Consider the following 144,179-nt stretch of genomic DNA (forward strand, 5'->3'; position numbering starts at 1 on the left):
ACCTCATCCTCTGTTGTCCCCTTCTCCTCCTGCCCTCAATCTTTCCCAGCATCAGGGTCTTTTCCAGTAAGTCAACTCTTTGCATCAGGTGGCCAAAATACTGAAGTTTCATCTTCAACATCAGTCCTTCCAATGAACACCCAGGACTGATTTCCTTTAGGATGGACTGGTTGGATTTCCTTGCAGTCCAAGGGACTCCCAAGAGTCTTTTCCAACACAACAGTTCAAAAGCATCAGCTTCCTTTATAGTCCAAGTCTCACATCCATACATGACTACTGGGAAAACCATAGCCTTGACTAGATGGACAGTTCTAGACAAAGTAATGTCTCTGCTTTAAAATATGCTGTTTAGGTTGGTCATAACTTTCCTTCCAAGGAGTAAGTGTCTTTTAATTTCATGGCTGCAATCACCATCTGCAGTGATTTTGGAGCCCAAAAAGATAAAGTCAGCCACTATTTCCACCTTTTCTCCATCTATTTGCCATGAAGTGATGGGGCCAGATGCCATGATCTTAGTTTTCTGAATGCTGAGCTTTAAACCAACTTTTTCACTCTCTTCTTTCACTTTCATCAAGAGATGATGAAAATTCACTTTCATCAATTTCATCAAAATTCTTCATTTTCTGCCATAGGGTGGTAAAATTTGCATATCTGAGGTTATTAATATTTCTCCTGGCAATCTTGATTCTAGCTTGTGCTTCATCCAGCCCAGGATTTCTCATTAGGTACTCTGCCTATAAGTTAAATAAGCAGAGTGACAAGATACAGCCTTGACATACTCCTTTTCCTATTTGGAACCAGTCTGTTTTTCCATGCCCAGTTCTAACTGTTGCTTCTTGACCTGCATATAGGTTTCTCAAGAGGCAGGTCAGCTGGGCTGGTATTCCCATCTCTTTCAGAATTTTCCACAGTTTACTGTGATCCACACAGTCAAAGGCTTTGGCATAGTCAATAAAGCAGAAATAGATGTTTTTCTGGAACTCTCTTGCTTTTTCTGTGATCCAGCAGATGTTGGCAATTTGATCTCTGGTTCCTCTGCCTCTTCTAAAAGCAGCTTGAACATCTGGAAGTTCACGATTCACTTATTGCTGAAGCCTGGCTTGAAGAGGAACTAAAAAGCCTCTTGCTGAAAGTGAAAATGGAGTAAAAAAGTTGGCTTAAAGCTCAACATTCAGAAAACAAAGATCATGGCATCTGGTCCCATCACTTCATGGGAAATAGATGGGGAAACAGTGGAAACAGTGTCAGACTTTATTTTTTTGGGCTCCAAAATCACTGCAGATGGTGACTGCAGCCATGAAATCAAAAGACGCTTACTCCTTGGAAGAAAAGTTATGACCAACATAGATGGCATATTCAAAAGCAGAGACATTACTTTGCCAAAAAAGGTCTGTCTAGTCAAGGCTATGGTTTTTCCTGTGGTCATGTATGGATGTGAAAGTTGGACTGTGAAGAAAGCTGAGTGCCGAAGAATTGATGCTTTTGGACTGTGGTGTTGGAGAAGACTCCTGAGAGTCCCTTGGACTGTAAGGAGATCCAACCAGTCCATTCTAAAGGAGATTAGCCCTGATTTTTTTGGAAGGAATGATGCTAAAGCTGAAACTCCAGTACTTTGGCCACCTCATGCGAAGATTTGACTCATTGGGAAAGACTCTGATGCTGGGAGGGATTGGAGGCAGGAGGAGAAGGGTACGACAGAGGATGAGATGGCTGGATGGCATCACTGATGTGAGTCTTAGTGAACTCCGGGAGTTGATGATGGACTGGGAGGCCTCGTGTGCTGCCATTCATGGGATCACAAAGAGTCGGACATGACTGGGTGACTGAACTGAACTGAACTGAAATCTGTTTCTTACTTACACTGTATAATGATAAGGGATTTGTTTTAAGACATACCTGAATAGTCTAGTGGTTTTCCCCACTTTCTTCAGTTTAAGTCTGAATTTGGGAATACGGAGTTCATGATCTCAGCCACAGTTAGCTTGCTGTCTTGTTTTTGCTGACTATATAGAGCTTCTATATCTTTGGATGCAAAGAATATATCAGTCTGATTTCTGTCTTGACCATCTGTTGATGTCCATGTATAGAGTCCTCTCTTGTGTTATTGAAAGAGGGTGTTTGCTATGACCAGTGTGTCCTCCTGGAAAAACTCTATTAGTCTAACCCTACTTCATTCTGTACTCCAAGGCCAAATTTGCCTGATACTCCAGGTGTTTCTTCACTCCCTACTTTTGCATTGCAGTCCCCTGTAATGAAAAGTACATCTTTTGGGGGTGTTAGTTCTAAAAGGTCTTGTATGTCTTCATAAAACCTTTCAACTTCAGCTTCTTCAGCATTACTGGTTAGGGCATAGACTTAGATTACTGTGATATTGAATGATTTGCCTTGTAAATGAACAGAGTTCATACTGTCATTTTTGAGACTGCATCCAATTACTGCATTTTGGACTCTTTTGTTGACTACAATAGCTACTCCATCCATTTCTTCCAAGGGACTCTTGCCCACAAGAGTAGATATAATGAACATCTGAGTTAAATTCATCCATTCCAGTCAATTTTAGTTCACTGATTCCTAGACTGTTGACTTCCACTCTTGGCATTTCCTGTTGACCAGTTCCAATTTGCTTGATTCATGGACATAACATTGCAGATTCCCATGCAATATTGCTCTTTACAGCACCATAACAATGTTTAAAAATGTTGTGACAGTGCTATAAAATTTAATCTTACATAGCCATTTATTTAATCTTGCTATTGTTTCCTTTAATCTTGCTATCAGTATGTGTAAACCTACAAAATGATAAAATAATTTGCTCTTAATCATTGTAATGATCAATTTATTTCAGTGAACAAAAGAAATGGAAAATCTAAGATATTTTTTTCTAAGATATTTATGTTTTTTGAATCAAGATTGCTGGGAGAAATATCAATAACCTCAGATATGCAAATGACACCACCCTTATGGCAGAAAGTGAAGAGGAACTCAAAAGCCTCTTGATGAAAGTAAAAGAGGAGGGTCAAAAGTTGGCTTAAAGCTCAATATTCAGAAAACGAAGATCATGGCATCTGGTCCCATCACTCCATGGGAAATAGATGGGGAAACAGTGGAAACAGTGTCAGACTTTATTTTGGGGGGCTCCAAAATCACTGCAGATGGTGACTGCAGTCATGAAATTGAAAGACGCTTACTCCTTGGAAGAAAAGTTATGACCAACCTAGATAGCATATTCAAAAGCAGAGACATTTCTTTGCCGACTAAGATCTGTCTAGTCAAGGTTATGGTTTTTCCTGTGGTCATGTATGGATGTGAGAGTTGGACTGTGAAAAAGGCTGAGCACCGAAGAATTGATGCTTTTGAACTGTGGTGTTGGAGAAGACTCTTGAGAGTCCCTTGGACTGCAAGGAGATCCAACCAGTCCATTCTGAAAGAGATCAGCCCTGGGATTTCTTTGGAAGAAATGATGCTAAAGCTGAAGCTCCAGTACTTTGGCTACCTCATGCGAAGAGTTGACTCATTAGAAAAGACTTTGATGCTGGGAGGGATTGGGGGCAGGAGGAGAGGATGAGATGGCTGGATGGCATCACTGACTCGATGGGCGTGAGTCTTAGTGAACTCCGGGAGTTGGTGATGGACAGGGAGGCCTGGCGTGCTGTCGTTCATGGGGTCTCAAAGAGTTGGACACAACTGAGCAACTGAACTGAACTGAACTGAATATTATTCCTAGTAAAATGAAAGTGCTTTGCAGTTTTTTCAGATATTATTCATGTTGAAATTTTAAATTTCACTTTACGAATCTTATTAATTCAGAATTAATTTTGAATATGAAAAAGTTTGATCCACCCGGGACTGTCTATGATGTTTCTTTGCTTTTATAGTTTTCCCATGTCGGATATATATATAATCAACTCTGAAATTAGTACAAAGAGTCTGGGCTAAAATTACTAATGTTATGCAAACATTCTCAGAGATTTCTTTGGACCAGGTGACCCAAAGATGTGCAACGAAGGGGATATGATTGTTATGGAGTGTTTTTTTTTTTTTTTTTTTTTTTTTGATAGTTAATAGACTATTCTGGTCACAGCTGGCAATATCCTGAATTGATATGTTCTGGAACTTCAAATGAAATACCTCCCATAAATACTTAGTTAAATAAATGATTTTTTACCGTTTCAGTGAGTTAGGCCTCAGATTCCTTAATGAAATAAATGGAAATTTTAAATGTAAACAGGATGGTTTATTTTTCTTTACTATTTACCAAATATATTAACTTACACAACAATTATCATTTTCTCTGACTTTCAGAACTGACCCAGAAATGATGTATAACACTTTATTCCCATGTATATCTACTCTGTAAGAAAAAATATAAAAGTAAAAAAAAAAATAAAAAAGAGAAGTAGAAAACATGAACAGATTAAATAAAGTGTATGTTTACTGATGTTTCCAAATTCTACATTTATCTCAGTCAGAATATTCTTCATAAAATTCTACAAAGTGAAATATATATTTTAAAATTTTATTGGAGTACAGTTGACTTACAGTGTTGTATTAGTTTCAGCAAAATGATTCAGTTATACACATATACATATCCATTATTCTTTAGATTATTTTCCCATATAGGTCATTATAGAATATTGAGTAGATTTCCTTGTGCTATACAGTAGGTCCTTATTAGTTATCTATCTCATACATAGCAGTACATATATGTTAATCCCAATCTCCCATTTTAGCCCTCTTCCCTCTTTCTCACCTGGTAACCATAAGTTTTGTAAGTTTGTTTTCTACATCTGTGACTCTATTTATGTTTTGTAGATAAGTTCATTTGCATCCTTTTTTTAGATATCGCCTTTAAGTGATATCATGTATTTGTCTTTCTCTGTTTGGCTCACTACACTCAGAATAGCAGTCTCTATGTCCATCCATGTTGCTGCAAATTGCATGATGTTGCTATTTTTTATGATTGAGTAATATTTCATTGTATATGTTAATATGTATTACATCTTCATCCATTCTTCTGTTAATGGACATTTAGGTTGCCTCCATGCCTTGGATGCTATAAAGAGTGCTATAAATGTAAGGCTGGACACTATCAAACTCTTAGAGGAAAACATAGGAAGAACACTCTCTGACATAAATTACAGCAAGATCTTTTTTGATCCACCTTCTAAGGTAATGTATATAAAGACAAAAATAAAGAGATGAACTCTAATTAAATTTAAAAGCTTTCATACACAAAGGAAACCATAAGCAAAGCAAAAAGCCAACCATCAGAATGGGAAATTATTGCAAATGAAACAGTTGACATGGCATTAATCTCCAAAATATGCAAACAGTTCATGTAACTCAATATCTAAAAATGCAAGTGACCCAATAAAAAAAATGGATAGAAGAGCTAAATAGACATTTCTCCAAATAAGACATACAGGTGGTCAAAAGCACATGAAAAGATGTTCACCATCACTAATTAGTAAAGAGATACAAACCAAAACTACAATGACTATCACCTCCCAACAGTCAGAATGGAATAAATCCTGGGGAGGATGTGAAGAAAATGGAACCCTCTTACACTCTTGATGGAAAGGTAAAATAGTCATTAGGGAGAACAGTATGCAAGTTCCTTTTAAAAAAAGCTAAAGTAGAGCTCCCATATCATCCAGCAATCCCACTCCTGGGTGTATACTCAGAGACAACCATAATTTGAAAATATACATTCACTCCAACAGTCATTACAACATTATTTACAAACAGTATGATATTTAATTAATATGAAGAGCTATGCAGCTTCAAACCATTACTCTTCTCTACCTCTTCTATTATTTACATTTATCAAAAGATACTTAATATTATTTGCAAAGACACAGCAACTTGTCATTCCTAGTAGTTTAGCTCATTTTCAAGACAGTTTCTTTCTCTATGGACTTAATATATGCTTTTCTTCTAAACATACATTTGCTTATGGCTCATTACTTCCATTTCTGCTAGTATATGCTTCTGATATGGAAAAGTACATCTTGATGAAAGTTTATCAGAACTTTCTTGTTTGCGTCATGAAGAACTTAAGACAAACTAGGTCATTGGTACAAAAATGAATAAATAAAATGTGGCAGGTGTATGCCATGGAATGCCATGTAGGACTTAGAAGCAAAGAAACAGATATGTGAAAAGCAGTTTCTAGTAACCTCCATCTCCTGATATTTTTTCTGCTTGTATAATCTCTTCCTCCTCAGTGTGGGGTGAATCTCCTAAATGACTTCTACGATTTCTAATGAATAGAACATGGTAGAGGTGGTGGTACATCACATTTGGTTACACAAGATCATGGCTTCTGTCTCTCACTCACTCTGGGGGATGCAATTGCAATGTTGTAACTGACAATATGGAGAGGATTATGTAGCAAGGAACTGATATCTCTCTCTAGAAGCCAGGAGAACTTGAGAACTGTCAACAGCCCAATGTGAGTTTGAAACTGGATCTTCTGAGGCCTAGCAAGAGCCATGTAAATGAGTTTAGGATAGAAATTCCCCCAGTATGACTTTGCAATGGTCTGTTACCTAGGATATCATCTTGACTGCAGCCTTTTGTGAGCTGTAAGACATACCTTGATTCTCAACTCACAGACATGTAAGGTATTTTAAGTTGGGAGTGGGTAATTTGCACATGCTTCCCATGTGGCTCAGTGGTAAAGAATCTACCTGCAATGCAGGAGATGAAGGTTTGATCCCTGGGTTGGAAAGCTCCCCTGGAAAAGGACATGGCAACCTGCTCAAGTATTCTTGCCTAGAAAATCCATGAACAGAAGAGCCTGCTGGTCTACATGGTGTTACAAAAGAGCCAAACAACAAGGGAATAAACAAGAATAACAAATTTGTTACAGTGTAGTTGATATCTGTGTAGACACACTGTAAAATTTACCAAATTGAAGGAACTTGTATACTTTGTGGGTGTTGGTAATAATTTTTTTGTCTATTACTTCACAACCATCACATATGTGACAATCAGGGAAAATATTTGATTCTCATTTAAATTTAAATAACAAAAGATATCACAGTGTCTTCTGAGAGAAATTGAAGCTTAAATTGAACATTGATTTATTTGTTCAACAAATATCTAAGAGATTAAATATATTCATATATATTTTTTCTTGGTGGAGATAGGCAAAAAATGTACTTCACATTCTACCACAAGGACTTATTAATCAAAAAAGGGAACAGAGATACAAACAACTATTAAGACACAGGGAAAATTTAGTGTTAAATAGAAGTACACACGTTCAAGACACAAAGAATTTCTGGGAATTGATACCAAAAACCCCAATTTCTATATGTTATAAAATATTTTATATCTAAAAATGGTGTAAGAAAACATAAAGATGAAACAATAAAATCATAATAAAGGGAAGGAGAAATTAGAACTGCCTAGATAAAATTGGGGTATGGATATTAAAGAACAATGAAAGACAGATGGTATTAGAAGGGTGTTTCATCTTTCCTATGTGCTAAGTTCATTTTACTGATTCTAGAACATCACTATCAAGAAAAAAAAAAAAAAAGAAAGAAACAGCATCGTTTGGGTTACTTTATTAGCTCTGCATAGCATGATCTCAAATGAAAGAGCTTTTTAAGAACTAGAAAATATTTTGCTAAAAATTATTATATATATAGTAAAGTGAAGCCTCCTCGTTTATGTAACTGAAAGAGCTGCCAGAAACCTCATTTTGTTTTGGGGGTAAGTCCATGGTGTGCCTGTATATGTGTATTTGTAGTCAGATGGGTTAATTTACAAAAAAAATAAATAAATAAAATAAAAAAGCATGAAAAATCACAAAATGCAGAAACAGTCTGTTCTTGTATCTAACACTTTTACGAATTACCTTAGGACACTAAAAAGTGAAATAAAACCATGTTAAGGCATCGCCATTTTTCACTGGTTATGTTACATCGTTATACTAATATTCCTCTTTTCCTGGATAATTTAATGAAGAAAAAAAAAAATACCAGTGAAATTTTAATAAAACACATGCTTAGTCAAAAATGTGGTTAAAGGTTTTAACTATTGCTGGAGGGAGGTAATGTCATCAACATAAATATTTTCTGATAATATTAAGAGATCAAATATTATCAAACATCATAAAAAGCCCCACGGACAGAGAAGTCTATGGAGTAACAGTCAATGGGGTTGCAAAAAGTAGGACACAACTGAGCAGCTAACACTTTTACTTTTGCTATAAAAAGACCAAGTAGAAGTGATGAATCCATACCTTCATACCTTCATACCTTCTAATCCATACCTTCTAATGATTTATTTGGTTAAAAAAAAAGAAGATTGGAAACCACTTCAGTTCAGTTCAGTTCAGTTCAGTTCAGTCGCTCAGTCATGTCCGACTCCTTGCGACCCCATGAATCGCAGCATGCCAGGCCTCCCTGTCCATCACCAACTCCTGGAGTTCACTCAGACTCACGTCCATTGAGTCAGTGATGCCATCGAGCCATCTCATCCTCTGTCATCCCCTTCTCCTCCTGCCCCGAGTCCCTCCTAGCATCAGAGTCTTTTCTAATGAGTCAACTCTTCGCATGAGGTGGCCAAAGTACTGGACCTTCAGCTTTAGCATCATTCCTTCCAAAGAAATCCCAGGGCTGGTCTCCTTCAGAATGGACTGGTTGGATCTCCTTGTAGTCCAAGGGACCCTCAAGAGTCTTCTCCAACCCCACAGTTCAAAAGCATCAATTCTTCGGTGCTCAGTTTTCTTCACAGTCCAACTCTCACATCCATACATGACCACAGGAAAAACCATAGCCTTGACCAAACTGACCTTAGTCACCATAATAATGTCTCTGCTTTTGAATATGCTATCTAGGTTGGTCATAACTTTTCTTCCAAGGAGTAAGTGTCTTTTAATTTCATGGCTACCACTTCAACAACATCAAAAGTTATCACTAGGGCAAGTGATTATGAAGCTGAGGTAAGTCAGTTGATCAATAATGAATAGTGAGATGCCAACAAATCAGAAGTTACTATGGTTCAATCAGGTCCTACTTGAGACCATCAAAAACTAGTTCAGTGGAACTAGCTCAAAGCACTGCTAAAACTAGGATAGTACTTTATTGTGTAATCTGGCCTGTTAGTTCAGTTAATTATAAAGGAAGTCCATACCTGTAAAATGGATAAAATCTACTTAAACAACTGGTGAATGGCTACTGAGCATCTTAAAAACAAAACCTTAATCCAGCATGTCTTAGAATAAGATATAAGGATCTCTGATGGCTGAGAGATATGTAATTGCCTAAAGCAAATTCTAAGAATTAAATTGGGAATTTGAATTTTAATAACAATTTGACCATGTTATAAATAATGTGTTACTATATTTTACATACATAGGACTGTCCTTGCATTGATTCTATTTGCTTTCACATTTTATGATCAATTTGGCTATAGTCATTCATAGGGAAATTCTTAAATTGTTAATGAAATGTTATTCACATTGATGTTCATACAGCTCTGGAAGTCTATAAATATCATCCCAGGAGTTTATAATTCCTCAAGATTAAAAGACTCTCAGTTAAACCTATTAAACATAAAGAACCTGACTGTACTTTAGGAACAGTCATTAAATCTGTCTGTGAGTTTCTTCTCTGAAAGAAAGTGAAGTCACTCAGTCGTGTCCGACTCTTTGCAACCTCATGCACTGTAGCACACCACGCTCCTCCATCCATGGGATTTTCCAGGCAAGAATACTGGAGTGGGTTGCCATTTCCTTCTCTAGGGGATCTTCCCAACCCAGGGATCAAACCCAGGTCTCCTGCATTGTAGGCAGATGCTTTACTAACATGACCCAAATTATCTGATTGAATTAAGTATTGTCAAGTGTGAGGAGGTTTCTCTATTAACATTAGAAAAAAGGCTGTGCACAGAGGAATAGAAAATTATTTAGACATTTTCAGTATCTCAGCCTTCAAACTTTGCTTCTATCTGAGAAACTCTTCCAGCTATCTCATATTTATATATCTTCAAAAATTCCTCTTTTTCCATGAAGTATACCCTAAAAAAAATAAATAAATAAATAAATCACCTCAGAGCAATTGTTTTCTCTTTTCAATTTAAAACAACTGTAACCCATGTTGTTTTGGAAATTGTAATCTTAGTTTTCTGACTTAGGGATAAGACTGCTTATGATTTCTATGTCCACCCAAAGCAAACTCTGAAGCAAGGGGGTGATTTCAAGTGGCATATTTGGCAGCAATCCTAAGAAGTACATGATCATAATGGGGTAAACAGAGGCAGAATATAATAAAATGTGCATTTTCTAAAAGGTTACTCTGAAGGAATATAGGCCTTAGTCACCAAGGGGATAATGAGAGAGAAGAGAGAGAACCTAGACCTGTCTGTGAAACATGATTCAGAGTTGAGTTACATCACCAAAGGCAACAGAACCCTTTTGTTATTAATAGACAGCTTCTTCTGGGGACAAATGCTTTTCACTATTTTAGGTTTGTTCTACTAGAGGAAAAACCTTGCAGCTTCATGAAAAGATTAGTCCTCAAGCAGAGTCCAGGTTGTAATTAGAAGCAACCCTGGGAAAAGAGTTGTCTAGAAGATATGAACATGTCACACATTGTGTCTGGTACAATAACTGACATTGATAAGAATACAGGGTAGATTACTACCTATTGGTCTTGACTAATGTTATATCAGACAAAAATTTCAAAGCAAAAAAAAAAATGTATTTGTGATAAAGAGGCATGCTTTATAATGAGAAAATGGTCCAATTATCAGAAAGATATAACAATCATAAAGACATAAAGTTGGAAAGAGAACATCAAAATACATGAAGCAAAAACTGTTGGAAATGAAAGCAAAAAATAGATAATTCATCAATAGTAGTTACAGACTTAAATACCTCACTATCAATTATGGTCAAAAAAACTAGACAAAATGTCACCAAGGAAATAGAATATGACAGGGAAACCAATGAAAGCAGAGTATAAGTTATTCTCAATTGCACATATGCCATTATTCAGGATAGAACAATACTAGGACGTAAAACAGAGGATGTTCTCTGACCACAATGAAATGACATTAGAAATCTAACAAAAACAACATGAGACATCCAAAACCATGTGAAAATAAAATGACACATTTTTCATTTCAGTTCAGTCACTCAGTTGTGTCCAACTCTTTGAGACCCCATGAACGACAGCACGCCAGGCCTCCCTGTCCATCACCAACTCCCAGAGTTTACCCAAACCTATGTCCATTGAGTCAGTGATGCCATCCAACCATCTCATCCTCTGTCATCCCTTCTCCTTCTGCCCTTAATTTTTCCCAGCATCAGGGTCTTTTCAAACGAGTCAGCTCTTCATATCAGGTGGCCAAATTATTGGAGTTTCAGCTTCTACATCAGTCTTTCCAATGAACACTCAGGACTGATCTCCTTTAGGATGGACTGGTTGGATCTCTTTGCAGTCCAAGGGACTCTCAAGAGTCTTATCCAACACTACAGTTCAAAAGCATCAATTCTTCGGCTGTCAGCTTTCTTTATACTCCAAATCTCACATCCATTCATGACCACTGGAAAAACCATAGCCTTGACTAGATGGACCTTTGTTGACAAAGTAATGTCTCTGCTTTTTAATATTCTGTCTAGGTTGGTCATAACTTTCCTTCCAAGGAGTAAACATCTTTAAATTTCATGGCTGCAATCACCATCTGCAGTAATTTCAGAGCCCAGAAAAATAAAGTTAGCAACTGTTTCCACTGTTTCCCCATCTATTTCCCATGAAATGATGGGAACAGATGCCATGATCTTCATTTTCTGAATGTTGAGCTTTAAGCCAACTTTTTCACTCTCTTCTTTCACTTTCATCAAGAGGCTTTTTAGCTCCTCTTCACTTTCTGTCATAAGGGTGGTGTCATCTGCGTATCTGAATTTATTGATATTTCTACCAGCAATCTTGATTCCAGTTTGTGCTTCCTCCAGCTCAGCTTTTCTCATGATGTATTCTGCATTCTTAAATAACTAAATTATAAAAATATCATGAGGAATAATAAAATACTCAGAGATGGAAGAAAATAAAAATACAATACACCAAAACTTATGGGAAGCAGAAAAAGCAATGCTTACATGGAAATTTATAGCTAAAACCACCTCTATTAACAGAAAGGAGGCATCTGAAATTAATAACTTAGCTTCCCAACTTATCAAACTTGAAACAAAAGAGCAAAATATAACACAATCATACAAAGGGATTATGGGCTTCCTAGTCTGTTTTTGTGGTAAAGAACCTGCACGCCAAGTCAGGAAACATAAGAAACTTGGGTTGAATCACTGGGTAGAAAAAATACCCTGGAGAGAGCATAGCAACCCACTCCAGTATTCTTGCTTGAAAAATCCCATAGACAGAAGAGTCAGGCAGACTACAGTCTATAGAGTCAGTCTGAAAAGAGTCAGACACAACTGAATCAGCTTAACAAGCAAGCACAGAAAGATTAAAATAATATGATATAAGGAAGAAATATAATAGAATTTTTCAAAAATAGAAAAAAGAAGTAGAAAAATAAGTACAGCCAGAAGTTGTTTTTTGAAAATAGCATCAAAATTGACAATTTTTTATCTATACTGACAAGAAAGGAGAGAGAGGAAAAGTTAAAACTATTAAAATCAGTAATAAAATAAGAAATACTTCTCATAAACTGACAGAAATATATATAAATATACATATATGGCAGTGATTCTATGCATATTTTGAAGCTTAGGTTATACAATGAATAATTGGACAATTTTGATGAAATATGCAAATTTCTAGAAAGATAAAAAATACTGAAACCAACTTAAGAACAAATATAAGATCTAAATGTCCCCATTTACAAAAAAAAAAAAAAACCTAAAGAGGGAATTTTCAAAAACAACAAAGAAAACACTTCTAACAAAACTACTCATAAAAAGAAAAACCCAGGAATGTATGGCTTCAGCAGTAAATTCTACTAATTGTTGAAAGAAGAAATAATAACAATTCTCAAAATCTTCCACAAGGTAGTAGAGGAAAGATTGCTTCACATCTCAAAGAAGCTAGTGTTACTTTGATATTGAAATCAGAATCCACAAAAAAATAAACCACAGGCCAATATCTGCATGAATATATACATGGAAAATACACACAAAAATATTATTGAGTCAAATCCAGAAATGTATTAAAAATTATGCCATCAGCAAATGAGATTTATTAACCTAAGAATACAAGGTTGGTTTAGCATACAACAATCGCATAGTCTAATACACCATATCAGTAGGAAAACCCCCCAAAATATTTTAATAATAATAACTACGAATAAAAAATATGATGAAATCCAGCACCCTTTCCTGACAAAAGCTCTCAACAAACATAGATCAAAGACATCTATGCAGACCTGCCATTAGCATAGTTAACAGGGAAAGACTGAGAATTCCCTGGTAGGATAGTGGTTAAGATGAAGTGTTGTCACTGCTGTGGCCTGCGTTCAATCCTTGGGCAGGGAACTGAGATCCAACAAACTGTGTGCACACTCAAAAAAAAAAAAAAAAGAAAAGAAAAACCAGAAGTCTTGCCAGTGATTCTATGCCTACTCTCAAATTAATATCCGAGAGTCAAAGTTTAGGTAAATTACATTTAAAGCAAAAAAATTTTTAAAGCAGTTTTTACTAAGAGCAGATCAATATATTTTTTAAAAAATGTGATTTTTTTAACAGAGAAAATTAAACTTTAGTTTTTCAGTACATTACAAAGTTCGCATTAAATAACTGTTAAAAATCAGTTTATTCAATTTCATTCAGCTTTGACTTCACAATATAAGCTTTCTTTTCCAGAAAACTGAAATTGTCTGTATTCATTTATGATGTCGTATTCATTTTCATCTCTTATTCTGGAATAACCATTCATCTTATTTTTACAAAACATTACTCTCTCTTTCCTTAACAAAAATACATTTTATATTCCTTGATTATTCTTCATAAAAAATCACTTCCAATTTTCTTTCAATACTTTGTATATAAAACTCTGCTTTTATTTTTAATTTCACTTTGCTCTTATTTCTAGTGACTCTATTTTTACATATTGTTTATACATTTTAATTGTAGGAATTTTTACTTTCCACTGAAAACTAGAAAGCAAGCAATTGTGAATTGTCTATATGTTACCATCCCGTAGTAGATCAACAAATTTATAGATATTTAATCACTTTCATGCATTGGAGAAGGAGATGGCAACCCACTCCAGTGTTCTTGCCTGGAAAATCTCAGGGACTGGAGCCTGATGGGCTGCCGTCTACGGGGTCACACAGAGTCGGACACAACTGACATGGCTTAGCAGCAGCAGTAGCAGTAAGCATAAAAAGGTAAATTTTTTAGAAACATGCTTTCTATAGTATAATTATTACTATGTCAAATGACATTAATAGAATTAACTATATTTTGTCTCTCTGTAAAAAATTAAGCCAAAAGTACATAGATTATTATTATTATAGTAGATAGATCTATTACACTTATGTCTACAGTTATGTTTCAATTTATTATCAATTTGGAAATGACTCAGATATTTAATGATTATCCATTATTCAGTTTAACTTATTATTAACTTTTATGCTATATACTATTTAAATTATTAGATTTTAATGATTATTCTGGCATTAAGCAGCCAACCAGCATTACTTGTTGACTAATTTTTAACATAGAGATAATTGGATTCCCAGGCAAGAAAAGTTGTATGTCTTCATTACAAATAGAGTAGATAATTCTGAAGACATGCCTATTCTTATTAAACCAAAAATGTTAAATTAGCTTTTATTTAGCAATGTTTATCCCACATCATGTGAAACTAAAAAGTATATAGTTTAGTTTCTATGTTTCAGAGAGAGTTAGAAATAATTTATATATTATTTGACTGACGGCAGGAGGAGAAAGTGACAACAGAGGATAAGATGGAAGAATGGCATCACTGACTCAGTGGACATCAGTTCAGTTCAGTTGCTCAATCAAGTCTGACTCTTTGCGACCCCATGGACTGCAGCATGCCAAGCTTCCCTGTCCATCACCAATTCCAGGAGTCCAACCAAACCCATGTCTATAGAGTCGGTGATGCCGTCCAAATATCTCATCCTCTGTCGTCCCCTTCTCCTTCTGCCCTCAATCTTTCCCACCATCAGGGTCTTTCAAATGAGTCAGCTCTTCCCATCAGGTGGCCAAAGTATTCGAGTTTCAGCTTCAACATCAGTCCTTACAATGAGCACCCAGGACTGGTCTCCTATAGGATGGACTGGCTAGATCTGCTTGCAGTCCAAAGGACTCTCAAGAGTTTTCTTCAACACCACAGTTCAAAGCATCAATTCTTCAGCACTCAGCTTTCTTTATAGGCCAACTCTCACATGCATACATGACTTCTGGAAAAACCATAGCCTTGACTAGATGGACCTTTGTTGACAAAGAAATGTCTCTTTTTTTAAAATATGCTGTCTAGACTGGTCATAACTTTCCTTCTAAGGAGCAAGTGTCTTTTAATTTCGTGGCTGCAATCACTATCTACAGTAATTTTGGAGCCAGAAAAATAAAGTCAGCCACTGTTTCCACTGTTTTCCCATTTATGTGGCATGAAGTGATGGGACTGGATGCCATGATCTTAGTTTTCTGAATGTTGAGCTTTAAGCCAGCTTTTCCACTCTCCTCTTTCACTTTCATCAAGAGGCTCTTTAATTCTTCTTCACTCTCTCCCATAAGGGTGGTGTCATCTGCATATCGGAGGTTATTGATATTTCTCCCAGCAATCTTGATTCCAGCTTGTACTTCCTCCAGCCCAGTGTTTCTCATGATGTACTCTGCATATAAGTTAAATATGAGTTCAAGCACACTCCAGAAGATAGCAGAGAACAGAGAAAACTGGAGTACTGCAATCCATGGAGTTGCAAAGGAATTAAACACGACTGAGTGACTGAACAAAAACAAGAGCATGCACTTAGTTTTTTTTAAGTTGGTGAAATACAATATACTGTTCACTTGTTCATCTTGCCTGACTCTTTACAACCCCATGGGCTGCAGCATGCCAGGCTTCCCTGTCCTTCACCATCTTCCACAGTTTTCTCAAAGTCATGTTCACTTAGTTGGTGATGTCATCCAACCATCTCATCTTCTGTGGTCCAATTCTCCTCCTGCCCTCAATCTTTCCCAGCATCAGGGGCTTTTCTAATGATTTAGCTCTTCGCATCAGGTGGCCAAAGTATTGGAGCTTCAGTTTCAGCATCAGTCCTTCCAATGAATATTCAGGACTGATTTCCTTTAGGATTAACTGGTTTGATCTCCTTGCACTCCAAGGGACTCTCAAGAGTCTTCTCCAGCACCACAACCCAACACTCACATCCATACATAATTACTGGAAAAACCATAATTCTGACTCTATGGACATTTTTCAGCAAAGTGATGTCTCTGCTTTTTAATTTGCTGTCCAAGTTTATCATAACTTTTTTTCCAAGGAGCAAATGTTGTTTATTTTCATGGCTGCATTCACTGTCCACAGTGATTTTGGAGCCTAAGAAAATAAAATCTGTCACTGTTTCCACTTTTTCCTTCCATTAGCCATGAATTGATGGGTCCTGGTCCCATGATCTTAGTTTTTTGAGTGTTGAATTATAGGCCAGCTTTTTCACTCTCCTCTTTCATCCTAATCAAGAGGCTCTTTAGTTTCTTTTTGCTTTCTGCCATTAGAATAGTATCATATGCATATCTGAAGTTGTTGATATTTCAAAGTGGTTATTACAGTTTCAAGGTATGCAAAACCTCACCTATTTTCCAGAAAGACATAAGACCATGGCTCATAGTGTTTATACATACAGGAAGCAAGAGATCTTTTAGGAGATGTTGAAAGTGTTTTAGACAAGGTAGAACCATCTCTGCTTTTAGATTCCTTAAGATGTCTTGAATCTGAGGGGTCCTGTTTCTTAACAGCTACTTCAAAACACAGGAAATCACATGTTTTCTCCTCTTTCAAACAGAATCTCATGACTTGTCAAGGTGCTTCAACAAACAAGATACAAGTATGCACAATAAAGTTGGAGAACTCCAAAGACAAAGATAATAGAAGTTGGAACCAAGACAGACTTATCCATGAACTCTGTTTTTTGGGGAAAAAGCAGTGAGTCTCAGGTTCATTGGAGGTCTTCTTTTGCATCCCAGTTCTGATGCCAGAAACAATAAAAAAAGTCTCCAAATAGCAAAATTAAAATCATCAAATTAAAAATTAGCATTTAGTAAAAGTTTATTGTGAGTATAAGAACACTCTGGAAATGGGAGTATTAAAATTCAAAGACAGAGTTGAAGCTCAGGGCATAATATTATAGGATCAATTACGAAGAGAAAGTTGTTTAACTTAAACAATGATGGGTTATCACAACGGTGGCTTTTGTAGGTCAAGGGATTGGTTAAAAGCAGTTATCTTACACAATTTTTGAAAGGTGAGTTGTCTATTTTATGATTTCCACAGGCATTTACAAGAAGTAGATGAAGTTAAATTTCTCTTGTTTGGCAGAATAAGCTAAATTAAATTTCACTTATGTGGTTTTATCTACACGGAGACTTTTTAATAATCTTTCCATTTTGCAGTTAATTTTAACATTACCCTAGGCTCAACATCTTGAGCACTGCTCTGAAGAAAGAATAAAACCCTTTATCAGATTATTGAACTTCACACAGTAGGTAGAGGGAAAAAAAATAAAAAGAAAAAGAAAACAAAATACAGGCACATACGCACATGCACACAGGCACTCACACAAATCCTGGTGGCCCAGTTGCTCCTCCCAGTAGCTGGGAGGTGTCTAGAATTCATACCAGAAGACTACCACTGCCTGTTTTTCCCTATTTTCCAATGGAGAATAATATCGGGGCATCACTGTCTCTTTTTGACCCAACCCAAAAGCCAGTACCCTGTGATGGGGGAGCTGGCATCTTCATTCAGGACCATCAGGAGAAATCCTCCTTTGAACATCACTGACACCAGTGGATGGAGTGTGAGTTTTCATAAGAATGCAATCAGGGTACATTTGGAACTTACAGGGTGAGCTATGGAACTTTGGGTGTGTGGGGTGCAGGTCCTGATGGAGGGGCAGATAGAAGATGAGCTGGAAAGCATTAAAGGAGGTTCAGAGAATGATGAGATTTGAAAGCACTACAAACATGACTACTCTTTCCAGAGAAGCACAACACTCACAGAAATTCTCTGGGGACCAGGAGGAGAATCTTGAGATGAGAAAAAAACCTGAGTGCCCCTACACATAAAGCCTCTCTTCCCAGACTCCTTCTTAAAAGTTCAGGCTCAATCCACCCATCAAACAAGTCCCAAACTTCTTGAACACTATCTCACCATTTTCATAGTCACAGGGATGAAACATCTAACCGTATGGTCCTAGCAAACTGTGGGGGAGGTGAAAAGGCTCTAGCCTAAAGGCCGAACAGAGTATAATTATATATACTCTGGCCACACATCTATATCCTTCTGGAAACCAGGACAAAAACATAGGCTTCTGGTGTGGAACCAAGGCTTCAATCCATTGTCTGGCAAAACATGAGCAAGACAAGGATATTCATTCTTGCCGCTTCTATCCCATATTGTATTGGAGATTTTAGCCAGGACAATCAGGCAATAATGTGAAATGAAAGACTGGAAACCAATCTGGATCTCTGTTCACATGTAGATGACATGATATTATATACAGAAAAGTTCAGCAAGGTTACAGGCAGTGAAATAAATGTATTTAAATCAATTATATTATATACATGTGCAATGAAGCAATCTGAAAATGAATTTAAGAGAACACCTTTAAAACAACCACAAAAATACAATTATTAGGAACAAGTTGAATAAAACATATACAAAACTCATGCCTATAAAATACAAACCACTGTTAAATAAGAACAAATAAGTGGAAATAAATTCCATGTTTTTAAATTGGAAGATTTAATATTGTTAAGATGGATATACTACAAGAACTGGTCTATGGTCTATCTAATCACTATTAAAATCACAGTTGGCTTCTTGGGCAGTTCATTCCTAAAATTCAAATGGAAACTCAAGGGATTCAAAGAATAATAATAACAATAAGTCTTCTAATAGGAGAATAAATCTGGAGAACTCACAATTCCCAATTTCAAAATTTACTGTGAATTCATAATACTCAAAACAGTATGATACTGGCTTAAGAATGATTATATAAATCAACAGAATCAAATTGAGCATGCAAAAATAAACCCACAAATCATTGTCAACTCATTTTTGACAATTGTGACAAGGTCACTCAGCGAGTAAAGAAAGGACTTGAAAATATATTATTGGGATAACTGAAGAACCACATTGAAACAAAAAATAATTTCATTTATGTTTCATACTGTAAACAAAATTTAAATCAAAATGAATCTAAGACCTAAATATAGAAACATTTGAAAACAAACAAACAAACAAAAAAACACATGAATTAATTTAAAAAACTTTATGACTTAGGATTTGAAAATATTTTCTTAGATCAGCACAAAAAATCATTATTTACCAAGATTTATATATATATATATATATATATATATATATATATATATATATATATATTCAGTTCAGTTCAATAGCTCAGTCACGTCCGACTCTTTGTGACCCCATGAATCGCAACATGAAAGGCCTCCTTGTCCATGACCAACTCCTGGAGTTCACTCGGACTCACGTCCATCGAGTCCATGATGCCATCCAGCCATCTCATCCTCTGTCTTCCCTTTCTCCTCCAGCCCTCAATTCCTCCCAGCATCAGAGTCTTTTCCAATGAGTCAACTCTTCGCATGAGGTGGCCAAAGTACTGGAGCTTCAGCTTTAGCATCATTCCTTCCAAAGAACCCCCAGGGCTGATCTCCTTCAGAATGGACTGGTTGGATCTCCTACCAATCCAAGGGACTCTCAGGTATCTTCTCCAACACCACAGTTCCAAAGCAGCTTTCTTTACAGTCCAACTCTCACATCCATATATGACCACTGGAAAAACCATAGCCTTGACTAGATGGAACTTTGTTGGCGAAATAATGTCTCTGCTTTTCAATATGCTGTCTAGGTTGGTCATAACTTTTCTTCCAAGGAGTGTCTTTTAATTTCATGGCTGCAGTCACCATCTGCAGTGATTTTGGAGCCCCCGAAAATAAAGTCTCACACTGTTTCCACTGTTTCCCCATCTATTTCCCATGAAGTGATGGGACCAGATGCCATGATCTTCGTTTTCTAAATGTTGAGCTTTAAGCCAACTTTTTCACTCTCCTCTTTTACTTTCATCAAGAGGCTTTTTAGTTCCTCTTCACTTTCTGCCATAAGGGTGGTGTCATCTGCATATCTGAGGTTATTGATATTTCTCCCAGCAATCTTGATTCCAGCTTGTGCTTCTTCCAGCCCAGCATTTCTCATGACATACTCTGCATAGAAGTTAAATAAGCAGGGTGACAGTATACAGCCTTAATGTACTCCTTTTCCCATTTGGAACCAGTCTGTTGTTCCATGTCCAGTTCTAACTGTTGCTTCCTGACCTGCATATAGGTTTCTCAAGAGGCAGGTCAGGTGGGCTGGTATTCCCATCTCTTTCAAAATTTTCCACAGTTTATTGTGATCTACACAGTCAAAGGCTTTGGCATAGTCAATAAAGCAGAAATAGATGTTTTTCTGGAGCTCTTTTGTTTTTTTTAATAATCCAGCAGATGTTGACAATTTGATATCTGGTTCCTCTGCCTTTTCTAAAATCAGCTTGAACATCTGGGAGTTCACGGTTCATGCATTGCATATCATATATTATATATAATATTGTGTGTGTATATATATATATATATATATATATATATATATATATATATATAATGTCCGTCATCAAATTAAGAAATTTTCTGATTGAAAGTACATTCTGAGAAAAGACATTAAAAGATCTTGTTTGTTTCAGAAGACTCTTTCAAGAGTGTTATATTGCAAAAATGCTGGAAGATTATGATTGTATTTACCTTTGGTGTAGAGGGCTAATGTGTTTTCTGTGAAGTACAATACTGCTAATATCCTCTTTGCAAAGCATAGTGGTTTCCTAAGCTTGAGATTTGTGTACTGTGAGTCAGATCCACAGTGAACATTGCATCACGTGAGTTACTCCACAACATTTCTATGAAACATGGAAGGAAGGGGAAATATATGCGAACATGAAGTTCATGTAGTCTGTTGTGCTGTAATTAAGCCCTTTTTTCTCTAAACCAGACTTTTTTAAATTAATTTTTATTGGGTTCAAAGTTGATTTACAGTATTTTGTTAATTTCTGCTGTACACTGAAGTGAATCTGTTATACATATACATATATCTTTTTTAGATTCTATTCCATATAGGTCCTTACAGAGTTAAGTAGAAGTCCCTGTTCTATACAGTAGGTTCTTATTATCTATTTTATCTTGTTATCTATTTTAAAGTCATGTGTATCTGTCAATCCCATTCTCCCAGTGTATGCTTCCCCACCAATGAACCAGATATCTTGTACCTTCCACCAGCATCCAATAAACTGGAGGGGCTATTTTGTTAACACGTTTGATTGTAAATGGAGTACAATCCTTTTGTGGTCTTTAACAAGGAAAAGAGAAACCTTATGGGTAAATGAAAAGTAACTTGATAGAGCCCAGAATGGTGACATCAATAGTCATGAAATTGGAAAACCCAGAACGTTAAAAAGAAACAAGACAAGAAAGAAGATTCCCAGTAGAAGTTATTGCAAAGACATGTCAGTGAATGATTGAAAAAGGCCTAAGGGGATTATAATACGGTTATGGTACTCTGTCAGGTAAAAACTAGTTCAAACGTGGTTCTGATTTTGCAAGCTGGAAACGAGTCTCATTGGGAAAAAAAAAAAAAAAAGTAATAAACTAATAAATCATTGTCTCCATACCCAACAAAATATATCACACTGTTATTTGAAATATTATCCTTAATTCTGCCCTCCCAGGCAATTTATAAAAAGAAATTCCTTAAGTGCTAGATTTTGGCTAATATTGATAACAACAGCCAGTGTTGAATAACCTGATGCCTAATTACTTTCTCTCTATAGAAGATATTAAGATGCTGCTGGTGCTAAGTCACTTCAGTTGTGTCCGACTCTGTGCAACCCCATAGACGGCAGCCTACCAGGCTCCTCCATCCCTTGCATTCTCTAGGCAAGAACACTGGAGTGAGTTGCCATTTCCTTCTTCAATGAATCAAAATGAAAAGTGAAAGTAAAGTCGCTCAGTCCTGTCCGACTCTTCGTGATGCCACGGACTGCAGCCTACCAGGCTCCTCCGTCCATGGGATTTTCCAGGCAAGAGTAGTGGAGTGGGTTGCCATTGTCTTCTCTGATATTAAGATGAGTTGTGGCAAAATTTACAATTTTTTTTCTTTCTAACTCTGCCTTCTATTTTCCCCTAGAACTTTCCTGGTTCTCACCTATACCTAGTTTAAATATCTTTTTCTATTTAATATTGTTCATCTGCCAACCAATAAAGCTCCTTTGTTGAAGATGAAATCCTTATCTAACTCACGAAAACCAAAAGATGGTGGAATTGCAAGTCCCTAAGTTGAAAATGTTGAATAAGGTTTTTTTCCCATGTCCTTCAAAGTACTCCAGTTAGATCACTTCCCACATAGCCATGTCTTCAACAAATTAAGACATATGGCTTGCAAGCATCAATCATTGTTTTGAATAGACATTCTCTTCTTTGTTTTTATTTTTCCTTTTTAAAACTTCAAAGCTTATAGGAACAACATATTTATTTATCATGTTATTTCAGCCTGGGAAACCATTTTAAGAACTGGAAATAGGTACATAAATGATATGTTAAATTTTCATCAAGTCAGTGAAGTGTTTTCCTGCTTGACACATCTTAGTGTGTAATGAAACGTAATGGTGTGAAACTGCTAAGATGAAAGCAACTGCACGTGGCCTGCCCAGAATGTGAAAAAAGTCACCTTTACAATATATGACTCAGAGTTAAAGGATAGTGATATGTTTGGGATTTTTTTTTTTAATAGAATGATTCATATGGCTTTTTATACCTTTGATACTTTTGATTTTTTAAGTATGCATTCTTACATATTCTGGATAAAAGTCCTATTTTAATTGTAAATTATGGAGGAAAATAGGTGGTTTACTGATGAGAAGCTGAATTTAATTTAAATAATGTTTTTCAGCAATTCTTAGTTGAAATTATTACAAACATAACACTGAATATCTACTACCTCAGAAAATCTACTATTTGTTTTATGTATATTGTATCATTTAATTTCTAAAAATATGTGACCTACACACCATTTTTATCCTCATTTTCCAAATAAAGAAACTGAGGCTTTAAAGAAAGTAAGTGATTTACTAGGGATACATACGGGTTAGTTACTGGGTGGGGATTCAACATGCCAGTCTATCTCCAGAGACCACAATCCTCACCCCAAATGACTGAGTAATAGTGTGAGTTCCTTAAATATTTTAAAAAAATAGTAGAAAATTAAATTGCCACAGAACAATACAACACAGTTTTTAAGGGTTCAGCAAAGAGAAATATTTTGTATACTTGTAGAGGATGTCATTTCAGGAGAGAGTTGAAAAACAGATATAATTTGGATAAGGAGAAGTGAGTAAAAAAGAAATGAGTAAGCACCCTAGAATGGTGAGCAAACGGTATGGCTGCAGTTCAGGGGTATCTTGAAATCATCTAATTAATTACAAGATGAATGCCATTTGATTTTTGTAGACTGATAAGGTCAATGAGGTTTGGGGGTATTTTTTATTTTTTGTTTTCACTAAATGTTTTATTTTGTATTGGAGTATAGCTGATTAACAATACTGTGATAGTTTCAGGTGGATAGCATGGGAACTCAGTCACACATATACATATCTCTATTCTCCCCCAAACTTCCTCCCAGCCAGGCTTCTACATAATATTGAGCAGAGTTCCATGTGCCATACAGTAGGCCCTTGTTGATTATCCATTTTAAATAGTTGTCCATCCCAAACTCCCTAAATATCCTTTCTCTTCATCCTTCCCCCTGGCAGCCATGGAATTTACTACACAGCCTGAATTATGCATTATCCATTTCATACATCTTGAATATCAAAGTAGGTGCTCTTTCAGATTCAGTTCAGTTCAGTTCAGTCACTCAGTCGTGTCCGACTCTTTGAGACCCCATGAATCGCAGCACGCCAGGCCTCCCTGTTCATCACCATCTCCTGGAGTTCACTCAGACTCACGTCCATCGAGTCCATGATGCCATCCAGCCATCTCATCCTCGGTTGTCCCCTTCTCCTCCTGCCCCCAATCCCTCCCAGCATCAGTGTCTTTTCCAATGAGTCAACTCTTCACATGAGGTGGCCAAAGTACTGGAGCTTCAGCTTTAGCATCATTCCCTCCAAAGAAATCCCAGGGTTGATCTCCTTCAGAATGGACTGGTTGGATCTCCTTGCAGTCCAGGGGACTCTCAAGAGTCTTCTCCAACACCACAGTTCAAAAGCATCAGTTCTTCGGCGCTCAGCCTTCTTCACAGTCCAACTCTCACATCCATACATGACCACAGGAAAAACCATAGCCTTGACTAGATGGACCTTAGTCGGCAAAGAAATGTCTCTGTTTTTGAATATACTATCTAGGTTGATCATAACTTTTCTAAAATCCCTTTTATTTCAACAGTAAATGCAGAGTTTGCAACATTTCCCCATCAATATTTTTGCATGAGTGCTGGGGTAATCAATCCTCTCTGGAGTCAACAGAGTTAGCCTCTTGAGTATTGGCTCCCACTCCTTAGAATGCATTGGTTTTTGCCACTTGACTATATTCAGAGCATTGGTGGGGATACTTTATAGCATAGTATTAGGTCAAACCAGGAACATTGTTGACTTTCTTCTGGTTTTGAGCTCAATTTTCCAGCACTGAAGTATAATAGACTCTGGAAAACAGGAGAATGTACTGCCTAGAATCATGTTATTTTAAAAGGAATTTCAAAGGGTGTTCCAAAAGTGATTGCTAATGATAGCCTTATTCTAGCCAATCCTGAAAGCTGAAAGCAGGAAGTTCTAGTCTGAGTCCAATACTCAGTGAAAACTCCCAGTAAATCCATGCTTCTCTCCTAGTTGAAGAAGGATCTAAATTTTACAGGGGGAGAGAATAAATATGGTTATTTATTCTGACAATGGTATCCAATGAGATGTATTTCCATTCTTCCAAGGAAAAATTTTAGAAAGGAGGAAGACACTCCCCTTCATTAACATAAGTGATCTTCCATAATAGATTGATTATGAACAGCAGAGTGTATGATTATAAAAACTGGCCAGCAGAACAGCACTTCTCTGACCAGGCTGTATAGAAAGAAACACATAGACTCTCATAGAAGAGAAAGAGAAGTAATGTAGTCAGGATCCACACACCTAGTATGTGATCCAGAAGACAAGAGCCATAGCACCAGCTTGGAAATCCTCCCCAAGGAACAAGAGATTGAGTCCCATATTAGACAATCCCACTCTAGAGTCCAGCATTGGGAAGATGAACCCTCATCTGGTATGAAAATGAGCAAGTCTTTTCTGAAGGGCTGTGCAAAACTGAGACTCCACACTTGAAGAGCACACTAATGAACTTATTTGTTCCCAGTCCCAGCAAAGGCACAGCAGATTGAAACTTTCCTGGTGGGCAAGTCAGTGCCCCCTGCTCACATCAAATACCTGCTCTAGCCCTTCTTACTGTCCCTCTGACTGTAGCCCTACATTCCACCAAGGCAGTGGTGACTAGTTAAGCCAGAGAGAAGACATAGGCTCTGCTCATTTCAGATTCAGCAGTCCCACCAAAGCCATTGAATACGCACACACTGGGTTTTCCCTGGTGGCTCAGATGTTAAAGAAGCCACCTACAATGCAGGAGACCTGGGTTGGATCGAACTGGGAAGATCCCCTGAATAGGGGAATGGCTACCCACTTCTACCAGGGACCAGCCCCGGTTGGATCCAGGGTATCCTAAATGTGGACGGCGTTGGCTATGAGAGATTTATTTATTTAGAGATATAGAAGGAGATAAGGATTTATTTAAAGATACAGAGATAGATAAAGAAGCAGTCAAGATAATAGAGGAGAGAAAGAGGCCAATATTCGTTGGTTTATGCAGAAAGCCAATAAAGTCCCAAGACAAGGGACTTACACTGTTCACGGAGGCCACAGGCGCCTGCTTGAATAGCGGAGGGTGCCCCGCATTGGGCTCCCTCTCACGTGGGTCTTAGAACCCCGGGCAGATAAGTGAACACATCGAGCCCCTGCACTCCAGGGGATCAGCCTGGAAAGGAGATACAGGAAGAAACAAAGAAAGACACAGGGGAGCTAAGTAGTAATGATGAGGTGAGGCCCAAAATTTGTTTTTCCAGGGAGCTTATATACCTAAAGCTGTACATAGAGAATAATGAAAAATACAAAGTCATGCAGGGTCAGCAGCTCTGACCCTTATTGAGACCAGGCTTTCTCTCTGCATACCTATCTGTATTCACAAGTCTTAGGTGAATTACATCATCTTCTGGCCAGGAGGCCTGTTAGCATTTTATGACCCTTTTCTGATAAGGGTCCGTCAACCAGAAAACTTATTTGCCCTAAAGGTGTTGTTCTTTCCAAAGTCTGGTGCCACTCTCAGAAAGTACTAAATAAAGTTACATTCTTACATAGCAAGGATACAATGATTTATAACAAAGAAAGAGGAGTACAGTGATTTATAACAAAGAGAAAATTCATTAACTCAAAAGTCTAGTATTGCTACCATCAAAAATACTATATTCCTATTTCTGCATCCCAATTACATTGATTAATATCCTCCCAGGTACCTAAAAGATAAAGGATATGGAGGCCTGGTGGCAGTCATTAACTCAGCAATGAAACCCTTCACCAATATAATTCTTAGCTCTTTAAAAGGCTCTATATCTTTAAGATGTTTTAAGCTTCCCACCTCTCGCAGCTGGGAGGCTGTAAACAATCACATGTGTAGTTGTAAAAGTCCAGGGAAATCTGTCAGGCAAGTTAGAGAGCCATAAGAGGGGTTTGAGCTGAGACACTCTTTTTATATGCAGAAGACTATTAACTGGAGCTCTAAGTTAATTTTTCTAAAGAAAGGTGGTTGGGGATAGCCCCCTGCTAATGTCAGAAGAGTTGGTGAAAGTCGTAAAATAGTAACACAGTCAGATTCTTGTTTTGGGGTAGATGCTCGAGAAGGTCCAGGGGTGTCCCTCGAGGCTTGATCTCAACTTTGCCCATCAGGTCTCTTCCTCATGACCGTTGCCATGGGTGGGCTCTCCTGTGCTGGCTCCAAGCACACTTCAGTACTCTTTCATGGAGAATTCCATGGGCAAAGGAGCCTGGTGGGCTACAGTCCATGGGGTTACAAAGTCAGAAAGGACTGAGTGACTAACACTTTCACGCACAGACTACATAGGGAAGCTCCCACACGAAGACACTCTTTAAAGACTGGGATAGATAACTGTTTCACATAATTTCACAGAGACAAGCAGAGAAAGAAAAAAAAAACAAAAACAAAAAAAAAGAAGAATCTGTTTCAAAGTAAAGAACAAATTAAAACCGTGGGGTCAAGGGACTTTAAGGCAATGGAAATAAATAATTTGCCTTATTTATAAAATAAAATAAATAATAAAAATAAATATTTAATAAATAATAAAATAAAAAAATAAAATAATAAATGGAGAAGACATAAGCAATTTTGATAAAAATGCTCACTAACTCAGGAAGATAATAGAAGAATACAGATATAAAAAATATATTAACCTGTATCCAGTATACAGAGTGAAAATAATATAAGCATATTTTTTGTTTCTTATCCAGGTTTACTCATCTCCTCTAATGATTTCACATAGTATTAGATTTAAACCACTCAGTCCAGATATTAAACAGCACACTATAATCCAAGTTTCTTCACATTTGTTTCTGCCCATTTCTCAGATTCCCCATGGCTTCTTACAAAGAATACCTCCATAGATTGAAAAAAGGAATTATAGAATGGCATTTCAGTCCTGGTCTATCTTTTCAGCAAAATGGTTAAGTTTGATTCCCTCTGCCAATAGTTTCCTAATTTTGGTTGAAAACAAAACTACAAACTGAAACAGCAAAGTAAATACCTGGAAAAAAAAAAAAAAAGGCAGTATGAGAAAGCTGCTTCAGACCCTGAAAATGTGGCTGACATCTGGAGCGCTGTCTCTTGCTTGGATGAGCAACCCACAATAGACTGGAATTGGGGGAGAAAAACATAAAACTGGGGTTTATTGTTAAGACAAAGGGTCATTCTGAAAGGTTAATAATCACTATCGGCCAGGGCTGGGAACATACTTTGTGAGACTGAATAAAAATAAAAATGCCAGGATCCTTTATTTATTTAGTTAGGAAATAAGATTATTTTCCACTCATGTACTTTTAAACTGTCCATTAATGTATCAGGCACATTATTAATTATTTTTTGAAGGAGATGAACTTTCTTTTTCTCTTTTTAAATGTCTGTTATTTTTATAATTTTAGGTAAAGAGCAAGGATCTACTGTACAGCATAGGAAACTATACTTAATATTTTATATAACTTATATGAGAAAACAATCTGATAAATAATAGATATATGTATAATTAAATAACTTTGCTTTATACCTGAATCTAACAAAATATTGTAAATCAACTATACTTCATTAAGAATTTAATGTAAAAAAGAATTATAGATAGCCTGTGGAAGTTCAGTGTATTACACAGGGTAAAAAAGCTAGTGTTCTGTGACAACCTAGAGGTGTGGGATGGGAAAGAAGGTGGGAGGAGGGGTTCAAGAGGGAGGGAACCTAATGCCAATTCATGTCGATGTATGGCAAAAACCATCACAATACTGCAAATTACTTATCCTCAAATTAAAAATAAAATATAAAAAAAGAATTATAAAAAAAAGAAAAAAGTCTGCAAAAATTAAAAATAGAAATTAAACCAATATTGTAATCATCAATTAAAATAAATATAACTATAAAAGACAAATAAACATAAATTATTAATGGACTCAACACATCAATAAATAACTTAAAGATGCATGAGTAGGAAAATAGTTATAATATTTTAAAAACATAATAATGCCATTTACAGCAACATGGATGGACCTAGAGATTACCACATAGTGAAGTGTGTCAGACACAGAAAGATAAATATCATATTATATCCCTTTTATGTGGAATCAAAAAGATGATACAAATAAACTTATTTACAAAAGAGAAACAGACTCACAGACATAGAAAACAAACTTATGGATACTAAAGGATAAAGGTGAGGGGAGTGATAAATTAGGAATTTGGGAGCAACATATACACACTGCTGTATATAATATAGATAAGCAATAAGGACTTACTGCATAGCACAGGGAACTATAATCAATAGCTATAACAATCTATATATGAAAAAGTGTGTCCCGGGTGGCTCAACGGTGAATCTGTCTGCAGTGTAGGAGATGAGAGTTCTATTCCTGGGTCAGGTTGATCCCTTGGAGAGGGAAATGGCAACCCACTCTTGTGGGTTGTACTCTTACCTGGGAAATCACATGGACAGAGGAGCCTAGTGGGCTACAGTCCATGGAGTTGAAAAAGAGTCGAACATGACTTAGTGACTAAACACAACAATATTTGAAAAGAATCTGAAAAAGAACATTTATATATTTATATACATGCATGTTTATATATGTATAACTGAATCATTTTGCTATATAACAGAAACTAACACAACACTGTAAGTCAACTACACCTCGATTAAAATTAAAAATAATAATAATTATGAAAAGGGACTCTTTAAATGGAAACAAAAGTGTTTTCTTTTTTGAGCTCTCCTAATGTTTTATATTTGCTATTCAATCTTGCATTTCCCTGGCCATGAGAATGATCATGGCAATTGTAGGTCCTCAAAGGCATCCTGAGTCCCAGTCTGCAGGTAAGTGGATGCTCAGAGCCTGCACCTTAATGTTCCTGCACTGAGCCCAAGACCCCAGGTTGCACATGCTCTAGTGCTGGGTAGAGCCAGGAAACAGATAGCTAAGAGTTTATTGTTCCACTGAACTTCACTTAAAGTAAAAAAGGAAATTATTAAGAATTTCAAACTGGCAGTTACAGAGCATCTGACCTCAAGTGTAGGCCTTCCTGTGTGGTTCTGATCTCATTTAATGAAACCAGTCCTCCTGAAAATATTTATTAGTAAAGATATAATTCTAAACAGTATTTATTTCCTCGTAAAATAACTGAATTTGCTGATTGTCTTTTATATTTTTTTGATCTTTTATTCTCATTATATGGTCCTCTTATACATATTTTACCATGTCTTACCCTACAGCTAATTTGTCACTATTGTGTTCTGCCTGAAAATAGTTTATTAATACTTAAATAATCTTTATAGTTGATCATTTCTGTAGATATAATATTCATATAAATAAATATGTGCTGTGCTGTGCTTAGTGGCTCAGTCATGACCAACTCTTTGTGATCCCATAGAATGTAGCCCACCAGGCTCCTCTATCCATGGGATTCTCCAGGCAAGAATACTGGAGTGGATTGCTATTTCCTTCTCCAGGAGATATGTTCCTGTCTGTATCTATTATACAGGACCACACACAGAGATCCACATAATATGTAATTTTATCATTTTTTAATAACTATGAGAAATTATATAATGAAACAACACATCAGAAATTGTATAAACCTTATTTCTACTATAAGACTCTTTTCAAATCATGTTATATTTTATGATATCTCTCTATATGTCATCTTTGAGGAAAATAGTGTTTTGCAGGGAAAATGCTATCCAGAAAACTTTCCTGTATAAATCATTCACCTTTTTTTTTTTTTTTTTGTAGTTTTGCTTACTGTGCAAGCATGCATGCTAAATTATTTCAATTGTGCCCAAGTCATTGTGACTCCATGGGCTGTAACCTGCCAGATTCCCTTGTCCATTGGATTCTCCAGGCAAGAATACTGAGTAGGTTGCCATTTCCTCCTCCAGGAGATCTTCCTAACCCAGGAATTGAACCCAGGTCTTTTGCATCTCCTGCATTGGCAGGCTGGTTCTTTACCACTGGCGCCATCTGGGAATTCCTATTTTCCTTACTATCTTCTTTAAATGCCAATCTTCCTCTCCTCTCTCTTATGCTTCCCCACTTCCTAGTTTATGGGGAAGTTATGACATTCCCTTGAACTACAAGTTTTTCCCCCCTAAATGATGCTGAGTGAATCATAAGTAATTGAAGTTTTCCTGTACACTCTGAGTGCATTGTAGAGGCCATGGTATATTATTTTCCTCCATATCTGAACAATAATAAAACAGCCCTGATGCTGAGATGGAACTCAAGAAAATCATATAAAAGTGAATACATCATTTAAATATTCACTTCAATATTCAGTATTCACTGTGTATAGCTAGTCATTCTATTTCTCTCTTTTTCTTTCCATAACTTAGAGTTAGCTCTTTAAAAAGAGCTATAAAATCCATTGACGTAGTGATTCCTGTGAAATGCTTGTATTTTAGTCAAATTCAGAATGGACTTTTATTAATTGGTTTATCCACTTAGTATTTTAATCTCTATTTCTGTTGTATGTTACTAGAAGAATTCATAGAAAACTTTTCCTCAAATTATTTATTTTTCTCTAATGTCAAATGCATATAGAGACTTCTGTCCACAAACTTAGGATAAATGTCTTTTCCATCCCTGCCTTAAATCCCTTATCTTTTCCCAGCAAATGCATTTCTTATTGCCAAACCTGTCAGACTACATTTTCAGCTTCCTATTTTTGTTTATTTTAAATATGGAAAAGTAGTTGAAGATATCATTCTTATTAAATGCCAGCTAATTAAGTTAATTTGACCCATGTGAAAAATGGTACTAACATTCAAATGTGCAACCTGGAAGTTAAACAAATCTTGTTGAAATTGATTATATATAGTCCCTCTTAACTGTGTAGAATATCATACTTCAGATTTTTTTTGTTCTTGTTAGAACTTGAACTTAAACACAGATTCTTATTTTAAGAGATTTTTCTTCCTACACGTACACTCATGGCTGATTCATGTCAAATGTATGGCAAAAACCAAAGCAGTATGGTGTAATAATTAGCCTTCTATTAAAATGAATAAATAAAGTTTTATCTTTCTGCTTGTGAAGTTTTTAAAATATGTAAGCCAAATGTATGATATCTCTCTTGTCATACTAGTAATTTTCATCCTCCTGCCATTTTCTCATATTTCTCTCAGTTGCCTAACAGTGACTTTTAAACCATTTGATATTCTTGATATGTTACTTCTAATAGGACGTATTACCTTGTTCCTCAAGTCTTATTCTGAACTGTGACCAAGTTCAGTCAAAATCAGAAGCAAGATAAATTTCAGATTTGCCCCTTCTTTGTAGTTCTGCTGTAATTAGAGTAACTCAAGCTCTCTTTTTCTGTCAGTTACAAGACTATCATAGACTTCAAATTCGTGTTTGACTTTGCCCTTTACATTTTATATAGCATAATAAAAATTCAGGGCAAGGTAGTCAAGTCTCTCTTATACATCACTGTCCTTTAGGAATTTAAAGACTGCTTTCCAGAGTCTCCACAGTGGTTGCATAAATAATGTAATCGTATTTTCCCCCACCCTGCAGCATTTTGTATAATGTTCTTTTTTATTTCTTAAAAACCTTGCTTATTTGATAGTGGATGCTATATGCATGTGCATATAGATGGATAGATATAGATATATATGTGGGTGTGCTCAGTCACTTCAGTCATGTCCGACTCTTTAAGACCCTATGGACTGTAGCCTTCCCAGCTCCTCCGTCCATGGGATTCTCCAGGCAAGAATACTGGAGTGAGTTGCCATGCTCTCCTCCAGGGGATCTTCCCAACCCAGGGATTGAACCAGTGTCTCTTATGTCTCCTGCATGTGCAAGAGTGTTCCTTACCACCACTGCTGCTTTTATATATATATATATATATATATATATATATATATATATATATATAAAATCAATCATCTCTCTTTTTCACAGTAATTGTTCTCAGTGTTAGTTTTCTCATTTTTATAACGATCAGCTGACATGTAATCAAGATGGGATTTTTGTTCCTATCTTGGGACTTTGGGGATTCAAAAGTCTAAGTCTTTATAGTCACTGCTTACACTTAAATGCCAGAGAAACATTTGTCTTTCTATTTTTAAGACATTTGTGTAGCTTACATTTCAGGTACATTTCCTTTCAAATTTGTTGAGTGTCTTATCTGTTAGTTTTTGGATGATGGATGTATATAGTCCTTGCATGCACTCTTCTTTCCAAAAGTTTTGAGGATTTCATTGACAATATCTGTTATAGAGCTTGTATTCTACTTTTAGTAGCCCTGTTTCAACTAGTGTAATCTCCACTAAAACACATTTAATTCTTAATACAATATATGACATTTCTATGAACACCAATATGATGTGTATATTCCTGAAGATTTACAGATTTTTTTGACTTGAAACAAATTTTCCAACATTGTCAAATCTTCCATGATTACTTTTCCTTTACCATGGGCCTTTTGTGATGAAATGATAAGCTTGTAATGCATTAAATATTTATGTGTATAATGGTGAGTTGGGGAGGGAAAGGGGATGGCTTATTCCATCAGGAAAGAGAATTTTATGAGTAATACTACTAGTGCATAATGATAATAAAAATATAAGCTTTTACTTAGTTTCATTATTATTTTTAAATTCTTTACACTGCACTCATTCTTGCCTATACCAAGGATGGACTTCACCTACTCTCTTCTTAAATTGCAGATTGGTTATGGCATTTGACTTGGTATGAGTATTTTAGGGCTTCTAAGATGGTCTAGGGGTAAAGAACCCTCCTGACATTGTGGGAGACATAAGACTTTGATCCGTTGGTTGGGAAGATCCTCTGGAGGGCATTGTAACCCACTCCAGTACAGTTGCATGGAGAATCCCATGGACAGAGGAGCCAGACAGGCTACAGTCCATAGGGTCACAAAGGGTTGGACATGACTGAGGCAACTAAGAACATATGAGCATTTTAATCTCTTTCTTTTCAACCTGTAAGTTAGGGAAGGACAGCCCAACAGATTATACTTGACACTGGAAAAAAGAAATTGACAATAGTTTAATTCATCACACTCACAGCCTGGGGAGAAGACTGCAGACCACACACATCCACATCAGGACTGCATTTAGGGACAGAGTGAACAAGCTTTGGGAGGTGCCTTCTGACTGCTATGGGAGGATGTGATTGGCTGGTTTGAGTAATTTCACAAACCTGCAGGGAACAGAAGGCTGCTTCTTAGGAATAATCTGGGACTATTCCTAGTTACTTTGCTAAAAGGTGGTTTGGCTGGAAAGCTTATCCATGAGAGCAGAGTGGAGATGAGAGGCCTTGGCTCAGACATTTGAAGCCCTCTTGATTTTATTAGGTTTCAAGGCAAGTCACATATGAATATGAGAGTTGGACCATAAAGAATGCTGAGAGCCAAACAATTGAGGCTTTTGAAATGTGGGGTTGGAGAAGACTCTTGAGAGACCCCTGGACTGCAAGGAGATCAAACCAGTCAATCTTCAAGGAAATCAACACTGAATATTCATTGGAATGATTGATACTGAAGCTGAAGCTCCAATATTTTGGTCATCTGATGTGAAGAGCAGACTCATTGATAAGACCCTGAAACTGAAGGCAAAAGGAAAAGGTGGCAGCAGAGAATATGGTTAGATAGCATCACTGACTTAATGGATATACATGTGAGAAAATTTTGGGAGGTAGTGAAGGAAAGGAAAGCCTGGCATGGTATAGTCCATGGGGTTGAAAAGAGTTGGACTTGACTTAGTGACTGAACAAAAACAATAAGATAGGACATACTATATAGCTTTAAATTTAGGCTTTATATCACACTGAGATAGCAAATGTTTCTGAAGCTTAAATTCTTTGAGATTTATATCACACTTGGGCAACAGCTTGTGTAATTATATCTTCTGTTCACGTTTTTGGTATTGGAAATTAATTGATACATAGGCATTAACCAAATTTTATCAAAACAATTAATATTACAATCATGGGCTTCTTTGAACAACTATCTAAAAATATGTGTATAATCTTATTATAAATTTGTAAGTTAAAAAAAAAAATCTTAACAGCAAAAAAAAGTACCAACTAATCACTGATCAACCTTGCTATATACAGTGTGACACACACCAGTGTATTGGACAAAGTTCCATTTCCTTTGAGTTATAAACAACTAGAGAGGGATATTAAATAAATATATTGAATCCAATATGATGGCTATTTAAGAGCTTTACAAAAATTACCATGGAATATTAAAAAAAAAGTTTTGCTTCATCAGTTCAGTTCAGTTCAGTCACTCAGTCGTGTCCGACTCTTTGAGACCCCATGAATCGCAGCACGCCAGGCTTCCCTGTCCATGACCAACTCCCGGAGTTCACTAAGACTCACGCCCATCGAGTCTGTGATGCCATCCAGCCATCTCACCCTCTGTCATCCCTTTCTCCTCCTGCCCCCAATCCCTTCCAGCATCAGAGTCCTTTCTAATGAGTCAACTCTTCCCATGAGGTGGCCAAATTACTGGAGTTTCAGCTTTAGCATCATTCCTTCCAAAGAAATCCCAGGATTGATCTCCTTCAGAATGGACTGGTTGGATCTCCTTGCAGTCCAAGGGACTTTCCAGAGTCTTCTACAACACCACAGTTCAAATGCATCAATTCTTCGGTGCTCAGCCTTCTTCACAGTCCAACTCTCACATCCATACATGACTACTGGAAAAACCATAGCTTGACTAGACAGACCTTAGTTGGCAAAGTGATATCTCTGCTTTTGAATGTGCTATCTAGGTTGGTCATAACCTTTCTTCCAAGGAGTAAACGTCTTTTAATTTCATGGCTGCAGTCACCATCTGCAGTGATTTTGGAGCCCCCAAAAATAAAGTCTGACACTGTTACCACTGTTTCCCTATCTATTTCCCATGAAGTGATGGGACCGGATGCCATGATCTTCATTTTCTAAATGTTGAGCTTTAAGCCAACATTTTTACTCTCCTCTTTCACTTTCCTCAAGAGGCTTTTTAGTTCCTCTTCACTTTCTGCCATAAGGGTGGCATCATCTGCGTATCTGATGTTATTGATATTTCTCCCAGCAACCTTGATTCCAGCTTGAGTTTCTTCCAGTCCAGGGTTTCTCATGATGTTTTCTACATATAAGTTAAATAAGCAGGGTGACAATATACAGCCTTGACATAGTCCTTTTCCTCTTTGGAACCAGTCTGTTGGTCCATGTCCAGTTCTAACTGTTGCTTCCTGACTTGCATACAGATTTTTCAAGAGGCAGGGCAGGTGGTCTTGTATTCCCATCTCTCTCAGAATTTTCCACAGTTTATTGTGATCCACACAGTCAAAGGCTTTGACATAGTCAATAAGACAGAAATAGATGTTTTTCTGGAATTCTCTTCCTTTTTCTTTGATCCAGCAGATGTTGGCAATTTGATCTCTGGTTCCTCTGCCTTTTCTAAAATCAGCTTGAACATCAGGAAGTTCACGGTTCACGTATTGCTGAAGCCTGGCTTGGAGAATTTTAGGCATTACTTTACTAGCATGTGAGATGAGTGCAATTGTGCAGCAGTCTGAGCTTTCTTTGGCACTGCCTTTGTTATTGGCCCCCAAATGGAGTTGTTGGGGGGATAAATGCCTGGGAACAGGAAGATGAAGGTAAATACCTGTGTATAATAGATACTGAAGTTTAAAAATGACAGTAACAACAAGAGCAGCAGCAAACTTAGTAAAAGGTATATAGAAACAAAGCAAGTAAAGAGTAAGGATATGTTGACTGGAGATTAAACCTAGAAATAGAAAGGTTAACAATGAATACAGGGCAGATTTTTAACACCTAATCTCCTTGTGAACCCTTTTCTGGCTAATTATTAGATAAAAGTTTGACTTTCCAAATCTGGATCTCCTTCCTAACCATTGGCCTTACATGATAGCAAAGGCACAGACACTGACTTTTAAACATGTACCGTCCTGGGGCAATTAACTAAATGGTTGTGAAAATGAAAGGGACTCAGTGGTATCCGACTCTTTGCGACTCCATGGACTATATGGTCTGCAGAACTCTCCATGCTGGAATCCTGGAGTAGGTAGCCTATCTCCTCTCCAGTGGATCTTCTTGACACTGGAATTGAACAAGGTAGGCAGATTCTTTATCAGCTAAGCTACCAGAGAAGCCCCAAATGGTTGTATATTGTTTTTATTCATGCTGCTATTTGGACTGTACCTAAAAAGTTATAATTTGACTTATTTTTTTTCTTCCCAGATAAAAATGATGCTTTCAAGAAAAAAAAAAAAAAGCACAACTCCTTTTAAGAGCTAATGCTAAGCAATTTCTGAGTTAATAAATGATATTTTATAAGAATCCCAATGAGCAAATTTGTCCCTTGGGACATCATTTATTCTGCAAAATGAAAGAGAATGTGCAAAGACCAAAATTCAGTTTCTCCCTATGGCTCCTTAGTTGTGATGAAGTTCTTGGTGACCTCATTGGTGTTCCTTTCAAATCACATACGCTATTCAGGTTCAATTACTTTGACCTAATATGCCAACTTTTAAAAAAGAAAATCTTCTTTAATTTGTGTCTACTTGTTAAAAAACTATCCTAGGTATATGACTTTCCATTATAAGGTAGCACATTACTAAATTCTATGAAGTAAATACACATACATATACATACACACACATCTACACACACACACATCCTCAATGCAAGAATTGGCTACATAGTTTGTGGGGCCCAGTGAAAAATGAAAATGTTAGTCTTATTGGGAATAAGCTAATTTGTGAAGAGATGGCACGGCATTAATTCAGTGTCCTACTGTGTTCTCTTGATCTAACATCAAGTTGTTAAACTAAACGCTTAAAAAAGAGTAAATATGGAGATGAACAGAAATGCATTATAATAAGAAATGGTCAGTCCTCATGGACTTGACCTCCTTGCATTATCTCAGACGCAGAGACACTTGAAGCTATGAAACTATTAACGTCTCCATTCATCAACCCTTTCCAATCCTGGTTTCAATAACACTGTCAATGTTTTCTGTATTACTCATAGAAACATCACATTCTTATTACATAAAACCAACTTTAAATTCTGTTCAAATCTGTGTTTTCCTTATTTACCAAATATCTCAATCCAAAAACCTGGGGCTCATACTTAGCTTGTTTTTGTCCCTCATTTATTATATTTAATTAAATTCCACTTCATGTTGATTATACTACTTTAGTGTTTTGTTTAATCTTGTTTCTTTCCCTACTCACTGTCTTAGCATGGTGGTGGTTTAGTTTTTAAGTCGTGTCCAGCACTTTGTGACTCCATGGACTATAGTCTGTCAAGCTTCTCTGTCCATGGGATTTCCCAGGCAAGAATAGTGGAGTGGGTTGCAATTTCCTTCTCTGCTACTTTAGCATGGTGTTCTATAAATTCTTCACTTGTGTTAGTTCAAAAGTTTTATAGCTGGTATCTTTTCGTCTTTCAAAAACCTACTTCCTCTCACATTCAATTGATAATTATCTTGGCTCAAAGAGAAATCTTCATAGAATATGAATTTAGTTTTGTCTGTTCCTCTCTGGATTTTACACTACACTTCCTTTCCTCTAAGATTAATTTTCTAAGATTTTCTTAACTACAAAGGTTATCAATAATTAGACCTTCCTACAATATCAGCTTCATGGTTACCATTCATCATTATGCTTAATCATAGAGAATTAGAATGGCTGAAGTTAAGGAGGTCAAAGGTAGCAGTAAATTCTTCATAAGGGAATAATAACTTCAAATTTTAAGAATGAGATTATGTGATTATTCATTAGTCATGGTGGTAACAGAGAGGAGTTGGGCCATAGCATAGTAAGGATCACACAGTAGTAACTCTAGGAGATAGTGAAGGATAGGGGAGCCTGGCATGCTGCAGTCCATGGGGTTACAAAGAGTTGGCCACGACTTCATGACTGAATAACAACAACAACAATAACTTTGGCTAAAATCATTTCCTGAAGGCCTATCTTGCCTTTGTAAGCCTGCTGGGACTTGTTCTGTAGTAGCTCCCATAAGATTCCATGTGCCAAGTACAAGTAGACAAGATAGCATTGGGCAAAAATTATTCAGAAGATGTATGAACGATTGGTAGTTCTGACTTTTTTTCTATAAATTAGTTTTATCACATCGTGGTAAAAGATCGTTTCTATTGCAAGTTTATTCATCTGAATCCCCAGCATAATGAAAGAAAATTGCTGTTGTTCAGTCACTGAGTCCTGTCTGACTCTTTGAAACCCCGTGGATTGCAGCATGTCAGCCTTCCCTGTCCTTTACTATCTCCCAGAGTTTTCTCAAATTGATATTCATTGAGTCAGTGATGCCATCCAACTATCTCATCTTCTGTTGCCCCTTTCTCTTGTCCTTAATCATTTCAAGCATCAGGGTCTTTTCCAACAAGTCAGCTCTTCGCATCAGATGGTCAAAGTATTGGAGCTTCAGCTTTAGCATCAATCCTTCCAATAAATATTCAGTATTGATTTCCTTTAGGATTAACCTGTTTGATCTTGCTGTCCAAGGGACTCTCAAGAGTCTTCTCCAGCAGCACAGTTCAAAACCATCAATTTTTTGGCACTCAACCTTCTTCATGGTCCAACTCTCACATCCATACATGACTACTGGAAAAACCATAGCTTTGACTAGACAGACCTTTGTCAGCAAAGTGATGTCTCTGCTTTTAATATGCTGTCTAGATTTGTCATAGCTTTTATTCCAAGAAGGAAGCATCTTTTAATTTCATGGCTGCAGGCAGTGTCACATTGATTTTGGATCCCAGGAAAATAAAGTCTGTCACTTTTTCCATTGTTTCCCAATCTACTTTCCATGAAGTGATGGAACAAAATTAAAAGTATTTAAATCTAGGAAAAGTGTAAAAGAGCAAGCCAGGAAGACTATGAGATTGTCAAAATGGAGTTTCTAGAAATATAAAATTAAGAAGATTAATGTCAGGTGTAAAAAGTAAGTCAAAGTTTTATTTATTGAAAGGTTTTCAAAACAGTATCCTAATGCCTTCTATAGCAGTTGGTTCAATTTTTAATAGAATCAAAACCTCTTAACAAATCTAAATAACTTTTCCATGTTGATTCAGCAAGAAATTCAGAGAAGATTCACACTCATATCTGCTTTTCTTCAAATTCATTTCTCTGCTTTTCCAAATATGGTATGCTATCTCTAGGAACTTTCAAAGAGTTATAGAATTGAGAATCAACTATTTCAGTACTCTGCTGTAATTTATATAACATTACATTTCCATTTTTCATGTGAGAAAATGAGAGATAAAGAGTGCTAGTGACTTGTCCAAAGTCATAAACCTATTATATAATAGTTATATAATTACTATGAGCAGCAGCATGAAGATATTTACACTTTCTACCTCTTCCTTTTCTTCTTTCTTCCTTGTAACCTTTATTATTTCTTTATTTTTTTTTTTTTTCCAAAAATCAGTGGAGCAGCCCAAGGAGTGATGCCTCACACATCCTCTCTAAGTCCAGCTATCTCTTCCCTAGATAGATAAAACATTTGTTAAGCCTAATGATTTTGCTTTCCTATGAGCAACTTGCACACCTGTAAAACTTTGGCTGCTCCCATTAGATCTCTCCTACTCAGCAGACTCATTAATGAATCACAATCTTCTTTTGAAGTCTGGGTATGCATATGTGACTATATCTTAACTGATAAAAATAATACAACCTCATTTACTAGATGCTAATAAACTATTGTTATATTTTATAGATAATGAATTTGCAAAGCAAAGGTCCAAAAATAAAATAATGACACGAAAATTTAAAAAAAAAAATACCAAGAGGGAGAAATGGTATTTCCATAACATAAACATAATAACAAAAAAAATTGTTCTATGATGGAAAACACTTTCCAAAAGACAAGTATTCTTCCACTCCAATAATAAATCAAAATAAGTAAAAAAATAACACAGTAAGTGAACTTTTAAGCAAAGAATGGCTTTACCAGAAGTTTCTTTTTCTTCCTCTTCCATTTATTTCCCCTCGGTTTAATTCTATCATTGTCCTTCTACACTTACCCCAGCTCCATTTTTTCTGAATCATTGCCTCTGACTCTTGTTATTTATTCATTTATTTATTCAAGCATTGACAATTTTGAGACTTTCTCAGCTCAGCAATCTACAGATCATTCATCAGCATGTAAATATCTTTTCAGCAGTGACCTTGGCATTCCCAGAACAACATACTAGTCCATTAGGTCAATATTCATGTTATAGAGCAAAATTAAATCTAGGGAGAAAGTTATTTAAAAGATTAGATAATCTTTCTGGGTTACATTTTTGTACATTCTCTTACATTATAAGAAAAATGAAAGTAAACACTGAGCAAAAGTTTATGAAATCAACAGGTGGTTGTAAGCCATTCCTTTTTCTATATTTATTATTTATTGCTAAAATTGGGATTCACTGCTCAATTTAGATGCATTTTATTTTCCCTGAAAGATGTTGCTTGTTGTGGAATGATCTGTTGAATTGCTCAAGTTGCAAGCAGAGTTGCAAAAAAAACCTTCAGCCTTATGATTTAAGCACTTGGGTTGTGATACGTAATATATGTCGTTTAGCTAGTATTGTATTATTCTCTCAGAATGGAAGGTCTTTTTTTTTTTTTCCCCCTTTATGAACTCCTTAACTACACAAAGCTACATATTTATGGAAGTCTACTCCAATCTCTTAAACACTGGGCTGAAAAAACATGGTCTGTGAGAAAAGAAAACCACAGTTTTGAATCTTCTTTTATCAACGTTAGCTGCAAGACCTTGTCAGGTTCTTTTCACCTGAACTGCACTTTCCTAAAATGTCTACTGTGAACAATATTTCTCTTGCAAGGTCATTTGAAAAGTTATAAACTCTAGGCCTAAAATAGTCATCACTCAATAATTGGTCATCTTTTCATTACTAGTTAGTTTTCCCACTTGCTAAATTTTTTTCCTATTTTTATAGTAATTATTTAGCCCAGTCGATCCGTTTGCTTCTATGTTTGTACAGTACCTCATGCTCATTAGAAATAAAATAAGAAAGAAGGATTAAATAATACCTGAGAGGTGCAAGTCCAGGATGATGAAATTGAGGAAAAAGGAGTAGTGAAGAACAGAAGAGATAATGTAATCAATGCAAGCAATTCCTTCTTGTTCTGATTATCATTTCATATTGTGTAAGGATGAGATACAGCAGATGGATCAACGTTCAAGACTTAGGATGGATTGAGAAAAGCACTACTTGAGGTAGTCTTTTACCAAGATATTTATGTACCTGGATCCTTCCTTAACCCCCTCTCTATTTGTCTTGGTTGAAACATTGGGCTGAATCATCTGGCTCTTTGGTAACACTGTATAAGTGTGGTCACACACTGCAGGGGTGTGCTGTTTATGAAAATCTGAAAGAGCAATGCTCCACTTGGTGAAGGTGGATTCCAATAGAACAAGAAGATGAGAAGTGATTGGAATCTCAAAGATCCATGAGGATTATAATCTAGTACAATATTTCTCCAATTATGCTGGGTAAAACTTGAAACATTTTCTTCTGTTGTTTACTATGTCCAATACTTAATATATTGCCTGAGAGTGAATATTCACCTATAAGATAAATAAATGAAGTAATTAAAGAATAGAAGCAACATCATGGTACCCTGATTATTTCATTCTCTAGAAGATAAAATAAAACAATTAATGAATGGCATGTTGAGCATAAGTGACTGAGTTAGAAAGCGAATTCAAATTATTACTTGTATTAGTATTGCCAAATAATTGCAATGGATAAATCACCTCTTTGACTACCAGAATCAAAGAATCAAAGCAAGGCAATCTAGTCATATGAATACATCAATTGCACTTTGCATCATTAGAAAGATTGTCTCTCTTCCCTTTGCCTGTCTTTCTCTATTCGTGACCTCCTGTAATGTTCTTAGAGTTTTCTTCTCTTATTTTAAACATTACTGTCAAATAATTTTCACCATAAAAGCATGAAAAAACCCAAAATACTATATAAAACACATACTCCTTAGCTCTAGATATATTTCCTTCATTGCCTTCATGTTTTAAAATATTTTAATTTGTTTCATTTTGTATATTTATGTGTGTGTTTGTGTGTGTGTCACAAATCACTAGGAAACAATTCCAATACCTTACAAAAGCAACTTACATACCACCCTTATTAATTTTTTAAGAAAAAAACATGTTTGTAATTCTACAAGGTAGCATGAAAAACATCTAAATTAAAAGTGAGGGGACAAAACCCATAGGAACAATCAAGTGTTATTGAGCACTTATTGGCTCAAAGAAGTGTCAACTTTGTTTGTATAACATATATGTGTGCTTAGTCATTCAGTTGTGTCTATCTTTTTTCCACCATTTGGACTGTAGCCCACCAGGTTTCTCTGTCCATGGGATTTTTCAGGCAAGAATACTGAAGTGGGTTGCCAGTTCCTTCTCCATAGGATCTTCTTGACACAGGAATTGAATCTGCATCTCCTGAGTCTCCTTCATGACAAGCAGTTTCTTTACCTGCCTGAAACATTGGAGATTTATGGATAAAATTTAAACGAATACCTACTTCAGGAAAAAAAGTATGTCAGTATCCCTTAAGGTGGGGCTTATGGTTGGCAGTTCCTTTAGAGAAGATCTTTGGTAGGTTGACAACTATGTGGCACATGAGCCACTACTAGCTGCCTACCTACTCCACCCCACCTTTCAGTAACAGTCGTAGCAAGACCTGACCATTGATTTACATTCCATTTTTTAGCTTTCAAATAAGGGTCCTAATGTTAATCTTTGATTCCGGTAGCTAAGCTTACTTTTAAAGCTTCATTCTCAAATAAGGCTTTACCTACCCCAAACTAACGTCTCAGATTTAATTACTGCTGTTCAGAGGGACTTGAGTAAGGGTTTAAATAATTCATTGCAACATTTTAAATCTCTTTACCTACTTGTTGTGTACCAGAAATGCCGTCTTCAAATGCCCTCTCCCCAAAAAATCATGAATTCAAAGTCCTTTGCTATGTAACCAAATTTTCCAGAAGCAAAGGTGTAGACGAGCATTTTCTAAACTGAAAAATTATGTTGTGTCATTCAATTTTATCAGGATATCACTTTAGGGAACTATATTTTTTTCATGGTGAAATTTTGGAATCCTGCACACTTTCTCTTCCAGCCTTGTTTTCCACCACCACACACATTTCTAGTCCCCAAACGCAAATTTAAGTCTCAAAGACCTGCTAAGAAGATATGTGTTTTGTGTTATTTATTTCAGTGCTATCCAACTTCTGTGTTCAAAGAAGACTTGAAGCATATAAGTAGATAAATATTTATCTGTAAATAGATATTGGAAAGGTAGTGGTTCACAAAACTCATTTCGGGAAACACTGGGCTAGATGAAGTTACAGCAGAAAGGTGGTAACTACTTTAGAACATTCTTCATATCATTTCTCAAAGACCTTGTACCAAAGAAGTCATCTCAACAATCTTTGCTTGTTTATATATTTATACCATGCTGAAATTCTATAGTATTCCTTGCCTTCAGTTATTCATGGTACCTTTATAACACATTATTTAGTAGCAGTACTTCACTTGGAATTCATCAGATTTTCATAACAATCTCTTTTCTAAAAAATATTAATTTATGTTGGAGGAGGATTCATTGTTATATTAAATTTCAAGTGTACAGTCATATATATTGTACATCAAAGTGATTCACGTATACATATACATGTATCTATTTTTATTCCATTTATTTTCCTATTTAGATTATTACAGAGTATTAAGTGGTGGTCCATGTACTATAAAGTAGGCCCCTGTTGGTTATCTATTTTAACTATAGCATGTTATACCAGTAATTTTTTTTTTTTTTTTTTGGCTACTCAGTCTGTGGGATCTCAGCTCCCTGACAAGCGGTTGAACCCAGGCCACGACAGTGAAAGCCAGGACTCCTTAACCACCAGACAACCAAGGGATTTTCCATAAAAAAGTGGGTATTAATATCCTTAATATCAAAATAGGTATTAATTAATATTTATAGATAATGATAGTATAATTCAACTAGCTAAAAAGAAATTCCCTCAGTTTATTTAAGTGATCTCACATATTTCTCATCAAGCTATGGTACCTCCTTTTTGTGTAACCCTCTGTAAGAAGACTCTGAGCTTCTAATAGTCATAGATTATCTCAAATTAACATTTCTTTCACCTTCTTCCTCATTAGTTGCAAGAATTGCCTTGATAATCTCCTAGAATTATTTCTTGATGTTTATATTTTTGTGTATATATGTATAAATATGTATGTATACATGTTAATTTCTTATACATGAATTTATTACCAGAAAATGTTAGTAAAGAAAAAGTTTGGAGAAATGTTATCCAAATGGTTATCTAAGTGCTATATAAATGCAATTTAAACAGAGAAAGCAAGAAAATTCCATAAAAGCATCTAGTTTCTCTTTTTGACTATGAGAAAGCATTTGACTTTATGGATCACAACAAGCTGTAGAAAATTCTTAAAGAAATGGGAATACCAGATCAAGTAACCTATCTTCTGAGAAACCTGTCTCCTGTTAAAACTTGACATGAAACAGCAGATTAATTCAAAATTTGGAAAGAATGACAAGGCTGTATATTGTCACCTTGTCTGTTTAACTTATATGCAGAATGCATCATGCGAAATGCCAGGCTGGATGAAGCACAAGCTGGAATCAAGATTGCTGGGAGAAATATCAATAACCTCAGATATGCAAATGATACCACCCTAATAGCAGCAAGTGAAGAGGAACTAAAGACCCTCTTGACGAGAGTGAAAGAGGAGAGTGAAAAATCTGGAGTCCCATCACTCCATAGCTAATAGAACAAAAAATGAAAACAGTGACATATTTTCTTTTCTTGGGTTCCAAAATCACTGCAGATAATGACACAGCCATAAAATTAGAAAATTCTTGCTTCTTGGAAGGAAAGCTATAACAAACCTGGACAGAATATTAAAAAGCAAATATATCACTTTGCCAACAAATGTCCATATAGTCAACTCTATGGTTTTTCCAGCAGTCATGTAGAGATGTGAGATTTGGTCAATAAAAAAGGCTGAGTGCTGAAGAATTGATGCTTTCAAATTGTGGTGCTGGATAATACTCTTGAGAATCCCTTAGACAGTAAGGAGATCAAGCCAGTCAATCTTAAAGAAAATCAACGCTGAATATTCATTTGGAAGGACTAATGCTGAAGCTGAAGCTTTAACACTTTGACCACCTGACATGAAGAGTCAACTCATCGGAAAAGACTCATAATTCTGGAAAAAAATTGAGTGCAGAAGAAGATTAAGAGGATGAGATGGTTAGATAGCATCACCAACTCAATGGACATAAACTTGAGCAAACTCTGGGAAATGGTGGAAGACAGGGAAGCCTTACGAGCGACAGAACACGGAGGTCATTGAGTCAGACACAATGACTGAACAACAATGAAATCTAAATGGTAGGTTATTTAGTTCCAGTAGTTAAACTTACCATTTACCTGGGCTAAGGGTACATCACTAGAACAAATCTCATATGACCTGGAAACAGGAAAATAGAATATTCAACAGTCATTCTTATGTTATGACCAGACATTTCAAATTATGCTCTTGATTCTAATTTTTCTTTTTTATCCATTTTCTCTGTTTTTAAGTTTGTTTGTTTGTTTTTGTCCTAAAATAAGTCATACTTTGACCATTGGCAGTTTCTAAAATTAAGACAACCAACAATGTTTGACACTATATTTATATATATAACCATGTACGTGGTAACAAAATTTCCATAGTTTACATCAGCATTATTCAGTAAAACACCAAAGTCATTTCTATTGACATGTATGTGATTTTCAACTCAGTATCTCAGGTTTAATAAACCGAGGGAGTAGCTTAAGTTGCACTGTGTATATCATCAAAGTTCTTCAGCCTCCCATTAATTCTCAGGTGGCCTGATCTCTTCAGACCTACACAGTATGTTTGTTTGAACAGAATATCTTCTCTGAAACCTTATAAAAAATGTCCTTTAAGGTATTTAATCTAAGTTTTATTCACAGAGGCTTTTGAATTTTGATTGAGGAATTTTCAAGAGGTTTAATACTACAAATAATAAACAATAGGAAGAGAAGAGATTATTTGCAAGAAATGTACCTTCTGAGAGTTCTTTAGAACACAGTGTATGAACATTTACTGCTATTAATTGGAGGAACTGGCCATGAGGTGCATTAGAGCGCAGATGCTAGTCTTTCATCTAGAGCTATACTCTGGTGGAGAAATTAATTATTTCATACATGATTCCTAAACCAAGAGACATGTATTAGCCAGTAGAGTTGGGAGAAAAGATTGCAACAAGAGAAGTTCTGTGAGAAGAGAGGCAGGTAACAAGGGAAAGAATAATTGAGATTTCAAAGATAACTTCTTTCACCTAATATGAGTTCTTCACATTTTTGAAATGACTGTCACCACTTTTAGTTGCAATGCATATCTGGAGGGCACATCTTAAAGTGAATTAATATGAACTGCAATATTAACTGTGAATGTACTTTATCCAGAATGACTGGTTGAGAGTAGAAAAAGTAATATAAAAGTCTTTAGTAGCAGAATTGAATTAATGGAGTGATGAAACAGGAAATAGTTAACATGTAAAATTATGAAAAGGTAGTGCCTGAAACATGAGTATGACTCCAATCATTTTTTTTTAGTATGACTCCAATCATTTTTTCCTATTTATATCTCAGCTATTTAGAAAAGTGACACCTTTTCCCCAGCATATGCGTTCCAAGAAAAATGTGCTAGGTATGAAACAACTTTTCTTGAAGGACTTCCCCAGATATACTGTCTATGTTAGTAGCTAGTATAAGCCATTGAAGAAATAAGCCATTAAGTAGAAATTACTTGCTGCCTAAATTATTCCTTATTGCTGAAAGTAAAAATATACCTCTTATAAACATCCATACTCAAGCAAAAGACTACTTCTACCCACAGACAGACTATTGACTAAAATGTGCTAAATATCCAGGTGATTTGGCCTCATGGTGATCATTTTGATGTGTGGAAAAGAACAAATGACTGAAGTACACACATGCATTTCCCAAGAAGTATTGTATTTTCAAGGTGTTTCTTGCAATATCAACCAAAATGAGTATATAAAAAGCAATTTTCAGGAAGGATCATGCTATCAGCATTTTATATTTGTTTTTCAAATTAATGTATTTTTTATTGAAGGATAATTGCTTTACAGAATTTTACTGTTTTCTGTTAAATCTCAACATGAATCAAACATAAGTATACATATATTCCCTCCCTTTTGAACCTTCCTCTCATCGCCCTCCCCATCCCAGCCCTCCAGCAATTTATATTTGTGATACTAGTTAATTTGTCCATTATTCTGAAATCTGTAACCTTAGATACATCATATATCCTTATGCTATGCATGAAGCACAGTGAGAGAGAGAATTATGTTCATTTTATTATTATTATTTTTTGCTTGAAGTCTCTTATCTATTGGCAATGAATTACAGGTGACAAAAGATGGTGAAACAGATGGAGTCAGAGAAGGAGTGGGATTTTTCTAACAAGGGAGCAGAATACAATTGAATACACTGTGTGGGCTCACGTTGTGTAACCATGAAAGAACCAGAAGTCTGAAAGAGAAACTTCGAGCCAGAATAGCTGAATAAGCTAATTAAGTAGCAAAACTGAATAATGTCAGTGTTTTCAGAAGAGCTGTCTCACAGATATATGCAGATACAGTATAGCATATGAGAGTCACTTCACTGGGAAGGGAAGAAACCTACACAAAGAAGTGAATGTGATTAAGACCTCATTTCTAGAAAACTCCCTCATGTTTCTGAATATGAAACATGGGATATTTAAACCAAGATTTCTGAGAAAATTAACATAAGTAGACTTACTCATACTATCACGTATCGGTCATTAAAAATTTTGTTAAGTATGCTATACTTTTTAAGGAGGTATATGGGGCACCAGAGGGCTTCCCAGGTGACTCAGTAGTAAAGAATCTGCCTGCCAGTGGAGGAGATATAGAAGTCTCAGGTTCAATCCCTGAGTCAGGAAGATTCCCCTGGACCAGAGAATGGTAACCCACCCTAGTATTCTTGCCTGAATAATTCCATGGAAAGAGGATCCTGGCAGGTTGTAGTCCACAGGGTCACAAAGAGTCAGACATGGCTGAGTGACCAAGCATTATACCCGGGGCACTAGACAGTTTGTCCCAAATTATGTCAACGTCATGCCAAAGGATTCTAGAAGTGTCTATTGACATTTCTTCCAGGAGGTCAATCTATAATTTAATTTCTAATTATTTCTCATTTGTGTCATACTCTTCCAGTTTTCCAACTTTGACCAAGTTTTTCTTTTTGCCTAACTTACCTTACCCATTCTGCTGTTTAGAAATTTAAATCATTTGTATGAAGTCTTTAGAAGACCAAGTTTAAAATTTTTCTCTTCTGTGATCCCTTCACTGATGATCCATTTTATGTAGTGACAAAAACTGTTATCCTTATCTTTTTAGAATACTTAAACAACTGTTCTTTTAAAATTTGTTTGCATGTGTCCCTTTTTTAATATATGTCTTATTGCATCTAATATAGAGATTGTGTCCATTTCATCATCGTGTCCTCGGAGAAGTGAGCCGAATACATAGTATGGTACATAATATTAAATAAATATGTATTGTATAAATGCAAGAATGAATTAATCTCATTCCCAGTCTTAATTTTGTATGAATAGTTGAGGAATTCCCTCTCACTTCTTATATTGCATCCTTCTGGAATATGAAAGGTCGGATTGCATAGTAGAAAGCAAACTGTTTAGGTAGACAAGCTGCCTCATGAGTTCTGATTGAGAGGTAGTTATTAGATACTATGCAACCTGAAGAAAATCACAATGCTTCTAGTCTCAAAGGGAGCTCGACCTTTTAAGACCTCTCCAGTTAGAAGCCTTTACATTCTTTCGAATATGTGATCCATTTGACTTAGATCACCAATTTTAGGCTCACAAATAGTTTGTGAGTATATTAATAATAGATATTTGAATATCTTTTAGACAAACTCACAATATATAAACTATATAACTAGACATCATGGAAAGTTACTCTAAGTTGTAGTTATAAAAAAGATGTCCTTAGGTGGGAGAATTATTAGTTTTTGTTTCTTAGCTATAAAATTCATGTGATACTGTTCTGAAACAGAACAAAATGGAATTTATTAGTTTGAACACCAAACTGCAAAAAGATATGGAGGAAATTATTCTATATACCAAAGACTATATGCCTACATACACACACACACACTCACACACACACACATATATCAGATACTTAGCTTATGTAGCACAAGGAGCCAAATGCTCATTGACTGGTACTCAAAAAATTTGAGCAATCCTATCACCAAGAAGTTAATCATACTCTGAAGTAGCAGATAATTTCCCCTTCATGCTACTTTTCTATAAACAGGTAAAATGAGAACAGTGGACCAAATTATCCTTTAACTCCTTTAGAGATTCTGTGTGTTCAGTTGCACCGTTGGGTTCTACACATTGCAACCCCATGGACTGTAGCCCACCAGTCTCCTCTGCCCATGGAATTTTCCAAGCAAGAATACTGGAGTGGGTTGCCATTCCCTTCTCCAGGGGATCTTCCAGAACTAGAGATTAAACCTGGGTTTCCTGCATCTCTTGTATTGGCAAGCAGATTCTTTACCATTGAGCCACCGTTGTAACTTATGGTTTTGGTTATTCCATATTTTCTGAAGTGAAATCTAAACACAGATCTGTGAATTCCTGATAGTCTCATTAACATATACTTTCTGTTGGTTAGAAAGTGTGTTGATGTTGCTTAACACATGATGATTGCAAGCTTTTCCATTACTTACATAGTGTGCTTAATTTGCTAGTTCTGATCCTTTTTAGCAGGAATACAGGCTGAAACAAATGTCATTGTCACATATTATTTGGCCATGGAGAAATAGATTTATGAGTTTTTGTGCAGATCTGCAAAAAATCATGATCATACTTTGGATAAATGATCAATGCAGTTAAGGAAGACTGGCTCTTCAATCTATGGAATTCATTTGCAAATAATGTCAACATTTTTCATTCAAATCCTCTAAACATATTCCATTATTGATAGCTATCTATCCTGCCATGCTAATGAAAAATAAACATGCCACAGACTCTAGCAAATGACTCTGTTGATAATGTCCAAACTAATATATTCACCAATACTGGGTAGAGGGGCTGAGTGTGTTGCATAATCAATTTGAATAAAGAGACACAAAATGAAATTGTCTCTAAACAAATAACCTTTAAAACCATTACAATATTGTAAAGTAAAAAAAAAAGTAATAATAATAAAATAAATAATAAAAAAAAGAAAAAAAAAAGAAAAGAGCAGTTTTCCAAAGAGTCTCCGAATTGAACAAATGGCTTGAATAACTGCAGAACATTAATTCACTTACCCTTATTTCTTGTGTCCCTGTTTTGTCTGTGATTCTTGTGCAACCTAGTTTCAACTTGAGGTTAAATTGTCTGCTTCACTTTCTTCATTATTAAACTTTATTTTAACACATTTCTAAGGTCTACTTTCAGCAAAAGTTTAAAGCCCCCATAACATAAAGAATGGATATTTAATCCAATTTGCTTGAAAACTGCTTAAATCTGAATATTATTTCTGTCTAAAAAACAGAATCAGTTTTAATAAATACACTATCATATTAACAGATTATGAAACATATGAAAAGATAGTGAAAAGTCAGTAAATCTTCTTTAACCTTCTCTTATGTGTTTCACTTCAGTAAGATTATTTGATACTATTGAGAAAGTACTACAAGTAAGATAAAAGATAATTTATATGCTTATTATTCAGTGATTTCCATGGTGTATTTCTTTTAGTCTTTTTTCATATCCATAGCTTTAATTTCTTATTTACAAAATTATTATAGGGCTACCCAGCTAGCACTAGTGGTAAAAAAAAAAAAAAAAAAAAAAAAAAAAAAACCTGCCTGCCGGTGCAAGAGGTATAAAAGACTTGGTTTCCACCCTTGAGTAGGGAAGATATCCTGGAGAAGGAAATGGCCACTCACTCCAATATTCGTTCCTGGAGAAATCCATAGTAAGTGGAGCCTGGCAGGCTACAGTTCATAAGATTGCAAAGAGTCGGACACAAGTAAAGCAAATTAGAACATGCACAATTATTATAACACACACACACATATATATATATATATATATATACACACATATATATGTAATTTTTAACAAGCATTTTCACTTAACAGATTAATACTTCTCTTTGGAATCATGTGGATATATTTAATCAAGTTTAGCTGAGCTACTAACAGCTGGTATTTTTATTTTTAGTTTTAGTTTTAGTTTTTATTTTTACTCTATTTTACTTTACAATACTGTATTGGTTTTGCCATACATTGGCATGAATCCACCACGGGTGTACATGCATTCCCAAACATGAACCCCCGTCCCACCTCCCTCCCCATAACATCTCTCTGGGTCATCCCAGTGCACCAGCCCCAAGTATGCTTTAATGAAGTATAGTTGATTTACAATTTTGTGTTTATTTTTGGTAAAGAGCAAAGTGATTCAGTTTTTCTTTTTCATATTTTCCTCATTATGGTTTGTTATAATATATAGAATATAGTTCCCTGTGATATACAGTAGGAACTCCTTTATGTTATCTATAATAATATCTCTTTTATATGTAGTAATTTATTTATTTTATATATAGTAATTCATATTTTCTAATTTTAAACTCCTAATTTATCCCTCTGCCACCTCCTTTCTGCTTTGATAATCATGAGCTTGTTTTCTATGTCTGTGAATCTGTTTCTGTTTTGTAAATGAGTTCTTTCATGTTGTATTTTAGATTTCACATAGACGTGTATCATATGATATTTGTTTTTCTCTTTCTGACTTGCTTCATTTACTATGTTAATCTCTAGGTCCATGCATATTGCTGAAAATGGCATTATTTCACTATTTTTTATGGTTAAGTAGTAATGCAATATGTGTGTGTGTATATGCACACATATAGGTTTCAAAGTTGGCACTAGTAAAACTGTATTGGTGGCCTGCCAATACAAGAGACATAAGTGACCTGAGTTTAATCCCAACATTTTTCATATGAGAGTAAAGCAAATAGAAAAATAACAATTTTAGATCAATGAAAATTATTCATTACCTTAGAAGATATTTGAAGCTTACAGGTTCAAAAGTAATTATTCTGAAAATATTTCTTTGATGAAAAATAAGAATTTTTTTCAAAAATATTTATATAATATATTGAATAAAAGTAAAAGCCTATTATCAAACAAAAACCTCAATTAGAATAATTGAAAAAGTTAAAGCTAGAGACTCTGATTAGCAAAACAGAGCATCACCTTGACATTATTTTGACACCGTAGAAACATTTTTTAAAAGAATGAGAAAAAATATATAATGGAAAATGAGTATCAAGTGTATAAAACATGAATTAAACTGTTAAATAATATAGAATAAATGGCTCTGAAACAATACATGAAGCAATTTTCTTAGATATAAATTTAGATTAGAGGCTTCACAGTAAGAAAGTCCATGCCATTTGAATCAATGGTAGTGATCAGAGATTAATGTCAAGATACTGATTAAAGTATTATTTAAACTATTAAGAATATTTCTTAAAAATTTATAAGTATGACAAAGTTTTTACAGAAGCTTTCAGTTCAATTTAGTCTACAAATTTCCTTTTTGTACCAATACATTCATTTACCAAAACAATATATGTAAAATCATAAGGTTACATTGTATAAACTCCAGATTTTATACTACTACTAATCTGTAAGTTATATGAAAAGTCAGTGGAAATTCAGTTCTCCAAAGTGAGAAGATAGAAAATATAACATGCTATTACTTTGCTATCAGTTCAGTTCAGTTCATTTTAGTGGCTCAGTCATGTCGGACTCTCTGTGACCCCATGAATCACAGCATGCCAGGTCTCCCTGTCCATCACCAACTCCCAGAGTTCATTCAAACTCATGTCCATCGAGTCAGTGATGCCATCCAACCATTTCATCCTCTGTCGTCCCCTTCTCCTCCTGCCCCCAATCCTTCCCAGCATCAGGGTCTTTTCCAATTACTTTGTTATAAAATTACCTAAAATATTCCTAACAATACTGAGTAATAATCACAAAAAATAATTAATGAATGGAGAAGTTGCATTTAAAAATAGCTAGAGGCATTTTTTCTTCAAGTAGCATTTACATTTTTCTTTCAGTCTATTTTATGATTCTTCATATAGATCATACATATTCATTATTAAACATATTTAGTCATGGATTCCTTTTCACCATGTCTGCATTCAGGTAGCTCAAAAATCATCTCAAGGTTACAATTTAATTCTGTGTATTCCTAATCTCATGGAATCTCTTCATACTATTTCAAACTTTGGTCAAGAACACATGCAAATATGTAGTTATTTAAGCCAGAGGCTTAAATAGGCTTAATATTTCAAACTTCCATATAGCTAATCCATCAAGAAGTATCAATTATATTAGACCCAAATTATTACTCAAACTATCAACCTTCTAACCATCTATTGCCAAACTTAATCCAATACTCCACAATTGTGTACCTTGAATATTACAACACATTCCTGAGCATCTCATAAAATGTTCAACTGATTCCTCTCCCCAATACATATCCATCCATCCACATTGATTCATCTTTTAAATAGTGGCAGGAGTGATTTTTTCAAATCAGATTATTATATCTGCTTTGTGTGTGTGTGTGTGTGTATATGCTCAGTCACTCAGTCAAACTCCCTTTATCTTCTCTGTCTGGGTTCATTGTTTTAGATTAAATTTCCTCCCTCATTGTCAACCTTTAACTCTCAAGTCTATATTAACTAGTCTTCAAAATATATCTCATGTTATCATATGGTTTATTTTGGAGTCATCACAATTTGTAGTCATATACATTTTTTCACAGTATTTATCACAATATGTACCTATTAATTTCATGACTTTCCTTTCTGCTACTTTGTAAAGTCCTTGACAGAAAAGTCCATATGGGTTTAGGTTAATTAGTATATATCCATGCTCAGTGTAAGTATTCACTGCTATAGGATTAACTAAAGATTGGCAGTTATTTTATTTTATGTTGCCACTAAAGAATGTTTCAAGTCATATCAATAGACATATAAAACATACTGCACTAATTCAGAGGAAAGATATCATCAATTTAACTGTTTAAATGTTAACCATTTGCTGTAGATTGATTGTAAATTGCTGATAGTATTGAATTAAGAAGCTAAGATCATGAGCCCTTCAGTCAGGGCCTGTGGGATTCATTGCAGGGACACTTAGATAGCCATGTTTATGGGGAAAAAAAAATAACAAATGCTTTCTCAATAAATCATATTAGGATAGACACTAGAAATGAAAAAGAATGGGATGAGCTTAGGGGTGCTGAGACCCATAGTTACTGCAGACATTTTTTCCTCCCTCAAAAAATATTGAATGGTAGGAGTTTAGAACTTCTATATTGTATGCATATTTTACATTCTAACATCTACTGAATTAATGTCATGGAAAATTTTTATTTGAAAGAAGTAAGTGGGCACAGGGAGAGAAGAAGTTTGTGCAGTGCCACCTGAAATTACTCTCAGCAGCAAAAAAGCACATTTAAGGGCACTGAACACACTTGACATGACAAAGTTGTCACCACTATTTGGGAATGAATCAAGTGATTAAACCCCGGTTGCCCACCATTTACAAGAAAGCAGTGTTGCTTCTATCCACTAATTTTTAAAGACAGCAATTTATGTGATAAATACTTTTAATCACTATCTGTGTGACAATAGGGTAAAAGTGAGAATTGTCTATCTTGTGCTTCATCTTTTGAGTAAATTTGAAGAAATAGTTTATCTAGCAACATAATCATGGCATATCATTGTTGTCTAGGTAAACAGAAATTTCAATATTAATAAGTTACTTCCTCCACTATCAAGAGCATCATCTTTATATCCCTATACCAAGTATCCAAGTATATTGCAAATGACAGAATTTGTAACTTTTTTTTCATGTTCTACTGCATGGAGATCCAGTCCCTTGGACTGCAAGGAGATCCAGCCAGTCCATTCTAAAGGAGATTAGTCCTGAGTGGTTATTGGAAGGACTGATGCTGAAGCTGAAACTCCAATATTTTGGCCACCTGATGCGAAGAGCTGACCCATTTGAAAAGACCCTGATGCTGAGAAAGACTGAAGGCAGGAGGAAAAGGGGACCACATAGGATGAGATGGTTGGATGGCATGACTGACTCAATGGACATGAGTTTGAGTAGGTTCTGGGAGTTGGTGATGGACAGGCAGGCCTGATGTGCTGTAGTCCATGAGGTCACAAAGAGTTGGACACGACTGAGTGAACTGAATGGAAATGATCCATGCTTGACACAGTTTATGGTATTTTTAGTCTTTGAGAACATTGATTAATGTCAACTGTGTGTGTGTGTGTGTGTGTGTTTCTTCAGATTAAACACCAGCTGCCCATCAAAAAACAGCTGCAGAATTTCTAAAAGAGTGAATGGTGGGAGAGGGAGAGGGTGGGATGATTTGGGAGAATGGCATCGAAACATGTATAATATCATATATGAAATGAATCACCAGTCCAGGATGCTTGGGGCTGGTGCACTGGGATGACTCAGAGGGATGGTATGGGGAAGGAGATGGGAGGGGGGTTCAGGATGGGGAACACTTGTATACCTGTGGTGGATTCATGTTGATGTATGGCAAAACCAATACAATACTGTAAAGTAATTAGCCTCCAATTAAAGTAAATAAATTTATATTTTTTTAAAAAAAGAGTGAATGATGGGACACAGTTGCACAGTTTTGCCCATTGTTCTGTTTTTCAGTAGTACCAAATGTCTCCCTGACTTCTGGTTTTCTGTTATTAACATACATTGTGGAAGATAAGGTATCCCTGCATTTCTCAAAAGGAAAAAGAGAAGGTCTGTTTGTTAATGTTTTCTGTGTTAGAACAATCACCATGACCCCCACACACCACCCCCAAATTTGAACATTATTTCTCAGAGTTATCAATCCCATTAGCCAGGGCACTTTTTATGAGTGGAGACTTGAGATACCATTATCACAGGCAGCTAAATATTCATGCTTTAAAGAAAGCTATATCTTAACTTTGTTATATAACAAAAGGAGCATAATTGGAGTTGCTTTCGTTAGAGAAATTTAACACCCTGTAAATAATGGTACTACTTTTTCTTTAGGGACACCATTGCATTACAGTTTTGCTTCATTAAATTAAAAATGCCATCAACTTGGTATTAAATTCTGAAGTTTGTTACTGAGGAAACTCTAAAGGCCATTTGGAGGCCCGGAGCTCATATATATCAACAGAATCAAATTAGACACAAAATTTAAAAGTATGCTTTTATCACATGAAACTTTGAAAACATATCAACATTATGTCAATTTTCTTTTGTTATTGTTGCTAATGCTCTATTACAATGTCTCAGCAGATGACTGCACTGATGTTTAGCTTGTGAAGGAGGTAAATTTAATAATGCTGAGTATTTGAGAGTTCAAGACTATTTTGACTGTGGACTTCTCTACAATAACTGAAAAATATTCCAAAACAGCTTTTCTATGACCATTTTTTAATTGAGCACTTAAAATAATCTAATAAATAATCCCAATGGAAAACTTTTCAGAATCGATCAAATGACCAGCCATTCTTTATTTCCTGGAAGGTCAATGCTTGTGCTCTAAGATAATTTGAAAGCTTGTAAATTTGAGGGAGGAAGAAAACGCTAAACTAAGAAGGATGGCTTAAACATCCAAGAAGTTTCCTGTCCTAGTTTTATTTTTGTAAGTGATATCAATTAATCAAAATATCAGAAGCATTAAAGGTTGCTGGGGCTGAGAATGAACAAAGCAGAAGGGTTAACAGAACTGAATGCCATCATGTTGCCAGAAGTGTTCCTGCCCCAGAAGTAAACATTCAAAATCCAGATACTCTGAGGAAATGTGGATGCCTGAGGGTATTTAAGAACAAAATAAATATGAATTATAAGACTCATTTTAGTGAAAGAGGGATAAATGGAATTACAAATCTGGATGATGGTTTAAGTGGGATGATGATAGTTACAGTGGGCAACATCTTTCTAATTCTGTAGATCTAGAAAAATGAAAAACAAATCTGTTGCCTTCTTCAGTTCAGTTCAGTTGCTCAGTCGTGTTCGACTCTTTGCGACACCATGAATCGCAGCATGCCAGGCCTCCCTGTCTATCACCAACTCCCAGAGTTCACTCAGACTCACGTCCATCGAGTCAGTGATGCCATCCAGCCATCTCATCCCCTATCGTCTCCTTCTCCTCCTGCCCCCAATCCTTCCCAGCATCAGAGTATTTTCCAATGAGTCAACTCTTCACATGAGGTGGCCAAAGTACTGGAGTTTCAGCTTTAGCATCATTCCCTCCAAAGAAATCCCAGGGTTGATCTCCTTCAGAATGGACTGGTTGGATCTCCTTGCAGTCCAAGGGACTCGCAAGAGTCTTCTCCAGCACCACAGTTCAAAAGCATCAATTCTTCAGAGCTCAGCTTTCTTCACAGTCCAACTTTTACATCCATACATGACTACTGGAAAAACCATAGCCTTGACTAGATGGACCTTTGTTGGCAAAGTAATGTCTCTGCTTCTCAATATGCTATCTAGGTTGGTCATAACTTTTCTTTCAAGGAGTAAGCATCTTTTAATTTCATGGCTGCAGTCACCATCTGCAGTGATTTTGGAGCCCCCAAAATAAAGTCTGACACTGTTTCCACTGTTTCCCCATCTATTTCCCATGAAGTGATAGGACCGGATGTCATGATCTTCATTTTCTGAATGTTGAACTTTAAGCCAACTTTTTCACTCTCCACTTTCACTTTCATCAAGAGGCTTTTTAGTTCCTCTTCACTTTCTGTCATAAAGGTGGTGTCATCTACATATCCAAGGTTATTGATATTTCTCCCAGCGATCTTGATTCTTACCTTGTTGCCTTCATACCTAAAACTATTTTTGGATAATTTTCAAAATATTTTACAGTTCTTCTATGCAAGACTTTCTACATAGTCATTTGTGGATGAACACACTTTTAATACAGAGAAGGCAATGGCACCCGACTCCAGTACTCTTGCCTGGAAAATCCCACAGATGGAGGAGCCTGGTGGGCTGCCGTCTATGGGGTGGCACAGAGTTGGACATCACTGAAGTGACTTAGCAGCAGCAGCAGCAGTACTTTTAATAAAAAGTAATTTTAATTATTAATAAAATTATTGAAATATTTTATTAATTTAAGAACAATTAAAAATGACTCATTCTATGAAATTTTTAATCCTCTCATCACTTTATATGTGTCGCAATTTCATCAAATTGTGAAACTATGTTTTCTTTAACAAGCTAAATTTTAATGTCTGCAGAATTCTGCTGTTTTACACAGAAAGGTAAATTTTGTTTTCTTCCAAAATTTTTTAAATTCTTGGGTAGATTCTCATTGGTGCCTTTGAATATCTGTTTGCACTCATCTTATTTCTGCTCTTTTCTTTATTCTGTTTTTCCAAATACTGTTACGGACTTTTCCCTAAGTCACTACAGTGATTGCTATTTTTCACTAGAAACATCAAAATACAGCACTGAGAGTAAATATGTGGCTATTCTATTGCTCAAAAACCCAGGTTTATCTTTAATTTGGGGTCCTCTATTCTGCTAATATGCTTCCACTAGTTGCAAAGACCCTGTATCCCCATAAAAACAACGTTTAGCTCCTTCCCATTCTTCAGACTGCATCTTGAGAATGAAATCCTAGAGGAAAGTTTCAACTTCTCTTTAATTTAAGCCCTACTTCCACAGTATTCTTTATTGATTGTTCATTAAGATTTCAAGAATTATAGTAATTATGACCCAAGATAAAGAAATTCCTTCAAGAAAATCCTACCACCATCTTAAGGAAAGTATCATGTCCAATATATTCCAATAGAACATTGACTTCAGAAAACGATAATGCAATCTAAGGCCACTCAGTGAAAAGTGAAAGTGTCAGTCATATTCGATTGTTTGAAATCACATGGACTATATAGCCCATGAGACCCCTCTCTCTGTGAAATTCTCCAGGTAAGAATACTGGAGTGAAGAGCTATTCTTTTCTCCAGGGATCTTCCTAACCCAGGTATTGAACCTGGATCTCCTGCATTGCAGGCAGGTTCTTTACCATCTGGGCCACCAGCAAAGCCCATTCTAATTCTTTCTTATATACAACACAAAAGAGTATTTCTGTTCTTTACACTATAACAAAGCCAGTCCATTTCCTTTTCACAATTACTGCTGAGTTTAAGCTTGGTACTACTTGCTGCCCAACAGACCAATAAATTGAGTGACAAGGTGTTGAGACAAGGAATACCAACTTTATCAGGAAAGCCAGCAGACTGAGAAAAAAGTGGAGTAGTAATCCAAGAACCAAGAAGGCAACACCAAAATAGAGATTACCTTAAATATACAATTAAATATTTTTGAGAGTTGATAAAAAAAAAAACAGTGTTGCTTATGTATTGCAAAACATTAAAGGATCCCAGAGGAAGAATGAGCTCCAAACAGATTGTAAAAATTGAGACCATTTAGCTTTTGTTTTGTTTAATTTATTTTTTTAAGTAATTGGAGTGATTTCTTCAGAGAAAATATGATTTAGAGAATTCTTATTAGTTTACAAATAGAAAAGCAATACTAAAATGATAGTAGGACATTTATTTTGAATTAGTAGAATACCTAAAAAAGAATTAGACATAAATTATTTAGATATTTAAAGGAAATATTTTAAAAATAATTTTGAAGTGCCAATTATTGTAGTTAAAAAACAGATATAAAATCTACTCTAAAAGAAGAGATGCCAGAAAATGTACAAAATTAGAACTCTAAGAGAATCAGACAATGAGTGAACCTCCCAGAAATTGAAGACTGACTAGTTGAAAACTAGACCACAATGGTTAAACGTTGAACTGATATCATGATAACTCCTGGACAGAATCATTGTCTTCAGAAGTCTGACTTTGGAGTTAGTTTTTGCCTAAATGGATTTTTCAAATCAACCCATACTGGTCCACTTAATGATACAACTGAGTGTCTCACTAGGCTGAATGTGAGGAACAATTCAGGAACATAAAATGAGGGTGGTTTTTCAATGCTCAAAGTTAATATTACAGATGAAAATGACACAGTTACAAGAAGAGAAGATAAACATAATGCAAATGAGGAACAAATTATTTAAACAATGACAGGTAACAGAAGAACAAATGGGATTGCAAGAATTTAAAGATCAAGATAAATCATACTCAAACTCAACTTACCTCTGCACAGCAATGAAGACTGAAAAATATTGGTTATTTTCCGGTTTTAGGAGAAGACTGCTGTGCAGTATGGCAATGGATATAACAGATAGGGAAGAGATACAATATATGATATAGTGAAAATTCATTGACAATGCTAAAGCTTTTGATTGTATTCATCACAACAAAATGTGGAGGATTCTTAAAGGGATATGTGTACCAGGTCACCTAACTTATCTCTGGGAGATAGTGAAGGACAAAGGAACTTGACAGGTTGCAGTCTGTGGGGTCACAAAGAGTCAGACATGACTTAGCAATAGAACAACAACAACCATAAATCATGAAAATAGGGCAAACTTGTTTTCTAAGAGGTTTTCTCCACAGAAACTCTGAGACTTATATATTGATATTGCAATATCAAGTAACTGAGACTGATACCTTCTGAACTCAAAATTTTAGAAGAAATGCTCAGCATTGTTTATGAAAGTATTAAGAGAAATCAGTTGAAGTCTTGAAATTACTAAGTTGTCTCTGCCTGTTTTTACTGTTTCTGTCAATGTTTTACTAGCTTTATATTTAGAAGATACCTTATTTTAAGAGGAAATTTCATGAGAATTCTCCACTCTTGATGCTATAGTTTGTGTCATAGAACGATCCTCTTTTTCAGATTAAATTTTCTCCAAGGTGGTCTGATACTGCCATTTCAAACACCAATCACTTTCTCTTTCTATTGCTAGGTATATTATATTATTTTATTTTGAACCCCTTAGAGACTCTTTGGGAGAAGGCAATGGCACCCCACTCCAGTACTCTTGCCTGGAAAATCCCATGGACGGAGGAGCCTGGTAGGCTGTAGTCCATGGGGTTGCCAAGAGTCGAACTCGACTGGGCAACTTCACTTTCACTTTTCAGTTTCATGCATTGGAGGAGGAAATGGCAACCCACTCCAGTGTTCTTGCCTGGAGAATCCCAGGGACGGGGGAGCCTGGTGGGAGGCCATCTAATGGGTCGCACAGAGTTGGACACGACTGAAATGACTTAGCAGCAGCAGCAGCAACAGCAGCAGAGACTCTTTGTATTAAAGACATCATCTCATGTACAGAAAATTTTTAAGTTCTTCCACATACTTTCCATTTCCCCTCTAAATAGTTCTAATCAACCCAATAGATGTAAAGAGGAATGGGTATATGTTCTATGTCCTCTTTTGATGGCTTTACATTTATAGCATATATGTGTATATTTGTTGTTTAGTCTCTAAGTCGTGTCTGAGTCTTTTGTGACCCATGACTTTAGCTCACCAGGCTCCTCTGTCCATGGGATTTCCCAAACAAAAGCTCTGGAGTGAATTGCCATTTCCTTCTCCAAGGAATCTTCCAAACCCATGGATCTAATCTGCATCTTCTGCATTGGCAGGCAGATTCTTTACCACTAAGCCAGTTTGTATGAATGTGTACATATGTGCACATAGTTAACAACAAAATATTTTGTTTGATAAGACATGTCAGATCACAATCTACACACTACTCTGTTATTAGTTTATAATTAACAATAGTTTTGGATTTTTCCTGTGTTAGATTTTTTAATTTTTAAACCCTTCTATTTAATATTTGTAGAAGAGAGCATAGTTTCGTTGTTACTCAATTTATATAACTGGTTTACATAAATCAACATCTAGGGTATTTCAATTTCTACTTTTGAAATATTTGTCAGTTCTACCTTTTTCCAGTCCTTATTTTTAACTTTTTCAAGTTAGCTTTTAATAGGTATCTGTGCATTAAACAGCATACACCAAGAATGAAATTTTTAACAATTTTCAAATGTCTGATTTTTCATAAGAAAAGACAGTCCATTAAAATTTCTTATGATAAGTCAGGTGTTTCTAAAATTTTCTTGTGTTGTTATTTTTTTCTGTCATCCTTTAAGTTTGTTACTTTCCGTTTTAAATAGTCTTGCTTTTATTAAATTATTGTTATTTTCTTCTGCTTCTTCTACCAGAAGTGTACACTTCACATTGTTTTAGTGATCATTTTGATAATTTTTAGACACATAAACTATTACTTTTCAGTTCAGGTCAGCATCATAAAGGATCAGAATTTTAATACCCTTTGTTCTCTTCCTTCATCTACTATATGAGAGAAATAGATCACCCTGATTCATAGTCACAGAAAAATGTAAATGCACACATATGTGCACATACACACACACACAGTCCAATTAATTAAATATTTAGGTTTTTTTTAAACCACTTTAGTTTTTCCTATGTCATCCTCTTCCTTGGAAAATTTCACACTTAGCTTTAGTAACTACTCAGTTAATTCTGGGTGATCTTTGGATGGTACAACTTCCAAATCATTTCCTGTACAAAGACACTTTTTGTTTTTCTCTTCATTTAAATATTATCTTGGGAGATACAGATCTAGAGAATGGCCTGGTGGACTCAAGGGGAGAAGAAGAGAGTATGACAAATTGAGAAAGTAACATTGACATATATATACTGTCCTGTGTGAAATAGATAACTAGAGAGAAGCTGCTGTATAACATAGGGATCCCAGCTTGGAGTTCTGGGATGACCTAGATGGGTGGAATTAGAGGGAAGGGAGGCTAAATGGAGTTGTGGTAAGATCCCCCAGAGAGGGGAAAGGCTACCCAGTCCAGTATTCTTGCCTGGATAATTTCATGGACAGAAGAGCCTGACAGACTACAGTTCATAAGATTGCAAAGAGTGACTTTCACCAATATATATTATACATATTATGATGTTATAATAATAGTAACATGTTACTATTTATACATATATATCATTATTATTTTTATTATTGTGACTGATTCACGTTAATGTGTGGCAGAGAACACCATAGCATTGTAAAACATTTAACCTCCAATTTAAAAAATTCCACTTAAAAAAAAGGAAATGAGAAAATATATATAAACTTTTTATTGAATAGGATATAGATGGCAAAAAAGCACATGAAAAGATGCCAATGTTATTAGACATTAGGGAAATGCAAACTAAAACCACAATAAGATAAAACTATATACCAACAAAATGGCTTTAAAAAGTGACAATGCCAGCTGCTGGCAAGGTAATGAGAAACATGATAATTGTTACTTTTCTGTAGTAAATTTAAATGCTATGGCTACTCTGGTAAACAGTTGGGCAGTTAAAAAAAAAATTAACACAAAAATGTGCAACTTACATGGCCCAACAGTTATACTCCTAGGCACTTATTCCAAGAAAAGAAACTTATGGTCACACAGAAACATGTAGATAGATATTTATAGCAAGGGTCCTTGTGATGGAATGCTCTCTTGACTGTATTACTGTCAATATCCTGACTGTGATATTGAACAAAATGTTTGGTAAGATGCTACCACTGGGGAAAACTAGGTGAAGAGTAGGTGGCATCTCCCCATGTTGCTTCTTACAGATGCATGCGAATAAATAGTTGTCTCAAAATATAAAGTTTATTCTAGAAAAATAAATGAATAAATATTAACCTGGTTGGCTATTTATTTTTAGGTTGAAATTCATCAAGCACAAATATATGGCAGTATCAAATTTAAGAAAAAATCCTTCTCTTCAGCAGGAATGCAATTTAAGTTTTTCGCCTACTCAAATACAGTTTTACTCATGGAAACAAAAAGGGTAATGCATACTTATAATGTTCGATTCAACAATTTTGTAACAAACACCTTAAACAATATATTACAAAAATTATATTTTAGTTTAAAATGCTGATTTCTTACACTCTTGTTTTCTTAAAAAGTTTGGCTTTCCATTTTTCCAAGGTAGCTTTAGTGTAGATGTTTGCCTTTACAAGAGATTCTCTTTGAGTTAGATCGTTTCATATTCATCTATACTCTGTTGTTTACAATACAGAAGCTTCTTTGTCCAGATTTGAAATTCACATTGGAAGTTCACCACAAGTCTCAAATGTAATATATTTCATTCATCCAAAGATGCATATTTCTAATATCCATAGTATAATAATTTGTTATATACTTGATCTTTAATTTTTTTTAAGATGATTATATCACACCTACAGGAGTCAGTATTAAAATTTTGGAAATTGCTTTGAGTTTAATTTATTTTTATTGAGTATGGATAGATTCTTCTGTATGCTTCTAAAGCAATCTTAATTGAAGATTTTTCCAAACTAATTTCTCTTTCAGTTCAGTTCAGTTCAGTTCAGTTCAGTCTCTCAGTCGTGTCCGACTTTCTGCGACCACATGAATTGCAGCACGCCAGGCCTCCCTGTCCATCACCAAGTCCTGGAGTTCACTCAAACCCATGTCCATTGAGTCAGGGATGCCATCCAGCCATCTCATCCTCTGTTGTCCTCTTCTCCTCCTGCCCCCAATCCCTCCCAGCATCAGAGTCTTTTCCAATGAGTCAACTCTTCGCATGCCATGGCCAAAGTACTGGAGTTTCAGCTTTAGCATCATTCCTTCCAAAGAACATCAAGGGCTGATCTCCTTCAGAATGGACTGATTGTATCTCCCTGAAATCCAAGGAACTCTCAAGAGTCTTCTCCAACACCACAGTTCAAAAGCATCAATTTTTTGGTGATCAGCTTTCTTCAAAGTCCAACTTTCACATCCATACATGACCACTGGAATAATCATAGTTCTGGCTAAACGGACCTTTTTTGGCAAAGTAATGTCTTTGCTTTTGAATTTCTCTTTAACAACCATTATTTAGCTGTTAAAATTGAAGCAGTTAAAGAGGGTGCCCCATAATATTTAAACTATTTTAGCTAATAACTACTAGTTAGTAAGTACTTTGTTCATTCTCTTTGGTGTATTTTTATGTTTACTTGCTGCAACATTAATTATGCAAGTATGATTTTTGCCTTCATTTTGCTCAATTTTGAATTTCTTCCCAAAGAAAGACTTTTCTTTCTTTATTTTTTCAGGTCTAACTTTTTTTTTTTTTTGGTTACCCACTCCTTCCATTAGCCCTGAAATTAAAAGTCACTTGCTCCTTGAAAGAAAAGATATGACACACCTAAATAGCATATTAAAAAGCAGAGACATTACTTTGCTGACAAAGGTCTGTATAGTCAAAACTGTGGTTTTTCTAGTAGTCCTGTATGGATATGAGAGTTAGACCATAAAGAAAGCTGAACGCTGGAGAATTGATGCTTTTGAACTGTGGTGTTGGAAAAGACTCTTGAGAGTCCCTTGGACTTCAAGGAAATCAAACTAGTCCATCCTAAAGGAAATCAGTCCTGAACATTCTTTGGAAGGACTGATGCTGAAGCTGAAGTTTCAATAACTTGGTCACCTGATACAAACAACTGACTCATTGGAAAAGACTCTGATGCTGGGAAAGATTGAAGTCAAGAGGAGAAGGGGATGACAGAGATGAGGTCATTGGATGTCATAAGAGACAAAGGCTCAATCCCTGGGTCAAGAAGACCCCTGGATAGGGGCATGACAATCTACTCTAGTACTCTTGTCTGTAGAAGTCCCATGGACAAAGGAGCCTGGTGGGCTACAGTCCATGGGGTCACAAAGAGTCAGACACAACTGGAGTAACTGAGCATGCACATACACAAGAAAGAAAAATTTAACAGAAAACATCATGTGAGATGACCCCCTCAGTACAACCTCATGGCAGGGCCTCACAGAAGGTGATTAATTGCAGTCTCTAACGAGATGCAACAAGGGTGAGACCTCGGACTAGAGAAAGTACAGTAACTCAGGCTGACAGTGTGAGGGGAAATACACAAGCAATGTGCCTGAGAATAGCAATCAGTTCAGTTCGGTTCAGTTGCTCAGTTGTGTCCGACTCTTTGCGACCCCATGAATCGCAGCATGCCAGGCCTCCCTGTCCATCACCGACTCCCAGAGTTCACTCAGACTCGTGTCCATTGAGTCAGTGATGCCATTCAGCCATCTCATCCTCTGTCGTCCCCTTCTTCTCCTGACGCCCAATCCCTCCCAGCATCAAAGTCTTTTCCAATGAGTCAACTCTTCCCATGAGGTGGCCAAAATACTGGAGTTTCAGCTTTAGCATCATTCCCTCCAAAGAAATCCCAGGGTTGATCTCCTTTAGAATGGACTGGTTGGATCTCCTTGCAGTCCAAGGCACTCTCAAGAGTCTTCTCCAACACCACAGTTCAAAAGCATCAATTCTTCAGCGCTCAGCTTTCTTCACAGTCCAACTCTCACATTCATACATGACTACTGGAAAAACCATAGCCTTGACTAGATGGACCTTAGTCAGCAAAGTAATGTCTCTGCCTTTGAATATACTATCTAGGTTGGTCATAACTTTTCTTCCAAGGAGTAGCGTCTTTTAATTTCATGGCTGCAATCACCATCTGCAGTGATTTTGGAGCCCCCCAAAATAAAGTCTGACACTATTTCCACTGTTTCCCCATCTATTTCCCATGAACTGATGGGACCAGATGCTATGATCTTCGTTTTCTGAATGTTGAGCTTTAAGCCAACTTTTTCACTCTCCTCTTTTACTTTCATCAAGAGAGTAGCAATAAGACTCCACAAAATAGTGGCGAGACTGTTACTGCATTAAAATGTTTCAGCATATAAGCACAATCAAAAACAAACATAATAAGAATATCAGTACTATGAAAAAGCAATTAAATCAGCAAATATTAAACAACACATACACACACACAATAAAGGAAATACACTTAAAGTTAGCTCAGAAAAATTATTTTCTGTGAAACACTCATTTTGGTAAGTTTGGAAATCACAAATAATGAACAATGAATAACACATTTAGATGAACATTTAATAAGAAACCTTGGCAACAAACAAGCAGAAAATAATTATGAAAATAATTATGTCAACCATACAGGACAGAACGCATGTGAACCAAAAACAAAATAGCTGCTGGAAGATGGTGACTAAAATTTTTCTGAGAATGCAGCTCTCATTTCAGTGACAGTTATCAAATAAAAATATATTAAATGACATAAAGAACAGATCAAGAGTCTCAAAATTTTTCCCTGAAGAGTTCCACTAGTTTTACAGCAAAAGAGACACAGATGTATAGAACAGTCTTTTGGACTCTGTGGGAGAGGGGAAGGGTGGGATGATTTGACAGAATGTCATTGAAACATGTATATTATCATATGTGAAACTAATCACCAGTCCAGGCTCGATGCATGATACGGGATGCTCAGGGCTGGTGTACTGGGATGACCCAGAGGGATGGTATAGGAAGGGAGGTGGGAGGGAGGTTCAGGATGGGGAACACATGTACATCCGTGGTGAATTCATGTCAATGTATGGCAAAACCAATACAATATTGTAAAGTAATTAGTCTCCAATTAAAATAAATACAGTTATATTAAAAAAAGAAATTAAAAAAAGAATATAGAATAGAGGCATTATTTAATAAAATAGTAGCCAACATACCTCCTCAAATTAGAGATCTAGCATATAGTCAACAGAATTTTTAAAAGGCAAAACCAGTTAAAAAGAGTTATAGTAACAATAAATTAAACAAAATTAAACAATATACTATTAGAGGCAGGGCCAGAAATAGAAGTCAGTTCTTTGCTTCTTGGATTAATTCTCTGTTCCACTTTACTAGATTCTCAATTCAACAAAAATATATTTAACAATTTTATGTGCTCATTATCATATTGGCCTTCCCTAGTTACTCAGCTGGTAAAAAGTCTGCTCACAATGCAGAATATCTATCCCTGGGTCAGGAAGATCCCCTGGAGATGAGAATGGCTACCCACTCTAGCATTCTTGCCTGAAGAATTCCATGGACAGAGGAGACTAGTTGAGTTATTGTCCATGGGGTTGCACAGAGTATGTCAGTTCTTTGCCTCTTGGATTAGTTCTCTGTTCCACTTTATGAGATTTTTAATTCAATTTAACAAAAATATATTTAACGCTTTTTATGTGTTCATTGCCATGTTAATTACTATGTAAAATAATATGAATAAGATTGAATTTAGAACGACTAGAAAGACAAGTAAATAAAATATAGCTTAAGTAAAACTTGAGTATAAACAATGTTTTTATGAATAATCAGAGAGAATTTTACATTATCTCCATTTGATGGTTTGAAAGAAAAATCAGAGCTCACATGTCTTTTAACTCATTTATTTTGTCCTGCTGTCACTATGTAATTTTAAATTTTTATGTCAGCATAAAAAGAAACAAGGGCAGGGACTTCCTTGGTGGTCCAGTGATTGGGAATTCATCTTGCATTTCGGGAGACATGCGTTCAATCCCTGACCGAAGAACTACTAAGATCCTACACGCCTAGGAGAAGCTGAGTCTGCGCACTGCGACTACTGAGCCTGTGCACTTTGGAACCTATGGGCCCCAATTAGAGAGTTCACATGCTACAATGAAAGATCCCACATGACACAATGAAAATCTTACATGCCACAACTAAAACTTGATGGGGCCAAATAAATGCATGCTAAGAAAAAGAAAATAAAAGAAACAAGGGCTAATTTCAGTAGGAATCATCTCTGGATAGAAAGGTAGGACACTTGGAAGGGTACAGAAAAAATTTCTTCCTAACATATTACTGATTATTAGTGAATGTGAGTTAACCAAATTTTCCTTAATAAAAATCTTCAGTGTTCATTCTTAAATATGGTTACATTCAACATTAAAATATTTAATTCTAAAATAAAACAATTCAATGACCTCAAACTTTTCTTCAATGCAAACACAATCAACTGACCTACATGAAAAGAAATTACTATATGTGTATAACTCATGAAAAAAAGAAATATTCCGTGTCAATTCTTAACCTGAAATAAATTACAAGAAAGATTTTCAAGCACTGAGGTTAGATAAGCAATTTAATTTTTGAGTTCAAGGTTTCCCCTGGTCCTGGGCGGGGGGTGGGGGGGGGGTGGGGGGGGGGGGGGAATCTTAGAGCAGTTTATATAAATATGGGAAACAGACTTCCAGAATGGTTAACAAACTGGCTAACAGAGTTTTGGCCAGAGAATACACTGGCCATACGAAACAACCTCTTCCAACAACAAAAGAGATGACTCTACACAAGGACATCACAAGATGGTCAATACCCAAAATAGATTCATTATAGTCTATGCAACTAAAGATGGAGAAGCTCTATACAGTCAGAAAAAAAAAAAAAAAAAAAAAACCTGGGGCTGACTGTGGCTCAGATCATGAGCTCCTTATTGCAAAATTCAGGCTTAAATTGAAGAAATAGGAAAAACCACTAGGTCATTCAGGTATGATCTAAATCAAATACTTTATTATTATACATTAGAGGTAAGAGATAGATTCAAAGAATTAGAGCTGGTAGATAGAGTGACTGAAGAACTATGAATAGAGGTTCAGAACATTGGGGGAATTGGTGACGAAAATCATCCCCAAGAAAAATAAATGCAAAAGGCAAAGCAGCTGTCTGAGCAGGCCTTAAATATAGCTAAGAAAAGGAGAGAAGGGAAAGGCAAAGAAGAAAGGGAAAGATATACCAAACTGAATGCAGAGGTACAGAGAAGAGCAAGGAGAGACAAGAAAGCCTTCTTAAGTGAGAAATGCAAAGAAATAGAAGAAAACAGAATGGGAAAGACTAGGGATCTCTTCAAGAAAATCAGAGATATAAAGGGAACATTTCATGCAAAGACAGGCACAACATTGGACAGAAACCATAACAACCAAGCAAAGGCAAAAAAAGATTAAGAGGTGACAAGAAAACACAGAAGAATTATACAAAAGAGGTCTTAATAACCCACCAGGGAACCATATATAATACCAAGCAGCACACCAATTCCTGAATCATAGAAGCCATCCACCCTACATAATGCAGTAATGAGCTCCTGAACATTGTTGTATATAAAAAAAAAATCAATTATGTATGTAAATATACATATCAATCATTAAAAAAAAAAAAAAAAAGCCCAGCATTTTTTACATCTCAACTAGTTGTTTGTCCATAAGACAGTGACAGGGAGAGAGATGGAGAGAAAGAAAATAAAGATAGCAATTAAAATAGTCAACTTTAGAGCCAGGTTTTCTGGTTATAAATCTTTGTACTTTAAGCAAATTATTTACCTCCATATGCCTAGATTTTCTTACCTATAAAGTAAGGAATTAATATAAATGATACCTACTTCAAGTGAGTGGAAGTAATAGAAAGTATTTAGAAAATGTTTGGCACATAGTAAGGACACTGTCATCACATTCCTTCCAAGAAGCAATCATCTTCTGATTTCATGGCTGCAGTCACTGACGAAAATAACTTTTTGGAGCCCTAAAAGGCACCACTTTCACCATTTTTTTCACCACTTTAAATTTTCCTGTGTCATCCTATTCCTTGGAAACATTTCACACTTAGCTGTAGTAACTATTCAGTTAATTCTAAGTGATCTTTGGATGGTACAACTTCCAAATAATTTCATGTACAAAGACATTTTTACTTTTCATTTAAATATTATCTTGGGAGACACAAATGTAGAGAATGGTCTGGTAGATTCAAGGGGAAAAGAAGAGGGTGTGACAAATTGAGAAAGTAACACTCACATATATACGCTGTCCTGTGTAAAATAGATAACCAGAGAAGCTGCTGTATAACATAGGGAGCCCAACCTGGATCTCTGGGATGACCTAGATGAGTGGAATTGGTGGTCTTAATCATCCAGATAACCATGATGGTGTGGTGACTCACCTAGAACCAGATATCTTGGAGTGTGAATTCAAGAGGATTATGGGAAGTATTACAAGGAACAAAGCTAGTGGAAGTTATGGAATTCCAGATCTATTAAAAAAAAATAGCCACCTGATTGCTAAAAATTCTTCAAGGTAGGCTTCAGCAGTATGTAAACTGAGAACTTCCAGATATTCAAGCTGTACTTAGCTAAGGCAGAAGAACCAAAGATCAAACTGCAAATATCCATTGGATCAAAAATAAAGCAAGAGAATCCCAGGAAAACATCTACATCTGCTTCATTGCTTATGCTAAAACCTTTGCCTGTGTAGATCACAAGCTGATGAAAATTCTCAAAGGGATGGGAATACCAGACCACCTTACCTGTCTCCTGAGAAACCTGAATGCAAGTCTGGAAGCAACAGTTAGAACCGGACATAGAACAACTAATTGGCTCAAAATTGGAAAAGAAGCATGCCAAGGCTGTATATTGCCACCCTGCTCATTTAACTTTTGTGCAGAATACATCATGTGAAATGCAAGGCTGGATGAATCACAAAGCTGTAATCAAGTTTACTGACAGAAATATCAACCAACTTAGATATGCAGATGATACCACTCTAATGTCAGAAAGTAAAGAGGAACTGAAGGGTGAAAGGGGAGAGTCAAAAATCTAGCTTAAATCTCAATATTATAAAAACTAAGATCATGGCATCCAGTCCCATTGCTTCATAACAAATAGATGGGAGAAAAAGTGGAAACAGTGACAGATTTATTTTCTTGGGATCCAAAATCACTGTGGACAGTGACTGCAGCCATGGAATTAAAAGACACTTGCTCTTTGGAAGAAGAACTATGACAAATGTAGACGGCAAATTTAAAAACTGAGACATATTTTTGCCAACAAATGCCCATATAGTCAATGCTATGGTTTTTCCAGTCATGTACTGATGTAAGAGTTAGACCATAAAGAAGACTGAGTGCTGAAGAATTGATGCTTTTGAACTGTGGTGCTGGATAGGACTTTTGAGAGTTCTTTGGGCTGCAAGGAGATAAAATCAGTCAATCCTAAAGAAAGGACTGATGCTGAATATCCAATACTTTGGCCAGCTGATGTGAAGAACTGACTGATTGGAAAAGACCCTGAGGCTGGGAAAGATTGAAGGAAGGAGGGAAATGGGGTAACAGAGGATGAGATGGTTGTATGGCATCAACAACTCAATGGACATGAATTTAAGCAATCTCTGGGAGATAATGAAGGACAATGCAGCATGGTGTGCTGCAGTCCATGTGGTCACAGACACAACTTAGCGACTAAATAACAATGAAGTCTTCCAAAGTTCCCATGAGAACATATATCTAGTTTTACTAGTATCTGATATGAGTTATCCTAGAAGGGGCATTTTAGTTGCCAGAATCAACAACTTTAATATCACTATCTTTCATTGCTAACAAGAGTGTAATGTTTAGTGGGGTTAATATGCTCACTTTCAGTGACTAGATTATATAATAATCTACCCATTTAATAAATATATGGTCTAATCTTTATATCTCAAACCCTAGATCTCAAGGGACTTTAGAGAAAGGAAGTAGAGCTTGCTTTCAGGACTTAACTAATAGCTAGAAGAATGACACATTTATATTTGTAGTTGCACTGTGTTGTAACTGACATCTGCTGAGAAAATGCTTTGACATTTTCAGTGAAATGATTAGCCCATCATCTTCCTAGAATTGGGCTGGAGGCCCTAAATAATACATTTATTCTACTTGCTTAAGGATCTATAGTTCAAACTGGAGCATTAAAAATGGTCGTTATGTAGCACAAAGCCTCAAACTATATTCTAATTTTCTACCTCAAAGCTAGGGAGTTAATGATATCACTGTTAATTGCTTCTTAAGTTTCTGTTTAAAATGTAGGATGAAATGTTTTAAAAGAAAAGGATTTAATCTTCAATTCAAATAGTACAATCATATATAATATACATGTATAAAGTCATATATTAAATAATAACAATAATGCATTTATCTTATCCTCACTTCAAAATGAACAGTATATGCAATTCATAGCTCTTATTTTAGAAGAATCAGTTCAATTCAGTCACTCAGTCGTGTCCTCCTCTTTGCGACCCCATTATCCAGAGCACGCCAGGTCTTCCTGTCCATCACCAACTCCTGGAGTCTACCCAAACCCATGTCCATCAAGTCGGTGATGCCATCCAACCATCTCATCCAATATCGTCCCCTTCTCCTCCTGCCCTCAATCTTTCCCAGCATCAGAGTCTTTTCAAATGAGTCAGCTCTTCTCATCAGGTGGCCAAAGCATTGCAGTTTCAGCTTCAACATCAGTCCCTCCAATGAACACCCAGGACTTAGAAGAATAAGATTCTGTTATTTTTTCAATGAAGAGAAAAAGTACTTTGAAGTGATTTTTAAAGGTAGATTTATTTTTATCTTTTTGCCTCCAAAATTTCCTCCTGTCCTCTTTTCTCTAGTGAAAAAAAAAAAAAAAAAACCACTTCATATCTATCTACTTGTCTATCTCATTTTTTGAGGAAAAATCTTACTATTTGATTGAAAAATGTGTGTTTTTAAAGGCATGGAAATGTAGCCACTCTTCTACTTCCCTTTCTCTTTAATTCTTTTAATCTAAATACGGATTTGTTATTATGATATTTTATTCTGTTGAACAATATTATGTCAAGCCAACATTACATAATGACTGCTTTAAAAAGCAATTTATTAACTATTGAATTATAGGTATCATTAATTCAAGTGTAGATCATGATGAAACTATGAGTTGTAGTTCATGTAGGCAACATTTGTAGCTTGCATTTAAGTCTACATTACATAAAATTGACAAAAATATTTTAAAATTATCACTATCAAGTGTGCTTTCAATGTAGTTTAAATATTCTTTTTCATATAAATCATTGCATCAGTTAGAATACTTGGCTGCAAGTAATAAAATATCTTGTTAACAGTGGAACACAATAAGACATACAATCATTTCACTAACACTATAACTGAAGGTAGGCATTTCCAGTTTTATTTCAATTCCATCCTCAACATATCAAAAAATGTCCAACTTTTGCAACCTCATGGACAGTATTCCACCAGACACTTTGCCCATGGAATTCTCTAGGCAAGAATACTAGAATAGGTCTCCATTTCCCTCTCCAGAGAATCTTCCTGACCCAGGGATTGAACCTGGGTCTCCCTTATTGCAGATAGATTCTTTACTGTCTGAGCCATCAGGGAAACATACGTACCAACAGCACACCAATTCAGAATCGTAGAAGCCATCCACCCTACATAATGCAATAATCAGCTCCTGAACATTGCTGTATTAAAAAAAAAAAAACATTCAATTATGTATGTAAATATGCATTTTCTATCATTAAAAACTCCAGATTTTTTTTACATATCAACTAGTTGTTTGTCCCTAAGACAATGACAGAGAGAAAGATGGAGAGAAAGAAAATAAAGATAGAGATTAAAATCATCAACTTTAGAGCCAGATTTTCTGGATATAAAGCTTTGTATTTTGAGCAAATTATTTATCTACATATGCCTTGATTTCCTACCTATAAAGTAAGGAATTAATGTTAGTAATACCTACTTAAGCTGTACAACATAGATCTTCACGACCCAGATAATCAGGATCGTGTGATCACTAACCTAGAGCAAGACATCCTAGAATGTGAAGTCAAGTGGGCCTTAGGAAACATAACCACAAACTAAGCTAGTGGAGGTGACGGAATTCCAGGTGAGCTATTTTAAATCTTGAAAGATGATGTTATGAAAGTGCTGCACTCAATATACCAGCAAATTTGGAAAACTCAGCAGTGACCACCGGAATAGAAAATGTCAGTTTTCATTCTAATCCCAAAGAAAATCAATGCCAAAGAATGCTCAAACTACTGCAGAATTGCACTCATCTCACACACTAGTAAAATGATGCTTAAAATTCTCGAATCCAGGCTTCAGCTATATGTGAACCATGAATTTCCAGATGTTCAAGTTAGAACTAGAAAAGGCAGAGGAACAAGAGATCAAATTGCTAACATTCACTGGATCATCGAAAAAGCAAGGGAGTTCCAGAAAAAAATCTATTTCTGCTTTATTGACTATGCCAAAGCCTTTGACTGTGTGGATCACAATAAATACTGAAAAATTCTGAAAGCGATGGGAATATCAGACCACCTGACCTGCCTCTTGAGAAATCTATATGCAGGTCAGGAAGCAACAGTTTGAACTGCCCGTGAAACAATAGACTGGTTCCAAATAGGAAAAGGAGTACATCAAGTGTGTTAAGTATTGTCACCCCACTTATTTAACTTATATGCAGTGCACATCATGAGAAATGCTGGGCTGGAGGAAGCACAGGCTGGAACCAAGTTTGCCAGGAGAAATATCAATAAACTAAGTTATGCAGATAACACCATCCTAATGGCAGAAAAGAAGAAGAACTAAAGAGCTTCTTGATGAAAGTGAAAGAGGAGAGTGGAAAAGTTGGCTTAAAGTTCAACATTCAGAAAACTAAGATCATGGCATACGGTCCCATCACTTCATGGCAAATAGATGGGGAAATAGTGGAAACAGTGGCTGACTTTATTTTTCTGCACTCCAAAAATCACTGCAGATGGTGACTGCAGTCATGAAATTAAAAGACGCTTACTCTTTGGAAGGAAAGTTATGACCAACCTAGATAGCATATTAAAAACCAGAGACATTACTTTACCAACAAAGATTCATCTAGTCAAGACTATGGTTTTTCCAGTGGTCAAGTATGGACGTCAGAGTTGAACTATAAAGAAAACAGAGTGCAGAAGAATTGATGCTTTTGAATTGTGGTGTCAGAGAAGACTCTTGAAAGTCCCTTGGACTGCAAGGAGATCCAACCAGTCAATCCTAAAAGAAATCAACCCTGAATATTCATTCGAATGACTGATACTGAAGCTGAAGTTCCAGTACTTTGGCTACCTGCTGTGAAGAACTACCTCATTAGAAAAGACCCTAATGATGAGAAAGATTGAAGGCAGGAGGAATAGGGGATGATTGGGGATGAGGTACTTGGATGGCATCAATGACTCTATAGACATGAGTTTGAGCAAGTTCTGAGAGCTGGTGATGGACAGAGACACCTGGCTTACTGCAATCCATATGGTCACAAAGAATCAGGCATGACTGAGCAACTGAACTGAACTGAACACAGTCTCAATAGAATAGTCAATAAAACAGATAGAGATTTTTTTTTTTCCCTGACATCCCCTTACTTTTTCTACAATCCAGTGAATGTTGGCAATTCGATCTTTAGTTCCTCTTCCTTTTCTAAACCCAGTTTGTACATCTGGGTGTTCTTTGTTCACATAATACTGCAGCCTAGTAAGAGAGATTTTAAGTTTATCTTACTAGCATGGGAGATGAATGTGATTGTTAGATGGTTAGCATATTCTTTGGTACTACCCTTCTTGGAAATTGGGATGAGGATTGACAGTTTCCATCATGTGGACACTGCTGGATCTTCTAGATTTGCTGACGTAATGAATGCAAAACCTTGATGGCATCCTTCTTTAGGGATTTGAATAGTTGTGTTGGAATTTCATTGCATCCACTAGCTTTATTAACAGTGCTGCCTCTTAAGGCCCCTTTGACTTAGCACTCCATCGTGTCTGGCTCTGGGTGATTAACCACACAATCTTAATGATCCAGTTTACTAAGAGCTTTTTATACAGTTCTTCAGTATATTCTTTCCCTCTCTTCTTACCTCTTCAGCATCTACTGGGTTTCTAGCATTTTCACCCTTTATTTTGCCCATCTTTGGGCAGAAATCTCCCTTGATGTTTCCAAATTTCCTGAAAAGATCTCTAATCTTTCCCCTTTGTTGTTTTCTTCTTTTATGAAACACTTCTTCATTGAGGAAGGTTTTCTTTTCCCTTTTAGCTATTTTTGAAATTCTGCATTTAATTGAATGTACTTTTCCCTCTCTCCCTTGCTTTTCACTTTTCTTCATTCTTCTGATATTCATAAAACCTCCTCAGATAACCACTTTGCCTTCTTGCTTTTTCTTGGGATAGTTTTGTTTGGGCCTCTTGTACAATATTATGGACCTCTGTCCATAGTTTTTCAGGCACACTGTTATCTAGATCTAGTCCCTTGAATCAACTTGTTACCTCTGCAGCAAATTCAAACCGGATTTGGTTTAAGTCATACCTGGTTGGCCTAGTGTTTTTCTCAGATTTCTTATTTTAAGCTTGAATTTTGCTATAAGAACCTGATGATCTGAACCAGAGTCAGCCCCAGGTCTTGTTTTTGATTACTGTATACATCTCCATCTTTGACAACAAAGAATGTAATCTATTTATTTTCAGTATTGATCATTTAGTGACGTTCATGTGTAAAGTCATCTCTTGTGTTGTTGAAAAATAGTATTTGCTGTGACTAGTGCATTCTCTTGGCAGAATTCAGTTAGCCTTTGCACTGCTTCATTTTGTTCTCTAAGGCCAAATTTGCCTGTTACTCCAGGTATATCTTGACCTCCAACTTTTGCATTCCAATCCCTGATAATGAATAGAGCATCTTTTTTTAATGTGTTAGCTCTTGGAGGACTTCTAGGTCTTAATAGAACTGATCAAATTCAGCTTCTTCAGCAATGGTGGTAGAGACATAGGCTTGGATTACTGTGAGGTTGAATGACTTCTCTTGAAAACAAGCCAAGTTCCTTCTTTCATTTTTGAGGTTGCACCCAAGTACTGTATTTCTGACTCTCACTGATTATGAGGGTTATTCCATTTCTTTTATATATAATGGTCATAAGAATTAAGTTCTCCCATTCTTGTCCATTTTAGTTCACTGATTCCTAGGATATTGATGTCTATTCTTATCATCTCCTGCGTGACCACATCCAATTTCCTTGATTCATGGACCTAAAATTCCAGGTTCCTATACGATACTGTTCTTTGTAGCAACAGAGTTTACTTTCATTACCAGACACATCAACAACTGAGCATTGTATCTGCTTTGGCCCAACCGCTTCCTTCTTTCTGGGATTATTGGTAATTTTCCTCTGCTTCTCCCCTGTAGCATACTGGACACCTTCAGACCTGGGGTACTCATCTTTGGTGTCTGACCTTTTTCGCCTTTTATACAATACATTAGGTTCTCACAGAAAGTATACTGGGGTGATTTGCCATTCCCTCCTCCAGTGGATTATGTTTTATCAGAACTCTCTGCCATGACCCATCCATCCTGGGTGGTCCTGCAAAGCATGGCTCATAACTTCATTGAGTTATGCAAGCACCTTCACCATAACAAGGCAATGATTCATGAAGGGGTGACAAAACTAGAGTATGTTGAAAAGCAGAGGCATCATTCTGCAGACAACAGTCTATATAGTAAAGGATATGGTCTTCTCAGTGGCCATGTATGGTTGTGAGAACTGGACTATAAAGAAGGCAGAATGCCAAAGAATTGATGCCTTTGAAATGTTGTGCTGGAGAAGACTCCTGAGAGTCCCTTGGACAGGAAGGCGATCAAATAAGTCAATCTTAAAGGAGATAAACCCTGAATATTCACTAGAAGGACTGATGCTGAAGCTGAAGCTTCAATATTTTGGTCATCTGATGTGAACAGACGACTTATTGGAAAAGTCCTTCATGCTCAGAAAGATGGAGAGCAGAAGGAGAAGAGGGCATCAGAGGATGAGATGGCTGAATGGCATCACTGATGCAATGAACATGAACTTGGGCAAACTCCCAGGTGAGGGAAAGGGAGGCCTGGTGTGCTACAGTCCACGGTGTCCCAGAGTCGGATATGACTGGGAGACTGAACAACAGCAACAAGAACACTTCAACAGTTAGCTTTTATATTTTTGACCATTTTCCAGATCTGTAAATTGAAAATCTGTTTTGTTGTTGCTGTACCCGATACTCATGCATTCCTTTGGTAATAGTACTCCCTCTCTTACAATGACATAAGGTAGTATCAATCACAGTAGTTGCTTTTCTAGATCACCAACTATGCTATTTTACTTCCCTTTAATATTTGATAATGACTAATATAGTTTCAAGTTCTAAAATAAAAGTCCTAACAGCAGTGGCTTAAACAGAAGCAGACTATGTTTTATGTCCATAACAGCCCAAGACGTGAAGTTCAGGACTGATATGACCTATCCATCGTGCTACTGTCTTGGACTCTTTCTATCTTAATATTTTGAAACTTCCATCTCATATCTTAAAAGATCTACTTCAGCTTCTGTTATCTTATTTCAGGTGAATTGCTCTTTTAAAATATGCTATAATAATACAATCTTCTAAAAATAATTCTCCAGCTCCTTGCACTATTCTTATATGGTACTATCAATCCTATCTCTGTCTATTCCTAGCTTTAATGCTTTCTATCAAGTTTAAGGGGTATGGAGGGTTATTCTGTAGGTGAAAAGAAAGATTTCTGTTTTTATTCTAAATATCCTTCTTTTCTTTTCTTATTGACCTTGCTTTATCAATTATATTATCTTTTAACTTCAAAGATATTTATTGATTTGTCCCCAATAGCAAATGAAGGAGCTTCTATTAATATTTATCCCCTTTGTTTCTAGCTGCCTCTGCTTCGACATTTCATGTCTCCTTAGTAACTCTCCTTGAATGAGGAGAATATATTCTTCCTCGGTGTCTTCCAATGTCAGTCACCTGATAACTGTTTCTTCCATCACACATTACAAATTTTCTTTCCAAGAAAGTCTCAAGAAGACTCTAAAATGCAAAAATAAATTGTATTTTTATTCCTTTGGTTTTTTTTTTTTTTTAATTGCTTTAAATTCTAGTCTATTGACTTTGTTCTTGAAAGTCTGTCTTAATTTCAGGCATAACTTTTTGTTTTCTAAACATTAACCAAGCTCAGCATTGCTTTTCCTTTTGAGAACTATCTCTTTCACTGCTATTTCTGCTTTATTGACTATGCCAAAGCCTTTGACTATCACGATAAACTCTGGAAAATTCTGAAAAAGTTGGGAATACCAGACCACCTGACCTACTCTTGAGAAATCGGTATGCAGGTCAGGAAGCAACCGTTAGAACTGGACATGGAACAACAGACTGGTTCCAAATAGGAAAAGGAGTAAGTCAAGTTGGTATATTGTCACCATTTATTGTGCTTATTAAACTTATATGAAGAAAGTAGGGAAAACCACTAGACCATTCAGGAATGACCTAAATCAAATCCCTATGAATATACAGTAGAAGTGAAAAATAAACTTAAGGGACTAGATCTGATAGAGTACCTGATGAACTATGAATAGAGGTTCATGACATTGAACAGAAGACAGGGATCAAGACCATCCTCATGGAAAAGAAAAGTAAAAAAAGCAAAATGTCTGTCTGAGGAGGCCTTACTAATAGCTGTGAAAAGAAGAGAAGTGAAAAGCAAAGGAGAAAAGGAAAGATATTCCCATTTGAATGCAGAGTTCCAAAGAATAGCAAGGAGAGATAGAAAGCCTTCTTCAGCAATCAATGCAAAGAAATGGAGGAAAACAACAGAATGGGAAAGACTAGAGATCTCTGTCGGGAGCCGCGTTAGGCATTACTGACAAAAGGGAGGCATGGCCCCAACCCCCTTTCCTCATCTCCCAGGCACGGTCCCAGGATGAAGGAGTTAGGCCTTGTGATTCTGACTTGTTCTTTCCTTTCTTCCATTGAGTTGTCTGGAAAGAATGTTAAGGTGCTTGAAAGAAGCATGAGAAAGCACAAAGCCTTCTGCAGTTGTGCCCAGAAAATAATCTATAAAATAATCATTGACATTTGTTCAAGGATCTTCACAAAGAATGTCCCAGAATGAGGATGTAGGCTGCAGCTTGAGGCCATGGGAAGGATTGTTTTCTGAGACCTGTTTGTGAGGGAAATATTTATGGCAAAAGTAGTTTGCTGAGTTTAGGGTTTAGGAATAATTAAGAATAGCTAGAAGCCTTTTTAGGAGATAGTGATCTTAAGATGCTAGGGGCAAACAGGATTTAGAAAAATAAGAAATAAACTGAGGAATGTGTCATGAGTTACAATGTAATCACAAGTTAAGTATAAGACACATAAGAGAAAGAAGATAATAGATAGCAAAGCCAATTCTGAGAGAATCGCAGAGGCAGGAACTCTGTTTGAAAGAAAACAATGATTTCTGGAGACAATAAATCTGAGTAGAGAAAACGAAAAATGTCAAACCTCTGACCTAATGCTTTTGTCAAAGTATAAAAGAGAACCTGAAGCTTCAATAAACATGTAGTTTTGTACTATGAGTCAGAGGCTACATCATTGTCCGGCGACACCACTCACCCCTTTAGACTGATTCCCTGGCTACTGGAGCTTGACTCCGGCAGATCTCTTCAAGAAAATTAGAGATATCAAGAGAACATTTCATGCAAATATGGGCTCGGTAAAGGACATAATGGTATGGACTCAACAGAAGCAGAAGATATTAAGAAGAGGTGGCAAGAACACAAAGAAGAACTGTACAAAAAAGATCTTCATGACAAAGATAATGATGATGGTGTGATCACTCACCTAGAGCCAGATGTCCTGGACTGTGAAATCAAGTGGGCCTTATAAAGCATCGGGGCAGGTACACTGGGATGACCCAGAGGGATGGTATAGGGAGGGAGGCAGGAGAGGGGTTCAGGATGGGGAACACATGTAAACCCGTGGTGGTTTCATATTGTTGTATGGAAAAACCAATACAATATTGTAAAGTAATTAGCTTCCAACTAAAATAAATGAATTTATATTAAAAATAAAATAAAATATTCCAACACTTGGGCACTATAGAAAAAATAAATAAAAATGTTTTAAAAAAAAAGAAAGAAAGAAAGCATCACTACTAACAAAGCTAGTGAACGTGATGGAATTCCAGTTGAGCTATTTCAAATGCTGAAAGATGATGCTGTGAAAGTGCTGCACTCAATATGTCAGCAAATGTGGAAAACTCAGCAGTGGCCACAGGACTAGAAAAGGTCAATTTTCCTTCCAATCTCAAAGAAAGGCAATGCAAAAGAATGCTCAAATTACTGCCTTGGAAACGAACAGAGATCATTCTGTAATTTTTGAGATTGCATCCAAATACTGCATTTGGCATTAAGATTAGATCTCAGTTACAGGAGAAAAACTATTAAAAATTCCAACATATGGAGGTTGAACAACACACTTCTGAATAACCAACAAATCACAGAAGAAATCAAAAAAGAAATCAAAATATGCATAGAAACTAATGAAAATGAAAACACAACAACCCAAAACCTGTGGGACACTATAAAAGCAGTGCTAAGAGGAAAGTTCATAGCAATACAGGCATACCTCAAGAAACAAGAAAAAAAGTCAAATAAATAACCTAACTCTACAACTAAAGCAACTAGAAAAGGAAGAATTGGAGAACCCCAGAGTTAGTAGAAGGAAAGAAATCTTAAAAATTAGGGCAGAAATAAATGCAAAAGAAACAAAAGAGACCATAGCAAAAATTAACAAAACCAAAAGCTGGTTCTTTGAAAGGATACATAAAATTGACAAACCATTAGCCAGACTCATCAAGAAGCAAAGAGAGAAAAATCAAATCGATAAAATTAGAAATGAAAATGGAGAGATCACAACAGACAACACAGAAATACAAAGGATCATAAGAGACTACTATCAGCAGTTGTATGCCAATAAAATGGACAATGTGGAAGAAATGGACAAATTCTTAGAAAAGTACAATTTTCCAAAACTGAACCAGGAAAAAATAGAAAATCTTAACAGACCCATCACAAGCACGGAAATTGAAACTGTAATCAGAAATCTTCCAGCAAACAAACGCCCAGGTCCAGACGGCTTCACAGCTGAATTCTATCAAAAATTTAGAGAATAGCTAACGCCTATCCTCCTCAAACTCTTCCAGAAAATTGCAGAGGAAGGTAAACTTCCAAACTCATTTTATGAGGCCACCATCACCCTATACCAAAACCTGACAAAGATGCCACAAAAAAGAAAACTACAGGCCAATATCACTGATGAACATAGATGCAAAAATCCTCAACAAAATTCTAGCAATCAGAATCCAACAACATTAAAAAGATCAAACACCATGACCAAGTGGGCTTTATCCCAGGGATGCAAGGATTCTTCAATATCCACAAATCAATCAATGTAATTCACCACATTAACAAATTGAAAAATAAAAACCATATGATTATCTCAATAGATGCAGAGAAGGCCTTTGACAAAATTCAACATCCATTTATGCACAGCAAACATTATCCTCAATGGTGAAAAATTGAAAGCATTTCCCCTAAAGTCAGGAACAAGACAAGGGTGCCCACTTTCACCGCTACTACTCAACATAGTTCTGGAAGTTTTGGCCACAGCAATCAGAGCAGAAAAAGAAACAAAAGGAATCCAAATTGGAAAAGAAGAAGTAAAACTCTCACTGTTTGCAGATGACATGATCCTCTACATAGAAAACCCTAAAGACTCCACCAGAAAATTACTAGAGCTAATCAATGAATATAGTAAAGTTGCAGGATATAAAATCAACACACAGAAATCCCTTGCATTCCTATACACTAATAATGAGAAAATAGAAAGAGAAATTAAGGAAACAATTCCATTCACCATTGCAACGAAAAGAATAAAATACTTAGGAATATATCTACCTAAAGAAACTAAAGACCTATATATAGAAAATTATAAAACACTGTTGAAAGAAATCAAAGAGGACACTAATAGATGGAGAAATATACCATGTTCATGGATTGGAAGAATCAATATAGTGAACATGAGTATACTACCCAAAGCAATTTACAAATTCAATGCAATCCCTATCAAGCTACCAGCCATATTTTTCACAGAACTAGAACAAATAATTTCAAGATTTGTATGGAAATACAAAAAACCTCGAATTGCCAAAGCAATCTTGAGAAAGAAGAATGGAGCTGGAGGAATCAACTTACCTGACTTCAGGCTCTACTACAAAGCCACAGTCATCAAAACAGTATGGTACTGGCACAAAGACAGACATATAGATCAATGGAACAACATAGAAAGCCCAGAGATAAATCCACACACATATGGACACCTTATCTTTGACAAAGGAGGCAAGAATATACAATGGAGTAAAGACAATCTCTTTAACAAGTGGTGCTGGGAAAACTGGTTAACCACTTGTAAAAGAATGAAACTAGATCACTTTCTAACACCACACACAAAAATAAACTCAAAATGGATTAAAGTTCTAAATATAAGACCAGAAACTATAAAACTCCTAGAGGAGAACGTAGGCAAAACACTCTCAGACATAAACCACAGCAGGATCCTTTATGATCCACCTCCCAGAATTCTGGAAATAAAAGCAAAAATAAACAAATGGGATCCAATTAAAATTGAAAGCTTCTGCACAACAAAGGAAAATATAAGCAAGGTGAAAAGACAGCCTTCTGAATGGGAGAAAATAATAGCAAATGAAGCAACTGACAAACAACTAATCTCAAAAATATACAAGCAAATTATGCAGCTCAATTCCAGAAAAATAAATGACCCAATCAAAAATGGGCCAAAGAACTAAATAGACATTTCTCCAAAGAAGACATACGGACGGCTAACAAACACATGAAAAGATGCTCAACATCACTCATTATTAGAGAAATGCAAATCAAAATCACAATGAGGTGCCACTTCACACCAGTCAGAATGTCTGCGATCCAAAAATCTGCAAGCAATAAATGCTGGAGAGGGTGTGGAGAAAAGGGAACCCTCTTACACTGTTGGTGGGAATGCAAACTAGTACAGCCACTATGGAGAACAGTGTGGAGATTCCTTAAAAAATTGCAAATAGAACTCCCTTATGACCCAGCAATCCCACTGCTGGGCATACACACCGAGGAAACCAGAATTGAAAGAGACACATGTACCCCAATGTTCATCGCAGCACTGTTTATAATAGCCAGGACATGGAAACAACCTAGATGTCCATCAGCAGATGAATGGATAAGAAAGCTGTGGTACATATACACAATGGAGTATTACTCAGCCATTAAAAAGAATTCATTTGAATCAGTTCTGATGAGATGGATGAAACTGGAGCCGATTATCCAGAGTGAAGTAAGCCAGAAAGAAAAACACCAATACAGTATACTAACACATATATATGGAATTTAGAAAGATGGCAATGACGACCCTGTATGCAAGACAGCAAAAAAGACACAGATGTGTATAATGGACTTTTGGACTCAGAGGGAGAGGGAGAGGATGGGATGATTTGGGAGAATGGCATTCTAACATGTATACTATCATGTAAGAATCGAATCGCCAGTCTATGTCTGACGCAGGATACAGCATGCTTGGGGCTGGTGCATGGGGATGACCCTGAGAGGTGTTATGGGGAGGGAGGTGGGAGGGGGGTTCATGTTTGGGAACACATGTAAGAATTAAAGATTTTAAAATTAAAAAACAAAACAAAACAAATACTGCATTTGGACTCTTTTGTTGACCATGATGGCTACTCCATTTCTTCTGAGGGATTCCTGCCCGCAGTAGTAGATACAATGGTCATCTGAGTTAAATTCACCCATTCCAGTCCATTTTAGTTCACTGATTCCTGGAATGTCAACGTTTACTCTTGCCATCTCCTGTTTGGCCACTTTCAATTTGCCTTGATTCATGGACCTAACATTCCAGGTTCCTATACAATATTGCTTTTTACAGCATTGGACATTGCTGCTATCATGAGTCACATCCACAACTGAGTATTGTGTTTGCTTTGCCTCCATCCCTTCATTCTTTCTGGAGTTATTTCTCTACAGATCTCCAGTAGCATATTGGGCACCTACCGACCCGGGGAGTTCCCCTTTCAGTATCCTACCATTTTGCCTTTTCATACTGTTCATTGGCTTCTCAAGGCAAGAATACTGAAGTGATTTGCCATTCCCTTCTCCAGTGGACCACATTCTGTCAGACCTCTCCACCATGACCCACCTATCTTGGGTGGCCCCTCATGGCATGGCTTAGTTTCATTGAGTTAGACAAGGCTGTGGTCCTAGTGTGATTAGATTGACTAGTTTTCTTTGATTATGGCTTCAGTGTGTCTGCCCTCTGATGCCCTCTTGCAACACCTACCTTCTTACTTGGATTTTTCTTACCTTGGACGTGGGGTATCTCTTCACAGCTGCTTCAGTAAAGCGCAGCTGCTGCTCCTTACCTTGGACGAGGGGTATCTCCTCACTGCTGCCCCTCCGGACCTTGAACGTGGAGTAGCTCCTCTTCTCCCTCCTGCGTCTGTGTACCCACTGCTCCTTGGACCTGGGGTTGCTCAACACTATCTTAATCTCTTAAATTGAGAAGATCCCCTGGAGCTAGAAATGGCAACCTACTCCAGTATTCTTGCCTACAAAATTCCATGGATTAAAGAGCCTGGCAAGCTAAAGTTCATGGAGTCACAAAAAGTTGGACATGATTGCAGGACTGAGCAAGTACATAAGCAATTTCTTCAATATCGAGAGTTTAAATTAAAATCCTAAATATAAATGTAATATACTATTCCCTAGGGTATTTGGAATATAAAGAAAATTAACATGAACAGCCTTTTGAATTAATTTTATAGTATAAAATATGCAAATATATAATGATACTACTTAACAAACATTATATTAGGAATGCTTATACAACTTTTACAAATAAATAACTTTAGAATCAGTAAATTAGAAGATGAAATAATCATTCTCTGGTATTTTAATAGTTCTTAACAATTCCATTTATAAAATCATGAGTTTCCTCAATTGTTTCAATCCGCATTTGTTTTCTGGATGGCTTTTAAATTTATAAGCCATCTATCTTACATAACTCAAAAGGAGAATTTTCAGCTCTCTGAAGGAATATGTGGTATCTTATTTTTCTTTTATAGTTTTCACAGTCTCAAACAGCGTGCAGAAAATAGTGGATGTTTAATGATTGTGTAACAATTAATTGATTCTTCACATATAAGTGTAAAGATTTCTATTTTTCCCTAGAAATTGTCTTCTCATATTGCTATGCCCTGGAGAAGAAAACAGCAATCCACTCCAGTATTCTTCTCTGGAGAATCCCATGGACAGAGGAGCCTGGTGGGCTACAGTCCATGGGATCATAGAGTTGGACAGGACTGAGTGACTGAGAACAGACATTGTTGTACCCAAAGCTAAACATAGTTTAAGGTGAATTACCAGAGCACAAGTAGGGACAAAAACGGTCAGTTTAGAAATAGAAGGTAAGTTTCATTGCCATTGAGTTGGATGAAATTCTAAAATTATTTCATTGAAATTTTCCACACCTGTTAGGAACTCTGTGTCTCAATATGTTAGACCTTGGGAGAATTTCATCCTGGTAAAACGCAAATGCCCTGTTTGTTTTGATATCTTATCTTTGGCATATCTCTCTGTGCGAGACATTATGAAGAGGGGGCCAAAAGAAAATTGTCATAGTCCACCTGTCCATTAGTGAGTTCTCATGCCCAGAAGATGGAGAAGGCAATGGCAACGCACTCCAGTACTCTTGCCAGGCAAATCCCATGGACAGAGGAGCCTGGTAGGCTGCAGTCCATGGGATCGCTAGGAGTCAGACACGACTGAACGACTTCACTTTCACTTTTAACTTTCATGCACTGAAGAAGGAAATGGCAGCCCATTCCAATATTCTTGCCTGTAGAATCCCAGGGACGGGGGAGCCTGGTGGGCTGTAGCCAATGGAGTCACACAGAATCAGACACAACTGAAGCGACTTAGCAGCAGCAGCATGCCCAGAAGAAACTTTCTGGCACCATCTGGTTATAATCATCCTCTGAAGCATGAGAATTTATGGACCTTTTAGTTTTTGTCTCACCTGGTATAATTGTGAAGCTATTCTTATTAAAAACGGGCCGCATTTCACTCATGGCCGAGAGGATACAGTTCCCATTGACTTTAATATGTGGACAGGCACGAGAAAATTACAAGATAATTCAGTCTAATGCTTATAATTGTTTTATAAATCTCAATAAGCCTATTTAACTTAATCATACTCAATTGTGAAGATGTTCACAGGTTACTTATTCATTGCCCATAAAAAGCATTTCCTTGAATCCTTTCTGAAAGTTTGTGTTTTCATTACAGAGCAGATTCTTTGCTTTCTGTGGCCAAAAAGCATGGTGGTGAATCATGGATTTTATGCAAGCAAAAGACATTTGATAAGGACTGAAAATGTTAGTTGCAATGTTCCAGCAGACATAGAAAGTGCATGCCCCCAAAAGGAGAAAAAAGGCTTAAGAGAATTTATGCAGTGCATTTTTTTTTTACACAAAAACAAGAGCAGATTGTCACAATATGGAGAATCATAACTAATTATACTGGTTTTAAATCCAATGCTTTATAGAACTATCACTGCTGCAAAGGAAAAATACAAATTGTAAAATATACAGAGAAGCTGACTATAGAGAACTAAGTAAAATAAATTGAGGCAACATTACCAACAGGAAAGAGTCAGCATAGAGTCAGAATGAAGTTCATATTTCTAAAAGAAAATAAAGGGGGAATAAACTTTCAAACTTAAAGGTAGACTAACTTCTTATCTCTACTTTAAATTATCAAATATGGACATATATGTCTGGGTGTACCTATTCTCAGATACAAAAATAAAATGCCTCCTTTGAGTATGAAGTTATGTTCCCCTTACACATATGGAACACTGACCACTGAAGGGAGATAACAAGAGCAAGTCATGATGTGAAGGGTTAAGAGGAGCTGACCTATTCTATTCATATTGAATAGCAATAACATCAACAAAAGAGTCGACATTAAAATACTTACACACACAATCACACATGCACACACATAGAGAATAAAAACATATATATTAGGGGAAGTGATTCTCCCAACCTTTGCAGACAAGCACCATATTTAATGATTAGAAATAATATCATTTCTCTCATTTATGAGCAATCATTTCTTAACCTCCAGCATATTTTTGTGGCAAAAGGTTAATAAATTTTCCAGTTTGTATATTCCTTAGTGAATAAAATACTGATGTTAAACATAGTGCTGCTGTAAATCTGTGTTCAAATGTAACAAATGCTATTTTTGCGTGTTATTAAGAATCTGCATCTTCGATGGGAACTCTAAAGTCTTCAGTTCAAAGAGGAGGGAAAGAGGGAAAGTTCTGGGGTCAAAAACCGTTGGGTTGATGATCTCCATTATATCATGAAGGGAAAGTCTACAGTTTGTGATACAGACAAGGGTGTGTGTCAGCCTAGTACTACACAGATTTGCGTTTCTCATATGAGCGTCATTTCTCATATGAGCGTCATTTCTCAAAGTCCAAAAGTGGTCATCCTACTCCATTTATCTTTTCTTAAGATGCCAGAGAATGTCTGGAGGTTCTTACTGAGTCACATATGGTCCTTATAGATGTTGATATGGTGTAGGTGGGTGACTGGATATAAAACGACAGTGAATGGGAAAATGTGACTGCTACATTGCTTTATTAAAGGTACATTTAAGAGTAAACTAAAAAAGATCTGCATGACCAAGATAATTATAATGGTGTGATCACTCACCTAGAGCCAGTCATCCTGGAATGTGAAGTCAAGTGGGCCTTAGAAAGCATCACTATGAACAAAGCTAGTGGAGGTGATGGAATTCCAGTTGAGCTGTTTCAAATCCTGAAAGATGATGCTGTGAAAGTGCTGCACTCAATATGCCAGCAAATGTGGAAAACTCAGCAGTGGCCACAGGACTGGAAAAGGCCAGTTTTCATTCCAATTCCAAAGAAAGGCAATGCCAAAGGATGCTCACACTACCGCACAATTGCACTCATCTCACACGCTGGTAAAGTAATGCTCAAAATTCTCCAAGCCAGGCTTTAGCAATACCTGAACCGTGAACTTCCAGTTGTTCAAGCTGGTTTTAGAAAAGGCAGAGGAAGCAGAGATCAAATTGTCAACATCTGCTAGATCATGGAAAAAGCAAGAGAGTTCCAGAAAAACATCTGCTTTCTTCAATATGCCAAAGCCTTTGACTATGTGAATCACAATAAACTGTGGAAAGTTCTGAAAGAGATGGGAATACCACACCACCTGATCTGCCCCTTGAGAAACCTATATGCACGTCAGGAAGCAACAGTTAGAACTGGACATGGAACAACAGACTGGTTCCAAATAGGAAAAGGAGTAAGTCAAGGCTGTATATTGTCACCCTGCTTATTTAACTTATATGCAGAGTACATCATGAGAAATGCTGGGGTGGAAGAAGCACAAGCTGGAATCAAGATTGCCAGGAAAAATATTAATAACCTCAGATATGCAGATGACACCACCTTATGGCAGAAAGTGAAGAGGAAGTAAAAAGCCTCTTGTGGAAAATGAAAGAGGAGAGTGAAAAAGTTGGCTTAAAGCTCAACATTCAAAAAATGAAGATCATGGAATCTGGTCCCATTACTTCATGGCAAATACATGGGGAAACAGTGGAAGTAGTGTCAGACTCTATTTTTTGGGTGTCCAAAATCACTAAGATGGTGATTGCAGCCATGAAATTAAAAGGCACTTAGTCCTTGGAAGAAAAGTTATGACCAATCTAGATAGCATCTTCAAGAGCAGAAACATTACTTTGCCAACAAAGGTCTGTCTAGTCAAGGCTATGGTTTTTCCAATGATCATGTATGGATGTGAGAGTTAAAATGTGAAGAAAGCTGAGCACCAAAGAATTGATGCTTTTGAACTGTAGTGTTGGAGAAGACCTTGTGAGTCCTTTGGCCTGCAAGGAGCTCTAACCATTCCATTCTAAAGGAGGTCAGCCCTGGGTGTTCTTTGGAAATACTAATGCTAAAGCTGAAACTCCAATACTTTGGCCACCTCATGCAAAGAGTTGACTCATTGGAAAATTTTCTGATGCTGGGAGGGATTGGAGGCCGGAGGAGAAGGGGGCAACAGAGAATGAGATGGCTGGATGGCATCACTGACTCGATGGACATGAGTTTGGATGAACTCCAGGAGTTGATGATGGACAGGGAGGCCTGGCATGCTGCAATTCATGGGGTTGCAAAGGATCTGACATGACTGAGTGACTGAACTGAACTAGAGTAAACTAAAAACAAAATTCCATTATGCAAACAATAATTGACATTTGAAATCTTTTAATAAGTACATTGAAACTATGTATATTAATCATATAACAGATACTCGAACACACACACATACATACACATGCATATATATACAATATTTGATGAATAACACTCCAAATTTTACATATGAAGAAAATATATCTTAAGTTAGTTGCTCACTGTCATGTATCTGTTTTCTAAGATTTATTCTGGACATACAATGTTAATGCCTGCAGCAAATTTCTGAATCTCTAAGAGCAGCATGCAAGTTCAGTTGAGAATTCTATGCATTGATATTATTAAATGTGATGTTTATACATGTTCTGGGGTCTTAAAGCCAAGTAGATATTCCTAAAAAGAGTATTTATTAATGCTTAAGATAGAAGCCTTCTGCAGAAAATTGGTGCATATGAACTTAGTTAATAACAAGATCTTACTGAAATGATCAAATTATTAAAAATATCAGATAGAATTTAAATAGATCTAAGAAGTTAGGGAAAAGTAGTATGTTCCATGTTCTGCAACCTTAGCCTATAAGTTGATCTTCCTCAACTTACAATAAGCTTACATCCTAACAACGCATAATAAGTTATAAATGTTGTTAAGTTGAAAATCCATTTAATGCATCTTTCCTACTAACATCATAGGCTTTCCTGGTGGCTCAGAAGGTAAAAATCCACTTTCAGTGCAGGACACCAGAGTTCGATCCCTGGGCCAGGAAGATCCCCTGGAGAAGGGAATGGTAATTCACTCCAGTATTCTTGCCTGGAGAATCCGTGGACAGAGGAGCCTGATGGGCTACTGTCCATGGGGTCACAGAGAGTTAGATGCAATTGAGTGATGAAGCACATACACTAACACCAACATTTTATCTTAGTCTAGACCCCTTAAATGTGCTCAGAACACTTTGTATTTACCTAGAGTTGGGCAAAATCATCTAACATAAAGCCTACTTTGTAATAAAATGTTGAAAATCTCATGTAATTTACTAAATACTGTACTGAAAGTGAAAAGCAGAATGGTTGTAAGTGTATGTTACAGTGTTGATCAACAATCAATGATGTTGATTGTTTACATGGGAAATCTTGTGGGTCACTGGGAGATCACAGCTTCTGTCCAGCATTTGAATAGAATATGGTACCTCACATTGCTATCCTGAGAAAAGATCAAAATTCAAAATCTGAAGTACAATTTTTACTGTATGTTATATTTCTTTCACACCACTGTGAATTTGGAAAATCATTAGTCATTAGCTGAGCCATTGTAAGTCAGGGACTGTCTGTACTCTCATCTTCTGCATTTGGGATAAAATAATAGAATGACTCTAAATACACACAAGTGCTATGCTGTTCTTACTCATTAAGTCCTGTGTGACTCTTTCTGACCCCATGGGCTGTCATCCACCAGGCTCCTCTGTCCATGGGGATTCTCTAGGTAAGAATACTGGAGTGGGTTGCCATGCCCTCTTCCAGAAATACACACATATGCAGACACAACATTTTATTTAAAATATGTATTTTTTCACTAAAATTGGTACAAGAACCTAGAACAGAGCACACTAAGGTAAATGTGGATAGATACTGGAAGCATAGGTAGATCTCAGAACCAAAGAACACTGAAATCACAATGTATAACTGCAAATCAACAATGTTTGTTAGCAGGTATACTTGAAAATATGGTTTAAAGTATAATTTTCTAAAACCAGGAAATAAAATTAAAAGTGCAAATATGAGAATAACCAAGATCAACTAATACAGATGTCTACATAACTATCATAAAGCTGCTTAAAAACTGAATGGAAATGTCAAATATTATTCTAGAAAGAAAATGCATGCCATGATAAATAATACTATTATTTTCATTTAAATATCCATATAACATTACCAAAGTAGAGAGAACAATAAGGTGGAAAACATGTTACTTTTAAATTCTCTCAAATAACATCAGAGAAAATATTCTATTTCTCATTAAAACAATATATATATATATGTGTGTGTGTATTAGAAATGATTTTGAAATATTGTATTTTGTTAACCAACAGCAGAATTAGATAGTAAAATATATAATACTTTCCATATGGTGGATGGTGTGAATGGAGCACATACAGCCTTTACACCCTATGCTAGTGGAAATGCATACTCCTATAAAAGAGAAATTTGGGTAATATGTGTTTATACTTCAATAGGACAATCACATTCTTGGAATTTATTATATTTAAGCAAGCTACATATGTTTCTTCTGTAAAAATAAAAAAGTTATTCTAAAATTCTCATGTCATGGCATAGGACCAACAGTCACCAAGATGACTGAAAAAGAAAACAAAGTTTGATAAATAACACTACCTAATTTCAGGAATCATGGTAAAGCTGTAGCAATCAAGATAGTATGGTACTGTTAAAACAGACAAACAAATCAATACTCAAAATAGAGTCAAGGAAAAAAAAAAAAAAGCCCACATTGATTTTAACATGAATTGAAAATAATTCAGTAGAGAAAAGATAGTCTTTTTATTAACTTAGATATTCAACTATAAGAAAACTTTAGTCCATATGTGCCATGCCAAGTAACATCAGTGGTGTCTGACTCTTTGCAACCATATGGATCATAGCCCGCCAGGCTCCTCTGTCTATGGATTCTCCAATCAAGAATACCGGAGTGGGTTGCCATTCTCCAGGGGATCTTCCCAACCCCAGGGATCAATCCTGCATCTCTTAGTCTCCTGCATTGGCAAGTGGGTTCTTTACCACTAGTGCCACCTGGGAAGCCCTCAATCCATACTTTATACCATATAAAAAAATTAACTCACAAAGGATCATAGACACAAATGTAAAACTTTACACTATAAAAATTATAGAAGAAATTGTAAGAGAAAATATTTATAATGGAATTATGTAAGATTAAGAAATATAAGAAACAAAATGCATGACCTGTGAAAATATGCAAATATCTATTTTTATATCCATTGCATACAGAATTGTCCTCAGTACTTGGAACCATCCAGAAAGGCTACTCAGAAGCAAGGGTTTCTAAACTTGGCTTGTATTAAATAGTGAACAGTAATGAGATTCCATTGATCACTGTTAGTATATGTGTAGGAGGTGCAGTGGGGGGGGGGGGTGCATATTAGCTCCCACTCCAATAAGATATGTTGAGACAGTCACTTATTGAAACACTTTTATGACTTGTATTTGCCTCTAGGTACTTAATAAAAAGGCAAAGCTAATCTCCTCTTTATCTCCCATGGTGCACTGTTACATGCCAACTTTACAATAAACTATGATTTATTTGAAGCAGTTATGTAAGATCTTGGTGAGGAGAGGAGAAAACTGCATCTGAGACTTAACTTTGATTATTAGTCTTTGAATCTGCCTCCTGTAATTACTCATAGTTTTATTTCAAAACACTGCTCTATCATTCTTCCTCCACAGTCTTAGAATTAAAAAATCAGGGCAATCGGATTTTATCAGCTATTAGTATAGTCACCCACATTCCACTTTACCTTAAATTTATTTTCCCACTTCCCCCAAAGAAATAAGTTGGCTCAAATATTCCCCTGATATTTTTATCTTCTCTATTAGTAGAACATCTGTCTTGGATCAAAGAGGATTGTCTCTGAATATTGTCACTTTTCCCAAGTACAGCCTTGGAAGTATGTGTCATGGCACTTCATTCCTCCTTAGAAGGAGCATATGAAATCTCAAATGCAAAATGTACAGCGTTTTCCAGTAAAATAATAATAAAAAAAATTTTGAAATATGCTTTGTTTTGTGAACATCCTAAAATGTTGAATGGATACATATATATGTATGGCTTAGTTACTTCTAGAGAAGGCAATGGCACCCCACTCCAGTACACTTGCCTGGAAAATTCCGTGGACGGAGGAGCCTGGTAGGCTGCAGTCCATGGGGTCGCGAAGAGTCGGACACGACTGAGGAGCTTCAATTTCACTTTTCAGTTTCATGCATTGGATAAGGAAATGGCAACCCACTCCAGTGTTCTTGCCTGGAAAATCCCAGGGATGGGGGAGCCTGGTGGGCTGCTGTCTGTGGGGTCGCACAGAGTAGGACACGACTGAAGCGACTTTGCAGCAACTGCACCAGTTACTTCACTGTTCACTTGTAACTATCAATATTGTTAATCAGCTATACCCCAGTAGAAAATAAAACGTTTAAATAAAAATATGCTTGGTGGAAAAAAAAAGAGATAAAATCTACGTGCACTAGTATTGTGGTAAGATACAAAAGAGAAAAGTTACGTTGATTGATGATTGCAGTCTATAGTGTGCAAATTAAATGCATTGAATCCTCCCATCAATCATCCAGAGAATCTGCAAACATCCAAAATATCCACTGAGCGTTTTTACCTTGTGTCTGGCACACTGCTAGAAATGAGGCATGAGATATTAATCAGGCATAAGTCTGGTTTTAAGTAGTTCCTAGTTTACAATGTCAAAGATTTCACTCATACTGCCACTCCCAGTGAGTTCTCATTTTCTAACTTGCAAAGTGACCTCTTCATCCCCTCTGCTGTAACCTCTGATACAGATTCACAGTCTTCCATACAACTTTCAGAAAGTCACAGCTAAACAGTTTTTAAAGGAAGAATACAACTGTTTGCAATTCCACTTTGGTTTTAAATTAGGGCATTTATTTTTCTCTTCAGTATTTTAACCTTCCTTCTTTTTCAGATCTACAGAATCAGCAACATCTATATAAAGCTTTTTAAAATTTGTTAACAAAGTGAAGCAAACTCATTGTTGAAACATAGGATAATATTCTTGGTATAAGAGTAGATTTGATTTCTTAGAAGTGAATAGATAAAAATAAGAGATGGGACTAATTTTTTCTCTAAAGAATTTTCTATTTTGACATGATCTATTTTGCTGCTGCTGCTGCTAAGTCACTTCAGTCATGTCCAACTCTGTACCACCCCATAGACAGCAGCCCAACAGGTTCCCCCGTCCCTGGGATTCTCCAGGCAATAACACTGGAGTGGGTTGCCATTTCCTTCTCCAATTCATGAAAGTGAAAAGTGAAAGTGAAGTCACTTAGTCGTGTCCAACTCCTAGCAACCTCATGGGCTGCAGCCTACCAGGCTCCTCTGTCCATGGGATTTGCCAGGCAAGAGTACTGTAGTGGCGTGCCATTGCCTTCTCTAAATATCTATTTTAATCCCTTTTTAATACTTCAATATAGATGGCATATAAAAATTTATCTTCATATACTCTACATTCATTACTGGTTTTATATTGGAAAGCATCCCAGAAAATGAAAAGAAGGATATTCTTGAAATTAATTGAAACAGAACAAAAAGGATGCATTTATTTTCATAGTGTCATCATTTATCATTTATTTAGAGGATAAGCTTGAAAGTGCAATGATAATTGTCTTTTTTGAACTTTCTTAAAAATAAATATAATATTTATAAACTGATGGTAGATAATGATAGATTGAACATGAAGTTCTTGTTTATAATTTAAATATTTTATATTTGTTGTTTTTTCTTAGTTTGTTTCTCAGATAGTTTACTCAAACTAGAGTTAACCACATTTTTTTACTACTCCTCTATGGGATTGCAGCCATGAAATTAAAACATTCTTACTCTTTGGAAGGAAAGTTATGACCAACCTAGACAGCATATTAAAAAGCAGAGACATTACTTTGCCAACAAAGGTCCATCCAATCAAGGCTATGGTTTTTCCAGTAGTCATGCATGGATGTGAGAATTGGACTATAAGGAAAGCTGAGTGCCAAAGAATTGATGGTTTTGAACTGTACTGTTGGAGAAGACTCTTGTGAGTCCCTTGGCCTGCAAGGAGATCCAACCAGTCCATTCTAAAGGAGATCACTCCTGGGTGTTCATTGGAAGGACTGATGTTAAACTTGAAACTCCAATATTTTGGCTGCATGATGCCAAGAGCTAACTCATTGGAAAAGACCCTGATGCTGGGAAAGATTGAGGACAGGAGGAGAAGGGGACTACAAAGGATGAGATGGTTGAATGGCATCACCGACTCAATGGACATGAGTTTGGGTAAACTCTGAGAGTTGGTAATGGACAGGGAGGCCTGGTGTGCTGCGGTTCATGGGGTCGCAAAGAGTTGGACACAAATGAGCGATTGAACTGACTGATGGGATTATACATCCATAGCTGATGATCTATTTTCCCTTCTCTTTTCTGGAAAAGAAATTGTGTGTGCATGCTGTTGCTTCACTCATTTCTGACTCTGGGACACTAGGGACTGTCGCTCAACAAACTCCTCTGTTCATGGGATTCTCCAGGCAAGAATACTGGAGTGCATTGCTATGCCCTTCTCCAGGGGGTCTTCTCAACCCAGGGTTCAGATCCATTCACATCTGTTATGTTTTCTGCACTGGCAAGTGGGATTTTTTTGCCACTAGTGCCACATGGGACATTCGGAAAAGAAACCAAATCCTCATTAAAAGAGCAAAACAGCAATAAATGTACCCTTTAACTTAAACTCAAAGTGTTTTAAAGGAAGTATTAAAAGGGAGAAAAAAGCTATCAGCGAGAAATTGCAGTCTCAAATGATGCCCTGCCACAAATGTGACCCAGTGTACCCAAAGTCTGTGTCAGCAGTGGATGTGAAACCTTTGAAAAAAAAATATATTTTTTTGAGATAAAATGATTTAGTTAGCAATTTTCTATCTAGGTCAGTGACCACCAGTGAAAGCGAAAGTCACTAAGTCGTGTCTGACTCTTTGCAAACCCATGGAGAGTCCATGGAATTCTCAAGGCCAGAATACTGGAATGGGTAGCCTTTCCCTTCTCCAGGGGATCTTCTCAACCCAGAGATGGAACCCAGGTCTCTCACATTGCAGGTGGATTCTTTACCAGCTGTGCCACAAGAGAAGTCCAAGAATCCTGGAGTGAGTAGCCTAGCCCTTCTCCAGAGGGTCTTCCCAACCCAGGACTCAAACAGAGGTCTCCTGCACTGCAGGTGGATTCTTTACCAACTGAGCTATCAAGGAAGCCTCAGTGACCACCAAGTATCAGTATTTACCAGGATTATGGTGAATGATATGAAAACTTATGATTGAGAATCTGTATAAACAGACTGATAAAAACTTCACGTTAGAATTAAGAGAGATTTTAAAGCAAATGTGCTTACCATGTTTAAAGCACCAAATGACAAAACATAGAATTTATTATATCATAGAATATATTTTATATATATATATATGTATATAAAGTGGTCAATTGATTTAAAGGAAAACAAAAGACAACTTCTATAATTTAAGTATTTAATGACAAAATTGAAAACCTTAAAGGTCATATTTGGAAGTGTATTATGTAGTATATTGGACTCAGAATAGAAAGAAATAGTTGGCTAGAAGATTATATTTAAATTACTCAGAATGCAGCAAAGAGTGAGGAAAAAAAAAAAGACTGACAATAGCAATAAGAAAATGAAAGGCAGGAACTATAGAAGGAGGATCCAGTATATTTTTGAAATGGGTTATATAAGTAAAAATAAGAAAAGGATAGATGGCAAAGACTAATTTTGAGGTGATAACTGAGGACATGTACATATCAGTAAACTATATCAAGCTAGAATTAATACTTAAAAGATTCTTTTTGATATTGCTGTTTAATCCAGCCTTCATCCCGTTTTCAGAAATTTGTATTCCTACAGCATCCTATGCTTTACCGTTTTGTTGTTGTTCAGTCATTAAGTCAGGAAATGGCAACCCGCTCCAGTACTCTTGCCTGGAAAATTCCATGGACAGAGAAGCCTTGTAAACTACAGTCCACGGGGTCGCAATGAGTCGGGCACGACTGAGCGACATTACTTCACTTCTCACTATTCTTTGCCACCCTATGGGACTGCAGCACACAAGCCTCTGTTCTCCACTATCACCCAGAGTTTGCTAAATATCATAACCATAGAGTCAGTGATGCTATCTAACCATCTCATCCTCTGCCACCCACATCTCCTTTTGCCTTCCATCTCTCTTTCTCAGGGTCTTTTCCAATGGGAATACTTACTTTTAATGCAATGCTTACTGCAAACTTTTATAATTACCTCTTGCCTTTTCTTTCTTCAGATTAGATTTTCAGTTGAGTAAAGGTAAGACACTGGTTTCTATTTCTTAAATTCTTGGCCAAATTTAAGTCATGAAAAAGCATTTAGTCTTTATTTACATTTTGAATGAATTGACTCCATCTTGGAATCAATAGCTCTTTTTTAGTACAGTGGTATTATATTCAGTTCAATGGTAATATTAATTTTTCTGATCTAATTTCTCAAAAGCACATCTCTGGTACTGTTGTGTTCTCTCTAGGTTATTATTATTATTTTTTAATGTGCAATTTCATTGAACATTATTTAGTGGATACCTACTATGTAATGCATTTTTCTAGATACGGAGACAATATTTATGACCAACAGAACAATTTAATTCTTATATGTTATTAAAGCTTCAGTGAATTGTGGCTGATAATAGAAATGTAAGTGAACAAATAAAATGATTTCAGGGAATAATAGGCTCTATAAAGGAAATAAGTAGGGCAACATGATATTTGAGGCTTGGGTACCCTAAAAGAAAAATTCATGTGCTAAGTTCAAAATATATGTTATAAGAAAAACAAAGAAAGAACAGAACTTTTCCCCTTGAATTATTCCATAAAAACTGGTCATTATTAAGAGTCATGAAAGGATATACCTCTGATGTAGGTAATTTCTACAAGACATTTTTGTAGGGTACTATGCAAATCTAAATGGATTATAAATGTTAAAAGTTTCAAAATAATATGTTTATTAATGAAAAATATCAAATACTAGGCATAGTAGTTTTACTCTGTTTACCAATGTTCTTAATTCTGGTTGAGTACTTTATAGTTCAGGAGACATGCATTTATAAAAATGAAAAATTTGTTATCAATACAGAGCAGACATAGTATTTAGCTGTATGCGGGTTGACTACTTATGTGCCTTTGTTTTGTAGTCTTTGTGGTCTTAACTATAATTTATTTCTATTCAGGAGTAAAGTTCTCTTTCCTTTGACCTCATTTTTGCCAAATTTCAGAGAAATAACGGGGAAAACACTCCATTTGCAATCACTATGATGAAGGCATGACTGCATTTTCATTCAATTAAATTACTTTGAGAACTAGACTTCAATTTCTGAAAGGTATAATATGGTTAGGATGACTACATCTTTCTTATAATGTTTCCTTAGAGAGGAAGATTGTCAAGTCTTCAGGGATGCTCATTCACCTTTCGACTTCTGGAGACTTGCTTTTCTTTTCTTTTCACTTTTTATTGATTGGGAGGAAGGAGTCACTGTTAACAAAGTTCTCCTAGTATGTTGCAGCTCTGATAAATATTTTGATAAAAAAGAAACGGTTGGTATGAGGGAGATTTGTAAATTTGTATAATGTGTGACTTTAAAATTATCTTTGAATTTTAAACAAATATGTTTAAAGTTCTTCTTGTCATCTATCATAAGATAAAATGAGGTTGATTCGTTTGAATAGAATCTGGTAAGCATGAAAATAAAACTAGCTTGCTGTTGACACAGAGCATATAAGAAAGTTACAAGGAACTGGTAAAAATATTTTTTCATGTTGACAGGAAAATTTAGATAACATTCTAAGTACACTGTTTGCAATAATTGTGTTTAATATTACAATGGTAGAAAGAAGGTTGTCTGCAATTCTTAAATTTCTAAAACACTCTATCTCAATTCTGCTTAAACAGAAGACATTGGTTTGAAAAGCAAGTGTAATATGCCTGAAACCAAACTATTTGCATTTCCAGAGTACGAAAATTATAGCACTATGCCAAATATCTTTGACAGAATACTTGAGCAGAGTAGAGCTCATAATGCTATTTATACAGACTTTAAAGCCCTTTCTGTACATTTTTGCTTCATAGGGAAAAAAGAGACACTTTGAATCAAAGGGAAAAAAAATGAAGATAAGGAAATGATATTGTTAAAGATGAAAAGGCAGGAGATAAACTAAATCCACATTTTTTTCCCCTCAAGTATAGCGAAAGTATAAGGTAACAGAAGATTGTGTAATTTAAAGTCTCTAGACTTTGGAAAGCATAATTAATTTTATCATAGTGGTATAAATTGGTGGTGCATCCACTTCTCCTTAAAGAGATGGATACTTCTCCTTAAAGAGATGGCTAATTCTAGGGATGGGAGAGAAAATATATACAAGTTGAGTTTGAAGGGCTGAAAATTAAGGAAATATTCTTAAAAAAAAAAAAAATGGCATGCCCAAGGATTCAGGAGAAAATAGCATACCCAAGGTATTTTGTGCAGGAGAATTTCAAATAATTTATGTAGATACTTTACTTTTGAACTGTGGTGCTAGAGAAGATGCTTGAGAGTCCCTTGGTAAGCAAAGAGAACAAACCAGTCAGTCTTAAAGGAAATCAACCATAAATACTCGTTGGAAAGACTGATGCTGAAGCTGATGCTCCAATACATTGGCCACCTGATATGAAGAGCTGACTCATTGGAAAAGACCCTGATTCTGGGAAAATTTGAAGGCAAAATGAGCAGAGGGCAACAGAGGATGAGATGGTTGGATGGCATCACTGACACAACGGACATGAACATGGACAAACTCCAGGAGACGGTGAGGGACAGGGAAGCCTAGTGTACTGCGGTCTATGGGGTTGTGAAGATTTGGACACGACTTGGCTACTGAACAGCAGTTCTGCTTTCAACTCACTCTATACATATCAGCTGCACATTGTGACTTCTTTCCAAAGTGTACTGTATGGAAAGTGAGTAAAGAAAACTAATTTGATGATAAAAACTTAAAAATATTACTTCAGGCAGGTGACCAAAATTAACATCGACAGTGTTAAGTTTTATTGATAGCATGTACCCTTGAAGTGATCTAATAAAAATTTCATTTCATCTCTGTGGTCTTCTTTTCAAAAACTCATATACCCTGAGAAAAATATTAGGCAAATTGCACCATAGGATCAGCCTACAACATACTTTACCAATATTTTTTAAAACTGTCAATGTCACCACAAACAAAGTAAACTTAAGGATCTATAACAGACCAAATGAGCCTAAGGAACAAGAACTGACAATCTGACACTGGAAAAGAAAAAAAGAAAATGATGTGAAATCTAAGGGAAATATAAATTATAAACACCAATAATAGTGTATCAATAAGGTTTATCAATTATGACAAATGCACCATAGAAATGCAAGATGTTAATAGAGGGATATAAGTGTGAGGTATACAGGGATTCTCTGTGCTAGTTTTGCAAATTTTATGTAAACCTAAAACTACTCTGTAATAAAAAGTTCATGTAAATACATGCTTTTAAAAATATGGACCTTGGAAGATTTCTACTGATTTAACCCTAGAGAAAATGATTGCACTATATTTTTCATTAGAAACAACTTCTCAAATTGTTCAGTATACCCTTAAACTTCTTTAAAACATGCCTTATTCTGCATTAAGGATAATGTCATGTAACACTCATTTTCCTAAGGTCATATAAAGAATTAATTTTTATTAGAATAATATTTAGATGCAAAATGAGAATAGAGTTACTTTGAATCAACTATATACCTAAGGATACACTAACTGATAAAAAAAGATATTTCAGAAGTGCTCTTTATTCATAATATAGGTAATATAAATTGAGTGGTAAAACTAATAAAATCAAAGACCTCATAAATGTCAGTTGTTGCTGTTGCTTAGTTGCTCACTTGTGTCTGACTCTTTGCAACCCCATGGATGGCAGCTGGCCAGGCTTGCCTGTCCATTATCAACTCCTGAAGCTTGCTCAAACTCATGTCTATCAAGTCAGTGATACCATCCAACCATCTCATTCTCTGTCATCCCTTTCTCCTCCTGCCTTCAGTCTTTCCCAGCATCAGAATCTTTTCTAATGAGTCAGTTCTTTGCATCAGGAGGGCAAAGTATTGGAGCTTCAGCTTCAACACCAGTCCTTCCAATGGATATTCAGGGTTGTTTTCCTTTGGGCTTTCCTTGTGGCTCAGCTGGTAAAGAATCCTCCTGCAATGCTGGCGACCCAGTTCCCCTGGAGAAGGGAAGGCTACTCACTCCAGTATTCTGGCCTGGAGAATTCCATATACTGTATAGTCTATGGGGTCACAAAGAGTTGGACTGAGCCACTTTCACTTTCAGTTCCTCAAATGGTTTCTTTTAAGATTGACTAGTTTGATCTCCTTGCAGTCCAAGGGACTCTCAAGCATCTTCTCCAACAGCACAGTCAAAAACATCAGTCATTAAGCACTCAACCTTCTTTATGGTCCAGCTCTAACATCAATACATGAATACTGGAAAAACCATAGCTTTGACTATACAGACATTTTTTGGCAAAGTAATGTTTCTGCTTTTTAATATGCTGTCTTGGTTTGTCATAGCTTTTTTTCTAAGGAGAAAGTGTCTTTTAATTTCATGGGTGCAGTCACCATGACTGAGCCCAAGAAAATAAAGTCTCTCAGTGTCTCCATTGTTTCCCTATGTATTTGCCATTCCCCACAGGATGCCATGATCGTAGTTTTTGAATGCTGAGTTTTAAGCCAGCTTTTTCACTCTCCTCTTTCACTTTCATCAAGAGGTTCTTCATTTCCTCTTTGCTTTCTGCAATAAGGACGTTGTCACCTGCATATCTGAGGTTATTTATAAATGTCAGTAAAGAAAGCAAAACCCTAATTGAACAATAACGGATAGTACAATCTATATACCTGCTTGACAACTGACACAAATTATGATAAGTATTCAGAGACAGAAGAGATCAGGTCAGCAGAGTAAAAAGATATGGCATTCACTTCCCACATGAACAGAGCAAAAATACATCCATATGTGGAACAATTCTCACTGAAAACTAACTGAAATCTAGCAGAAGCATAACCTAACAATCTTGGTTTTAAGAAAAATACATCCATAATTATATAGGGAAGGAAGAACAGTGTTTGGGTCAGAACCTATGCCTCTGTGAGGGAACTCAGAAGAAAAAGGCAATTACGGAGGTGGACACTCATCCTGGGAAGTAACCAAGTCAAGTTATTGACCGTATGTCCCAGTCATGTAGTTGTAAGCAGAAAAGACCAAAACCAAAGGATTAAAGATAAATTAAATAAACCAGCATGTAGAATAAAAGGTTAAAAATATGATAAAGATTATAACTGTAATATGCAGTCAAGAGATAAGCATGAAAATGTAAAATATGACATAAAAAAAAATAAGCTATGTCCAGTGGTCATATAGGGATGTGAGAGTTGGACTGTGAAGAAAGCTGAGCACCAAAGTATTGATGCTTTTGAACTGTGGTGTTGGAGAAGACTCTTGAGAGTCCCTTGGACTGCAAGGAGATCCAACCAGTCCATTCTAAAGGAAATCATCCCTGGGTGTTCTTTGGAAGGAACGATGCTAAAACTGAAACTCCGGTACTTTGGCCACCTCATGCGAAGAGTTAACTCATTGGAAAAGACTCTGATGCTGGGACGGATTGGGGGCAGAAGGAGAAGGGGACGACAGAGGATGAGATGACTGGATGGCGTCACCAACTCGATGGATATGAGTTTGAGTGAACTCCGGAAGTTGGTGAGGGACAGGGAGGCCTGGTGTGCTGCAATTCATGGGGTTGCAAAGAGTCAGACACAACTTAGCGACTGAACTGAACTGAACTGATAAGGGAGTAAAAAAATGCAAATCATTAGAATGTATTTGAACTTAAAGGATCAGTTTAAAACAAGTAGATATAATTTAGGATCAACATGTATGAACACAATGATAACACTGATAAAAAAATAATGAAGATGATACAAATAAATAAGCAGATATTCCATGCTCTTGGTTTGGAAGAACTGTTAAAGTGTCCATACTATCCAAAGAAATCTATAGATTTTATGTAATCCTTTCAATAAACAAATGGCCTTTTTCACAGACCTAGAACAAATAACCCTAAAATTCATAAGGAATCAAAAGACCCTGCATTGCCAAAACAATCTTGGGTAAAAGACATAGCTGAGGTATCACCCTTCTATACCTCAAACTATACTAAAAGCTATAGTACCCAAAACAGTAGAGTTACTGTCACAAGAGCAGACACAATAGAAATGGAGAGAGATCGAGAGAGAAAGGACATTTCTTAACCTAGCTGTTTCTGCTGTTTAGTCATAAGTCGTGTACCATTCTTTGCAACCCCATGAACCTACCAGGCTCCTCGGTGCATGGGTTGGAAAAATCCCGTAGGAATGGAAATGGCAACCCACCTCAATATTCTTGCCTGGGATATCCCATGGACATGGAAGACCATGCCAAGGAGCATTCAATTCAGTTCAGTTCAGTTGTTCAGTCATATCTGACTCTGCGACGCCAAGAATCGCAGCACACCAGGCCTCCCTGTCCATCACCAACTCTTGGAGTTCACTCAAACTCACATCCATTGAGTTGGTGATCCCATCCAGCCATCTCATCCTTCTGTCATCCCTTTTTCCTTCTGCCCCCAATCCGTCCCAGCATCAGAGTCTTTTCCAATGAGTCAACTCTTCGCATGAGGTGGCCAAAGTACTGGAGTTTCAGCTTTAGCATCATTCCTTCCAAAGAATACCCTGGACTGATCTCCTTTAGAATGGACTGGTTGGATCTCCTTGCAGGCCAAGGGACTCACAAGAGTCTTCTCCAATGCCATACTTCAAAAGCATCAATTTTTTGGTGCTCAGCTTTCTTCACAGTCCAACTCTCACATCCATACATGACCACCGGAAAAACCATAGCCTTGATTAGATGGGCCTTTGTTGGCAAGGTAATGTCTCTACTTTTCAATATGCTATCTAGGTTGGTCATAACATTACTACTCCATTAAAAAAAAAAAAAAAAAAAAAGAATGTAACTCTGCCCTTTGCAGCAGTGTGGATAGACCTAGATAATATCATGCTTACTAAAATAAGCTGATAAGTACTGTATGATATCACTTATACATGGAATATAAAAAATAATACAAATGAGTGTATGTGCAGAACAACACAATCACAGATTTAGAAAACAAATAGTGACTATTAAGGGGGGAAGAGGGAAAATTTAGGTAGGAGATTAAAAGATAGCAACTACTATATATAAAATAGATAAGCTACAAGGACATATTGTATAACACAAGGAATTATAGTCATTATTTAAAAATAATTTTAATAGAATATAATCTGTAAAGCTACTGAATACCATTGATGTACACCTGAAACTAATATAACATGGCAAATCAACTACATTTCTGTCTATTAAGAAAAAAAAAAAAAAAGTCCTTCGATGAAAAAAGAAAAAGAAGTATTAGAGGAGGAAGTGATGAAAGCTTGAGATTTTCATAGGAAGCATTATCATGATTAGGTCTTATTTGTAGAATAAATCGAATGCAGTGACTATAAAAAATACAAGAAAATAAAGAAAGAAGCAAAACCAAACTAGAGAACTGTTTAGACTATGGAAGCAAAGATTATAAACTTTTGTAAGGTAAAGTGTGGACAGAAGAGCCTGGAGGACTACAGCCCATGCGTCTGTCCTAGCAAGAATATTGGAGTGCTCTGCCATTGCCTTCTCCCAGGGATCTTCCTGACCCACAGATAGAAACCATGTCTACCATGTCTTCTGCATTCCAGATAGATTCTTTACCTGCTGAGACATCTGGGAAACCCAAACGAAAGCAAAAATCTTTCCAAAAAGGCACTAATTAAACTGAACAAAAAGAGGGGTTGGTTTGTTAGAGTGTGTGGGTAGAGGCAGTATATCTTAATGGTGGGTACATCTTGAAACCTGGTTTATAGAAGACCTGAGTGCTACAAATAAAAGTATATAAATGTGGGAAAACCTGACTTATTTTCTAATTACCCATAATCAGGTCTACCTTAAATTTTTTAACCACTTTTCACTATTTTAATATATACTGCAAATAGTATATACATAGGTATATAATCATACTTTGAGATAATTTCACACCTGAATTTAAATATATTTGTGTGAAAACATCTTTAACTATAGCATTGCAATTATATATATGGGCAATGTGGATACCAACATTAATAGGCCTTTGATAAGCACATAAATATGACACTGATAGGCTTAGATTAAAACCTCTTGTTTGAACGTTTATTTATAAATTTTTGAAAAATGATCTCCACATTTCAAATCACTCAATATTATTCTCTAACATCTATATACAGTTCCCCTGCATTTCCTAAATATGAAAGATATCTTACTTCTTTAGAATTTCCTGGGTGAAGAAAATTTAGAAATATAAACAGATTATTAAACTTACTGAGGTAGGAGATAGAAGGACTCCAGGTTGGACATTTACAACCAGCCAGCCTCCTTTTTATATTTCCTAAAATGAGAGATAGGTGGGCTCCAGTTAAGGGATTTACAGTCAGCCTTCTGCTTGCCCTCTAAAATGGAAGTAACAACAGAAGCAGAATAAATAGCCAGTCTTTGTCTCTTGCAAACATTTCAAGGAAATAATCATGGCAAGGACAAAGAGAGGCAAAACTCTGTCTGAGTAAAGAATTAAGGAATTTTCCACCCTCCATCCCTCACCTACCTTTTAGGTTGAGGGAGACTGTGCAGTCAGGCTCCTGGAAGTCAAAAGTCAGAGGATAATTCCAGGTCATGATGAGTCTTGCTCTTCCAAAATGCCTTCACTTAAGAGATTCATCTTGGTTAGCTGGTGGTTGCACACCCAAGGGAAGGGTACTGAGACAAATTAATCAGTGGAAGACAAAGCAAGAGACTGGCCTGCGGGAAGATGAAGACCCAGAAAACTGCTCCAATGCAACAATCTGGAATGGAAATTTTCTTTATGGGAAAAATTTTAGCTATTAATTCCATTTATATATACTACACAGGTCAGATTTATATAAATATTTCTTTGAAAGCCAGTTTTAGCAGTTTGTCTCTCAAGAAATATATCAATTTTAAACTGTTGAAATCATTTTATAATTTTAATACCTTTTTTCAATTAAAATCTATTAAAAAGGTAACATAAATATATTTAAACTATATATAATATAAAATATAAAAGAATACAGTGTTTGTAAATATAAAAATACTTATAAGGTAATATCTACAAAATATCACTATATATACTCCTGACACTGGCATACATATACCTCTCTATTTCTCTTGATCAATCAGCTTTATGTTTATCAACTTTGTTGTTCTTCAGAAAGAACTAGATTTTGATTTCATTAACATTTTTATTATGTTTTTTACTTTATTGATTTCTGATCTGATTTTTATTTTTTCCCTTTGTTTATTGACTTGACAAATAATTTCTTTTGGAATCTCCTATTGCAAGACTATGAAATAATGCAAATTTGAGATTCTTATTCCTCATACAGACAACTAATACTATAAATTTTCTTGTAATTATATCTACAGTAGTAGTCCACATATTTTAATTAATTATGTTTGAAATTTTATTTGTTACCAAATGGCTTAAATATCTGTATCAAATTATCATTTAATGTATAACTTTAATTATCTTATTTACAAACTATCCAATATTGGGGTATTTTCCAGAGATTTTTCAGTTATTGACATCTAATTTAATTTCTTTATGTTTATAGAACATACTTTAAGGTTTTTTAAGGTAAGTTTATAACCAAATGTTGCCTATCTTGGTGAAATGCTTCATATGCACTTGAATAGTGTTGGCTTTTAGCTAGAGTGTTTCTTACATATTAATTACATAAAGTTGATAATACCATTATACTGATGATGTTATTTATCTAATAGGGAGAGCTGAAAATAACATTCCTACAAATGTTTATCATGGTCAGGAAAGCAATGCATGAAGGAAGTGAGAACTCCAACAAAGAGAAAATATTAAGAAGCAACAGAAATCACAAAATTGAAGACTGTAATAATGGAACTGAACTTTTAAATATAAGGATTCAACAATAGATCAGATCACACAGAAGAAAGGACCAGAACCTCAAAGACAGGCCAATAGTCTCTATTCAATGAGGAGCAAAATGAAAAATATACTGAAAAAGAGTGAAGGTAGCTTAACAGACGTTATCAAGAAGATCAACGTGGTATTGTAGATTCCCAGAAGGGCAAGACATAAAGGTCAAAAATTGTGCTCAAAAACTTGATGGCTGAAAACTTCCCTAACTTCAGGAATGCAACATACATCGAGATACAGAACACAACAAAGTTCTAAAAAAGATAAATATAGAGAGACCCACTCCAAGACACACTATAATTGTTAAATGTTAAAGACAATTAGATAATCTTAAAAACAGGAAGAGAACAACTTGTTACTTACAAGGAAACCCCCATAAGACAGTAAGCATAATTATTAGCAGAAACTTTCCCTGATGGCTCAGATGGTGAAGAATCTGCCTGCAATGCTGAAGACTAAGGTTCTATCCCTGAATTGGGACAATCCCTTGGAGAAGGAAATGCTAACACACTCTAGTATTCTTGCCTGGAAAATTCCATGGACAGAGAAGCCTGGTGGGCTACAGTCCATGGGGTCACAAAGAATCAGACACGACTGAGCTACTAACACTTGAAGTCCAGAAAGAAGCAATGATATATTCATAGCACTCAAAGAAAGGAAACTGCCAAACAGGAATAATCCAGAAAGCAAACTTGTCCATCAGAATTGAAGGAGAGGTAATGAAATTTCCCAGTAAGCAAAAACTGAAGTAGTTCATCACCAATAGATTAGTCTTACAGGAAATGTTATTGTGAATTCTTCAAGATGAAATGTAATTATGTTAATTAGTAATTGAAAAAAATCATATAAAAGTTTAATATTTCTTACCAAAAATTTTGGTAAAAATGAATATACTATGGTCAAATTAGGACTACCCCAATATTGTAATCATGGTGGCTCCAATGTTATAACTCTAGTATGAATATTAAGAAAACAAAAGCATTTAAAAACAACTACAATCACATTAAGTTGTTAATGGATACAAAATGTAATATGTAAGTTATGACATTAAAAAAAAAACATAAAACGGGGAAATAAAAGAGTAGTAGAGATTTGTGTGCATTCAAAGTTAAATTTTCCTCAGTTTGTTGTTGTTTAGTCACTCAGTCATGTCCAATTCTTTGCGACACCATGGACTATAGGCCATCAGGCTCCTCTGCCCATGAAATTTTCCAGGCAAGAGTACTGGGGTGGGTTGCTATTTCTTTCTCCAGTGGAATCTTCCTGACCCAGGGATTGAGCCTGCATCTCCTTCATTGGCAGATGTATTCTTTACTAATGAGGCACCTGAGAAGAATAGATATTCATTATTTTTATATTAGTCAGAGGTAAATTTAAAAAAATCTAGATATACAGGAATGCATGCTTTTTTCTTCTAATTTTTTACATTTGTCTCTTTCATTATGATTAGGACTTGTTAAGAGTCTGTATCCATCTGCTGGATCATCAAAAAAGCAAGAGAGTTCCAGAAAAATATCTACTGCTTGATTGACTATGCAAAAGCCTTTGACTCTGTGGATCACAATAAACTGTGAAAAATTGTGGAAGAGAAGGGAATATCAGACCACCTGACCTGCCTTTTGAGAAATCTGTATTCAGGTCAGGAAGCAAGAGTTAGAACTGGACATGGAACAACAGACTGGTTCCAAATAGGAAAAGGAGTACGTCAAGGCTATATATTGTCACCCTGCTTATTTAACTTATATGCAGAGTATATCATGTGAAATACTGGTCTGGATGAAGCACAACCTGGAATCAAGATTTCTGGGAGAATTATCAGTAACCTCAGACATGCAGATGATACCACCCTTTATGGCAGAAAGTGGAGAAAACTAAATAGCCTCTTGATGAAACGGAATGAGGAGAGTGTAAAAGTTGGCTAAATGTTCAATATTCAGAAAACTAAGATCATGGCATCCGGTCCCATCACTCCATGGCAAATAGATGGAGAAACAGTGGAAACAGTGGCTGAATTTATTTTGAGGGCTTCAAAATCACTGCAAATGATGATTGCAGCCATGAAGTTAAAAGACACTTACTCCTTGGAAGGAAAGTTATGACTAATCTAGACAACATATTAAAAAGCAGAGACAACAAATGTCCATCTAGTCAAGGCTATGGTTTTTCCAGTAGGCATGTATGGATGTGAGAGTTGGACTATAAAGAAAGCTGAGCACCGAAGAATTGATGCTTTTGAACTGTGGTGTTGGAGAAGACTCTTGAGACCCCCTTGGACTGCAGGAGATCCAACTAGTCCATCCTAAAGGAGGCCACTCCTCAGTATTCATTTAAGTGACTGATGAAGCTGAAACTCCAATATTTGGCCACCTAATGTGATGAACTGATTCACTGTAAAAGACCCTGATGCTGAGGAAGATTGAGGGCAGGAGGAGAAGGGGACGACAGAGGATGAGATTGTTGGATGCAATCACTGACTCAACAAACATGAGTTTGGGTGAACACCAGGAGTTGGTGATGGACAGGGAGGCCTGGTGTGCTGCAGTTCATGGGGTCACAAAGAGTCTCATGTGACTGAGTGACTGAACTGACCTGAAGAGTCTGTCTTCCCACAGAATGCCTCTGTGCATTTGATTTCATTGAAACAATACACCTAAAGCAAAGATGGGCTCGATAAATGACAGATATGGTATGGACCCAACAGAAGCAAAAGATATTAAGAAGAGGTGGCAAGAATACATAGAAGAACTGTACAAAAAAGATCTTCATGACCGAGATAATAATGATGGTATGATCACTAACCTAGAGCCAGACATCCTGGAATGTGAAGTCAAGTGGGCCTTAGAAAGCATCACTATGAACAAAGCTAGTGGAGGTGATGGAATTTCAGTGGAGCTGTTTCAAATCCTGGAAGATGATGCTGTGAAAGTGCTGCATTCAATATGCCAGCAAATTTAGAAAACTCGGCAGTGGCCACAGGATGGGAAAAGGTCAGTTTTCATAACAATCCCAAAGAAAAGCAGTGCCAAAGAATGCTGGGGTCTAGCCCTGGTGGATCCAAGGTAATTCAAAGCGGGGATGGAGTCAGCATCCTAGGAATTAATTGCTTAGTTAAAGATATAGAGGGAGATTAGAAAGGAATAGTGTAGTAGGAAAATTACTGGAGAAAAAGAGGCTGGATAACTTGGTTTACTTGGGATACCATTAAAGCTTTGAGACAAGATGTTGCACCACCTACATAGGCCACCGGTGCCCACTAGAATATCGGAGGGTGCCCCGCCTTGGGCTCCCTCTCATGTGGAACTTAAAAGCCAGGGCAAAATTAACAGGCTTGGTGAGCACCCACGCTCCAGATGGGAATTCAGCCAGAAAAACAGAGAACAAAAAAGAACGACACGGGGAAATCAGTCTTCCCAGAAACTGATCCGATTTCTTTATTTTCAGGTTTGCTTATATACCTTTTGTTATGCATAGAGACAAATGGAAATTTTAAAGTCACGTGAGGGTCAGCAGTCCTGACCTTTATCAATATCAGGTGTTTCATATAAATGTATACAAAAAGATCTTAGGAGTTTTACATCATCTTCTGGCCATGAGGCCTGCTTACATTTTATGGCCCTTTCTGATAACGGTCAGTCAGCCAGAAAACTTACTTTTTCCAGGGGTGATTTTTCTTAAACCAGGCACCACCCTCCAAAGGTACCAGATAAAGTTACATTCCTATAGGGTGAGGGTGTATTGGGTTACAATTAAGAAGGAAATTTACTTAGCCTAAGGTTTAACATGATTAATCTTAAAGGTTAATACTTATTTCTCCTATATGTTAGTTATATTTATTATAAGGGCAGGAAATATGGAGATTAAGCAGCAAATATTGGCTCAACAAATGAAAAACCCTTCACCAATATAATTTCTAATCAACCCAGTAATACTATACTAAAAATTTTGTAACTTCTCAAAGAATCTGTATATAGAAAGTTTAAATCATCTCGTGCCTCTCATGATTGGGAAGCTGTAAACAATCACACGTGGCCGGACGAACCTGCTCAGGCAGGCTAGAGAACCTTCAGAGGAGTTTGTAAGTTGAAACTAGGTGAGAGCATAAAACAGTAAAGTAGGCACTCTGGTTTTGGGGGTAGACGCTCAGGAACAGGGGATCACCTGAGTCTCGATTTCGCCTTTGCGTAATGCTGAGCCTCCTTCCTCATGACCTTTGCTATGGGTGGAGTTCCTCACGCTGGCTCCCAGCAAAAGAATGCTCAAACTACTGCACAGTTTCACTCATCTCACATGCTAGTAAAGTAATGCTCAAAATTCTCCAAGCCAGGCTTCAGCAATACGTGAACAGTGAACTTCCAGATGTTCAAGCTGGTTTTAGAAAAGGCAGAGGAACCAGAGATCAAATTGTCAACATCTGCTGGATCATGGAAAAAGCAAGAGAGTTCCAGAACAACATCTATTTCTGCTTTATTGACTATGCCAAAGCCTTTGACTTTGTAGATCACAATAAACTGTGGAAAATTCTGAAAGAGATGGGAATACCAGACCACCTGATCTGCCTCTTGAGAAACCTATATGCAGGTCAGGAAGCAACAGTTAGAACTGGACATGGAACAACAGACTGGTTCCAAATGGGAAAAGGAGTACATTAAGGCTGTATCTTGTCACCCTGCTTATTTAACTTATATGCAGAGTACATCATGAGAAACGCTGGGCTGGAAGAAACACAGGCTAGAATCAAGATTGCCAGGAGAAATATCAATTACTTCAGATATGCAGATGACACCACCCTTATGGCAGAAAGTGAAGAGGAACTAAAAAGCCTCTTGATGAAAGTGAAAAAGGAGAGTGAAAAAGTAGGCTTAAATGAAACATTCACAAAAAGAAGATCATGGGATCTGGCCCCATCATTTCATGCGAAATAGATGGGGAAACAGTGGAAACAGTCAGATTTTATTTTTTGGCTTCAAAATCACTGCAGATGGTGACTGCAGACATGAAATTAAAAGACGGTCACTCATTGGAAGGAAAGTTATGACCAACCTAGATAGAATATCCAAAAGCAGAGACATTACTTTGCCAATAAAGATTTGTCTAGTCAAGGCTATGGTTTTTCCAGTAGTCATGTATGGATATGAGAGTTGGACTGTGAAGAAAGCTGAGCACCAAAGAATTGATGCTTTTGAACTGTGATGTTGGAGAAGACTCTTGAGAGCCCTTTGGACTATGAAGAGTTGCAACCAGTCCATTCTTCAGGGGATCAGCCCTGGGTGTTCTTTGGAAGGAATGATGCTGAAAGTCCCGTTATTGGCCACCTCATGTGAAAGGTTGACTCATTGGAAAAGACTCTGTTGCTGGGAGGGATTAGGGGCAGGAGGAAAAGATGACAACAGAGGATGAGATGGCTGGATGATATCACAGATTCGATGGACGTAAGTTTGAGTGAACTACGGAAGTCATGATGGACAGGGAGGCGTGGCATGCTGTGATTCATGGGGTAGTAAAGAGTCGGACACAACTGAGCAACTCAACCGAATGGAACTGATACACCTAAAGATTTGGCACTTGCCATCTTCACAAGCACTATTTAATTCATAACATTTATTATCACACGTTCTAACTCCCCCTTTTTTCTCTTCTTCCATTCTGGTTCTCTCTCTACTAGAATGTACTAGTTGCAGTCTAGCCAGCATTAACTTGTAGTTCAGATAGGGTAGTGTTTTTTGTTTTTTGTTTTCGTTTTTTTTTTTTTTTTTTTTGATAATCCATATTTAACTGATTCCCTGCTCTAAGGATTACTAGGTGTCTAATTTTGTGAAATTTACATTGCTTTCTGAAACAGGTTTTTTGTTTTGTTTTGTTTTGATGTGTAAAAAAATCTGTTTGGGGAGAAAGAAATAAGACAATGCATGTGAAACACTTGGCAAAATATATGTCTCATAACAACAGTTGGCTAGATAGTTGTAGTTGTTACTCAAGTTATACTTTATACTCAGTTGAATATTCTTCCAATTTCCTACATTGCATTAGAACTTCTAGGATAATTTTAAGTGGAATTACAATAATCCCATACATATATATATACATATATATATATATCATTAATATAAATTAAATTTCATAACATACTTGCTAACTACTTTAACATTAAAAATCCTTTTTGATAACTTTTCAACATGTGTAGATTGATTCAGATTTGGTAAATGACCAACAAACATATTCAAATTGCTAGGTGATTCTTTGAAGAGTTATAGACATTTGCAGAGAAAGATGTACCCAAATATCTCAGTTTGACCTTAAGAATTGAAAATTAATCATGTCTTCTTACATGATACTTTCTAAAATGTGGAAGATCCAGCTTATAGTATTATAGTCAAGAAATCAAATGTCTAAGACATGAATGTACATTATACTTTCTATTTAAGGAGTTATCAGGAGTGTCTGAAGAAAACATCACTGTTGTTCTTATGATTTAATTATTAAGAATCTTTGTCCCTCAGTGAGATAGAAGCTAATTTTGATGATTTTATTTTTGTTGTAATTTATCCATCTTTTTTTTTTTTTTTGGAATGACAGACACATTTGAAATTAATTTGTGAATTAAACCATTTATATTTTTATTAGTAAATTGGTAGATGAACTCTGCTTCTTCTGAGTTCTGGACATTCAAAAACTAAACATATATGTGGAGGAAAATTCTTTTATCTTGTTTAGATTTCCAAAATGAAAAAAAAAAAAAAAATGGTAACTTAGCTTTCATGTTCTGTTATCATTTAAGCTTGTATAAATCTCCACTCTTCATTTTCATCTATTTAGGTTAACTCTTTTTAATCTGAATATGTTTGAATAATAAAACCACTGTCTCATTAATCTTGGCTTTAAACTTTGCAGTTAATTAAGTTTCTTCCTCTCTCTTCATCCAAAACATCCAATCAATAGTCAAATCTGTTTATCTTATTTCATAATGCCTCTTAAACTTGTCACTTCATTTTTATTTAATTGTAAAGATCACAGCATTTTCGTTTTAGTGCTTCCAAACTAATTATTCTCACTATAGTTTACTTTGGTCCACTTTATATTTTTCATAAATATACTTTTCATTATATGTTGTTCCTGCTTGGAAATATTAATAATTCACTATCCACTTATTTTGATGCTGAAGCTCCAATATTTTGACCACCTGATAAAAAGAACCAAGTCACTGGAAAAGACCCTAATGCTAGGAAAGTTTGAAAGAAGGAGGAAAAGGGGGCGTCAGAGGATGAGATAGTTGGATGGCATCACCAAACTCAATGGACATGAGTTTCAGCAATCCTTAGGAGATAGTGGAGGACAGGGAAGCCTGATGTGCTGCAGTCCATGAAGTCTCAAAGAGTCAGACATGATTTAGCAACTGAGAAGCAATCGACTTATTCATTAATTATTTATTTGACAATAGCAGTCTTTGAAATGTTAAGAATATTAAAAGAAGGTATTTACAACAAGGAAAATTATAAGCCCAAGATCATTTTATCTTTACTGCCTCTTACTACTCCACAGTTGTTCATTTATTAGAACCATCCTTTAATCCATCTATCCTCTATAACAGCAGAAACTTCCCATGTCATCTTCTTCAGCTTTCACCTTTAAATACCTATGTCAGTGCCAACCTTCACTGAGTATTCACTGACAATTTTAGGATAATATACTTTTCCATGTAAATCTTAGACTTTATTCTATTTTATGTACATATTTTTCAGTTCTTAATATTAACTTCTTTATCTGTGTATATCTTCTCAGTGTATCATAACATTGGATATATTTAATATTTAATGAATGTGATTTTCTCAACTAAAATCAGTGGACTTGTCATTATGAGATGGCTGATTAAACAGCTTTGTTGCAAGGATAACCCCTTTCAGGGCCTGAAAGAGGGCTCTTGTATAACATTCAGGAATGAATTTTATGAGGAGACACAGGTCCTAACAAAGCAAGAGACTTTATAGGGTGGGAAGCAGGAGGGTAAGGAAACCCAGGAGAACTGCTCTGCCATGTGACTCAGTCTCGCAGTCTCAGGGAATTAGTGATTGGATTAGTTTCCAGGTTATTTTTGGCCAATTATATAGAAAGACTAAGGGTCTTTCTGAGTGGTGCACCCATTGCTGAGCCAGCTTGGATGCCAGAGAGGAGGATTCTGGGAAGTGGTGGAACATCACTATGTAGTGTCTCTTTTTGACCTTTTCTGAACTCTTCCTGTTGGTGGTGGCTTGTTAGTTCAGTGTTTCTTACCAGGACCTCGTGTGGTGAAATAACTCACACAAATGGTTGTTATGGTGTCTGGCCAGCGTGGGTTGTTTCAGTCGGTGTATTTCCCCTAACAGCTTGAGAAACAAGTCCAGTCTGCTTGATTTTTTTAATAAACCATCATTATCAATGATCAAAGTGAGAAAAGTGCCTTTATTAGTGTATATTGAGATAATAGCATTGTATTTTTCCTTAAATGAGTTACATTTGATTACATTGTTAAATCAGGACTCACATGATCAATATGGGTGATCACATTTACCTTTAATGCCATTCGGACTTTTCACCACCAGCCTCTCACAATGAATGGAAACTTTTTCAGTCTTCTCATTGCCCAGATAAATAATATGTTTCTCTAGAAAGTCGTTTTTAAGGTAATGTTTTTCTTTTCATAAACCCCACATATGAAATTATGAAACTGAGGACAGTATTATCTTTAATCAAACATCCTGTTATCAAGTATAAGTTTGTTCTACTCTGCACACAACAGGCTAATAAGTCAGGAGAAGAGGTGTTTGGGCAAGGAATAATGACATTTTGGAAAGCTGTGACTCCGAGAAGATGGCTGATTAACATCCTAGAGAACCGTCTTACTAAGTCTGGATCCTAGTTTCTTTTATAGAAAGAAGAGCAGGGAGACGGGGAGGTAAACTTGAAAAAAACAAGCAAACAAAAAGATCATAACCTATGGCAAATATCTCCTGTTTTAGGTCAGACTTCAGGAGGGGATATATTAATTTCTTTCCTGCAGTCATTCACAGGTGAGCTGGGTCAGGATGTTTCCCGAGGGGTGAACATAGATATTTTAGTTTTACCTTAAGGTGTGAGGGGCTGGGAAATGGCCATTATATATACTTTATGCATTTGGGATTCCCTCTTAGCTTAGTCAGTAAAAAAGCTGCCTGCATTGCAGAGGACCAGTGTTCCGTTCCAGGGTGGGAAAGATCTCCTTGAGAAGGAAATGGAAACCCATTCCAGTATTCTTGCCTGAAGACTCCCATGGACAGAGGAGCCCCGTGGGCTAAGGTCCATATGGTTGCAAGAGTCAGGACACGACCAACCACCACCAAGCTATTGGCAATATCCCTTTAGTGATTAACTTCCAGCAAAAGCAATAGAATACAAGGTTAAATTAAAGAAACAGATTCAATGTGGAGTCAGATTCTCTTCTCTATTAAAATATTAAAGAAATATTGAGTTAACAGAAAGAGAGGGGGAGAGAAATAGAGAAGTAGATTGAGAATAAGATTCAATGGAAATTACCATCTTGTCCCTCAAAAATTTGATTCTTTCTCACACTGTCAAAAATGTATGAGTCACTTTATTTGTCCTTTGAAAAATCTGTAGGGGATATCTGCCTCAATTGATTTTTCATTATTTGATGGGAAGATGTTTAATCTGTCAAAAAAAAAAAACCTTTTCTGAACTCATATTAATTTTGAGAATGCTGCATAAATATATGTAGTTGTTCAATTGTATTTCTTCAGTTCACACAGAAAATTAGTGAATGCCCTCCTCTGAAGTTCAACATTCAGAAAACGAAGACCATAGCATCTGGTCCCATCACTTCATGGGAAATAGATGGGGAAACAGTAGAAACAGTGTCAGACTCTATGTTGAGGGGCTCCAAAATCACTGCAGATGAAATTTCATGCAGCCATGAAATTCAAAGATGCTTACTCCTTGGAAGAAAAGTTATGACCAACCTAGATAGTATATTCAAAAACAGAGACATTACTTTGACGACTAAGGTCTGTCTAGTCAAGGCTATGGTTTTTCCTGTGGTCATGTATGGATGTGAGATTTGGACTATGAAGAAGGCTGAGTGCCAAAGAATTGATGCGTTTGAACTGTGGTGTTGGAGAAGACTCTTGAGCGTCCCTTGGACTGAAAGGAGATCCAACCAGTCCATTCTGAAGGAGACCAACCCTGGGATTTCTTTGGAAGGAATGATGCTAAAGCTGAAGCTCCAGTACTTTGGCCACCTCATGCAAAGAGTTGACTCGTTGGAAAATACTCTGATGCTGGGAGAGATTGGGGGCAGGAGAAGGGGACGACCCAGGATGAGATGGCTGGATGGCATCACTGACTCGATGGACGTGAGTCTGGGTGAACTCCGGGAGCTGGTGATGGACAGGGAGGCCTGGCGTGCTGCGATTCATGGGGTTCCGAAGAGTCGGACACGACTGAGCGACTGAACTGAACTGAACTGAACTGATCTGAACTGATGAAGGAGAGATTTTGTTAATTTTCATTTCCTCCTTGAATATGTCTCCAAGGTCTTGCTGACAGTTAAGAAAGGCTAAACTCTATTTGACAGCATTGAAGAATGCATGGCATAATAAAACACGCTTAGTTTCTGAATTTGTTACTGGAAAGGGCCAATTATGATTCCAAGTCAGTTCTGTATCTTTAATTATAACATTTACTTCCCATTGCTTTTGTTAACTAAAAGGATTCTGTTTTGCATAATTGCCTCCCTCAGGGGACCCTGTCCCTCTGCCTGAATATTAAACCAAAGTGCTCTGTTCAGGACCCTGTCCACCTGTAGGTGGCTACAGGAAGGAAGAAATTAACACATCTCCTTCTGAGGCTTGTTCATCTAGATGATATTTACAAGATTAATGACTAACTTTACTTGTGGTTCCTCCCCCTCCACTCTGTGTTTTATAAAAGAACCCGACATTCAGGCACAATTAGATGATTATTTTAAAACATTAGTCTGCCATTTTCTTGGTCAACTGGCTTTCCAAATAAAGTCATGTTCATTGCTTCAGTACCTAATATCTCAGATTTATTGGCCTGTCGTGAGGAGAGCAGAGTGAACTTGGACGTGGTAGTGAATTTCATAAACTAAATAAATAAATAAATAAATAAAAGAAGATGAATAAAGTAAAAATAAGAAAGTAAAACAGTCATTACAATATCATCTCATTTTCTATAATCTCATTATCTCCCACTCAAATTCAAATATGAAGATTAGGAAACTAACTTGTGAAAAATAATTTTTTAGGGGTGTTTTATCTGCCCTATTTTTGTTTGTATGCATATGTATGCATCTGTTTGAATCTTTTGAAGTGGAGAAAATAAGTAATGAGGAAAAAATATAACACATTTAAAGTGTCTCATTTTTTATCAGTGATTCTCTTATATTCACATGGTCACATCTTTGAAATAAAACTATATTATTTTTGTATTAACTGAGCATCCATTCTAGATTCAGGGATTCTAGACTCACAGTAAATTTATTGAAATGCCAAAGTGTTGAATAATATCCATGTCCAAATTCACCTCACTCTCAAGTGTTCAAGCATCCCTTTAGAAATGAGACACAGTATAGGTTTAGGAAATATTCATAGGCAGATTGTCTCTAAGATGGAGGTGTGGGGAGAGCATTTACCCCAGACAAGGTATCTGTCTCTTCTCTACCCACTGTCTTCAGATCTCATCACTCTTTTTTCTTCCCATATACATACCCGTACAATCAGAAATGGGCAAATAAATCTAAGGTGCCTATGAAAGAATCATATTTTAGCCAACCCACAGGCTCATAATGTTTCTCAGAAGTGGCAAAGAACTTTCTGTTTTGGGGTTCTCTTGGGGATAAGCAAACCCATGAAAAACTAGAACTCTGAAATGACATTGCATTTGACTTTTTACCTGGATAGCCAAGCTTAAATAATCTCACAGGTTCAAATATAGACAGACATTCAGGACAGAGGAAACACACAACTAGACTGCAGAGATTTCCGGAATCCAGAGCACATGAGACATTAACATGACAAAAGGAAAGTAAAGAGATCCTAAGGTAAAAGTAATGATGTACACATACACAAAAGCAGTCTAACATGATCTTATACAATAAAGTAGAACATTAGCATGTCAAAATATCAGCATTGAAATTAGAGAACATGAAATACATTATAAGAGTTGAATATTTAAATTTATTAAAGGAATAATGATAGATTGGAGGCTATGGATAAAATGAGGGAAAAAAGTAAAAAGTTACTTTTTGAAAGAAACATTTAATTACTGAAAATTATTTAAAGAAAAAATCAATTAATATGATAATTAGCAGGCTAGATGTTAGCGAGATAATGTATAAATTTTGAGATAGATATGAAAATACTACTAAAATTAAGCTGGAGAAATATACGTATGGAAAATAGAAAACATAGAAGACATAATAAGAGTATATAAATACAATGTAGGAGATCCAGGTAAAGAAAATAAGTACAATGGGAAACCACCACCCAGCCCCAAGTGATAATGGATGATAAATATTTAGCACTTAATAAAGATAAAAGTCCTAAAGGAATGAAAATCAAATTGACACTTAATCTGTTATTAACAGTAATAACAGCCATAATTACCTAAAATATCTTCAAAAAGCAAAGGAAATAACTCTACATTTAGAACTGTATATTGAGCTAAATGTTTATAAAAGGGTGAAAACAATATGAAGAATTATTTACAACAAGCAATATAACTATTAATGAAATTTAACCCACAAATATCATCAACAAGAGGAATAACAAAGATATAACTAAAAATTAAATTTTGAAAGGAAAAAAATGAGGCATAAGAAGTTAATAGTAATCAAAAAGGTTGGGATATTGTACACTAAATATCTTACAAATATTTTGCCAATTATACCTCAGTAAAGCTGAAAATTATTAAAAGCAGTGGGTAACAACAACAAAAACACATGTAAAAGTTTCATAAATCTAGATAACTACAGATTAAAATTATGAAAGAAAGAGGGAATAAAATATTATACCATAAAATAATAATAGCTAATATACACAGTACTTAATGTGTTTTAAATTCCTTTACATGCACTAGTCCACTTAATCTTTATAATGACCAGCTGTAATAGATACTTATCATTTTGCCATATTTTACACATGATAGAACTATAGCATGTCAATTTTGTATTTGTCTACTAAGTAATTGATTTGAGACTTGCTATCTGGCAATCTGTCTTAAGAGACTTCATTTAACTACTAGAATCTATTGCCTCTCCAAAAACATTAAAGATGGAAAGTAGCAAAAGGACTTGAATTCTTACATTCTTAGACTTTTTGGTAAAATAATAGATATAGATTAAAATGTACATGTTAAAATATATGAGTAAATGTAATAAAATATATTGAATGTGTAATTTTAAAAAATAATAAAACATGGAACACTGTCAATTCACTACTACTTAGGAAAAAAGGAATAAAACATGGTTACAAAAATCATAATATATGATTGTATATATAGGTGAGAAAATACAACAGGGCAAAACTTTCAATCATAGTAATCTATTCATTTATTTAATGCATATGTTAGAATCTAACATGTATCGGGAATTTTTCTAGACTGGGAAATAAATCTATGCTAAAAAAGAACTAAAATCCCTTGTTTCACAGAGCATACTTTTAGCAATCACAATAAATGTTAATCATTTCAACTATTTAGCTAAAATCTTTTCACAAATGTTCTAAGAGTGAAAAATGTCCAGTTACCTGATGTATACACGAAACGCCTAACAGAGAAAAATATAGAAAGATTAAATGTTAAAAAAATAGAGTACATCAAGAAAATGCTAATCAAAAGCAATGAACTTCCCTGGTTGTCCAATGGCTAGGAATCTGCATGTCAATGCAGGAGACATGGATTTGGTACCTGGTGGTCCAGGAAGATCCCACATCCCACAGAGCAACTAAGCCCACATGCTACAACTACTGCGGCTCTCTCTAGAACCCAAGGACCACAACTGCTGAAGCCAACAATCCTTGAGCACATGTTCCACAAGAGAAGCCACCACAATGAGAAACCTGAGTAGTGTAGCTAGAGAGTAGCCCTTGCTCCCTTCAACTAGAGAAAGCACACGTGAAGCAACAGAGACCTACCACAGCCATAAATAAATAAATTAAAGAAAAGTTATGTAGCAGCGTTAAAACCAAACCAAATACACTAAAGGCCAGAACGCCTTTGTTATTTGAAATAACAAAATTGATTTCACAATGTTATAATGAACAAATTACTAGAACAAAAATATTATGATGAAAATTATAGCCCCAAATATATGCTAATAAAATATGAAGCAACATTTTTTAAATAAAGATTGCACAAAAACCTCAAGAGATTCTTATAGAACTTCATTCAGAAAGGGTTAAAAAAGAGAGAGTGAGGAAATGAAGGAAAGAAGGAAGGAGTAAAGGGAGAAGGGGGAAAAGAGAAGGAAATATATTGCTGACCCCCCCAAAAAAATTAGCAACTGTTACCAAATTTGATACAGTGCAAGCACTTTACATGTGGACAGTTAACGTACTTTGACTTACAAGTATAAAATAAAATTAGTTTATTTGGTTTTTCACCTACAATGCCGGAGACTCGGGTGATGTGAGTTTAATCCCTGGGTTGGGAAGATCCCCTGGAGGAAATGGCAGCTCCTCCAGTATTCTTGCCTGGAAAATCCTATGAAGAGAGAAGCCTGGTGTGCTATAGCCCATAGGTTCACTAAGAGTCAGATACAACTGAGCACACACTTTTTTTTTTTTTTTTTAAATTTTGCAGTTGTTATCATTTCTCATTATTCTAGAGGTTTATTGAGGTCTCTAATGTAGCTGGGGCTGGAATTATCTAATCTTCCTTACTCACATGTTTGGTGGTTGATAGTGACTGGAGATGACAAATGGAACAACTGTATATGTTTCACCTGGGATTCCTCACAGTATAGAGACCAGATCCTTATATGTATCAGAATCTCAAGAGAACAAGACAAAGAGAAGGAATATTTCCTTTTATCACCCAAACTCAGAAGTCATATAGTCACACAGTCTTTCTACTGAGTAGAAATATGTTGTGATATTAACCTATAGTCAAAAAGAGAGCTACTGGAATCTATATCTTGACAGGGTAAATGTCATAGAATTTCAGAATATGTTTAAAACTCCTGGTAAACAGACTTGTGGTTACTGGAGATGGACATGAGGAAAGGGGGAATTGGATTAAGTTGATCAAAAGGTAACAACCTTCAGTTATAAGATAAATAAGAATTATTTATGTGATGTGATGTACAATATGATTAATATAATTTACACTGCCTAAAGTTCTCCAGGAGTTGTTGATGGACAGGGAGGCCTGGCGTGCTGCGATTCATGGGGCCCCAAAGAGTTGGACATGACTGAGTGACTGAACTGAACTTTGATATATATGTTTAGTATTTTTGCCTGGAGAACCCCATGGATGAAGGAGCCTGGGAGGCTACAGTCCATGGGGTGACAAAGAATAAGACATGACTAAAGCAACTTAGCATGCATGTATGTAAGGTTATATATGAAAGTTGTTAAGAGAGCAAATCTTAAGATTTCTTATCAGAAGGTAAAAAAAAAATCTTTCTTTTATTTTATATCTGTATGAGATGACGAATGTTTGCTAAAATTTATAGCAGTAATTATTTCATGATGCATGTAAGTGAAATCATTACACTGTGCAATACAGTGCTGTTAGTTAGACATATCTTAATAAAACTGGAAGAAACAAACAAACAAAAAACACCATGACTATAGGTCACTTCAAACAGAAATTTTTAAAAAAATGTAATTTATAAACATATATTAACTATTCATAAAAATGTACCACATAGTGTATCTCAAAGGAATTCTCAAAATCAAGGAAATAATGATACCTGATTATATGAAAATAAAATAAAATGTTCAAAAATGTGCTATCACTAAGAGAAAGATTATCTAAACAATATTGGAAACAATGTAAAATATAGTTCTAAATAATTCATAGATGAAAATATAAATCATGATGAAAATTACACAACATTTTATATGAACTTAATGTGAACACTATAAATACATATTGTGCTTATTATAATTATGTAAGATGTAACCACTGAAGGAGCCAACAAAGCAATTTATCAGCACTTAACCTTCACTAGAAAACTGTGCAAATTAACTCAAGAGATGCAGGACAATTGGATTAAAGTCCTACCCATAGCTTTAATGAGGGCTCGAACTGCCCCATAAAAGGAGGGACTGTCCCCCTTTGAATGTATTTATGGCAGGCCTTTCTTATGCACAGACATTGTTATAGACCCTGAAGCCTTGGAATTAACTAGTTATGTAACTCAGCTCTCAGCTTTTCAACAGGCATCAACAGAACTCTGGGACACGACTCCTGACCCCGCCTCTGAGTCAAGCAAGCCTTTATTTGAGCCAGGAAATGAGGTCCTCATAAAAACACTGGGATCTTGGGGCCCATCCCTCAAGCCCCTCTGGGAAGACCCTTACCAGGTTATTCTTTTTTCTCCCACAGCTGTCAAAGTGCCAGGAATTGATTCGTGGGTACATCACACTTGAGTTAAGAAGTGGCACCCTGACCAGAACTAAGTGACTTCATTTTATGTCTTTACTTTCTATGCTCTGACTTTAGACCTTTCAGATGGGCCTGATAATCTATGTGAGCCTACTTCTGCTGACTCCAAAAATCCTGAGTCTGCTGTTTATCCTCAAGACAATGCCTTCCTGTCCTGGGCTCACTCCTATGCTGCATTCCACAATCGGTGTTACTACTGGGTCTGTGGAGCACTCCCCTCTTCATCAGTGGAAGGCTTCCTGTGGTGGACATCTCCACTTCAAGGAAAAGACTTTTGCCAAGTCTGTGAATACCTTCAACAACAATCGCATGCGGTGCCTCTTCTTCATCTGATGACATCTACCAACCCTATAATGGACTGGTGCAACATGTTGCACTTTAACTATGGACATAATGTGACTTTTAATTTTGATTATACATTGTCTCGGTTCAATGATTATTTTGCTACACATTAGGCAAATAGGTCTAGATCTAATGGCTTTTTACCTGACATTTATCAAATATGGGATGAGGTTACATGGCTAACTCCCGAAAAAGGATGTTTAATATTTACTGCCCCTATATGCTGGGAACAAACAGAGCCATCCCCAAAAGTTAGCCAACAACTTAATTACAATGAATGGAAAGAGTTGGGATTTTTGCCTCAGGAAATATGCAACATAATCATTCCCGTGTTTTCCAACCCGACTTCAGGTCCTCCCTTTGTCTGTCCAGGCACTAATTGGGACTGTCTCAGTCATGCTGGCTTGCTCCAAATGGGACTTTATTGGATATGTGGCTCTTACCTATGGGCATGGCTTCCCCCTGGTTGGATATGGAGATGCACCCTGGGTCTAGCCTTTACTCACGGCTTTATATTTTCAGAGCTTCCAGAAAAGCCTGCTAATTTACCCCACCTTAAAACTCAGTGGACAAGGTTTGTATTTCACTAGTATGATTATTTGGCTACAGTGTTTGTTCCCTCTTTGGGAACTACAGATGTTATGCTATGAGTGGATGCTTTGACTAAATTTACTCAACAGATATTACAAGATTTTCAAAAGGCTATTTCAGCTCTTAATGCTGAACAAGCACAAATTAGAAAGGTGGTTTTACAAAACAGATTGGCTTTAGATATTCTGACAGCTGCACAAGGAGGAATGTGTGCCATTATTCATACCCAAGGCTGTACATATATACCTGATATGAGCACGAATGTTACTCATTTTACTAAACACATGAACAAGATTATTGGGGCCATGAATACTCCTGAAGCCTCAATTGCCTCACTTTGGGAGATGTTAACTAGTTCCCCATGGTGGACAACTATTTTAATTACAATAATTCTGATTGTTTTGTTTTTGCTGTTTGCTCCCTGCCTCTGTAACTGTATAACTGGATTTGTTTCTAGCCACATAAAAGCTTTTAAGTTACAAATGATTGCTCAAGCTCCTGCTACTGCTGCAGCTGCCTCCAATTACTATTTGAGGCCCCTGGATCAGGTATCCTCAATATGAGGATTAGGAGAATATGTGGCCTCACCAATTTAGGGACAATGCCTCTTCTCAGCTCAGAAGCAGTTATAGAACGAGAACAACACCCCTTTTCCCTAGGCAACATAATTCTCCTGAAAGGAAAGGGGGGAATGAGAGGGTAACAATCAGGAAGGCTAACGGTCTTCAGAGGAAACAGGAAACAGCCTGCAAATGTCAGGCATTTTTATCTCTCTTAAGTGGCAGGAGGAAACAAACTAGCAATATTTTTTCCTTCTCTATACAAATTTAAAAGGATGTTTCTCTTAAACTACTGTGTTGCCATAAAGACACTTGGTCTCACCTGAAGTAAACTATTCTCAAACCTGGTGATAACCAATGCCTTTTTCTTATGGAAATGTTTGTCTTAAGCTATGCTAATATACTATGCATTTACCCCAAACTCTGTCTTCAAGCAGTTCCGCCTCTTGGCTCAGAACCTACTTGACAAACCAGTATGTTATACTCAGATATTGTTCCTCTAATCTATATAAATGAAACTATTTGTATGGTGATCTGCCCTTCTTCAAGATTCAAGTTAATCATTTTATGGCCCAGGATGAACCATTTGGTGCCAAGATTATCCCAAAATGTATCTTATGGGTGAGGGGCATGGTGCCATTCTGAGTTTTAAGACATTCCTTTCTTTCATTAACAGACTGCTAGTGACTATCCAGCTGAAGACTAGCAGGGGGGTACTCTTTCTGCCCCCTTCTGATGCCTATATCAGAAGCTTTCTCCATCTCCTTTATACTTTAATAAAACTTTATTATACACACACACACACACACACACACAAAAGAAAAAAAAATACTGAAGGAAGTTTCTTCAGTCTATGGAAACAACAAGTGATGGACAGTTGGAACTAAACAAAGCATCACAGAACACTAAATGCAAATAAGAAGTATGTGGACAAAGATGCTTTTATTCTTGTAATATATTTAACAAATGTCTGTTTAAAACAAATATCATAGCAATTGTAATTTGAGTTTATAATATTAATAAAGTCTATGAAAAGAGAAAAGGAAAAGAAGTGATGGGGAAGGAACAGCACAGAGACAGCTCCACCAGCCCATCTAATGGCCTCTTCGTGGATAACCACCTCCAAACAGCTCAGTAGCCCCTGTGCCCAATGCATGTGCCACATGCAGGACCTACAGCCACCCTGACAGGAATTCCACCCTGAATGAAAACTACAATCACAGAAAACTAATCAAACTGATCACATGGGCCACAGCTTTGTCTAACTCAATGAAATTATGAGACATGCCATGTAGGGCCACCCAAGATGGACGGGTCACAGTGGAGAGTTCTAACAAAACATGGTCCATTGGAGAAGGGAATAGCAAATCAATTCAATATTCTTGCCTTGAGAACCCCATGAACACTATGGAAAAACAAAAAGATATGACACTGAAAGATAAACTCCGCAGGTCGGTAGGTGCCCAATATGCTACTGGAGAAGTGTGGAGATATAACTTCAGAAAGAATGAAGAGATGGAGTTAAAGCAAAAACAACATCCAGTTGTTGATGTGACTGGTGATGGAAGTAAAGTTTGATGCTGTAAAGAGCAATATTGCATAGGAACCTGGAATGTTAGGTCCATGCATCAAGGTAAATTAGAAGTGGTCAAGCAGGAGATGGCAAGAGTGAACATTGACATTTCAGTGAACTAAAATGGACCATAATGGGAAAATTTAATTCAGATGACTATTATATCTCTTACTGTGTGCAAGAATTCCTTAGAAGAAATGGAACAACCCTCATAGTCAACAAAAGAGTCCAAAATGCAGTACTTGGGTGCAATCTCAAAATTGACAGAAATATCTCCATTGGTTTTTAAGGCAAATCATCCAATATCACAGTAATCCAAATCTATGCCCCAACCAGTAATGCTAAAGAAGCAGAGTTGGACGATAAAGAAAGCTGAGTGTGGAAGAATTGATGCTTTAGAACTGTGGTGTTGGAGAAGACGCTCAGGAGCCCCCTTGGACTTCAAGGAGATCAAACCAGTCAATTCTAAAGAAATCAGTCCTGAATAGTCATTGGAAGGACTGGAGCTGAAGCTGAAACTTCAATACTTTGGCTTCCTGATGCAAAGAACTGAATCATTGGAAAAGACCCTGATGCTGGGAAAGATTGAAGGCCTGAGGACAAGGGGATGACAGAGGATTAGATGGTTGGATGGCATCACTGACTCAATGGATATGAGTTTGAGTAAACTCCAGGAGTTGGTGATGGACAAGGAGTCCATGGGGTCCCAAAGAGTCGGATATGACTGAATGACTGATCTACTACATATGAAATGTTATACCATCATTTCAAGGAAGATTGTAGTAATTTGACTAAATATTGCAATCGTTGGTAGATGAGGTATATGGATTTGGTTTCTCTCTTTACTGGAGAGTAGCCATGGGGAAATAAATAAGGTAGATGACTTTTTTCTAATGTCCTTGTTAACTTGAATTACAAGTAAATATATTCTTTAAATTGACGTGACACAATCTTTATAAAGAGAATATCTTTATCAGTATGATCCTTGCTAAAGATTACTTAGAATAAATAACCCCAGGAGCAACAGTTTCCTGAAGCATGATGTTTTTAAATATGGCAGATCTCATGTTCAGTGTTCTTACCACAATACAAAATAAAGCCTATTTCAAGGTATAAGGACTGAGTTTGACAGACTGCAAATTATCAAGGCCCACATTTAGGTTACTTCCAAGAAATGCACATTAAATAACAAAATAAAACATATGTTAAAAGTACATTGTTCAATGTAATTCCAACTGAACAGTAATCATAAGAATTCTTGAATAGCTATGACAATGCCAGCCTAATTTTGAGGTAAAGGAATACTATCAGAGAAAAAGACATATATATATATTCTAATGAGAGGGATGCTGATATTTCAAGAAATAAAACAGTCTAATAGGGTAGATATGAATTTATCCATAATTGTATTTATTTTGTTCCTAATGAAAATTTAACTATTTTTGTTTGAATAAAGGGCTTCCCTGGTGGCTCACACAGTAAAGAATCCATTTGCATGGTGGTACACTTAGGTTGGATCCCTGTGTTGGGAAGATCCCCAAGAGGAGGGCATGGCAACCCACTCCAGTATTCTTGTCTGACGAATCTCCATAGACAGAAAAGCCTGGGGGTTACAGTCCATGGGGTCACAAAGAGTCAGACACAACTTACCTGAGTGACTAAGCACAAAGAACTTTGTTGTTTAGCATAAAAATTTTAGAAATACATTCAGTTTGTTTAATTTTATTGCCTTTTCCTATTCAGTCCAGTGTTGCAATGACAGCTGGTTCCCAAGGTTTGGGGAAGGAAACAACCCTCTATATGAAAATATGTAAAATAAATAAATAAGTTGTTGAAGATACAGAAGACATTAATCCTATGCCCTATTAACAGAATTCTATCCTGGAGGACATATCTGTTACTTTGATCTACTATAACAATAGCTCATTTGCAGGATTTACTGAGACCATCTCTGTGGTTTAGGTTGCAAGGTGTTTATTTTTGTTTTTCTGAGTGTTTTCAAGTAAGTATATTTAAGATAAACTAATAAATTAGCAGTTAAAGAAGGCTACTAAGGAACTCACTATAGACAGGAGGTAAGTGCTTGATTTAAAGAAGGAGCTAAAGAAACAACAGAATTGAATACAATTCAATAGGATATTTGACAGGGTAAAAGCAGAGACATCGCTTTGCCAACAACGGTCTGTCTTGTCAGGGGTATGGTTTTCTAGTTGCCAGGTGTGGACGTAATAGCTGGACCATAAAGAAGGCTGAGCAGCAAAGAACTGACACATTCAAACTGTGTGCTGGAGAAGACTCTTGAGAGTCCCTTGGACTGCAAGGAGATCAAAATAGTCAATCCTAAAGGAGATCAATTCTGAATATTCATTGGAAGGACTGATGCTGAAGCTAAAACTCCAATACTTTGGCCACCTGATGAGAAGAAATGACTCATTGGATAAGACACTGATGCTGGGAAAGATTGCACACAGGAGGAGAAGGGGGTGACAGAAGATGAGATGGTTCGATGGCATCACAAACTCAGTGGTAATGACTTTGAACCACTCCAGGAGATACTAAAGGACAGGAAGCCTGGCATGTTGCCAGCCATGGGTTTGCAAAGAGTTGGACACTGTTGAGAAACAGCAACAACAAAAAAATACTAGATTAGTCTTCCAAGGTGGTGGGAATGTTAAAAGAACTCACCTACCAATGCAGGATAAGTAAGACATGGGTTTTGATACTTGGGTTAGGAAGATCACCTGGAGGAAGGCCTGGAAACCCACTTCAATATTCTTGCCTCTAGAATTCTGTGTACAGAGAATCCTGGCCGGCTACAGTCCAAAGAACTGAAAAGAGTTGGGTGTGAAAAGAGGGAAGGAAAGAGGGAGAACAGGGAAAGAAAAGAGAGAGAACAACAACAGTGAGATCACTTTATGAATGAAAATAGAAAATGCAGGCTGTGCCTCTTTGACATTAAAATATAGTGAAGCAAATGTTGTACTTGGGTTTGAAGTACCTGAGCTGTCAAAGTGAGAGTAAGATGGGAAGCAAGGGAGAAATGCATAATCAGTAGAAATATGACACAATCATTGAAAGGAACAGGATACAATATGAACTAGTTAGAATCAACTATCCCCAAAATAGTGGAAGATTCTACTTCCAGTGCCTTGAGCCTTATTATATGTGCATTATAACACATCAGCTAATGACTTATCCACAGGTTCCATGACAGTCTGAGGCCAACCATAAAATGGCAAAGAATGGGCTGTGCCCACAGTCCTGGAAATCCCCACTTCTTCTCCAAGATAGAATATTCTTCCCTCTTTCATTAGCCTACTAAAATTTCCAAACCATAAAAACTAACTACCCTCTCAGCCCTTGCCTCTCTTTTCCAGAAGACCCCAAAACATGGAGTACCCCAACTCTTGCTCTCTAAAACAGCCCACACTTTGTCTATGGAATGTGCATCTTTTTAAATCAACTGTTTTCACTTTATTATGGCTCAGTTCTTATATTTTTTGCATACCTCCCTACCTCTGTGATTGGACATGACTTTGTGACTAAACCACCTACCTCTGTGATAATTGTCAAGGACCTTCACTTACCAACCAGTCTCAGGGCCTCACAGGAGACCTGGGACATGCCAATCCTCTTGCTCTCCATTTTTCCTACATCAAAATTAAAAATAAAAGTTTTAAGTTTAGAAAAGTTACAAAGATTGGTGTGTCCTCCCTTTGCAGTGTTAGTAGCTCAGATGTGCCTGATTCTTTCTGACCCCATGAACCATATCCCACCAGGCTATTCTGTCCATGAAATTCTGTAGACAAGAATATTGGAGTGGATCACTATTACCTTCCCCAGGGAATCTTCCTGACCCAGGGACTGAATTCAGGTCTCCCTCAGTGTGGGCAAATTCTTTACCTTCTGAGCCACCAGGGAAGTCATAATGGTAGGCAATTTCCATACTTGGAGTTTCTTTCCTACATTATCTACCATCTAAAGTCAATGCATCTATAAAATGTATGAAAATTTACCCTGAAAATGTTGGCCAGATAACCAAAATCATTTTAGATTACAATGTAAAGTTTAAGAAATCTGCATTTTTATTGAAAATTGTCCCCAGGTTTCCTGACTCTGTTGTATTAAGCCTTTTCACATATTCTCTTATGTAATAGCAAGTGCAGTGTGGGGTTCACCCTGTTTTCATTCCTAAGCATCAATGTGAAATGCTGTATTAATGTGCAATATAGGATAGACTGAATTAAAAGAGATTTGATCTTCTTTTGTATTCATTTATCTCTCATATCTTAACTTTTTGTTTGTTTTCCACATGTATCTTCCCATATTCAGGATTTAAGAGTGGCAGTAGTGATCTCAGGTGGACTCAACGCTTGATACAGGATTTTGGTTCCCAAACAGAGATTGAAATCAGACCTTGGCAGTGAAAGCACTGAATCTAAGATACCAGTAGCCAGTGATAAGGCCCTGGCCCATCAGCTGTATAGAAATAAATTTCCACAGAGAGATGGAAAGTAGTGAAACAAGTAATGTTTTTATTAGAAGGAAAAGTGTACACATTGATAGAAACACTGATCAGGGCTCAGAGAGAGAGTTGCAGCATTGTGGTAGTTTAAATCACTTACATGGGACATTTCTTCCAGGTTTCCTTTGGCCAATCAGCTTGCTTTGCCTGAATCTGAGTCCCTATATGGTATATCTCAGGATGTTCCCATGTATGTGTGTGCATCTTTTACCCAAGTTGGATTCCAGTGAAAAGACCTATGGTAGATTGACAACACTCCCCTTTCAAACTTCAAGGAAGCTTTCTATGCATTTGTAGTTGGCAAGGTCTCCTTGATCTTGGGAATGAAATATATGTGGTCTCTGTCTTTTATCTGGGCAGGGCTCAGCCTCCACTATCTTTATCTGTCCACAGGGGACAAACTCTGACTGCTCAGCCTGGAACCCATCTATCTTCTACTACAGTAATAACTAAAATACCCTTGTGTTGAATGTGTGTGTGTGTGTGTGTGTGAGAGAGAGAGAGAGAGACAGTGTGGGAAATTATACTTTCTTGAAAAAAAAAAAAAAAATTCCTGTTTGAAATTATACTAAGTTTTACTGAGCTCCTCTGTGAGGTCACAGAATCTATATTTAGTCTCCAAGATCAGCATCTTTTATTTTGCCATCTGTTTAAAAAACAGTTTCTTCATTCTCTTCTCTCTGGCTGAGTAGAATCAGAGGAGACAGATTGCAGCCTGTTGAATTTTTAGCAAGTAAATTCATTCCAGAAAAGAAATCTAAACAAGGCAATGACCCTATTATATCAACCACCCATAGGGTTGTAAACCAGAATAGAAATGTTGGGCATTTGCTTAAGCTCCTCATTGGAACATGAATTAGGCCATTGAAATCACTGTTACCCATCTCTATTCACAATTGCAATTCTATACTTGTTCCCTTAAAAACCAGTGGATTAAGCTCTATGAGATTAAGTTCAATCACCCAGCATTGTAACTGCAAATATCAGGAATTTATTTATCTATTCCTTTGCTTCCTGTTCTCCAGGTGCCAGCCTGCAAACAAGGGCCTGAGTGGAGGAGTGAGCAGAAAATATTTGTAAATCACGTTTGGATTGGTGGGAGAATTACCCCCACAGAAGACACCCTATGGAGTGAAATCAGATGACTGCTCTTTGGAAGACTTGGAAAGAGTCTGCAGAAAGAAAGCGTTCTGTTTGTATATTGCCTATCTTATCATTCCAAGATTTTAATGATACATACATCGTTGTTCAGATACTAAGTCATGTCCAATTTTTTGCAATCCCATGTTCTACAGCATACTAGGATTCACTGTCCTTCATTATCCCCCGGAGTTCGCTAAAATTCGTGTCCATTGTGTTGGTGATACTATCTAACCATCACATCCTCTGTCACCTCCTTATGCTTTAGGCTTCAGTCTTTCCCAGAATCAGAGTCTTTTCCAATGAATCAGCTCTTCACATCAGGAAGCCAAAGTATTGCAGCTTCACCTTCATCATCAGTCCTTCCAATGAATATTCAGGGTTGATTTCCTTTAGGATTCATACATATCTTTCAAATAAGATGATGCTGTGAAAATGCTGCACTCAACATACCAACAAGTTTGGAAAACTCAGCAGTGGTCACAGGATTGGAAAAGGTCAGTTTTCATTCCAATTCCAAAGAAAGGCAATGCAAAAGAATGCTCAAACTACCACACAACTGCACTCATCTCACATGCTAGTAAAGTAATGCTCAAAATTCTCCAAGCCAGACTTCAACAATACGTGAACCATGAACTCCCTGATATTCAAGCTATTTTTAGAAAAGGCAGAGGAACCAGAGATCAAATTGCCAACATCTGCTGGATCATCGAAAAAGCAAGAGAGTTCCAGAAAAACATCTATTTCTGCTTTATTGACTATGCCAAAGCCTTTGACTGTGTGGATCACAATAAACTGTGGAAAATTCTGAAAGAGATGGGAATACCAGACCACCTGACCTGCCTCTTGAGAAATCTGTATGCAGGTCAGGAAGCAACAGTTAAAACTAGACATGGAACAAGAGACTGGTTCCAAATAGATAAGGAGTGTGTCGAGGCTGTATATTGTCACCCTGCTTATCTAATTTATATGCAGAGCACATCATGAGAAACTCTGGGCTGGAAGAAGCACAAGCTGGAATCAAGATTGCCGGGAGAAATATCAATCACCTCAGATATGCAGATGACACCACCCTTATGGCAGAAAGTAAAGAGGAACTAAAAAGCCTCTTGATGAAAGTGAAAGAGGAGAGTAAAAAAGTTGGCTTAAAGCTCAACATTCAGAAAATGAAGATCATGGCATCTGGTCCCATCACTTCATGGGAAATAAATGGGGAAACAGTGGAAACAGTGTCAGACTTTATTTTTTGGGCTCCAACATCACTGAAGATGGTGACTGCAGCCATGAAATTAAAGACTCTTACTCCTTGGAAGAAAAGTTATGACCAACCTAGATAGTATATTCAAAAGCAGAGACATTACTTTGCCGAATAAGGTCTGTCTAGTCAAGGCTATGGTTTTTCCTGTGGTCATGTATGGATGTGAGAGTTGGACTGTGAAGAAAGCTGAGCACCGAAGAATTGATGCTTTTGAGCTGTGGTGTTCGAGAAGACTCTTGCGAGTCCCTTGGACTGCAAGGAGATCCAACCAGTCCATTCTGAAGGAGATCAACCCTGGGATTTCTTTGGAAGGTATGTTGCTAAAGCTGAAGCTCCTGTACTTTAGCCACCTCATGCGAAGAGTTGACCCATTGGAAAAGACTCTGATGCTGAGACGGATTGGGGGCAGAAGGAGAAGGGGACGACCGCGGATGAGATGGCTGGATGGCATCACTGACTCAATGGACGTGAGTCTGAGTGAACTCCAGAAGATGGTGATGGACAGCGAGGCCCGGTGTGCTGCGATTCATGGTGTTGCAAAGAGTCAGACACGACAGAGTGACTGAACTGAACTGAACTGGTATTGGTTTAAAAAAATGGCCTAACTAAAGAGTATTAAAGGAACTGGAAGAGTATTCCTCTCCTTTATTTCGCCAAGATCCATTGATCAACTTTTAGAAGAAGTATACAAAGATGGGAAGGAAACGCTTTTATCTGGGCTTTCCTAATAAAATTTGATTTTAATACAAATGGAATGGTACATTTTTCTTGTTGCCTTTTCAAGTATCGCTTTTAAAAACATATATAAGAGGATATAAGTGTTCACTAAATCCTTGAGGGATAGATTTTAATAAGAAATTAATCAGAAACAGGATGCTAAACTAAGTTCTTTAAATGTTATAGCATTATCTTTCTTAGCTTCACCATCTTGTTAATGGTTATATATTAAACAAGGGCACCCCATTACAGCCACCCTTCCTTTATTTCTTAGATCTCTTTCTTGCTTGTTGCCCTAACATGTATTTATAAATCTTTATATCTCTGACCATATTAACCTAGAACCACAAACAAAGTTGACACTAGTATTTAATTTCTATGGTCTTTATAAGATGTGCTTCTTTCCAGAAATCAACCTCTTTTTTCCCTTTTTGGTCTTAAATCAATGTCACCATATAATCCTGAGAAAGTCCTCAAAAATTTTTCTTGCTGTCACATTGTTGTCTCTTTTAAATATAGTTGCTGTGAAATTATTACCGTGCTATGTATGGTTGACCGCTGAATAAACCTAGCTTTCACCTCAGAGAGAATGTAGGTGACCAGACTTGGTAACTAAGTATAATCTGTGGACACATGGTTGCACTTAATCCCTGCTCAGCTTCCAACCAGAGAGTCAATCAAAACCAGCATCCTTGCACCATTCTGTTTGTGTGTTGTTCGCTCAGCTGTGTCCTACTCTTTGCAACCCCATGATTCCTCTGTCCATGCGGTTCTCCCTCCTCCAGGGGATCTTCCTGATCCAGGGATTAAACCCAAGTCTTTTCCTTCTCCCGTTTTGGCAGATGAGTTTGTTTGTTTGTTTGTTTGTTTGTTTGTTTTTTAACAACTAGCCCTACTTGCCCTCTAAACCTGGGAAGGAAATACTAGGCTGGCCAGTGGGTGTGACTAGTTCACCCAGCCACACTCTTAGAAAACCACATAGACATTAAGCCTGTACTTCTTGAGTCATCTAGTTTACCACAGATATGGAATTTGAGGGTTGTAGAGCACTCTGAATAGAGAAACAGAGCTGTAGCCTCATGTGGGTACATTTCTACTCAGATTATCCTACATAAATATAGCATTATTTTTCTCCCAGCCACTTGAGAAGGGTGATAGGCAATTTTGGAAAAGGTGCTGAGTGCATGATCGGTCATGTCTAACTGTTAGCCCTTCAGGCTCCTCTGTCCATGGAAGTTTCCAGGCAAGAATGCTGGAGTGGGTTGCCATTTCCTATGCTAAGGGATCTTCCTGACACAGATCGAACCCCACATCTCCCAAATTTCCTGTATTGGCAGGCGGATTCTTTACCACTGAGCCAGAAAAGGTGATTCTGAGACCAAGTCTAACCTTGCTATGCATGGGCTATCTCTACTAATCAAATAAGTCCAGGTGTCAGAGTGTTAGCTAGAACACTTTATAAAAGACATCCCACAAGGGAGGTCCCCTTAGGAGTAGGACGAGAGAATGAGTCAGCTTGTTGATATCTCTGGACAGTGCCATTGCCACTACAATGTTAATGAGATCATCTGTTTTATTTCCTATGTTGTTCTTGCTAATTTAATTTCATCCTTGTCCATGTCCATAAAAACATACCTATATGAATAAATGGGGGCTTTCCTGGTGCCTCATATGGCAAAGAATCCAACACCAACACAAGAGACCTAGGTTCTATCACTGGGTCTGAAAAATTCCCTGGAGAAGGGAATGACTATCTTCTCCAGTATTCTTGCCTGAAGAATTCCATGGACAGAAGAGCCTGGGTGGCTACAGTCCATGGTGTTGTAAAGAGTCGGACACCACTGAGCAACTAAGCACATACACACACACACACACACACACACACACACACACACACGAGTAAATATATGTGTCAGTTCAGTTAAGTTGCTCAGTCTTGTCCGACTCTTTGTGAGCCCATGAATCGCAGCACGCCAGGCCTCCCTGTCCATCACCAACTCCCGGAGTTCACTCAAACTCATGTCCATTGAGTCAGTGATGCCATCCAGCCATCTCATCCTCTGTTGCCCTCTTCTCCTCCTGCCCCCAATCCCTTCCAGCATCGGAGTCTTTTCCAATGAGTCAACTCTTCACATGAGGTGGCCAAAGTACTGGTATTTCAGCTTTAGCATCAGTCTTTCCAATGAACACCCAGGACTGATCTCCTTTAGGATGGACTGATTGGATCTCCTTGCAGTCCAGGGGACTCTCAAGAGTCTTCTCCAACACCACAGTTCAAAAGCATCAATTCTTCAGCACTCAGCTTTCTTCACAATCCAACTCTCACATCCATACATGACCACTGGAAAAATCATAGCCTTGTCTAGACGGACCTTTGTTGTCAAAGTAATGTCTCTGCTTTTCAATGTGCTATCTAGGTTGATCACAACTTTCCTTCTGAGGAGTAAGTGTCTTTTAATTTTATGGCTGCAATCACCATCTACAGTGATTTTGGAGCCCCCAAAAATAAAGCCTGACACTGTTTTCACTGTTTCCCCATCTGTTTCCCATGAAATGATGGGACCAGATGCCATGATCTTAGTTTTCTGAATGTTGAGCATTAAGCCAGCTTTTCCACTCTCCTCTTTCACTTTCATCAAGAGGCTTTTTAGTTCCTCTTCACTCTCTGCCATAAGGGTGATGTCATCTGCATATCTGAGGTGCTTGATATTTCTCCCAGCAATCTTGATTCCAGCTTGTGCTTCCTCCAGCCCAGCATTTCTCATGATGTACTCTGCAATAAGTTAAAAAGGCAGGGTGACAGTATACAGCCTTGATGTACTCCTTTTCCTATTTGGAACCAGTTTGTCGTTCCATGTCCATTTCTAACTGTTGCTTTCTGATCTGCATATAGATGGGAATACCAGGCCACCTGACCTGCCTCTTGAGAAATATATGTAAACATTTATGTAAATATTCTATACAAACTTTTATATATAGCTACAAGTAGATATGGATATATGCATTATATATAGTATATATAAATTATTTCATATCAAACACACACACCTGTAATTATATATTTTATTGACCTGATGTTAATCCTTCCAATGTTAATTCTTTCATGATCCTAAAGTAGAATAGGCATAACATTTAAGCATATTCACCATTTGTTATAGAAAAACAATATCTTTGTTTTACCAAGCAATTAATGCATCACATTTCAATTAGCAAGAATAGTTCTCTGTGGTATTGAGATGCTGAATTCAGTACTTAGTGAACCATTTAATTCCTTCAATGGCAATTATCACAGAGATAGGTGGGTATGCAGGAAATGCAAAATATTCTAATTGTTGTTTTTAGTCCAATAATTAGCTACTGTGCTACAGAGATCAAAACACCACACAGTTTAATTTTTGCTCCTGGTTGAATCATTTACAAATATAATTTCTTCTTAATTTGAATTTATACTCTTATTTTTCATCTTTTTATGTATTGATGCTATCAAATATATTTATACTAAAGTCAATCATAAATGACATACTTTATATGTTTTAAGTGAAATTGTTGTTCACAGCGATAACATGAGACAAAATACTCCTTTAATTAAGCCTACAAAGTTTTATCCTTAGATGCTAAGACTCAGTGAAATGGACATATGTATAAGATCATTACCTACAGGTCTATATTTTAAGTATCATTGAACATTCTACTTATGAAGTAACATTGTCCTGAAAACCCTCTATTTCCTCTCATAACTGAAATTTAGTGATAATCTGTAAACTCCATTTTAAGAATTAAAGCAAAGGAAGAATATTTTTCTAGAACATACCATTAAATTTTATAAAATCAAATACAGCTGTTTTTTAATTTACCATGTTTTTTAATTAACCTTTCCTTTTTCAAGCTATTTTTACTCCTTATTCTTTCATCTCCTGCACTGATACATTGAATCTTAAGAGAAAATAAAAAACTTCAATGCTCCTGTTTCATTTCTTGCTGTTCTCTCCTTTCCCCACTGTTTCCACAAGTGTGTTCTTTATGTCTGCAACTCTATTCCTGTCCTGCAACTAGTTTCATCAGTATCATCTTTCTAGATTCTATATGTAAATATTAAATATGATATTTGTTTTTCTCTGACTTCACTCTGTATGATGAACTAAAGACACTACCAGTTGTAAAATACACAGGTTTTAAAAATACCAGTGGGAAGTTGCCGTATAGCACAAGGAACTCAGCTCATGCTCTGTGATGACTTAGAGAGATGAGATAGGGGGAAAGAAGGGAGCCTTAAGAGGGAAGGGATATTTATACACATACAGCTAATTTACTTTGTTATACAGCAGAAACTGACACAACATTGTAAAGCAAATATACTCCAATTGAAAAAAAAAAAAAATTTCTCTTCACCATTCATGCTTTACTAGCCAAGGATTTATCACATCCTTCACTGAGCTAAAAGCACTCTTTTTATAACTTTGCTTTAACTTTTTATTATTTTGTCAATGAATTTTAAAAATATACTGTCAATGATAAATCAATAGGGCAAAGTGGTGGCTTTTATAGTGTGAACATAATTCAAAAATTTTTCAGTATGAGTGAAAGCTGCTCAGTTGTGTCCGATTCTTTGTGATCTTATGGACAATAGTCCTCCTGGCTCTTCTGTCCATGGAGTTATCAAGGCAGGAATACTGGAGAGGGTAGGTGTTCCCTTCTCCAAAGGATCTTCCCAACCTAGGGATGGAACCCAGATTTCCCACATTGCAGGTGGATTTTTTACCACCTGAGCCACTGGAGGCGCGTGGGGAGGATCATTACAATTAATATTATAAAAATACCATATATGTTAACCTCAAGCTTATTTTAAGATTAAAAATCACACTTTTATTATGTAATATTTGGGGTTCAGTTCTTTAAAACTATATTTACTAATAATTTTAAAAAGTTCCGATGACATCCTATTAACTACAAAGTGAAGAGAAAACTCTTTAGACTAAGATTAAAGGTGGTTTGTAATCTGTGTCATTTATTTCATCTCTGCCTGCCCCTGCCCCTCAATATGAATTGTTTTCCATCCACATAATAATTCTTACTTTCAAGATTGTTTCCATTCTTTCTCTTGGGTATGTAGCTCTATCTTCTCCTTTACACGTTCCTATAATTTTCCCTTAAGAATCTAGTCAAGTTTTAAGTTTGAACAGAAGCTTTATTTCTACATTTACAGAATTTGAAGTGATAACTTGCCTTCTAATTTGCTGTTACATTCATAACTTTTCTTTATAAATATACATATTAATTTAGCAATTATATTCTCATCAAGAATAAGCCATGATTGATATATATATTTTTTGTATATCATGCCAATGCTGCTGCTGCTGCTAAGTTGCTTCAGTCATGTCTCACTCTGTGTGACCCCATAGATGGCAGCTCAACAGGCTCCCCTGTCCCTGGGATTCTCAAGGCAAGAACATTGGAGTGGGTTGCCATTTCCTTCTCCAATGCATGAAAGTGAAAAGTGAAAGTGAAGTCACTCAGTCATGTCTGACTCTTAGCGCCCCAATGGACTGCAGCCTACCGGGCTCCTCCATCCATGGGATTTTCCAGGCAAGAGTACTGGAGTGAGGTGCCATTGCCTTCTCCAGTATCATGCCACATTGTACCATATTTTACATAGACATATTTTTTTCATTAAATGGGAACCCACTCCAGTATTCTTGCTTGGAAAATCCCATGGACAGGGGAGCCTGGCAGGCTACAGTCCATGGAGTTGCAATGAACTAGAAATGACTTAGTGTCTAAACAACAACAATAATGCTTTAAAACTTCTAAGAATATAGTAGAATCTAGGTGAATATTTTATTGAATGATTGCCTATAATCTATTTAAGCACTTAAATATTCTGCATATATAAAACTCATTGCTAAACTTTTCTGCTGTTTTCATAATGAGAAACTCTTATGGAGAAAATAGTCAATGATGTCAAGAAATATAAAGGATCTTTTATTTTGGTTTTTTATCTTTTATCTTGATCTTTTATATCAAGAATATAAAGGAATTTTGCTATACTTGTATGCTAGCAAGTTAGTTTGACACCATTCATGAATATTGGCAGAAAACACAAGGCTTTAATATAGAATAATCAGAAGGAGAAGCTTCATGATTTTATTCATTCACCTTTCCCCAAATTACACAATAACACATAAAGAAGTGTCAGTGATGCCTGCACATACAAAGCTTGTGTTACAGGAGAAGAATCTTGAGTTTAGGATACATAAAACTTTTATTAATACAATGGGCAATAATCTTGTCTATGCTAACCCCATAAAAAATTGCTAATTTCGTCATCCAAGGGTACAAGACATCCTGCCCTCTGTTTCAGGACATATTTTGCTATCATATAAAGCAGTTTGCTGTACAAACATTCTTAAAAGTAGAGACTTACAAAAAGGAGGTCATTGCCTTTACCTGTCTGATGTGCAAAAATATGACAGTCTTCTAAATAAGACTGGCTCAAAATAGAAAGGGGACCTAAATTAAATATAGGTTCAGGAAGATCCCCTAGAGAAGGAAATGGCAACCTACTCCAGTATTCTTGCCTGGGAAATCACACGGACAGAAA

Source organism: Budorcas taxicolor, chromosome 11 (genome assembly GCF_023091745.1).
Source record: "Budorcas taxicolor isolate Tak-1 chromosome 11, Takin1.1, whole genome shotgun sequence".
NCBI classification, from domain to species: domain Eukaryota; kingdom Metazoa; phylum Chordata; class Mammalia; order Artiodactyla; family Bovidae; genus Budorcas; species Budorcas taxicolor.